Below are 142,577 nucleotides of genomic sequence, written 5' to 3'. Positions count from 1 at the left end.
TTCTGGAAACACAGACCAAAGGGTGATAAAACGGTGCAATACCACTGCCAAGCCTGTATACCAAAAGGATTAAAAAAGGGAGGTGACAGACCCACATGGACCAAAATATTTATAGCAGCTCTTTTTGTGGTGGCAAAGAATTGGAAATTGAGAGGATGCCCATCAAATGGCTGCACAAATTGTGGTCTATGATTGTGATGGAATACTACTGTGTGTAAGAAATGATGAGCAGGCAGACTTCAGAAAAATGTGGAAAGACTTATCTGAACTGATGCTGAGTGAAGTGAGCAGAACCAGGAGAACACTGTACACAGTAACAGCAATGTTGTACAATGAAGAATTGTGAATGGTTTCATTATTCTCAGCAATGCAATGATCCAGGACGATCCCAAAGGACTCATGATGAAGCAGACTATCTGCCTCCAGTGAAAGAACTGGTATTGACTGAATACAAACTGAAGCAGGCTATCTTTCTTTCCTTTTTTTCTTTCTTTCTTCCTTGTTTGAGTCTTCTTATACAAAATGACTCATATGGAAATGTTTTACATGATTGCCATGTATAACTTACTGCTTAACATCTCAGAGGAGGTGAAGGAGGGAGTGACAGAATTTGGAACTCAAAAGTCAAAAAAAAAAACAAACGTTAAAAATTGTTTTAATGTGTAATTGGGGGAAAAAATAAAATATTATTTTAAAAACAAAAAAAAGCTGGCTCTTGGCGGGGTGGGGTTATGTATAAAAGATAGCCTTTCAAGTTTAGTCTGCACTGTTAATATTTTCTCTATCTCTTTAAGTCTAAAGAATCAACAAACCATCCAGTCAAGTCCTGGCTTGTAGCATTTGCCTATTCCTAGACACAGTGCCCCCAAGCGGGGGTGAGCTGACTCCAGCACACCACCATGCCCACCTTCTGCAGCTGTGAGACAAGAGGCTGGCATGGTTTCCTAACACATTAGTTACATCCAAGTTCTATATAGAGGAAAAGCTGCAGACATACAGCTTAGAGAATGTACGTGTTCTATTAACTCAAATCGTCCTGAAGGGTCATAATGAATTGGATGAGTTGAGTTTCCCAAACCAACGGTGTGGCTTAGGATCAGCTACATCACAGGATTCACATCACGGCATCATTTTCTTTTAACGGATGATTTTCATCACTGACCCTCCCTCCCATTTAATATCCTTAAGAGAAAGCTTTTCTTACTGAATAGGATTTCAGGACTCGAGCAGGAAAGGTTACGCTGTTCGAAATGTTAGAACTATCACATATGGCATTCTGAAAAGAAAAAAAAAATAAGGTCAAGAAACCCCATTGTTTCTTACATAGGCATTTGCACAAGTAAATGGAGGCCATGCTCGGTCTAGATCTCCAGTCCTTGCTAAGGGAGCCAGGACAGAGTTCTGTCACCTAGAATGCATAGAACAAAGCTTGCTTATTTCATGGAGCTGTTGAGAAATAGAACGCCTCAAAGTCAGTAGGGAAACCTCTGGCCCAAGAACAAAAGAGTCTGAGAAACGTTCCTAATTCCTTACAAGCCCTCCATCAAGGAAAGCCTTTTGGGGTTACTTTGGCTTACTGAGGCTAATGAAAACTGAAGGCAGAGTTCTTTCAAGGGCTTAAAGAATCAAATTCTTAGAAGTGAAAGGCATCGCTCCTTCCCACCTCACCAAACAGTCATCCAACTTTTGCTTTTAGACTTACAACGATGAGGAAAATCACCACCTCCTGGGGCAGCTCCCCCCCTTACAAGCAGATCTAATCACTGCCCATCTAATCCTTTATTTACAGCAAAGCGTGGCAGAGTGACCCGCACTCCCTACTGCACCCGTCATACAAAGACAGACATGGTGGCGGCACTGCTTCAAGAACAATCACCAACTGCAATGCCTTAAGTCAATCAATAACCATGTTAAGCTTCTAGCATGTCTGGCCAGGGAAGAAGACCATTGATCTGTGACCTCCACCATGTTGAACACTACATGTTTGTAAATGGAGCCAAAAATTGCATTACTTTTTGGCTGCCAGGTCTTCCTGCTGACTAGTCTTAAGCACACCAAGAACCCCAGGACCCACTTCATATGAACTCCCACCTCGCCATGTCTCATGTGTTGTCTTTAAGACAAGTACGGTTCCTCCACACATACATATGAGTAAATGGCTCTTCAGGACTTTCTGACCTACACAATAGATCACCCGATGGCCTACGAGCTGTTTCCAACCCAGTCTATCTGGTCCTTCCTCCTTCCTCAGGCATGCTGAGAGCCAGGAGCACAGGCAGGACCACAGCCTGGTCTCTGTGCAGATCCTTTCTAGCCTGGGATGACCTGCCAGGGTTTACATTTTGCAAACACAAGCTTCAAGAGGCCAGAATCCTTCCAGGCCACAGAAAGGATTTCAGTGGATGACTTTACATTATCAGTATTTGTTTTCATCAAACACAAGACAGTTTTAATAACATTGCTAAGAACATGTGCAACTGAGAAAGGAGGACCAGTCACGAACAAGAATGATCAGACAAGGCACGAACAGCCTGAATGCTTTGTATGTGTAACCCAACATTTTAAAAGGATCAGTTCTGAAAGTCTCCAGGATCTGGGATGGAACTTCTATGGGAAGCTTAAAGGGAAAAACATGTACAGAACCCACCCTTGTTTCTAAGTTTCTATTTAAATACATACAAAATATTATGTCTAAGCTCCACTTATAAAATGATATGTAAAGATAACCTGAAAAAATAAAGTCAAAATTTTCACAAAAAGGTGGAGGAGATTAATTAAACATTTGGGAAACCTTAAAAATGAAAATAATATGAATTATACAATTTGCATGAAAAAAACTTACCTTCTTTCTCTTACAACATTCTTCATTAGATCTTGCAGAAATAATCACTGTAATTGCCATCAAGATTTCTAATAGAATTAGTAGAATCAAATTGAAATTTATCTAGCAAGAAAACAATGAAGAAACATTACCCATTTTTAAGAAATCAAACTTCTCTAAAATAATTACTGTACACATCTGCTCTAAGGTTAACCCTCTTACATGCCTAAAAATTATGGGCTCTCTTAAGAGTATCTAAATACATTTTCTCTCAAGAAGCATATATTAAGTGCCCATTATGTGCCAGGCATTGTGCTAAGTACTGGTAGTGGGCATTTAATGTCTGCCAACTACTGCTGATTTTCCTCTATTAAAAGAGTTTATAAAAAGCTGAGGCTGGATGGGCACCTGTGAGGAATGTTCAGTTCAGCCAAACAAAAAGCTGACTTGGCAGAGCAGGCCACCCGAGGCACTGAAGACACAAAGATGGAGCACAAGCCAATCTCTGCCCAAGAAGAAAGGCTCAGTTAAATAGGGGAGTAAGATACATGGACCAAGAACAAGAATTCAAGTTAGACCTTGGAAACACATGCATAGAATTCGAACAGAGAGAGGTAAAGATTTGGAAATGAATGAAAACACTAACAAGTAATAGTGCAACGTGCCTTACTTACTCAGATACACCCCCACACACACACCCATGTGCACACACACACATGTGGAATTGACCCTATCCTACGGTGCAGTTGGTTCCAAAGGTGGGGGTATCACTTCCACCCTGTGATGGGAATACCAGGAGATGCCCAGATCCCCTTTTCTTTCTCCAAAAAGACAGTGGGGCTCTGGAGAGGGAAGGAATCACTTCTGCAGCTTCATCGCCCAAGGAGCTCCTGGTCCCCCTCCTCTCCTTATGTACTTAAAAAAAGCAATTTGCAAGAGATTCATTTAATCTCAGTTATAGCCTATTATACACTACAGACTAATTAATTGCCGATGAGTAGTTTAAAGCCAATATAATAAAAATGGCAAAGCTACCTAAATTAATTTATTCAATGTCATACCAATCAAACTCACTAAATAATTTTAATAGAGCAAGGAAAACAAAAAACAAAACAAAACAAAATTCACCTGGAGGAAGAAATTGTCAAGAATCTCAAGAAGAAAAATGAGAAGGGCCTAGTAGTGCCAGATCTCAACTTCTACTAAAAAAAGCAGCAAGTATTAAAAACAACTTGGTATATAAAACTAATAAAAGCTGTTCCCCAAATATCTATGAGCAGGCAGTTTTCAGAGGAAAAAATCGAAGCTATCTATAAACCATATAGAAGGATGCTCTAAATCACTAATAATTAGAGAACGGACATTAAAGTAATCTTGAGGCTCTACTTCACATATATCAGATTGGCAAGGAGGATAAAGGAGGAAAATGACACATGTGGGAGAGGCTGTGAGAAAACTGGCATTGCTGGCGGAGCTCGAACATTGCCAATCTGGGCATACCCTTCAACCCAGCCATCCCAGCCTAACAAAACCACATTCCAAAGAAACAAAAGAAAGAAGAAAAAGGTATGTTACATACAAAAATATCTGTAGCAGTTCTTTTCATGGTAGCCAGAAAGTGGAAACTAAGGGATTATCTTCCTGTTGGGGAATGGGCAAGGATGTGCCAGTAAATGTTTAACAACCAGCACTCCAGGGGGAAAAAAAGGTACGCAGGACAAACTTTTCGGTTTAATCTGCACCATTAGCAATCTCTCCATCACTTTTATTCTATAAATCAGTGAATCAATAAAATCAACAAGACAGTAAATCAATTTCTAGGGATAATTGCTCACAACGAAAATGTAATCACTGGCTCTTATGGTCCTAGCACAATCCTGGGAATGACCAACCAAATCATGATATATGCATGTAACTGTGCCAGAAGAAACCATGCAATGGACAAACCTAGAGGAAATTGGGAAGACCTTTACAAACTGATGCAGAAGTAAAACTAAAACAGTCTGTACAATACTGACATCAGAGAGAATGAGAGAGACTCAAACTCTGTTCATCACCAGATGAAACCCTCCCAACCCTCGCCTCCTGAGGCGCTGAGCTAAAATGCAAAAAACAGCCAATGGTTTTGGACGTGGCTAATGTGGAAATTTGCTTTGCCAGACTTGGTAAAATAGGGACTGAGGGGTTTATTTTAGGGAGGTTTTTTGCTTTTGCCCTTGTTCTTAATTTGTTTTAGGGCTAGCTGCTGGAGCAGGGCTAGAAATGGAACCTGGGGGAGAGAAAAGCAATACTAATTACTTAAGAGAAAAGGAAATACACTAGACAAATAAAAGAAAAACCAAACTTTTTCAAAAAATCTAATGCAGTCCATACCTGTGTGTGTATGTATGTATGCATGTATCATGTAAGTATGTCAGCTAGCCCTGGGGCCTGCCTCCTATCTGCTGGGGCAGCCTTGGAGCCAGGAACAGGACTGCAGATGGGCAGCAGCCAGTCCCCAAGCATGGACACGCCCAGAAGCCAAGAAGCCAGGCTGGGGTTGGACATAGACTGGGACTGGGCTCTAAGGGAAGCAAGCTAAGTAGGAACCTAATCCCCTTCCTCTCCCTGGAGAATGAGGTGGCACAGAGGGCACGTGTGTTTGGAATCTTTGAGATTATCTCTGGAAATAGCCATTCCTCCTCCTCTGTAACAGCTGCACTGGGTTATACATACAATGTAATTTCAGGATCAAGAGGACACTGTGACTGGGCAGATCTGGATAAGCTTCCTGTAGGAGAAGGCACTTAGGCCACAGGAAGCATGACTAGATGACCAGGGGATTTAATGGACTGAGAGAACATAACATGGCAAAGAAGTTGTTCTGACCCTAAACTGCACAGAAAGAGGCCTGGCATCCAGAATGAGGGCAGCCATACCACATTCTTCTAAGGCGCTGCTCTGATTAGACCACATCTCAAGTATTTTTCGTTCCAGGGTCATAGTTTAAGATGGCCACTGATGGGCAAGGGAAAGCTCAGAGCAGAGTGACTTGGACAATGAGATGACCAGACCTCATGCCACCTGCTGTGTGCAGAGATGATAAACCTGGGAAAAAGAAGACTGAGAGGGAAGCTGGCACATGTCATGGAACACGTGAGAAGCTGTTCTGTAGAAATGAGCTAGCTTGTGTGGGTCAAGAATGAATGAGCGGAGAAGTCTGACACAGCTTCCGATGGTGCTGAGTGAGGAACACAAATACAAGCAGAAAGAAGCCAGCTCCTGCCTGCTGGGAGCTCCCACTCTAATGGGGTGACAACACATGCAAGGGCAGGAGGAGGTGCCTGCAGGGCATGGTGGAAGAGAGCCAGGACAGAAATGAAAAAGCCCACGTGGCCGTGGCTGGACCAACCGCCTCCTAGAAATGAAGGGTCCAGGAGTTCTGCCTGATCAGAGGAAGGGGCTGCCCGTGGAGAGAAAGCTTCCAGACTGAGAAGGTCGCTGAGAGCCAGGAGCACAGGCAGAGCTGATCAAGCCCTTCCTGCATGGTAATCCCTGATCTCAAAGAACTTGTACTCTGACATGGGGAGAGAAAAGGCATGAAGGCGAGCTGGGGGTGAGGGGCAGTGAGAAGAGATGCTGTGGCAGGACTGACTTACTGCTGGCAAAGCTCTCAGGGGCGGAATCCAAGGTTGGGAGGAAGCAGGCAGCACAGAGCTAAGGATGCGGCAGGAGTGCAGGCAGCATGGTATGGATCTGGCCACAAAATGGCACGCACAATGGGTGCCAGGTTTGAAGCTGTAAGGAAACCTTCCTGACCATCAGATTGGGAGGGCGGCCCCTCGAAGGCACTGCTGGAGAATGGACTCCTGCTCAAGCACAGGGTGGACGACATGACCTCTGGGGACCCAGGACGGCCTCAGCTGGTGAGGACAAGGCTCCATCCCACCCCTGCCTCACCTACATTCACAGGGCAGTCACCTGGTCCGCAGCAGGTGGCAGATGGCGACTGGTATTTGCTACTCTGCCTCCTTGCATCCCAAAGTCTGATTTCCTCTGTTGTTAGCGCTCCCACGCTCCCCAGACTACCCTAGAGTGACCTCCCTGGGTACATACTCTGCCCCCAGCAGCAGGCCACTGGGGAGCAGGGTTATTTGGTTTTTCTCTCCCTACGCCTAGCATGTGCAGAGTCTAGGCACTCAAGGGGACGGGGGAAGGGATCAAGCATTTACTGAGTGCCTGTTATACTCCGGACATCGTAATAAGTGCTTTATAAATATTATCTCACTGGGCCCTGAGCAACGGCCCTGTGAGGGAGGTGCAACTGTAACTCTATTTTATGGTTTCTACGATTGATGAAGCTGAGGTGGGCGGATGTTACCCGACTCGCCCCACGTCACTTGGCTAAGAAGCGTCTGAGGAGGAATCTCTTGAGCTCAGGTCTCCCAAGTCCAAGCCGGCACACTACCCACTGTGCTGCCTGGCTTAGGAAATGTCCATTGTTGAACTGAACTAAACTGAATTTATAAGCTACTCACTGTCCTCAACTTCAGGCGGCTTCTAATGACAGTCTCGAGAATTATGGGGTTCGTGTGGGGCCAAACAGCCGCCCCAGAACCCACCTGCAAGTGACCTCAGCCCCCCAGCTCCCCAGCTCCCAGCCCCACTTTTCAAGGTCAGAGCTGAGCTGGCAGGACTCAGAGGAGGCCTGCTCTTGCTGGGGGCTTCTCCGGCATCCCTCTGACAGTCGGCCTCTCAGACCTAATATTTTCTCGTGTCAAATTAGTAACTATCGGCAAAAACATGCAAACAAACAGAACAAGAGACACGTGACCGTGCTCGCTGCCAAAAACCAACAGTACCAAACATGAAACTTCTGCCCCCCCAGCTCAGTTTCTCCACCCAGCCCAAATCTTACCTAGAACTGCTTGTGGGCTGTTGTTTTCCCAATAGACAGTCAGCTCCTTGAGGGCAGGGATGCTCACTTTTTACAACTGAATAATTGTGATTTTATAACAGCACCTAGTACAATGTGTAGCACACAGTGGGCACTTAATGTTTGTTTAAAAATAGTATTTCAAAAACTAAATTCAAAAAATATGTACGGAAACCTGAGCTACTGAATGCATGTCTGTGCTGAGGTGAGACAAAGACAAGCAAGAATACTCCCAAAGCCTAACTGAGGATAACACTGCCTAGCACTGCCTACGTGCCTTCACTGGAGGGGCTGATGTCACATTAGCAGCATATCCTATCTAAGATTAGTAAGAAGAAAAGTATTCATAATACCTCGTTTTTAAAGTAACTCACATTTATTGCTGATGGATTCAGGACAAGTTTACATCCAAACCAAACTAAACATGTTGTTGTGATGGCAAATGTCGAAACAAACAAAATCTGAAAGTTTGGGATCTGAAAAATAACGAACAGTAACGGTGTTCTTCTTTAATTAGCTAAAGAATGAAAGATCATGAGAAAAACAAGTTGGAGCTAATAACTCTCAGTCCTGTTTGTGGGATGCCTCCATCTCTTTCCAAAACTTCCAAAGGTTAGCATCTAATTTTTTTAAATCCTAAGAAAGCTGTAATCCTATAACCAAAGTTCCTCTTAATTATGGATATAAAACATATAGAGTCAAATGATCACTATTAATTCTGTGTCTTTTTTATTGATTTTATTGATAACTGATTTTGGCTTGTAATGCTTAAGTCATGAGTGTTTATCTCAAACCTGGGTCAAAATTCAGCTGGTCTGTAACAGGTTAAGTTGAAAAATCCACCTCCCCTACTAATCTGTTCTTATCTCAGAGAATTAGCTGACTTTGGGGGATTCGTGTGAACAAAGGAGTCAGGGTCTAATATCTAATATCTAACATACCACCATTCTATCCTTCAAGGACGTCTGGTTTGCTTCGAAAAAGTCTGGCCCACTATCTTGCACCTGGACTCAAACCATGAGTACTTCTTAGTCTCAAGAGAGGAGGAAGGAGTCATTGCTAGCCCCCACTACCAAACTTCTAACCAATCATGTTGTCTGCATCTCAGCTCTGTAACCAATCATGTTTCCTGAAATCCTGTGACGTCAGCTACTCTGTTCTGTTCTTTGTTCTATACCCCCCAAAGCCTGTCTGCTTTGGCATAAATCGAGACAAGCCACTGACCCATTTATTGACAAGGAGCATGCTCCTGCTAAGAAATGCTAACTTGTACAGAAAATTGCCTCGATTTACTTTTCTGTTAAATTTCACCCACAACAACAGCCGTTGGAACATACGCTCCTACAGGGCAGGGGAGGCCGTTTTTGTCTTTCTGTTGACTGTCTTGCAAAGAGAAGGCACTTGATAAATGCTTGTTGGATTTGTTTATCTATCTACTTATCCATCTATTCATATTTTTCCTTTTTTTTGAAATCCCCATCCTGGATTGATTTCCCTTTTGAAGAGGCCTGGAGGTCCAAGGAGGGCACAGTCTAATCTATAAAGGCCAGTGTGATGGGGGAACAGGGAAGGTCTGGGAGGAGGAAGATGAGCTGAGAGGGAAAGGTAGATGGGGGCAGGGAAGGCCTCCGGAAATCATCTTAATGCCTCAATTATAGCCCAAGTTGTGCAAGGAATAAGCTCTAGGACCTCTGGGAAACATCTGGGCTTCAGTTTCCTCACATGTAAGAAGAGGAGGAAGCCAGACCAAATGATTTCCGAGGTTCATTCCAGCTCTTAAATCTGAGTCCAGGTGTTGCATGGTGCCACCCAATACTTTTAGGAGAGAAGGTTACCAAATCAAATCAAAACCAAATCAACCAATAAGTGTTATAGCTCAAAAGCTAGTCATAGTTATAGATACTTACCGCATTTACCTTGTTTCGTGCTATAGCAAAACTCACAATTGCTGAAGGAATGCACTGAAAAATCAAAGGAAAAGATGAAGCAGATAGTTCGCTAACAAGAATATCAAATTAAACTTTTAGACTTTTCCAGGAGGGAGATGAAAATTGTACAAATTAGAAAAAACCATTCTATACTCAGGTGTGCCTTCAGACATACAAAGTGAAGGCTATTTTAGTCCAATTCAGTATGTTCTAGAGCAGGAGTGGGGCCCCACCCCTGTCCTAGAGGAGTACCAGCCATATGAAACTTCATGAAAATGAGGGCAGAGGTAGATTTTGCCACATGACTACATTTAATTTTCAGTTAATTCACCAAGTATTGCCTGAATTCCTCTCTGTGGATGGCACAAAAGTGTGTTTCCTTCTCTCTCAAGGAGATTACGATGTAGTCAGAGAAATAAGGAACATTTTTAAAATTCACCTACCTTGATTTAATTCAACAAATATTTATCGATATGCCTAATATAGGACAGATACTGCAGACTTAATGTTGGAAGATGGAAAATGACTATTTATGACCTCCAAGGACTTAACTGTATTCGAAGGGACACACACAAAGAAGAGCTTGATTAGAGATATCATCCTGCAATGTCATTTGCCACCTATACTGAAACAGTGGGGCACAAGGGAACAAGTAAGGAAATGAAAAGACTTCATTTGAATAGTCCAGAGCAGGGTTTCTCAAATTTTCCTTATTGGTAGAAAAAGCCAGTGATTTTCTTCCTAGGAGAAATACAGCAAAGATCTCCAGTCTTTTTTCTTTTTTTACCAGCCCAATCCCTAGAATGGGAACAGAACAGGAAGGGCAGGTTGGGGGCTTAAAGTGTCCTCCTCTTCACACATCCTTGGCTTTTTCCTAGCAACCCTTGGGGACAATCTACTGTGACCTGGGCAGCAGAGGAGTTAAAATAGATCTCCTAACCAGAACTCAGGTAGGGGTTAGCTCTGAGATTTGTCTTGCCTAGGAATAATCCGTCCCTTAGTCTCCCCTTCCTCTAGTTCCCTTCTACCTACTCTCCTGTCCCTCCCATTTCCCTGTTAAGTGGAATGAATTTCTGTGCCCAGTTGTGTGTTTGTGTTTGTGTATTCTTCCTTTCATCAGTTCAGGTGAGAATAAGGGTCAAGCACCAGCCTCTCGCTTCCTCACTGGTTTTATAGATGTCTAATTTCATACCCTGATTATGTGAGATAATTTCCCTGAATCCTTTTCCCCCTCTCCTTCCCCTTTTTCCCAGTATATTCTCCTTTCCCTTTTCCTTCATCTATTAAGATCACAAGATATAGGGGCAGCTAGGTGCTGCACTGGTTAGTGCTGAGCCTGGACAGGAAGACCAGGGTTCAAATCCAAACTCAGATACTGACTAGCTGTATGACCCTGGACAAATCACTTAACCCTGATTGCCTCCCCTCAGAAAAATCAAAAGCTGTAACAGAGCTACTTGTAGATTCTAATCAGATTCCTTTCCGAGCAGATCCACGTGCCACCTCCCCGCATTAAAACGTAAGCAGCCGCTCCCTGTCTAGTCCTTTGTTACTTCATTCACGTTGACCTTTCCATGTTTCTCTTAGTTCCTGTGCTTGACCTTCACACTTTCTGCACACTCTGGTCTTTTCCTCAGGAATGCTTGGAAGCCTTTTATTTCATTAAAGGTGGAATCGCACTTGGTTTTGCCGGGTAGTTAATTCTTGGTTGTCGGCCTGTGTATCCTTTGCCTTCACTATCCCATTCCCAGGTCTCCAGACCTTGCACGATGCTGACCGTGGCTCCACGGCCCTAGAATTCTTTCTTTCTGGCTGCTCTGGACTTTGGCTATAACGTCCTTGGGAGTTATCACTTTGGGGTTTCTTTCAGAAGGTGAGCAGTGGATTCCATTTCTCCTTTGTCTTCTGGTTCTAAGAGATCTTTTAGATCTCCTTTTGGTCATAGCATTTCTCACTTAGCTGCTCTCCTTGACTTCCTCATTGTCTTCAACACCAGCATCTTCTGGCAAGATCTCATCAACTCTCCCACCTCCCTCCTCAGCACCTCCAGCCCCTGCCCTGCCCCCCAGCCCCTCTCTGGTTGTCCACTTGAGGGGTCCAGGGCATCCCCCAGAGCAGGACTGCAGGCCTTGCCCAAGCCTTGGGCTGGCTGAGCATTGTTCTCCTCCCCTCCTGACTTTCTGCTTGTCTTCTCCTCTCCACTAGACTATGAGCTCCCTGAGGGCAATCACTGTCCTTTGCCTGTCTTTGTATCCCCAACACTTAGCACAACACCCAGCACACAGTAGGTGCTTAACAAATGTCTGCTGAATTTTCTCTCCACTATCTGCAAAGAGGACTGATCTTGGAATCAGAAGCCTCGGCTTTGCTGCTGCCAAGGCTTGGTGATTGTGGACAAACCATGGCTTTCTCTGGCCTCATGATGATCCTGATGATCCTACACTCCTGCTCCTTACTTGGCAGGACTGATCTGAGCCAACTTTAAAGCACTCGACTTAATCCATGAGCTCCCTCCCTGAAATGAAGGCCTGCCTTCTCAACGGACTGTGCACAGTTCTCTAACTCACATGCTTGTAATTCTTTGGGGATTATAACAATAACCCCAGATTTTAGTGATGAAGCATGTTCTGTTCAATTTAAAGATTAATGGTCAATCCAACAGGTTAAGAGGCCGTTTCCAGAATTCACTTTTAAAAGGAGAGAGTGGGCTCAAAGACCTCCAACGTCTCTGCCAGATCTAATCTATGTTCCTACGATCATTTCAGCCAATAAGAAAATGAAGCAAAAGCAGAGGGAATAGACTTAGGAAGAAATACAAAATACCCATCTAGAAATTCCTGAGGGAAGTAATACAAATGCCCAAAGGACTGTGCTTTGGCAGCACAAAAAAATGCACGATTAAGAGCTTTGCTTACTGAACCTGCTGCACAGCGTAAATAATCCATTTCAGAAGGGAAAACATTTCCCAGGTAAAGTGAAAAGCCAGAAGTGACAAGAAGGCAACTCTGAAAAACAGAAATACAAGTTAAGGTTAAGGCTGAGATGCGTAAAACAACATAAACAAAAAAGCTCACAACAAGAAAACAGCTAACTAGATCATCAGGAAATGAGTCATTTTTTGAAAGCACAACACTTGACTAGTGTTTGGTTAATATCGAAGGGGACCACCAAAAGATGCAAATATCCAACGACCAGGTTTCTGGCGCTTCTGAGAACTGTTGTAGAGATCTGAACTAAGAACAGTGAATTAGTTTGGCAAATGTATAGACCTCTAACAAAACTGACAGAAATGTGCAGAGTTCAGAAATTTTGAAAAATAGGCTGAAGTAGTTTAGAAGGATAAAAAGAATTTTTTGGAATAAGATGCCTTAAGAGTGAAAATTCTGTATAACTTAATAACTGCTGAAGACAAAAAGTAAGACTAGGAAGGGTTATATTGTACCTTAAGGAAATTCTAACTAGTATAGAGAGTTTGCAGAGTGTAGCTGTTACTCCCTAAGTAAAGGAGGCATGTTTTCCCCCACACAGTAAATTGCTTCTCCTGGGCACTAACTACTATGGTATGGGCACGATGATGGGGTTCCTTGCCATAGGGGTCTTGATGTGGCTGGGGTATATAACAGAGCCCACTCTCTCTACAAAGCCCTCTCTTACTGGATCTTGGCTAATGACTGATTACACCCTAGGACCATACATATATAGAAGTATTTTGTCCTAGTTTTATATATTTAAATTTTTATATGGAATTACCTGCTATAAAGTAGATTATGGTCTCTAGGGCAACCAAATTTTGATTCCTACCACCCATAAAGAAGACTAATGGTAATGCTTTAAAAAGCCCCAAATACTAAAAAAATCAATACAGATTCTATAGATCAAAGGCATTTTTGGTCTTGTCTAAAGTCAGAGCCTCTGCCTCCTCAAGTTCTGTGCCCTCCAGAGTAATACCAGGCACACATACAATAACTTCCTAAGCATAACCGCTACACACTTAGACAAAAACATCATTTGAAAATTATTTCCATTTCTTGTATGCTTACTTGGTTTTGTGAACTGTAGTTTTAACAAGATGAGGCATAAGAACTGGGACATTTTCGCAGACCAGGGCAGCCAGAGGAGGTCCTCCCACTTGGCCACCTTACAATGCCATCTATGTTCTTGTTGGGAAGGGATGTAGATCGGTCGCCTGCTGAAATTCCCTGTTATTGGGGATTCCCAATGAGCTCCGATTCTGAGATGGCAGATCCCTGCTCTTTAAGAGCTCAGAACTGAATCAGTTTAACAGATTTTTCCACAGCCCATTTATTTTGGTGGTCATGTTAGCATATTATTTTTTAAATGCCCACAGAAACACAGTCTAAGAAAAATTAAAAATATGAAAGTTTCCATTGGGTTCTTAATCTTTTCTATGTCATAGACACCTTTGGCTGTCTGGTGAAACCCACGAGCTTCCTTTTCAGAATAATGTTTTTAAATGAGTAAAATGAAATATATAGGATTACAATGAAAACGAATTATATTTAAATAGTTAGCCAAAAGTTTTTTTTTAAGTTCACAGAGTACAGGTTCAAAAAATTTATTTTAGAAAATCATCAAAACAGAAATTTAAAAGCTAATGCCCAGAGGCAGACTTGTTGGCCTCACCAGTTCTGATATTAGAGACCAGTGTAATGGATAAAGAAAGAGCTTCCTACATGTTGCCAAAAATTCTTTTTCTGTAATTACACTTAACATTTAAAGAACGATTTTTTTACTAAAGCCTTCCCAGTTATCAGAAATATGCCATTTTCCTTTGTCTTATACTCAAGGTACTTACCCCCACCAACAAAGAGAAGATCCATGTTCGGTAACTGAAGCAAGGATGGAATCTTTTGGCTAGCTGAAGGTCACTGGATTTTATATCTGGAGCATAATGCACAGCTTCCTGTCTTCCCCGCTCCAGGGTCGGCATCCTGTCATAACTAAATTCTTCTCTATAGGGGTCTTCTCTTGTCATAATACTTGAAAAACCTTTTTTAGATCAAGGAAACTAACATTTGTAATAAAGAATACAGGGCTAAACCAGAAAGTTTCAATTATACAGTCTAGCAGGTTTCTAAGACACACAAATAAACATAATTCATATCATAGAAGGGCATTTGAGAGGTGGCGTGCTACTTGGGGAAGGTGGGGTCCCGAAGGGGAAGCTCAATTCTTAAACATTCCTTTTTCCCTTAGGAAGTCACAGGTCTCAATCACAGAACAAAGCCAGAGAGGACCAAGAGGCAGTTCAGATGACCTTGACCACCACAGGAGGTGCCCCAGGGGATGAGCAGGAACTAATCACTCTAGAGAACAAACTGGAGCTGGACGAGTTTATGTGCTTGAAGCCTACTTAAGGACTGTGGCTTTACAAATGGAGAAGATATATGGAGAGCCACTGAACGAATGACTCCCTTCTCCTTCCCAAGCACAATGTATTTCTGGTTTTTAAATGAACATTTTTAAATGAACTTCACTTTACAAATCTAAAAAAAAATCTCTGATTTCTCTCATTCTTTTTCCAAGCCATTTACAGCTTCAAAAAAGAAAAGCACTTCTATGCAACAACGGGCTGACAAATTTTTTTTAGTGGTTTAAAATTTCTCTACTTACCTTCAACCCAAAAGTTTGCTGTCAGGTCTAAACAGTTTGGTGAGTAGAGTTGTCTGGTCACTTTGTAAGACTCTCACTGGTTAACAATTTATCCTTTCTTTGAGAAGTTTGTTCCTCCACTTTGGGTTTCAAAAACATCTATTCAGAAATGGAACAAAAGCCCAGCAAAAACTGTAGTTAAGCCAGGGAACAGGGGACCATCTCCTGAATTTTAATGAGGAGAAGAACCTCGAAGATAACTTTAGTAAGATTTCATACACAGAAAAGTTTCACCCTAATACCAAATCATTTCTCTGGCTATAGAACAGTTTAATGTATGTTTCACATTTCTTTTAAAAAACTGTGGTCGACCTGAAAACTAAGAAAATGCTTACTGTTAACTTATGTTTGCTTTCGAACCTCTCAAAATAATATTTAAAATAGGTTCTCTCTTGTATATAATTCGTATGCTTTAGTTCTTAATGAGAAAGATCACTGGAAACTACAAATTCTTTAAAATACAAATTAATGATGCTTCCTACTTACACTATTAAATCTTAAGTGTTTTCCTTGAAACAATGATGAACTTGTTTTTACAAAAACTTTTTATTATGCCATTTCCAGAACTTTTGTTTTAACTAGTGATCATAATAATGAAAAAGATGATCTTTAAAAGGTCAAACATTTACATACTTGACTTAAGCTGGAAAGGCACTTCAACAGAATACAGTCCCAATCAAGTAACACAATTAAAATTCGAGTAGGCAGTACTAATACACGTGAGCACAGTTCCCTTGGACCCTTTCTTTCTGCTCAGTGAGCAAGGAAAGAAGGAATGCACTTAGCCCCAAAATCCCAGCAGCTGAATAGCAACAACAGTCTTTTAAGAGTGAACCTGTTAAGAACCATTATAACTACGAAACAGCTCAAACCATAACATACAAAGACACCAGCATCTTACACTATCCCCAAGTCCAATTTTAGCAAAGCCATCAGCTTTCACATCCTAAGTTCAATGTTATGTTCAACTGCTATCTTCCTTTAAACAAGAAAGGTTCAGTGACCACCTTCACAAAGTCTAACCTATGAATTCAGCCATTTCTGTTCCCAATTTTCTCTGGGCCATTCTTCACTTAATAAATGTCTTTTCAAAAAAAATACCTTAATAATTCAAATTGATTCTAACTCATAAACCATCTTCTCTTTCTTTTAATTTAAAGAAAAACATTATTCAAATGTCTCCACCATTTGCATGGAATTACAAAGACTGTACTCAATTACTAAAACTCGAAGCCAAAACAAACGAAAATTCCTAAACTGCCCTGGATTGCTGAGAGTGCAGGTCCATTAAGGAAAGTAGTCATCGCTATAGCTCATCAATTCACTCACTGAGAAGTGTTTCCTTATTTCTTTCATATAATACAGTGTAATACAAGGAAAATTAGGAACCCCTGAGTAACCCCTAGCTACTGACAAGCCCCCCCAGAAAGAATGGACTCAGATATCTTTGGTATTTAGCAAACCCCCTGGGACTCCATGGCTCCTTCCTGGAATGTCAATAGATAGGACCATCCCACTGAGAGATAACTTGACAGACCCTTCCTGGGAGATATCCCTGGGACTCCGTGACTCCACCAAGGAATGTAAATGAGATTATCCCACTAGTACGATAACCTGACTGAATCTTTTGATCAGCCAGGACCTTTGTTCCTGTTTCTTCCCCCATTCTGTACCCCCATATCCTATATAAGCCAAGCCATCACCCCAACACATTTGCCATTGATTTGTGGTGCCGTACCCCGATGGCCGCCGGCTAATAAATTCTCCACTTAAAACTTATACTCTGCGGTGTGTCTCGCTCGCTTCTGGTACAACAGCTACATTCAAATGAGTGAGACAAGATACAAAAGCCACTCTAAAATATGGAGATTGTGGACAGAAGTGAAGCTAAGAGGGTAAAGTACTAACAAGGAAGAAGAGGGGTAGGGTGGGGAATGCAGGCATTGGGATTTGAGCTGGGTGTGGAAGGAAGTCAGAGAAAGCAAGAGGCAAAGGCAAGACTTCCGGGTTAGCCTAATATAAGAGGCAGTCAATGAAAAGGCACAGGGGATGGAGGGTCTGGTGAGAACAGGAGGAAGACCACGCGGCAGGATGGTAGAGAACGCGGATGAGAGGAACATGTAATGGATAGGGAGAAAGGGGTCAGGGCTTTAAAAGACAAACAGAAGATTTCATATTTGATCCTGGAGGTAACAGGGAGCCAAGGTGAGGGCAGGAGCCAGACTGCAGAGGGTTTAGAAGAGAATGTGAGGAGAGGAAGTGGAGACACCAAATACGGCCGGCGGTCTGAAGAAGTTTACTCACAGAAGGGAAGGGAGATTAGCGGGTGAGGTTGGAGAAAGAGAAGATTTTTTAAGGCTGGGGGAAGAGATTGGAGAATTTGTAGGCAACAGGGAGAGATCAAAGGATTGGTGAGAAGGTGGGGACGATCCCCTGGAGAAGACCTCAGCCTCCTAGCTTCCCCGGCTTCCTCCCGGACTAGCTCCAATCTCACCTCCTCTAAGAGGCCCTTCATGCTGGCCTTGGCCCTCTGCTAGAGCTTCCACCACCACCTCCCATTCACTCTTTGATCTCTTCTGTGGACGTAGTTGTGGGCACGTTGTCTTCCCCACTCAAATGGGGGGATCCTTGAGGGAGGGGCCTTATTGTTGCCTTTGTTTGTACCGCCCGTGCTTAGCATTTAGTACACTGGGCATATAGTAGGCACTTAATAAATACAGGCTGACTGATCGAACCAAGTGCATGCAGAGACACTGGCTTGGCAAAAAGAAGGGACACCTCTTCCTTCATAGGACACAAGACTAAAGGAGGTTGTGGAGAAAGACCTCTGAGTAATGTAGGCTAAGGAGGAGGGTGCTCCCTGCCCTCTGAGAGGTCATGGTAGAGTGCCGTGGGACTCTTAAGGAGGGGTCAAACGGACTGAAAGGCCGTTATGGTGATGAGGATAGCAAGCGGTGTCATGGTCAGCGTCTTTGGAAAATACTAGATTTTCTTTAGTAGCCAGCAAGCTGCTTTTGTGCAGGGTCTTCAGGTAAAATGTGTGAAATTCCATTTTACGTTTTCAATGGTCCTATTCAAAGCCTTTGGTGCAGGCCTGAGGTGACCAGGGTTTGGGGAGGAAAGGACAGGCCCCAGAAGATTGTACAAGCTAAGAAAAACTTCAGAATTCCGAACTAGCGACTGACTCAGACTCGGGCTCTGTCCGAGTGCTCATCTAAGGAGAGAATCACCAGATCGATTTACCAATGATGAATTTTTCTGACAGCACTACTCTCTCCAGACGCAGCAACAAGTATAAGAAGGAAACATGCAGATAAGAGGAAATCACATACCTCTAAATTACAGGATCAGCGACAGAGCAGAAACAACAGAGCAGCTACCTGTTTCCACTATTTCATCTCACCTCCAAAAAAGCATAAACTCGTCCAAATGATTTTCCAAATCCCCAGTTAACTAATTTAATAGTATAAAAACTAAATCAAACACATATTACATATCTCAACCAATAAACTCAACCAAACAAGGAAAAAAGCAAGAGTTGGTAGTCTTCATCCAATTCAGCAACTAGAAAACATTTATTAAATATCTATTATATATAAGGATATTATATATATATATATACATATACATACATACATATATATATATACATATACATATGTGTGTGTGTGTGTGTGTGTGTGTGTGTGTGTGTGTGTGTACAGCAGGAAGCCTGGCTCTGGCCCAGAGTGACCAAATAATCTCAAAATTCATCTGAAGGAACAAAAGGCCAAGAATCTCAAGGAGAGGAAAGAGGAGGGGAGAAAGAGGGAAGGGGAAGGGAAGGGTGGGGAAAAGAGGGGAGGAGGGGAAGGGGGAAGGGAAGAGAGGGACGCTCTAACTCAGGGCATGATAATGATACACGGTACTGAAACAGCAAAAGCAAGTAAGAAGGAGCAGACTGACATGTAGGAAGCCATCCAGGAGAAAGTAGCATCATGAAAACCCAAACAGGAGTGAAAATAATGAAAGAAAACAGGCAGGAAGGCGCCTAGCAGCAGATCTCAGGCTACACCTACACCACAAAGCAATAACAATAAACACCATTGGGCACACGGTAATGGAGCTTTGGCTCCTGCCCTGATTACCCAAGATGGCGACACCCACATGGAAGCACCCAGGACTCGCTTCTGGGACTAAATCTGAATTGGCCCACAGCGTGGGTGGGAAAGGCACCTTTCCATCGTCTAAGCCAGGGCTGGCTGTATCTTTAAAGTCACCAGGCTGGGATGCTTGGTATTCAGGGCCAAAGGTCTCATTCACCTATAACATGGGCGCCAGGCATTAAGTGCGGTGGAAAAGGGCCACCTTTCCTTCCTGTTAAACCCAAGAAACAGGGGTAGGGTTTTGATCTTGCTTCCTTTGTCCTTTTCAGTTCTAGGTATGGGGAACGGAGTCCAGGACCCAGGAATTTGAGCCAGGGAAATCTAAGAGCTCAGGATTCCAGACTGGATATTGCAACTAGCTCAGCAGGAAAGTCCTGAGAAGCCAGGGTCCCAGGAAGCAATTCCGAGGAACTTTAGACTTGGAATTTGGTGGGACTAATGTGATACAGGATCCAGGCAAAGCTATTGACTTAATCCCCTTCCTGCCTGAAGGCCAGGCATTATATTTAGGGTTAGAGTCAGAGGGCTGGTTCTACTCACTTCCCCAGGATTCTGGTGGGGGAGGGGGGAGTGATTTCTCATCTGCCATTGGCTCAAGTTGCAGCTGAAGATGTCTCCCTAATTATAGGGGCCCAAGTACCCCAATTCCATTTAACCACTCAATAGTCAGATTAGCTTTTACAAAGGAATATTTACTTCAAAGGTAGAGAATGAACAAAAATATCAACATTTTTCCCAACACCCCAAGGGCATATTTCCTTCCCATACTTCCTCAGCATGGCTCATAAGCCACCAGACAGAGAGGGCCTGCCCCAGTCTGGGAGTTTTAAAGACAGCCAAGTCGAGTTATTCGACAAAAGGAAAGAAGCTGCTCCCACCTATATATGGTAGTCCAACGCTGGCTATATTCTTCCAGAGGGAAGTCCCTGGCATGGCTACTGTAGGTGATCTGAGCAGCCAGCTATTGCCAGAAAAACCCTGCCCCCAGCCCCTAACTACAAACCCCAGTTTGCATAAGAAAAACAGACTGAGTTCCTGACATTTGGCGTTCAGCAAGTGTCCTGGGCCCCCAAGACATTTCCAAGGAATGTAAGCTAATTACCAGAAAAAGCCTGATGCCTAACGGTCTTCCTTTGTCTAACTGAGCGGGCTCAGAGATGTCTCTATCTTGTGTCAACAGACTAAGCTGGAGCATCCCTTGGTCTGTCTATGGCCATTAAGGATGAAAGCCTCGGCCCTAGACATTATCTTGAATTATATGACCTCTGCCTTATCTTGAGCCTTCCTTGTGGGAGTTATGGCAAGTAGGACACAGGGATCCTGGGTTGTAATTTCAGTTGACACTTTGTCAGCTATCTGATGTGTTGTATCTACAATCTATTGAGGAGGTTCCTTTTATCATGGTCATAAAAGGTACAGGCGTGCCGAGTCTGCAAAATAACATTTCAAGAGATAATTAACCACTGTACCCTGTATTTTATATATAAACTACTTTTTCACCCCAATTCGAGGTCGTTTTGATTTGGGCTGTCAATTGCCCCTAACGGACGCCGGCTAATAAACTTTTCCATTTAAAACTTATACTCTGTGGCGCATCTTGCTCGCTGTCAGTATAACACCTCTATAAACTCATTAAAGCAGAGGAAAGTTGGTCAACAAACAGATAAATTTCACAAGACTGTTACATGATTAGCCAATCTGGTTAAGAGAGAGGAAATCCAAAATATCTCAGAAGTAAAAGAGAGGAGATGGTGGAGCTGTGAATCCGTCCCACTACCCAGAAAACAATTTGTAACTTGCCCAAAATAACTAAACTGTGCGTGCATTTCAACTCCTGGAAGATGGAGGAAACCATAATACCACCACTTGGCTTATACCCCGCCCCTCAAGAAAACTAAGAAAGGGGGAAAGAACCAGACCTACATGTATAATCATATTTGTGGCAACTCTTCCTGGCAGCCAAAAACTAGCCTCCTATTGGGGAGCGGCTAAACACATCGTGGTGACAGAATGTAACGGAATATTATTGTGCCGCAAGAAATAAGGAAATGGATGGTTTTAGAGGGAAATAGGGAGACAGAACGAGAAATTACAATTACCTTATAAAAACGAGTTCAGCATATAAATCATATATTTGCAAATCACGGATCGGAGAGAAGGAAGGCGACAGACACATGACAAAGCCCCCGTGGAAATGTTATTGGATCAGGCAGCTGGGAACTGAGGTCTTTACTGCTTTTTTTTAATTTGTTCAACTTGGGTAGGAGAAATAGGAGGGACAAATTAGTAAAAAGAAAAAATCCGAAGGATATTTATGCTGACACGCCGTATTTAAGGCGGCACCACAGTGCACAGAGAATCAGGCCTGCAGTGGAGATGACCTGAGTTCAAATCCAGCCTCAGATACTAGCTGTGTGACCCTGGGCAAGTCACTTTACCCGGTTTGCCTCAGTTTCCTCATCTGTCAAATGAGCCGGAGAAGGAAATGGCAAACCACTCTAGTCCCTCTGCCTAGAAAACCCCAAATGGGCTCATGAGGAGTTGGAAATGACTGAAAAGCAAAAAAAAATACCCGCCAAGAAATTGGATGACTTTAAGGAAATAAAACTACATAGACCTAAATAGTTCAAGAAATGTTACTACTCTGGGGTAAATGCGTACAGTATAACAAAAAGTAACAATAGCACCTGCTTTAACTCGGTTATTCAATGCTAAAGGATTACTTTGTAGCACTAAAAATAATTAAGTTAAATTAATCCGGAAGAACAAAAGATTAAGCATCTCAAGAGTAACAATGGCGGCGGAGCCCTCGAAGCAGCAGCCGGCCAACCGCCCTCCAAAGCGGTAGTCACCAGAGCCATTCGGGCCTTGTTTGGGGTCCATAGAGCAACAGAACAATCGATAGGTTGGCGCCATTCAGAAGACCAGCACGGATAACGCCCAAAGACCTGAGGGGGTGACCAGGGCCGGAAGCGCTAGCAGCTACGCACTCCAGGACGAGCTCCAAACGGACTCGAGGACCTAGACAGGAAGGTGACGTCATGAGCACGTGAGGGGGAGGAAGCCGGAGGCCAAGGAAGGTCCGGCCCAGGGGCTCAGAGGTGAAAGGGAGGCTCCTAAGCAATCAAGCAAAGCCACTGAATGAAGTCGACACGCCGAGGCGTGTCGGGGCGGGAACCTCGGACGCACGGGGCGTTCTCGCGGCAGCTTCCTCTAGGCCAGGGTCCCCCTTGACCACGCCCAAGGCCTCCGCTTGAATAGATGACAAGAGCCCCGCTCATTTGCTCCCAATGGCTCCGTGTGCTTTGGGTTTTTCCCCCAAATGGGGGAGGTGAGGAGGAGATTAAAGAGGTTTCTGACCCGCCTTCCTCGTCACAGGCCGCCCTTTACCCCCGGTCTAAGCCTAGGAGGCGCGAGGGCGCGGGGGCCACGTGGGACGGCGCGAGCGCGGGGGCGGAGCTAACGGCCGAGGCGTGCGGCGCGAGCGCGGGCCGTCCTCCCATTGGACGAAGCGGGCGGGCCTCGTGTTGCGCGAGGTCACGTGGGCGGACGGACACACGCGCGCGTGCGCGGGCTGGGTGGCTGGTTCGCTCCTGGGCGGGCGCGCTCCCTGAGGAGGAAGGGTACGCCGCGGACTGTGAGGCGAGGCCCCGCCATGCTCCGGCTCGTGTCAAAGGCCTTTTCCTTCCTGTGGAGGCGAGCCGACGGCCTGGAGGAGGAGGCTGAAGCGGGGCCGCAGGAGCCCGACGAAGGTGGGGGAGGGGCCAGGACCCCCGCACCTCGGGGCCCCAGTTTCCCTTGGAGGGGCCGGCCCAGCCTGGCGCCGGAGGCCTCCTCCGCTTTAGGCCCCAGGTGGGGGAGAGGGGCGGGTGGGAGGCCTCAGCGCGCCGGGTCTTCCTCTTGGCACCGGGACAGGGCGGCCCGCGGGACCCGGCGCGGATTAAAGCGCTTTAGAAAGCTTTAATGCGCCACCCTCCTCCCAAAGCAGGCCTGCGAAGGCCCACTCGTGCCCATTGTTAAAAAAGGAGCGTGGAGGAGTCAGCTCGCGGTCCTGGGAGTGGGGGTGGACAGGGTGGACGTGGAGTCGGGATCCACCCGGGACACTGGCCGCGAGACCCTGCCTGCTTCAGTTTCCTCACCTCACGGGCCTTCCATTCTCATTATCCCTACGGTTCTTGTCTGTAACCTCTTTAAAAAGGGCCCCCCAGAGGAAACCCCGCCCGTTTTAGGGGCCTCGGCGGCCCTCCTGCTGGGCCGCATCTGATGGAGCCCGACCGGCGCCCCTGCCCCCGCCCTGTATTTCTGTGGCCGATCTGCTGTAATACACAGAAGGGGCGGATGTGGGTGGAGGGAGAGGCTTAGGTGGGCCCAGGACCGGCGTACCCCCGGAGGAGCGTCCGTTTGCAGGGTCCCAGACCCTCTTCTGTTCCTGGAGGCGGTGGTGTGGCGGCCCTTGGTCCATCCTTGAAAGAGGGCCAACAGATGGAGGGACATGAAGCGGGGAGAGGGAGCCCGAATGGTGGGTGACCGGCCGGATTAGACCGGGCTGATGACACCAGACTTTATGGAAACAAATGAAAATATCCGCTCTTAGCCAATAAAAATTAACTCGGCGGGGACGTGGCCTGTAGACGGCCCTAAGCCGCCGTAAGTCCGGCAGACGCCGAATGGAGCCGGGCAGCCCAGTGGGGGTTGTTTAAATTCTCCCTCCCCGCTACAGAAAGGGAGGAGGCCCAGAACTGGCCCGGCTGTGGTGGGCCAGCCGCTAGACTTTGTGGGCTCGGGTTGATGACTCCTCCCCCTGCTCCCCAACTGGGGATTTTCTGTTAAGCTGCTGATCCAGGTGGGGCCCGAGCGGGCAGCGTGTGGGTGTGAAAGCCCCCGGTCTGCCCAGCTTTAGAGATGGTTGATGACTCCTGAGACGCTGCAGGGCATGGTTTCGAGGTCTTTTGGTGTCCTGGTAACACTCGGATCATCTCCCTCAGAGTTGGTGTGGGAAATCTACGTTGGTACATAATGATGGCCATTAAAGACTTACAAGCCATCCTTTTAACCATCTGTTCTAGAACGCTGCGCCTCTTTCCAATTCCTCCACCCCACGCATTTTGCCAGGTCATTATCTCTGCTCTTCTCCCTCCCCAGGCTTGACCCAGTTCAGCCCTTCTCTGCCCTCTACTCTGTTATCCTTGCCCCTTTGTCTTATTGCGGCTCAGAATTTGCCGAAGGCTAACCTGGATCACGGCATCCATCCACCCCTCAGCTTCTGTATGCCTGCTTCTAAGGTCACACAATTGTGCGGAATGTGTTTGTAGCCAATTTATGTAATACAGCCTCGGGCCATCAGTGCAGCTTTGCAGGCCTTTATTTTTGATATACTTTTGTCAATGAATAAGAAGCCATTTTCTCTTCTGCAGGGAGAAAGAAAATCAAATCTGACATGTAGTTGTGTGACCCTGGCCAAATTCACATCTGTTTGTGATAACAGCATCTCCCTCTCAGGGCTGTTGTGAGGATCTATTGAGATGTTTGTAAAGTGCCTGGCAAACAATAGGTGCCTAATAAAGGCGTAATCCCTTACACACACACTCTTATCTCCAGCCTCCAGTCTTTCACTAATCTCTCACCCTCTGTCACCAACATTTCTAACTAGGTGTCCTACAGACATCTCAAGCCCATCGTGTTCCCCAAATGGGATTCATTATTCCCCCACCTACCATCCCTTCTTTTAAACGTAAAGGCATGTCCATTCTTCTAGTCTCTCAGGCTCATAACCTCAGTGGTAAGTTTCTCACCTATTCCTCCTACCTCCCAGATCAACTGTGAACCCCTTTGTGGAGCTTTTAAAGTTCTGCCTGCCTCCCTGATCTTCTGACATTTTCTTCTCCCCCATAGACTCTTCTGCTTTTCCCTCCCCATTGCCATGCCTGAGTCTTTTCCACCCTTCCCACCCCCCCACCCCCGCCTTGCTGGAATGTTCTTTATTCCCACCTCCACCTCTTCATTTCCCCTGATTTCCTTCGAGACTCAGCTCAGATCCCGCCAGCTCCAGGAATCTTCTCTTGCCCCTTCAGCTGCTAATGAGTCCCCCTCCCAGTGTCCCTCACTGTTCTGGCACATAGTAAGCGCTCTCAAGGCCAGATTTGAACTCCTGAAGATGAGTCTTTCTGATTCTAATCCCAGTGCCCTGTCCGCTTTGCCACCTAGCTGACCTTTATGATTATGCTAATCACTAAGAACCACTGGGTTTCGCAGTACACCAATATGCACAATTCTTATACCAAGGCTTCGTTAAAGAGGCTCACTTTTCATTTATGACTTACTACACTATGCAAAAAGAATATGTATTTTAAAAAAACAGAGGTGCTGGGTAATGAAACTATTATTATAGTTTATAGTTATAGCTACTATTAATAATGAATCATGAGAATATTAATAATTATACTTGCATATTATAATGTATAGTGTATTACAAATAACAATGATTAAAATGACAGTGTTCAGAAAAAAAATAAATGCCTCTTGCCTCCAATCCAACCACTCGGCAAACTTTATATCAATATTTTACATCTGCCATCTTCTCTCATTTCACAAGGCCTCCTCAGCTTTCACCTAGATATTCTAAAGGCCTCCTGCCCCAGATTTTCCCCATTTCAGTACACTCTGCGTGCAACTACCAAGATGATCTTCCTTAAGTTCAGATCTAACCTTCAAATAAAATAGAAACTCCTGGCTTTTAAAGCCCTTCTCAGCCTATCACTCCAAAATCATTTTGCATTACTATTTCCACAATCTGTGATCTAGTCAGACTGGCCGCCACCCTATTGTCCATCTTGGCATTCACTGCCTGTCTCTCCTCCCCTCCTCCTAATAGAATTACCACCTGCTTCACATCAGTGTTCCTTCAAATACCATGTTTTGCATAAAACCTTTCCTGATCCTCAGCTGCTAGTACCTTCTCTGCCTTGGATGTATTCTCTTTATTCTGTGTATACCTACGTTTGTATTGATTGTCTCGTCTAGCAGAGTAGAAGCACCTTTGAGAGCAGGGATCGTTTCATTCTTTGGATTCTAAGTCCTAAGCACAGCCTCTGTTTTCTCATCTGTAAAGCAGATATAGCCTCTCTCTCTCTCAAGGTTTTGTGCCAGGCAAATGAGATAATATTTATAAAGCTCTTAGTGCTATGTCTGGCACTTAGTAGGCACTGAATAATACTTAGTTCTACACACACACTTGCACACCTCATTCAACAAACCATTTTTGAGCACTTTGACTCAGGTTGGGTGATACACCAAGTTTAAATAAGACAAGAGAAGTCCCTGATTTCAGGCTTCCCTCTTTGAATTAACAACCTAGTACACCCCCTTTGTTCATGTTGTGCCAAGTCCTTAACTAAAATGCACAACTGGCCAAAGTTTTGTTGGTGTCCTCACCTCTTTGGTGTCCATGAAACTTTTACACGGGGCCTCACCCTCCCGCCTCCATCACCAGGTGAAATGAATATATCCTTGAAATTTCTCCGGACTTTTCCTAGACCTCTTGGTGTTTTTTTTTTTTCAGTTATTTGGGTCAAATCAACAAACATTAAGCACCTACTATATGCCAGACACTATACTTTAAACTCTGGAGGTGCAAAGAAAGGAGAAAAAAGTCCCTGCCATAAGGAGCTCTCAGTCTAATGGAGGTAAAAATAAGCAAAATTAGAGCATTCTGAGCATGGGAGAGAGCCAGGAAAAACGGGAGCTAGAAGAATCAGCCAGGATGCCCATATCACCAATTGCAAAGTCTGGAGGAGAGAAGGAACTCTGTCAGGGCTGTCTTTGCGTTCCTGGTTACTTCCTTGGTTAGCATCGGGTGCAGGATGACTTGCCCTCATCGCTTCCCTCACCTTCTAAAAGGTGAAAGTATGAATGAGGCCGGTCTGACCCATCCCCGAGGAGTGGCCGTCCCCTCAGCACAACTGCCGATTTTCCATGCCCCTTGTCATTGGACCTAGACTAGGTCCAGCTGTGTGACCCCTCCAAGTCTGTCTGATGTGATCTCTCTAGAGAAGCTCTCTCCCCTCAGATCCCGGCACAGGTGACATCGCTCATGATGAGCAATTCCACCTGGTCACTAAGAGACCTTTCATTGCCCCAGGAGTCTAGGCTGGAGTCTCCTGCTACCAAGTCTGTCATTCCTGTGAAATCATGTGGTCTCATTTCTAAAACATCTAGCTCACTTTGTTTTATCGTCCAGAGCCCACACATGGTTTCTGTCCTTTTTATACCTTAGCTGCCGTTTTTCTGATGTCACACCTCCCTGCCCGAAGCCTTGTCTCATTTAACAGCTGTACCTTAATCGTCTCTCCTTTGTGTGACTTTGAAATAAAATTGTTGGGTTTTTTGTGTCACGCTGTAGGTGTGAGGAGCTTTTAAGATAACTGGAATAGGGGCAGCCCCAGGAATCAGGAGACAGAGTCTAGTTCTTACAATCCCAGTCCCTGCCATGTATGTCATCCCCTTCCCCACACACACACAATGAGCTGTATCCAGTGCAGTGAATACATGGCTTAAGAGTCATTCGTTCAGTGAGCTAGAGGTCGAAATTCCCTAATCTTTGTAGTCCAGATGCTTTAGATACTTGTTCTGGGTGGTGGTAATGACAGTAGCTGACAAATGATGCTTTAAAATGTTCAGCATCCATTGTCTCATCTGAACCTCTTAACTGCTCTCCGAGGTTAGTATTAAAGGCATTACTGTCCCCATTTCAGCAGGGTCAGGTGACCTGCCTGTGGGTCATAGATTGGCTCTTCATTTTAGAAGTTTCACTCTTGGTAGGCCAGGTCTTTCTATGATGAGGCTCACTTCCATTTCTAATTTTCATTGTTTGTGATTTAAACATTGTGCTTACTCGTCATGTAGGTACAACCAAGCTGAAAACTGTTCAGGGAGTCGTGACCAGATACTGTAGTGATTATGGGATGATTGACGATCTAGTGTGCTTCACCAGCGATGCCGTCACCAGCAGCGTGCCACTAAACATTGGCCAGGAGGTGACTGCCATTGTGGAGGAGGATAAGATATCCAATGGATTGAAAGCTATCAGAGTGAGTTGAATGGCTGTGGAAGTGGTTTCTTTTCTTTGCACGCTGAGAGAGTTTCAATCTGAGGAGCATGTGGGCACTGTCTGCCATCTGTCTCTTAGTACTCTCCTTCACTCTTTAGCTATGCCTTTAAATTCTGGGTGATGCCGAGTTTTGGACATAGGTTGTATTCAGAATCCATGGCCTAAGAGGTCATGATGATCCCCAGTCTACCTTGAGGTAACATGGCCTGGGAGACTGTTGTGGCATTTGGGAGGTGAGGGAAGGGGCAAAGTACTAACAGGTTGTGTGAATAAATTAAGTTGATAGTAACTGCTCTTGCTGCCCTGTAGCTTGCTTTGCTTACGGTAGATCCTGTTTAAGAGAAGCTATGGGGACTGCAGGCTCTCTGACCATCCAGCAATGCAGATCTCAGCTCTTTAAACTTAAGTAGTGTTCTCATGAGTTTGGCTTCAGGGAGCTAGCCGCCCCGTAATCAATGAGGCACTTGACCAGGCATTACCAAACGCTGACTCTCTGGCCCCCCCGGTCCGTCCATGCAAGGTCTGCTGTGCCTTTGGGAGCTTAGATTCAGCTCCACTCCCTAGGGAGGCACCAAAGTGGGGTTTTGGTCAAGGATGTGGACTTGAGGCACGGTGATCACTTGGGAAGGATTGAGGGGAAATGTGAGATGCTGAATGCAGCCACCACTTCCTGAGCGCCTGCTCTGTGAAGAATGCTGTGCTGGCTTCTGGGGACAGCCTGGGATCATGTAAATCAGTAACAGAACTGGCGTTCTAGTAGGGGGAGAGAACATCCACAAAGAATGAGAAAACAGAATTGAGATTTGCTTGAAACCTAATTGAACAGAGCCAGAGTTTGCCGTACACACTGAGTTGGGGAGGGGGGGTGGTGATTCAATCTTATTTCCATAAATTTCCGGGGCGGGCCTTGTTCATCTGATTTTCTCCTTCAGTGCTTTACACAGCCAGATGCATTTGTATTAGGAAGACTTGAATTAGAATCCTCCCTCAAACCCCTAGAGCTCTGTAATCCTGAGCAAATCATCGAACCTCTATCAGCCTCAATTTTCTCATTTGTAAAGTGGGGACAGTAGCACCTCCCTTAAAGGGAGGTCCCTGACGGAGTCCTTTGGAACCTTATGGTTGTAACCATAAACACTAGCGGCTCTTACTATTCACATGGGCCACAGGCATGCTCCCTAAATGCATTTGTTATCAGAACTCGGACTTTTGGTAGATGGGCTAACAAGCAATAAAGTTGTTTTCCTTTTCCTGTTAGCCCCTTACACCTCAAGCACATGTTCAGTAGTCTGAAGAAATTTAACCCCTTTAGGACATTTTGTATTCATTAGTCATTTAACCAAAATCATTCCTCACCCTAGCCCCCAGAGCATAGAGCTCAGCGTGTTTTCCTTGCAGGTTGAAGCTGTCTCTGATAAATGGGAAGATGACAGCAAAAATTACTGCGAACTTCCTGATTCCAGTACCAAGATTTTGATTGGCTGTATCACTTCTCTTGTTGAGGATGCTGGCTACATCAATCAGACAACCTACTTCTCCATGCAGGATGTTTGTGAAGGTATGGTTTGTATTTTTTTATTGTAAAAAACTGGTTTTCCATGTGTTTAACATTTCCATTTTAAGATGGTTATAAGCATCAGTTAAGAGAGATGAAAACGGGGCATTCAAGAATTGCAGTCATGCCAGCAGGCAAAGCCATGAAGCGATAAGGAAATAAAAAAGCTGAAAGGAAATGGAGTCAAAAACCAAAAGTCATTATTAAGCTTGTATGCTCCAAATGCCTTTTCAGCTAAATTCATAAAGGAAAAATTAATTACAGAGGACGTAGTAGTACAGTAATAACAAGAAACTTGAACATCTCCATTTTAGATAAAGCTAACAAAGACAAAAGGCAACATATGCAGACAAAATTGCTGGAGAAACTAGAGCTAAGAGGCTTATGATGTCTTCTGAATGGGACTGCTCAAGAATAGTATATATTTCTCAACATTACATGAATCTTTTACAAAAATTGGTCCTGTCTTGGGGTTTAGAGATACTGCAAACACATTTAAGAAGGAAGAAATAGTAAATGAATCCTTTACAGACTGTAACAAAATAAAAGTAATAATCAGGGAGCACAAATGAGACACAGATTCATATGGAGGCCCAGCAGCAAAAGCCTAAAGATGGTGGGTCAGACCAAGGACAATCACAGAAACAATAGTTACATCAGAGAAAATAATGAACCATTGTGCCGGAATTTCCAGGATGCTCCAAAAGGAATCCTCGGGGAAAGCTGTATTTTTATGCCTTCACAAGACAGAAAAGGAGAGTGTTCATAAACTGAATATAAATGTTTTAAAGTGAACAAATAAAACTAAACACAAAAGAAGTCCGCTACAGACCCCAGCTGTTTCTAACCACCCCTGCCCCCACACAGAGATAGTTCCAAAGTTGTGACCTCGCTCTTTAATCCCTTAACAGCACTCTGTTCCTGCAGTTCAGCTGTTATGTGAACACAGACTATATGATTTCCTGCATTTTCCCACAACTATGCCTTACAAGAATCTCCTTTCTCCCTGGACATCGAGGTCCCAGTTAGGCAGTGCATTGTCCCGAGTTGCAATTCCTCAACCCTGAATAAATGCCTCACTTCATTTATTGATCACCTAGTTGGCCTGAGTTTTGTATAGGTTGACACCAGGCATGTTCACTCCTTCCCTATTCTCATGGCTCCCGTTCCTGACTTTTTTTCTACGTCGTTCTCCAGCAGCCTTCTTAGTCTGGAAGATGCCATGAAGGTGCCTTCTCTCTTCTCCTCCCTCCCTGCCACCTTGGTTTTTTTTTTGTCTTGTCCTATTAGAGACCTTGGGTTCCTTGAGGGTAGCTTTTTGCTTTATTTGTAGTCCCAGAACTTAACATAGTGCCTGGCACATAATAAATCTTCGTATATATTTCTTGACTTGACTTCTTGGCATGTGGAAACTATCCCTCTCAAGCAGCTCCTGTTTTCTGGTGCCATGGTGTGTTGGTAAGCAAAATGGGCTCCTTAGCACTTAGTTCAGCAAGTGCCCTTGAAGAGTTTGGCTTTTGTTTGCTTTGAGTAATTCAGTGTATTTCATGGAGTCTTACTAAGTGCTAAGCCCCAGGCCCAAACGCCTATTAGGTGTAAAACCTATGTGGGTGTGGATTGGCAACTAAGGTGGGGCCCAAGGTGGGGCTAACTCCAGGGAGGGCCTAGTTTACTTGTCTGGGACAGCAGAGGCTTTTAGACCACGTGGGTTTAAGTCCGCCTCTTTGTGATTCTCGGTCATGTGGGTGACTCACCCCTGACGCTGAAAAAGATATAAAAAAGGGGGTTGGCCTCCTCTTCTCTGGAGGTCTTTGCCTCAGCAGTGGTGGCACGAGTGACTCTGGGCCAGCCCCTGTTCTGAGCTCCTGGGCTGAACCTAGATGTTGGTAACTATGAATTGGATTGGGTCTGTCTGTTGATGTTTGTAATTTGTTTGTATTTTGCTCTGAAGTTCAGTGTGCTGGATTTTTCCCCTGAACTAAGTGAATGATATTTGTATGCTGAATTAAAGTAAGCTTGTCAACCCCTTCACCTTGCTTTCCTTAGTTAAGCAGATCAAAAGAACCTGTGCTGTTAGCAGCTTTCTGGGTGCTGGCTGTGGGTGGATCTTACACCCCCACGGAAGCTGCTAGCTGTATTATTGCAACACATGGAGATTCAACAGATTGGTATTCGAGAGACAATTTAAAGTGCCTCCCATGGACAGAGTCCTGTGCTGGATACTGGAGGAGGTAGAAATTTTATATAAGATGTATCCTGGCCTCATGGAGTTTAATGTATCCTTAATAAGAACACATGAAGCATAGTTAACCATAGTACAAAGTAATCTATAAGTCTACTATAGAGGAACAAAAATGTGTTCTCTTTCCCCTTCCATTGCAGTACAGTCTTCTTCTTCTATACATTTAATCTTTTTTATATGGTGTATGCTGAGAGTCAGGAAACCCGTGGTCAGATTATTTGTTGTGTGTCCATAAGCATATCCATTAACCTTTTGGCATTTCTGTTTCCAGTTTATAAAATGAAGGAACCAGTCCAGATAATCTTTGAGGTCCTTTTCAGCTCTAATATTCTGTGAATCTTGTTCATTTGAGTCAAGCTTCCTTCCTCTTCTCCGTGCCAATTACTTTGGGGGATAGGGGTCAGCTCACCTTCTTGGAAAATGTCTACACTTACCTCTTTACCAGATGGGCCCACTGTATAATTCTGCAATAACTTCCTGGGTCTTTTGTCCAGTATTATGAACCCAATAGCTTATAAATACCTTTCATAAATTTCAAAATCAATGTCATTTGTTAAACCATTTTATAGTAATGGATTTTTAAAATACATTTATTTTTCTTGACTTTTAGGTTTTGAGCCTTGTAAGGGTGATTGGGTACAAGCTGAATATTTCATTAAGCCAGCAACATGGAATAGTGAGGCAATTTCTGTGAAGCCACTAAGATACAAACGAGTAGATCAGGTAACTACACAGTCCATGCCCTCAAGAAGCTGACACTCCTGCTTAAGACTGAAATATCTCTGAGCCTCCATTCAACTATGAGACTCTTTGAAGTTAAAAAGAAGCAGATTTCAGTTCAATATATTATGTTGGTCAGAGAGTAACTCCTTCGAAACCAGTACAGAAAAACTTCGAACAGTTTCCATTGTCCCAGAAATGTAGTGGCCACTTTGATCATAAGTCTCCAGTCACTTGGTGTGGTTTTAGAGTCAGATTGTGAAATTGAACTGGCCTTCAGACTAGAGGAGCTCAGAGATTCCTTCAAATACTAGGAATCCTATAATGATTCTAGTCTAATTTCCTGAGACTCAATTCTTCCATCCCAGTTTCTCTGGCAACCCCTCTCCTAGCCTTAGGTACTTTGAAAGAAATGTGCAGTGAACATGGAAATAGCTGGTTATTTTCTGACAAGCATTTGGTGTGACTTTTCTTTCCATTCTAACAATTGCAGGTTTGCATTTCCAGTCTCTGTGGAAGAAATGGGGTCATCGATGATAGCATCTTTTTCACTCTGGATTCTCTGAGACTTCCTGAAGGCTATAAACCTCGGAAATCTGATCTGGTCAATGTGGTGGTGGTGGAGAGTAACCAGTCATGCTATGTTTGGCGTGCCCTTTGCATGGCTCCAGTCGACAGGTAAGCACGGTTTCTCCCTGATGGGCTCCCTGTTAGTTGGGGACTCTTTGTGCTGGGCCAGTGGTTAAGCTGCCAAGTAGTGTTTTGGGCAGTGGAGAGACCCAAGAGTCCCTGTCCCCAAGGAGCTTACATGTATGGGGAAATGTAATAACCGTATGAGTAAACAAATGAGAAGTCTACCCAAGGGCGACCAAGAAAGATCTTCTGTAAAGTACTTGGGGGCTGTGGCTTCCAGGAAGAAAGGAAGGGGGACATTTCTCACATGTGAGACAGACGGCCTGTGCAAAAGACAGTGAGGAGCCAGATTATCTCATCAGGGAAGTGGCTGCAGTTGTGACAGTAGTAGGAAGAGATGTGAGGTTAGTCTGGAAAGGACTGTACTGAACACAGTTTGTATTTTATCCTGGAGGCCCGGGGAGTGATGTGATCACACCTGTGCTTGAGGAAGTTCCGTTTGGTCGCTAGGTAGAGGATGAAGTGGAGAAAGAAGAGAAGCATGGAGGTCACTTCAGAAGCTCCGGAAGTAGCCTGTGGATGAGTGTTGTGGAGGTAGAAGAGCTCAACATGACAGCTGGGGCATTGATGTAGGAGTTGATTAGAAATGCTACTGATAGCTGGAAGATCTCTAGATGGGGGTGCTATCCGCCCACCCAGTGCTTAGGCGTTCCAAATGTGCTGGCCCTTCCTTCCTTCCCGGAGGTGTTGTCTCAAGTGACTACAGGACAACACTGAAGGAAAGCAGGATTGGTTTTGGGGGGAGACAGGATGAGTCCAGGGTAAAAGATGTGCAGAATGATGACTTTGTCTTCACTTTTAAAAAGAAAGGTCTTTCATGTTGTTTTGCTCTTCAGATACTTTTAATGGGTAAGCATAATTAACCTTATGGCTTTCCGAGGTATTGCCACTAAATGGCATTGAAGTCACATTGTATTTTCAGGAAGTTTGGTCCCTTTGAAATGTGTAGGCTGTGCCTCAATCCCTCTGCCCTTCATTCTCCAAGGCTGTTGAGTTCCTAAGACTCTCTGATAGACCCTAAGTTCTCTCAAAATGGTGAAAGTGGGGATAAGGGAGACTTTGTGTTTTCATTTGGATAGGTGAGCACTGGGACTTCTTTTTAAAGCCTTGCCATCTGACAATCCTAAAAGAGTTTTTGTATGTTAGAGAACTAAGTCTAAGAGATAGGGCTTGGTAGGAGCTTTTTTTTGTTGCTAAACTAGTAAAATTTTGTTGTGTATGTTGATTTCCTCAGAGAATCTCATATCATCAGTGAAATTGGAGTTGATGAGTCATGTGGAACCCAACTCTTGAAAAACAAAGGAGATCTTGAAGTTACAAAAATGACAAATTTTGGAACCCTAAAAGAGGGAGAAAGTAAAAATATGGTCATCTGGATAGAGTAAGTTTTCTATTTAAAACCTATGTAGAGTATAAGAATTTCCCAGCAACTACTTTCACCATTACCTATCATTTGCATTTTTATTTACCAAATTCCATAATAATAATGCTCACCTTTCAGTTGCTTCCTTTTGTATCTAAAAAAGGCCAAAAACATTCTACCTTGACTTTTCTTCAGTCAGATACTTAGCAGAGGTCAAGTATCAGCTTAGGTAACACTATGTGTTTAGTGATAGAAATTCCACATTTGCAATCCTGTGTTCACAGTTAATTCTCTTTATTTTAGGAATAAAGGAGCTGTGACACAGTACTTAGTCAGCTGCAGGCTAGCTGGCTGGGAAAAATCTAAACAATTTCGCTTTCAAACGCTTGATGCAGATCAAAGCTGCCCGGTAGTGATGTCTTCTGTTTCTTCTGTGCCTGTCAAAGAGGGTTGTTCAGAGGAGGATAATAGTTCACTCTCTAGCTGTGATAGAGAGACAACCTGCCGGTCATTGGATAGCAGTTCTGTGGACTCCAGTGAACATTCTCTAGGTACAGTCTTCATCTTACAGTCATTTAATGGAGTGTTGACTGTTGCTTTGATTGTATTTTTGTGTTTATCAGGTTCCTATTTAAGCATATTTCTCTCAGGCACATATTGCAGCACATAATATACCAGAGGATTCTGAATTCTATAACCCTTTTCTAGCCGTCACTGTTTAGGAGCCAATCCCCTGTTCCTGAGGTCTCTCGATCTTGTCTTAATCCAACTCCCCGAAGGAAAATAGTACCAGCTCTTATATAAAGTCTGGAATCTTGGAGATTTTGCTTGATCCTAGTTGAAATTCATTTCATACAAACAGGCAGACACAGACAGTTTCTTGTCAGTTATTTCCAAAAGGTGAAGGCAGAGACCAGGCCTATTCCAGATTGTCTTCCTGTTCTAATTCCTCTGCGCTCCCCCCACCACTTCTCTTATGAAGAGTTGTACGTGTGGGGTGCCCTTTCAACAAACAGGTCCTAAAAAGCTATGAACCTGTGTATCTGCTGTCACAAATCCTGCCTACCTAGGGAGTCTACCCAAAGTTGCTGCAAGTCTTCCTCCAAGTCTTAGAATCGAACAGTTCAGTGACTTATCAGCACTTTGAATAGTACAGGCTTTTGGTGGGACAGACCCCTGTTTCTTTATCAAGGACATAAAGTGAATGCGTTGTGATGGTCCAATTTTAGATGAAGCCATTATTGTACCAGGTGAACATACATCTACGGGAACAAATGAACAGAAGGAAAAGGACACGTCAGAGAAGCTGGATACGGGATCTGAGCACAGCGGCCAAGTACCAATCCCCCCAGGCAAAAAGACCTTCATTGTGATTGTGTGTGATGCCAGGTAGGTGGTTAGGCGTCTGGAGGGTTAGGGTGAAAATTTTAGTTCTGGGACATCTGGAAGGGGTTTTCCTTTCGATCATTCTCTGTGTCATTGTCTGTGCTAGGTCTCGGAATACAGATAACAAGGGGAGGCTAGATCACGCAGAGGATAGAGTTCAAATCTAGCCTCAGACAGTAGCTGTGTGACCCTGGGCAAGTCACTTAACCCTGTTTGCCTCAATTTCCCCATTGGTAAAAAATGAGCTGGAGAAGGAAATGGAAATCCACTCTAGTATCTTTGGCAAGAAAACTCCAAATGGGGTCCTGAAGAGTCAGATACCACTGATAATGACTCAAAAGGAAGAGAGTCCCTACCCTCAAAAACATAACATTTGATAAGGGGAAACTGTGTATCCATGTGCCCATATATCCAGAATACAAGCAAGGTGATGGGCCCGAGAAACACCCCCTCTTGAGGAGGGACATCCAGAAAGTCTTCTTATGGCAGGTGGTGCTTGAGCTGAACTTTGAAGGACCAAGATGCTTTTGATGAAGACAAGGAAGCTTGTTCTGGACATAAGCAGTTAAACAGCTGGACATAGAGAGTGTAACAAGGGAGGAATGTAGGATAGGGTTGGAAAGGGAGGTTGGAGCCAGATTGTGAATGCCCTTCACTGACCAGTCACTGGAGTTTGTAATTGAGCAGGGAGGAATGTGGTCAGGTCTGAGCAATGGACACATCATCCTGGATTCTGTCTGGAGGGCTTGGTCGGAGGAGGGAAAGGTTTGGGGCCAGTAGAGCAGTTTGATTGCAGTAGTTCAGCACAGGGCCGTGAGCTGGAGTGGCAAGGAGACTTGGGAGAGGGCCATGTGAGCGGAGAGAAGAAAGCAGGTTTGAACTATTACGGGGTAGAAACAGAAAGGTCTGGGAGTGGGGGGAGAAAGAAGAGTTCAAAGTTGTGAATCTGAGTGACTGGAAGGATGGTAATCCCCAGAAAGAAGTAGATCTGTGGGGAGAGATGATGGTTTCTCTTTTGGACACGCTGAGTTTAAGATGACTATGAAACATCCATTTGGGAAATGTGCACTAGGCTATTGGTGATGGGGAGCCAGAGATTAGACAGAGGAAAAGAGAGTCTGGCAGGGCATGACCTGGATCCTAGATTTGGGAAGAGCAAATTCCCCAAGATCTGGAGGAAGGACAGGTGGGATCACAAAACCTAAAATCTCATCTGGGAAGTGAGCCTAGGAGAAATTCTGGAATTTCTTTATCCAGCCGTACTAATTCAGGAGATAAATGCATGGAAGCAAATGGGGTCACCAAATGAGAGAGTGTAGGGAGAGAAGAGGACCCAGGACAGGCTTGTGGTCCACTCACGGTTGGTGGCAGGGGTCAGATCCAGCAGCAGACATTGTGAATGATAGAAGAAGAGGAGAATGGGGGGAGCAGTGTGTCCAGGGGGATCCAAGATCCAGGGGGAGAGCGTATCCAGGAGGAGGGAATTAGGGAGGTCAAGAATGAGGGCTGAGAAGAGGCCATTGTGTGGGGCAGCTTTGGTGAGAGGGAAAAAGCTAGATTACAAATCATTAAAAATAAGTGAGAATAGAGTAAACAAGTATAGACAAAGAGTTGAGAAATGAGGGTGAGGAGAGGCAGTGAAGACAAGGCTAGGCCATGTTTTCTAGAAGTTTGGCTGTGAAAGGGAGGAGAGATGCAGGGCAGTAGCTTAAGGGGCTGGTTCAGTCTCATAAGGGTGGGGAAGATTTGGACGTGTTTGTGGTCATCGGGAAAAGGCCCAGGAGATGGGAAGAAGGGGAATGTTAGAGAGAGGGTAGTTGAGACTGCATTCTACTGAAGAAGATGGGAGGAGGTGATAGCGAGGAAGCATTGGAAGGGCTGCCCCTGAGCAAACTAGGAAAGGGTGGTGAGGCTTTGAGATGGAGAGAAGGGAATGGCCTCTCTTTTCTCAGCAAACTGAGGTGAAGTCTTCAGCTGAGAGACTGGTGAATGTGATGGAGACTCCTGTGCAGAGGAATAAAATGTCGGCCTTGCTACAGCGAGGCCCCAGTTACAGGTCAGAGAAGATCTGTCTGCAGTGTAGTGGGTGCCATCAGCCTGGTTACATGGTGACCTTCTGCCCCATTCAGCAGCATGTGAGGAGCAGAAGGAGGTGGACCAGGAATCTGAGAGAGAACAACAGTATAATGCTGAGCTGGAAAGGGGGGCATGATGCTCAAGCCCCAGGGGACGGCCCAGGGAGGAGGAAAGAGGGGAAGCTAGGCTTGGACGCAGTTGCCATGCCGAGCATTAGGTCCTATGGCCCCCCTTCCTCCCAGTCTTTCGATGTTTGCTCTCCATGTCATACTCTGCCCAGCACAGCTTTCCTCTGTCCAGATCTCTGGGTATAGAGGGAGTCCTTTGTTCTCACCTGAGCAGCCAGTTTGTCCTTCTGATCCCAAACAAGTCTAAAATATCCATTTACCTTCTAAAGATGCAGGTGATCCCTGGTTTTTGCTAAGCACGAGCGCCCGTCCCTGCTGTTCCCATGCTTGTGTGGCACGTGGGTGACTCGTGTTGCAAACTCTTGGCTAGCTGTAGAGGGCTTTAGCCACAGGGACTTTTCTGTTTTAATATTACTATTGATCTTTGCTGGAATCATGTCAGCGACCTCAGAGCTTCCTCACAGTTTCACAGCCCGTAGAGCTTGCCGTTTTTCCAAGGTCAGAGCCAGGATGCCAACTTCAGAGCAAGCATTCTTCCGTGGTGGTTGCTCCTTCTTATACTGTGCTATTCTACTCCCCATTGCCCTTCTTGGTTCTTTCAAATATGGAATACCCATTCATGATCACAAGTCCCATGTTTCCAGGTCTTTGAGTTTGCCCCCTCCCAGCCCAGGCCATCCCAGAACCTGGCTTGCTCCCACGAGTAAACTCCCCCTCCCCTCTGCTCTCAGGGCTTGGATGAGATGGCAGTCAACAATATGCATGCTTTCCCTGAGATGAAGGACCACCAGGCTTTGCTATCTACTTTCTGCTCCAGCCTACTCATGTAACCTAAGTACCTTGGGGCCTGCTCGTGCTCCCCACTTCGGCACCTTTAGGCTTTATTTGGTGTGAGTATGAGAGCAAGGACTATCTCACTTTTTTGCTTGTATCCCAGGCGTTTACCACAGGGTTTAACACATAGAATACATTTAATGTTTGATTTTTCATTTGTTTACTCAGACCTGTGAGTTTTAATGGAGCAGCCATATGATGATGGTAGATAGAGTGTGGGACCTAGAGTCAAGAAGAGTCATCTTCCTGACTTCAGATCTGGCCTCAGGCACTTACTAGCTGTGTGACCTTGGGCAAGTCACTTAACTCTATTTACTTCAGTTCCCTAATCTGTAAAATGAACTGGAGAAGACAGTGGCAAAACCACTTCAGTATCTTTGCTGAGAAAACTCTCAAAGGGGTCATGAAGAGTTGGACACGGCTTGGAACAACTGAATGAGATGACTTTAAAAAGGAATGTGCAAAATGTTAAATTAAGGTCCAGGAAATTGACTCCCCAAGTGGAAAATGGGGCGGGGTTGCAAGGTTGTTGGTCATCTGGCGGGCTTGGTGGACTGCCAGCTCCATGGTAGAGTGGGATAATACAGCCCAAAGAGCCAAGGTGACCTTGGCCAGCATTAAGAAGAAGCAGCCTAATGAGGCGCTCGTCCCACTGACCTCTGCCCTGGCCTGGCTGCATTGGGAATCGTGGACACCCCATTTCATAAACACACTGGGAAGAGGAGCAGAAGCAGAAGGGTGATAAGATCAAAGGAAGAGTAAACTGGATGGGGCAGGGCAGGGCGGGGCAGGAGCCTCAAGGATGTGGATGGAAAGTAGATGGGGCCTGTTTTATTGAGCCCAAGAGAGCAATAACAGGTGCAATGGTAGGAAGCAGCAAAGCAGAAGTTGACGCTTGACACCCAGCAGTGAAGGCTGTGCCAAAGTGGGGTTCCCTTGCACTGAGGCTTCCTCGACAGAGGCTGGATAATCATTTGTCAGTTGTAGTACAGATAGGGTTTGCACTGGGGGTCTGCTTAAGGACCTTTCCGACTCCAAAATACTGTGATTTTGTTGGGGGGAAGAGGTGGAATGAGGTCATCTCTTTTGGAATTACAATAACAGGATAAACCCAGGACCTAGATTTCATTCTGCCACAATAAGCATTCAGACTCCCTGGTCACATTACACAGTCCCCAGACAAAAGACTTGTTTCATCATTTATTCAGTAAATGTTGGTAATTACTGAATGATACGTTAAAACCACAGAGACAGCCTGTGTTTGAAATGTTTCAGTTTAGGGAATGGATTAATTGCTGCCTTGAACAATAAGTAGATTTTATCATCTTACTTTTCCAAGAAATCCTGGCCGCTGCATGGACCTCCTTTTGCTTTGTTTTTCTGACTTCATTATTGGGCGGTACATCGAAGTTAATGTAGTAAGCGAAGAAGAATTACTCATAGCTGTAACAGAGCCATTTTCTTGGAAAAAGTCTAAAGCCATTCCAGCTCTGACATCCCCCAAGACAACAGTGGTGGTGACAACACAGAAAAGGTATTGGAACAAGTGTGTGCCCAGCATTCGGTGTTCTTTGTTTGGGAAAGTCTTGCTGCTTGCCTGCCCTTGGGAGGAGCTGCATTAGATGGAGCGGCCCAGGGACCTTTGCTCCTGCTCAGAGCCAGTCATGTGCCAGCTCGGGCCGAGGAATCATTTCCTCTAAGTGAATCTCTTGACTCACATGCTTTGGAGCACCATGCTTTAATGGCTTGAGCTAAAAGTGACAAACTGTCAGTCACGGGCCAGTTTCCCAATTACTCACTTCCCTTAGGTTCCTTTGGTGACGTTGTTTCATCCATCTGCTGCCATGGAGGAAGAGGCCACTGTCCCTCTGAGCCCATCATCCAGGTGGCTCACTCGGTGCGTGGCCAGCTGATGTGGGGGAGGGTGCCACAGTCCTCACTTTGTGAAACATAATTTTTTATCGTCCATTTGCTCCTGGTTTTTCATTCTTGTTTCAGTTGGAGCAGGTGCTGGACTCGAGTTAGGACACCTAGTTTCAGATTCTGACTGAAACTCACTAGCTGTGTCACTCCGAATGCATCATTTACCCTCTCAAGTCTCTGCTTACTTATCTGTAAAATGGGGTTAGTTGTACTGTTGTAGCTGCCTTTCAGAATTGTTTTTGAAGAAAGTGCTTTGTAAACTTTAAAGTTACATAAATGTGAGTTATTATGGACATGCAAATCCCTATGCCCATTCATTATCTTTTTATTCTTTTAGCAGGAGATTTAGGTAAATCATGGCATTTCTAACAGTCAACCAGTTACACATTGTAGCAAATATCCTTGAGGAATTTAGCTAAATGTAGGGGTTATAAAGCATAAATTTCATTGAAAATAAACACCATTAATATCATAAGAATAGGGATGTTTGCTTATTAATTTTGGATTGATTTTTAAGGAATCTAAGAAGACAGCTGCCAAGTTTCCTCCCACAGTATCCCATACCAGACAGACTAAAGAGATGTGTGGAACACCAACTAGACATACTAACTTTTCAGCCACTGCTTGCAGAGGTAAGAAAATGAGCTGCTGCTTTCCAGTACCCCTGACGTGTCTTTTTCCACATCTCACGTGGCTGCCCCATCTTCTCGAAGGTTCTGGGCTGAGCCCTTTGGGTGAAAAGGGTCACAAGTCCTTCAGGTGCCGCTAGGAGCCATCCACACTGGAGCCGCTGGGACAGCTCTGGGCACATTCTCCTTTAGAGGACGCTGGAGTTGTGACATCAGTGAACAGTCTTTAAAATGCAGCTGTCCCATTCATTTGTAAGCATGAGTTACTGCCCATGGTCTTCATGCATAGCATGAGCCTTTCCTTTGCTCCAGTGCTTTCAGCATTTCCCAGTTTCTTCCCAGTGAAATTAAGAAGACTGATGTCCCACAACATTAGCATGGCTTGGATATTTGGATGATGTTTTAAATGGTTATAATTCTCTTGGTTGGACTTTGCATTCTCATTGAGAGGGTCATAGAGCCTCATGTAGGAGAATATATGAAGTGGCCAGTGTAAGAACTTGTTCTGTTTGACTACACACAGTTATCCCTTCCACATCGCAGGGATTAGGAGCCTGGTGCCTCTGTCTGGGAAAAAGCTTCGTAAAATTTTTGGGCCCTCTCTTCATACCAAAAAAGACGTCTGAATTTTTTTCTTTTTTGGGGTATTTACAGTACCTTATTGTAAAATATGGATTGATATTACACAATACTTTACATATATTTTATGCATTTTTGAGTTTCTAAACCTTTTCTGCATCATCTGCTGGCCTTCACATGTTGTCTGTGGCTTCCACAAAATTCCTCCAAAATTCCCATTTAATTTCTTATGCTGACCCACGATATATCAAAACCACAATGGGCAAAGTCGCGATGTGGAAGGGATAGCTGTATTTGTTTTGCTTTGCTTTGCAGTTTGAGGGGGTGGTAGAATGGGGAAAACAGACTCTGTGAAGGATCTCTGGTTTCATCAGTGCAGGGAATTCCCTCCACCAGAGCAGCTATCAGTCCCCACCCCCATAACTTTGGAAGTGAGTTGTCTGAGGCATGTAGCCAGGACCACCTTTGCCTAAGTCACCCAGCAGTTTTTCCGCATACTATGCTATTTCTATAGCAATAAGAATTGATTAGAAAACCATTTTTCTGGTTCTTTTTAATTTACAATTCAAAGAGCCCATTTATCAGACTTTAAACACGAGTAATGCCCGTCATACAAAATGATCAGAAACACTAAAGAGTTGCGTGCCAGCAGTCATGGGGTAAAAGAAAAAGCAGGTGCAGTCTGATGTGTCAAGGCACTGCTTTTATGGCAGTGTTTTTCTGCATACAAACAGCCCCATCCAGGAGCTTGAGGGGCAGAGCCTCCACTGGCACTCCCCACAGTACCAGAGAGGGGCCAGCAGGAGAGCCGCTGCCCCTAGAGAGGGAGGAGTCCTCTGTGTGGGGAGCTGGGCAGCTTGGATGCTGCCCCTAGAGAGGGACGGGTCCTCTCTGTTGGGGAGCTGGGCAGCTTGGACACCACCCCAGCCCTGTGCATCCCAGGGGCCCCCAGGCTATTGCTAGTAGGGTCCTAAGTGAGCAAGAGCAAGTTGGGTTGTGTTTAGTACACCGGATTTGTTCAAGCAGAAAGGGCTGTGCTACATTTTCAGAGATTTCCTAATTTTTTACAGAGTGAAACTTGGGTTTTTAAGGGTTCATTTGTTTTGGAACTCCTTGTTCCCTGCCTGGGACAGATGACTGGGATGCTACTGGACCTTCCCCTCACTAAACTCTGTGTTTATTTCAGCTGCTGAATATGTCCAACTATAAAGATAAATTTTCCACCCTGCTGTGGCTGGAGGAAATTCATGCAGAACTGGAAATCAGAGAGTTCTACATGAGTGGAGTGATTCTGAAAAAGAATGGCAATTACTTGGTTTTGGAAGTGCCGGGGTTAGCGGAGAGTCGCCCATCTTTGTATGCAGGTGGGTGTTATACTGAGAGCATCCCACTCTATAGAGAAAGGTGGAATCAAAGAAGGAAAAGCCACGGAGATTATGGTCTAGTATAAGATTACTAAACACCTCCAGATGACTCTCAGACCCAGTATCACATTATAAGTCCATTCTAAAGCTGGGGAACAAAGTGCTTCATGCCATGAGAAATAGACCAGACTGTGGCCTGTGGAGAGCCAGAGAGGGCCGCTTTGGAGGTGGAAGGGCAGAAGTAAGGGAGGACAGCTGAGACCCAGGGAGCAGGCCAGGCCTGATCTCAGGGCCATGGAGCCGAGGCTGCCATCCCTACAGTCTCACTATCATGAACACAGTAGGAGCTTAATTGGGGGGTTTAGAAGTGCTGTGTTTAAAGTTCATGTGTAGAAGTGAGAGTCTTGTTTTCTCAACCAGGTGACAAAGTGATTTTAAAAAGCCAGGACTACAACGAGCATGTTATCGAGTACATTGGCTACGTGACCGAGGTGAGTCACTGTTGTATTGAATGAGTCTGCAAAGGTCTTTGGAAGGGCTGTGAGTGAGAGAGCATTCTTTTCACTTTCTAACTAGAAATTGCAAGGTGGGGTGATGTAGGGAGTTGGACCCCTCTCAGGACAGCTCCGGATCCCATGAGCTTGGGAGGCGTCACATCCCAGATGCCTATGGTCCATTAAACCCCTGGATGGTCACAGATAAGTCTCTAAATGTGCCTTCTCCATCTTATGCTGGCAGAGATGACGTTGTGAACACACGCGGGAGCCTTTCATGTCTGTCTCTGAAATTTCATTTTTTAGATTCCGTCTAGCTCTGCCCTAATTCTCTGACAAGCATTGTCTTAGTGTTCTGTCCCAGTGGTAGCATGTGTTCAGTTCACGGGTCGTGGTTTTACTTACGTTCCTTTGTGAACCCCAGGAAGGTTCTTACCTTGGATTCTCCTTCATCCACTTAAGAAAGATGTCCTGAGTGTTCTCTGTTTAGTTTCTTACGTGGCCCTGGGTGGGAGTATCAGGAAGCTGTCTGCTGCAGGCTCTGTCTCCAGGCCTTTGGGACTACAGAAATGAGCATGTGTGGGTGTGGGTGGGTGTGTGTGTGTGAGTGCATGAGGGGGAATGCATGAGGGGGAGCTGTGAACTTAGGGGTGGCTGGGACTCAGCTTTGAAAGCCTCTGGAGCCTGAAGGTCCTGCTGCTTCCTTCCTCCTGGGCCTTCCATGTGAACAGATCCTGAGGCAACCTGCTCAGCCATCCTCAGGTCAGAGACCTTCAGGCTGGAACAGACCTTGGAGATGACCATAGTTGGGGGACTGGAGTCAGGAGACCTGAGTTGGACCCTGGGGAGCACCAATCACACTATCCATTGTCTCATCTGTGAAACATAAAGAGTTCACACTCTTACGTGCTCCCTCTTAGAGTAGAGATGAAAGCAGAAGGCAAATGAGGGTGATCGCTCACCAGAGACTGGCTGCTAAGCAACTACTGCATACAGCCTAGGCCAGTCACATAGGGAGAAGGATGGGCAGATGACAAAGCCTAGGCCTGGCCCTCATGAAGCTTTCCATCTACATGGGGCAGGCACCATTGACACGTGCTGCAGTTAGACACTGCATATGTAGGAATTGATCACTCAGGCAGGTATTATTAAATTCTGCTTTCTGCTGGGCACCAGGTGCTCAAACAACCGCAGATGAAACAGTCCGGGCTCTCAGGAGCTTGCATTCTAATGGGAGAGCAGCCAGTCCCCATGTCTGAATCTGTAGAGAACAAATGTAGAGTGACAGAATGCAAGTGGACACAAAACGATTGAAAACGAGGTTGTTGGGGGGATCAGGAAAGGCTTCACACCCCAGATGATACTTGAAGGTTTTTTTTAGAGGAAGAGAGGTAGACATGAGGAGGGAGGCATTCCTGACATGAGGGATGACCCAGTGACACTTTTACTGAACTTGGGTTTGTTTTTCAAGTTTTTAGTTTTTGGTTTTTTTTTTATAACTCTTCCCTTAAGATCTCAAATACAAAGAAGAGTCCATGACCAAATTCCTTTCTTGAATGGGTTTGAAATGGTTGTCTAAAACTATCAATTGACTCAGTCCCCCTTTATCGAATGCTCACTCTGTATTTCTAGGCTCTGAAAACATAAGACAAAACCAAACCCAATTCTGCCCCGAAGGAGTGGGTGCCTGGGCTGCTGGTGATCCCCAGCAGGTGGGGGTGGGGGAGCCTTGCTTCTCACTCACCTTCAGCCATCTTCCAAATGGCAGGTGGGGCTTGGGGATTTGGAGAGTCTTTAGCATCCAGCAGCAGCCATTTCTAAGGGACAAAACATCTATCCATTTCTCCCACCTGTTAGTATCTTTATCAAAATACCATAATACTGACTCTTTTGATTATTTAATTTATAAGATTTGCAGCATTTCTCAGTAAGGCCAGATATTCAGACTAAAGGACACTTCGAGTATTTTCATCTGCATAATCATAGCCCTTCTTTACCCATTTTGCTTGTCTTCCATTTGAAGTAGGAGCTGCCTGCCCACAGTTCTGATCTCTGCCGACAAAGAATGTAATGCTGGCCTGTGTTACCCAGCACACAAAGCTCATTAGCTTCTTTGTTAGTGTAGTGGGATGGTCGTTGATTTACCTAAGTTATTAGGAATCCCCAAGTAGCTACATTTTAGCCTCAGATCTTAGAACAAGTTGTGACAGAGCTTTTGGCGTTATCTGGTTATGCCATAAGAATCCTACTACATGAGACTGAGTCTGGTCATATTGTCTGTTGCTTTTTAAGATTCACGAAGAAGACGTAACCCTTAAACTCAATCCTGAATTTGAAGAAGCTTACAACTTTGAGCCGATGGATGTCGAGTTCACCTTCAATCGGTAAAGTGCCTCGTGAGGACTCCAAACATCTTCCCTTTGCTTTCAGGCCGTTCTTGCTCTTCTCATTTTTCCAGCAAAGTTGCCCGAACTTAAACTGAGAGAAAAGTTTAAACTTCTGGTCTTTAACGTTAGGGGAGGAACTTTGTGATCCCAGTCACTGCTAATCTAATGCAGTGGAAGTAAAGGCAGCCCCCTTGCAGCCTCTAAAATTTCACGTGGCTCATGACGGGGTGAGGTTTTTCCCTGAGGTATTTGGGGATTTTTGTGGCCATGGCCTTAGGAGCCCCCAAACACAATTTTATAGCAGCTAGTTAAATTAATTCTCAGAAGGAATCGGTGCAAGTGTTAAGATTTGGAAAAGGGCAAGTCTCTCTTAGAGACATAGAAGCCGTCATTCTGCCGTTGTTCTAGGGAGGGGCAGGAAAGAGGGCGTGCGTGGGTTCCCCCCAACGTGGCAGGAGAACCCGGCTCCCGTCTAGCCTGCGAGTGTGACCGATGCAGCCGAGCAGCCTCAGAGGCCCCCAGACACCTCTAGGGAGCTATGACATAGCGAGCTGGTGAGGAGCTGCTCTGGGCAGGGCAGCTTTCTTGGAATCTCTCCAGGACAGAGCCAAGACAGGAAATCTCACTCTACCAGGCCTGAAATCCCTGATGTTTATGACAAAAGGCGGTGCTAAAGTTCTTTCAACATTTCTGTTAGCTACAAAGAAGTGGTTTGTTAAACCCTTCACCAATGACATAAATGAGATTTGGGGATCCTATTTAAACCTAGACGTCTGCACCTAAAATCTGTGTTCTGAAGACTTTTGTGAGTGTGACATGAGCTGATGGCAAGACTTTTGTATATTGGTGACCTCCTCGCACCTTTTCTGCGCCCAGCATCTGATGACCTGTTCCCTGGTGTCTGTTTTCAATCCCAGGGCAGGTCATATAGTGAGGGCTTCTCCCAAAGTGCCTGCTCCAGCCCCTCAAAGTGCCCCTATGTGTCTTCCTCCTTCCTTCCCCTCCTAAAAACAAAAACTGCTGTTTTCTAGAGGTAGGCAATGTCTTGTAGGAATGATAATTGTCTTGTGGAAGTGATTGGCACTGACGTGAATGACCAGTAGTCTACGAAGAGGCACACTGTCCCCTTCTGAGGCCCCACTCATCCCACCCTTCACCCTCCTCAGATATATGGGGTCACTGAAGTGATGGGCAGCAAGCAACATTGGGAGGCGCAGCATATCCAGGATTTTCCTGTTCCAGTGCAGCCTGCGTCACTCTTATCATGCATCTGTCTGACAAGTTCTAGCTTTGTAAACAGGGCCCAGCTCCTGGAAATAGCCTTCATTGCAATATCTTTCTCTAGCCATTCAGACCTGAAGACTGAAGGGCCTGACTCAGCTGTCCCCAGACAGATTCCCTCTCTTCAGCTCCCCCAGTCTCCCCATTCTCATCTTGTGCCCCCAGCCCTAGGACACGGTTCCTAGATGTGACATCAGACTCCAAGCCCTTTTCTGCCTACAGAAATCATGAGGGATTTTCTGTTACTTTTATCATCCTTCTTCCCTGTGTGGGCTGGGGAACTAGGTGAGACCCTCTGATCAGCTGGATGTGCCCCTGGGACCTAACTGATTGTCTGAACACATAGGAATGAATTTTATTTCATCAACTAAATGTAAACTGTTAGGTTTTTAAAGAATAACTCCACATCCATATGGACCAGGCTGTGCCCTGCCACTGGCCTGGCCTCCTAGGGCATTTACATTTTAAAGAGTCCCTTTATCAGGGGAGTGTGCAGGTAAGGTGAAATCACAAGGTGCCCCTGACATTTTTATCTTCTCCTTTGTAACAGAACAACCAGCAGAAGATGTCACTTTGCTGTGGAGCAGGCGATACACCTGGGAGAGAAAGGTCAGACCATGGGCCTGGGTCCTCTCATCCTCTCCTCTCTCCTGCATTGCTTCCTCTGTTTCCATGGGGTCCTAGATGTGAGCAATTTTTAAATGTTTTCTGAAAAATAGCGAATTTGGAAAGAAATATGAGGAATTAATTAGACCACTTGACATCCACATTTTTAAACTTTGTTTTCCAAGATGTTTCCACCACATTCAGCAGGTGCTAGTGGCTAATCCTTTCCACTTTTTGTTGTGTGTTGGTGGGTGTATGGATTCCATGGGAATGCCTTCTTGCTTTTAGTCACATAGAAAACCTTGCAGCGGGAAGGGGAGAACCATGAAAGGCCTCACTGCTTGGGCTTGGCAGTGTCAGGGCATGTAGATAAACACTTCCCAGCCTCCACAGAGCCCTGAGCTGCCAGGGATCGCTTGACAATTTCCTGTCTCTCTTTTTTTCTTTTTAAAAACCACAGTACTATTTCCAGAAAGTATCATTCTACAGTCTCCACAAGTTTCTGGGACTTGGAACTACTTGCAAGACACTGCTAGTGATGAGCAATCTTCTCTTAACCAAGGAAACAAGGTAATCTTTTAGTGACTCTTATTTTACACTTGGGAAATGATTGTGGCTTTCATTTATTAATCAGTGCAGTGTTGGGGGAAAAGTATCCTTTGAGAGGATGGCTTCCAGACATGAAACTCTTCTGTTCTGGCCCAGGTTTGTCTGTGTCCGGCTCTCAGGAGCTGAGACTCGCTAGTGGCCTCGGAGCTCTGGTTGTGGCTATCCTCCGAGTGGGGTGGGTGGGCGGTCACGCGATGTCATTCTCCTAAAAGGGAGGCTCCCACACTGTGCCGAACAGACACTTTCGCTCCTAATGAGGAGGGGCCGTGTCATGGGCCGGGTCCTCCTTTGGGTCACAGCCCTGACACGCGGCTCATTGATTATTAATTATCAGTTGATTATTAGCTGTGTCAGGGCCTGCAGTTGAACTCTCCCCAGCCTCTGCAGAGCCCTGAGCTGTGCCCCCCCCATTCTCCCCACACACACACACACACACACACACACACACACACACACGCAAGGATGCACAGTACGGCCTCCCCGGTTACCACAGCTCCTTGGCACACACTGTGAGGCTTTCTTCAAGATTCTCTTGGTCATTCATCTGGTGATTTTCTTAGCCATGGCAGTTCTTTTAAAATTTCTTTTAGTGTGCCATTCACCTGAGGACACTGTCCTTCTACCATTTTCACTGAGTCTGTCCTACAGTCTTTTTCAATTATATTGGCACTGTTCGTTTTAAGTTTTGTTTGGGTTTTGTTTTCTGGTGGTTTTCTACCATTTCTCCTCAGTGCTTCTATATTGATGATTTGGGGAACTGTAGGAGAAACATGGCTCCTTTCAATCCTCTCTGTATTAAATCTTGGATGTCTCCTCTCTCTCTGATACCATAATGGAGGGAACAGATTCTGTTGGTTTGGTCAAGTGCTGTGTACCTCTATTCAAACACCTGTCCAGGCAGAGAATGCCATGCACTGCAACAGAACAAGAGAAAGGGCTTGTGGGATGCCAGGGCATCTCTTAAAAGAAGCACCAGGGGTCCGGCAGACCAGGGGAGGCTGATGGGGGGAGGTGGGCTTGGCTCTTGCAGCCCAGGTCCCCCTCAGGTCAAAGGAGGCACTGCCCTGACTGCGTTGGGAAGGATCTATTGAGTCCAGAACTCCTGATCTTCCCTTCTGGTTCCTGTTTTCAGCCTCTTTATAATACTTAGTGCCAGGGAGAAGCACTGACAGGCTCTGTGCTATCCATGTTCTCTTCAGGTTTTTCACCGAATGTGTGCACTATGTTTCAGAGGGATATGACCTGGAGTAGAATAAGCCACATTTTCATGTAGCACAAACTTGGGGAGTGTTTTCAGAGTTTTTACAAACTTTTTAGTATTCAAGCACTTGATTAAAAATCTTTTTTCCAGAATAAGAAGAAACTGAAGGAGCCAAAGGAACACGCAACCAAGAAGGGAAGCACCAATTCCATTCATGACATGGTGACATTTGCCACGCAGACAAGTAATTTGTGAATATTGGAATATTTGCTGAGTGGGTGAGAAGGCTTGTCAGGGGCATTCAGAGACGGGAGAGAGCTGAGTCATGCAGGCTGTCCAGCCAGTGCGTGGCCCCCTCTCATGAGGGGGAGCACTCTGCTTTGGGAAGCTTGTGTTCTGTTCACCAGCAGTGCTGTAGTTAGGGGAATCTTCCTAATTTTGCCCCCGTATCTACCTTCCTGTAACTTCCCACCATTGCTCCTAGTTCTGCCGACCCCTCACATGTTTGAGGAGCTTTCATATACACATGAAATCCTCTGTTCTTTAAGATACCAACAACCCTTAAATGATGTAATCCTGACCCTGCCATGCTGGTCACTCTTCTCTGGATACACTTGTTTCTGTCCCTTCTAAAATGGGACACTCAGAACCGAACTTGGTATTCTGAAGGGTCCAGAATAGCCATTCTCATTGTCTCCTCCTGGGAGGATAGATTCTGGAATTCTCCCAGGAATCAGGGCCAAGCTTACAGTTTATGTTTTGCACCATAGACAATATTTTTTAAAATTGGGACTGTGTTTGCCCTTCTATAATCCCGTGGTCCCCCTCATCGTCTATCTTTCAAGTAACACTGGCAGTGGTTGAGCCATCACCACTACTGGCTCTTTCAGTACCTGACGATGTAGTTTTTCTTTGGACCAGATGAGCAGATCAAGGGCAGCTCAGTGCTCTCCTCCTGTCTGCTTAATTTTTATGATGGGCGTAAACTCCCCGGTTTAGCCATTGTCGTCCTGTCTTTCCAGTCAAAGGTCGTTCTCCTCTGCAGAGAAAAGAGAAGCAAGATGGCAGCTGCCGTATTGCTTGGTCCCATTTGTCTGTTCTCAGCTGGCCTTCTTTAGTTCACTTTCTCTTTTCCCCACAATATCTTCTTTCTTCATCAGCCCCAGCTCATTCAGAGCCTTTGGGTTCCTAATGCTACTCCTGTAGTACCTTCCCATACTCCCCCTCATGCCCACCACCACACCTCCCGTGTTCACCCTCTATTTCCTGCCCTGTCCCCTTTGTCCCTCTGTCTTTTCAAAATCTCGGTCAGTGTGTTCTCTATATTCACAACAGTCTCCTTTTCATCCTGACTGGAATTCCTTCCCTTTGTGCTTTAGAGTTCCCCATCCCAGCCTGGGACGTCCTGGTCCTGAGCAGACATCCATTGGATTTCTGTTCCTGGGTCGTACATGCGCTGAGGAGTCACCAGGAGCTTAGCACAGTGCCTGGCACACAATGGGCATTTAGCAAATGCTTGTTGAGAAACTTAGCGAGCTTTGGCCAGCTCTAGGCTGTTGTGTGGGACTCATTCCGCTGTTAACAAATCACTGCCCTCCCTTCAGGGTCTTTGACAGATCACACCACGCAAGCTTCTCTTACCCCATCTGGGGAATTAATGTGTTACTGTCATTATCGTCATAGGGTATTCTTGTCTCACTCCCAGTAACTAGGCAGGGCCGTCTCACCCTGTGTTCCATATACTCACTAGGGGCTTGAGCATTTCTCATGTCGTCAGTGACGTTTCTCAGCATGGTTTTACTTTGCTTCTCGACTCTTAAAATGGCCTGCGCTGTACTTTTTTTACCTAAGGTTATTTATAGAAGGTAAAAATTGGATTTAGTTGTTTCCCCTTTACGTGAAACTTTGTGTTTATGCTTCGCATACACAGTGAATGGAGTACGGACCTCAAAAACAAAAGAGGGTGAATTTTTCAATCCAGTTCTAAATGAAAAGCAGAAACTGGCGGTTAGAAGGATCTTGAGCGGCGACTGCCGACCAATCCCATACGTTCTCTTTGGACCTCCGGGAACTGGAAAGACAGTTACCATAATAGAAGCTGTTTTACAGGTAATTATCACTGGCAAACAGACCACAGGATGCTCCTTAGGAGCACAAGCTGGCCAAAATCCCAGTTAGGATTGCAGGAGGAAGGCGCGGATTAGGGCCAGAGCCCAGCCCCTGGGATGTGCAAAGTCGGCAAGCTCTCATTGCCTTAATAGTGGTTTCTGGATTGCAGTCGGATGCTGTCCATTAAGCACACAGATGTATCATTCTGCAGGCAGCCTTATTTTAAAATTCTTAACTCAGGTTGACAGCATTTAAGGGTTATATTTCCTAGCTTTTAGAAGATGCTTCACTTTCAGAATGGCAAACTCAATCATAGGGTAGCAGAAATTTACCTGCAGAAGAAGTGCTACTTAAAATTAGACCTGGCCATTGTCACCAGGCTGCCCCCTCACTTCCCAGGTTTAATGAGATCATTGAGTCGAGTTGATCACACTTTCTCCCAGAGAGGGAAGTCACTTTTGTACCTCATCCCTTAGCTCTGTGCAATGGCAGAGAGTAAACAGGGTGGGTGTTTTTGTTTAAAAGTTAGGGAAATAGATGTGGAGATTAAGGGACTTTTCCAAGGGGCTAGAACAGCCAAGTAGTGAGGAAAGACTTGAGAAGAGGCCTTTCCTTTGGACGCCAGTCCTAGACTCTTCCCACCTTTAAATCAATTATGTCCAGATTTTATATTTAAAAGTTACTGGTTTTGTGGGGTTTTTTTTTTAAAGAAATATCTCATGGTATGTTGAAGGAAAACGGCTTCCATCTCTCTTTGGCTTTTTTGTCTGTGACAGATTCATTCAACTTTACCAGACAGTCGGATTCTGGTCTGTGCCCCGTCCAATAGCGCCACTGACCTAGTTTGCATGCGGCTGCATGAGAGCAAAGTGCTTGCCCCAGGTGCCATGGTGAGAGTGAATGCCACCTGCAGATTCGAAGAGGTGATTTTTCATAGTGCTTGGGATTTAACCCTCCGCTTCGCCCCACCACAGAGCCCACAAATCTGGAGTGTGGGTCTTAAGAGACGTTCCAGCTAAATGTGAATGAACGTGTCTTTGAGCCCTGTGGGAGTATCCCCTACTTCACAAAAGTCCCTAGCTCCAGAACCTTCAAGGATACCCCATAGCCTGCCAAGTTAATTCCAAGAACACCATGTCTTACCTCCTTTTCACACTCAGGTTTCCATGATGTGGTTCCAGCCTATATCCCTGCTCCCCTACAGCTTAACTTTTTCTTTCAAACTGAACAACTTACTTCCCCCTTCTCCTGTGCCCGAGCTCCCAACTCCCACCACTGTGGTGTCTGCCATCGTGGGAGGCCAACGCTCCCTCCTCTCTTTCTTCTTGCTCTTCCCCAAGCCCCCATCCTTCCCCAAAAGAAACTATTTCCTAGTCACTCCCCCTAGAAGTTGGTATTTACCTCTCTCCAGTGGTGCCTCTTCTGATGCATGGAACAGTTGCCATCCCATGCCACTACTCAGCGAAGTGGAAGCCCTTTGAGGGCAAGAATTGTGTTTTATCTGTCTTTGAATCCCTGTAACACTAAGCCCAGAGCCTCGCGTATTATTTGTTGTTGAGTCTTTTCAGTCGTGCCTGACTCTCCATGACCCATCTGGGGCTGTCTTGGCGGAGACACTGGAGTGCTTTGCCATTTTCAGATGAGGAAACTGAGGCAAACAGGGTGAAGTGACTTGCTCGGGGTCACACTGCTAGGCAGTGTCTGAGGCCAGATTTGAACTCAGGCAGATGAGTCAGTCTTTCTGACTCCAGGCCTGGCACTCTGTGTGCTATGGCACCACCTTGCTGTCCCCCTCATGTGTAATGGTGAATTAAAAATACGGACAAGTGAAGAGAATTACATAGATACCAGTAGGAAACTGAGAAAGGGTTCAACTCATTTCAACAGACAAAAGGCATTGTCCTCAAGGGGCTTAATAAATTAACGTGGAGCATTTGTTTCTTGAATCCTCGATATCTTTATATTTCCCTCATGAACCTCAGATGTAGAAATTGAGGAGTATTTGGGGTGTGAAAGTCTGCTGATCTGAGCAGAGGGGCCGTGAGCTAATGCTCCATGGAACTTGTACCCCCAGGGTAGTTTCCCTTCCCTTCTGGCCAGGCCCTGGGGTGAGTTAGCAGGTCAAGGACAGGGACCTAGTAGGCCTCTAGCCATGAAGCCCAGTTGGCCTTCTCCAAGCCTCACCAAAGGTGGGATTGATCCCTTAGACTCCAGAGCCTTGGATGGCCTGCTATGTGTGTGCTTATGGCAGCACCAGAAGGACTCCCAGAGGGGTAATACTGTGGCTCCAGTAAAACCAGTGAGTGTGGAGCACTTGAAGGTTTGCAGATGCTTTGTCAATTCTATCTCATTTGAGCCTCACAATAACCTTGGGAGGTCGGTGTTTTTATTATCCCTGTTTTTACAGACAAAAGCCAAGAGGTTAAGTGACTTGCCTTTAGTCACATCACTAATAAGTGTTTGAGGTCAGATTTGAATTCAGATCTTTGTGAAACCAAGGCCCCTGAGGGTCCTCATTTCTTCCAGAGGCAGAGCTCCCAAGCATCCCTGGTATACTTATTTCTGTTACTTAGCTAGGGGGCAAAGTCAGTGCAAAGCAAAGGAATTGGATGAAAGAGCCTAGTAAGAAAAGCAGCCATAAAATGTTTCCTCTCGTAAAGCTGGGGCTCACTTGCCCCCAGTTCCACCTGTCAGTGGGATGAGTGGCCACACCTAGGGAACATGCATATCTAGGAAACATGGCCAGGTCCTGCTCATGCAGAGGCATTTCATGTCTCTCTTGCTTAAGAGTTGCCACTGTCTTTTGGAGATGCCACTACCCTGTCTCCACTAGGCCTTTACCTTGCTGGTCATTGCTCTACAAGGCATATAATATTGAGCGTCTCCCTCTCTCTCCTTCCAGCTTCTGGCTTCAGTTTGGAGTTCTCAGCAGAGGTGCTCCCTCTTCCTCATAAGAAGAGGAATGGTCTTAGCTTAGAGCCCAAAGGCTTAAGCTTCTGGGGGTTTTAGGTAAGCAGGCCTTTCCTTCACCCATATCAGACTAGCTTCAAACCCTTATCTCCTTCTGTTCCTGTAAGGACAGGCATTTCATGTCTTTGAACTTTGCCTTTCTGTTCATCAAGAACATTTTCTTTGTCACAAGTCTCTATGATGTCAAGTAAGAATATCCTTGTAACTCTTGCTTAATTCCTGTACCGAGATCCTATTCCCCAAACCCATTTCAGATGGGCCCTCTGCCAAAAATGACAGGGAGAGGAAAAGACAAAGAACAAAATCCTCCTACGTCAAGCTGTGTCAGGGTCTCTCTCCCTGACCCAATCCCTTGATCCAAGTTCCTGCCTTTTTTGTGTTTTGTGTACAATAAGAAGCTTAGGCTTTGAGCTCCCTGAGGGGAGCTCATAATCAAAATCATAGATTTTTTTCCCAAAGAAGTAGATTTTATTTAGACAAATGAGACTTGTCCATCAAGGTGATCAAATGTTGGTGTTTATTCCTGAGGAGAAGTTGGGAAATTTCCATCACTGGATTTATTTGAGAAGCCACATGTTGTAGATGGATGATTCCAACATTCAGTGAAGATAAGTAGGTGCCTCCCTGTCATGTATGTCCGGTGCTCTGGGTCGCACTTCAGAGGCCCCACTTCCCAAAACAGAACGAAAGGAGCTTGCACGGTAGCTGATTCAGATGTGGAGGGCCAGACCCCATCTGATTAACGGTGTGGTCCCTGCCCCCTTCAGACATCGTAGTGCTTGGCTCTGTCTCCACACAAGCTTTTTCTGCGGGGGTGCAGCATCGGACAAGTGAGTTGTCTAGGGGTAGGGTTTCCTCTTCACCGATGGCGAGGGAATCAGAAGATCATTTCCTAGGGCCTAGAGAGGGATTCCTTTGTTATTTGGTTTGTAGTCTGGTTGTTTAAATGCCTTTTCCTTTGTGTTACGTTGATCACATGGTATAGGGGATATGGTACTGGATATGGAGTCAGGTACACTAGTGGTAAGTCCCGAGACAAGTGACTGTGTAACCACTGTCAGCCTGTCTCTTCATCTGTGAAGCGAAAATCCTCATAGCCCCTCCCTCCCTACAAGCTTACGGGGATCAAATGAGATCATGGATGGAAAGGGCCACGTAAACCTCCAGTGCTAGAGATGTTGGCTTTCATCATGGTTATTACTGGACAAAAAGGAGCATGAGATGAGGGGTTTGAGTTAGATTCAAATACATACTGGTCTAAAGATTACTCGGAACCTCAGTAGAGCATGTAGAGGGGCCTCAGGCTACATTCTTTCTCTTTACAGGTTACATGATCCAGAATAATGGAAAGTTGTTGAGGGCCCATATGCCCAGCACTCCATATAGTATAGAACCTGCATGTCCCCATTAGATTCCCTCCTTATTTACTCTTTCCAATCTCCTGTGATCAGTCTTCTCAGCCATAAACAAGCCAATGATTCATTGAACACAAATATCCCACCCCTACCCCATACCAGTTCCCAAGGTGCCCAGCATCAGCCCAAGGCCTACCTGCTCCTGCCCTTCCATGGGCCTGAGGAACCAGTAACAGCTTTGTGTACTTTAGTAACAGCACTTTTTAAGGACCTACCATGTGCCGGTCACCATGCTAGGTTTGTGGGATAAAAAGACAAAAACAATCACTACCCTTAAAGGGCTTGCCATGAAGCTGTTCACTTTCTCTTTTCTCAGATAACTCTCTAATATTCTAAAACTCTTAGAAATCTCATCAAACTTCGATTCGGACTTAATTCATTTTAACTCAATAAATTAGATTCTGTTCAGCATGTACTTAGTAAGCAGAACACTATCCTAGATGCTGGGGATGCCCTGAGTAAAATTCCATTCTGTTGGGGGGATGCAGCATAGAGAGACAAGTAAAGTGCCTACATGAAGTGGACATGGAGTAATTTGAAGAGTAGGACCCATGATGTCTGGGGGAACCAAGAAAGGCCTAGTGTGAAAAATGACACATGAGCTGGGCTTTAAGGTAAACTGAGGAGGCAGAGAGTGTGGAGGGAGGGTGTTCCCGGTATGGAAGACCACCCTGCAAAGGCTAGAAGGCAGGAGACAGCAGGTCAGCACCAACAGGTCTTTTGGGCTTGACCTGAACTAAGCCTGGGCCAGATGTTTGCTTTATGCTTGATGAGATGGTCGCCTTATCCGGTCTGGGCTTTAGAAATGCCATGTTGGCAGTTGTGTAGATAAGGGATCAAAGCAGGGAGAGGCAGAGGTGCTAAGAGCCTGACCTTGGTGGGCAGCTCAGCGGGGATGGGGGTGCCAATAGGCCCCCCACCCCCAAGGCTGGCGATAACCAAAATAATAACCAAGTTTGGGACAGAGGTGGCTTTGGTGACTTTATCCTCTCCCAGGGCTGCAGTTACCCTTTCTCTGCAGATGCTTTATGTGTCCTATCCTGGTCTCTCCCCTGAGCTCTAACCCTGCATCACCAGCTGTCTTTTAAGATGCCACAAACTGACACTCCCACCCAGATGGCTGTCAGCAAGCATTTATTAAGTATCTACTGTGTGCCAGGCACTTGATTGAGCACTAGAAACACAGATATAAGCAGAAAGAGCAGTGATCCCTACCCTCGAGGAGCCTACATTTCAGTAGGGAAAGGCACCTGAAAAGAGGTGGGGGAGACCTGGCAGAGTTGGGCCAGGCACACCAAGTCCTGTGCCAACACGTCTGCAGTGCAGCCTGGAAAGGAATGCAGTGTCATGGAGGCAACTCCAAACTCATCACATCCTCAGCAGAATTCATTATTAACCCCAAAACTGTCCCTTTTCTGTATTTCACTAATGTATCTCCTTTCAGTGGCTCCCTGTTCAGTACATCCACAGCTAGCTCCCACCCTTCTTTTCAGTCTTAAGTCATTCCCCTTCATGCACTTTCGATTTACTCACTCGATTATTAAACATTTATTAAATACCTGCTTGTGCTGGGCACTGCTAAGCATCAGAGATACAAAAAGAGGCAAAGACAATCCCTGTCCTTGAGGAGCTCACAATCTAACGGGAGAGACAACATGCAAACAAAGAGCTGCAAAGCAAGCTTTATGCAGGATAAATAGGAAATAATTAACAGGGAAGGCACCAGAATTAAGAGGAGTTGGGAAGGCTTCCTGTAGAAGGTAGGGTTTTGAGACTGAAAGAAGACTGAAGTCAGTGGTCAGAACAGAAGAGGGAGAGAATTCCAGGCTTGGGGGACAGCCAGAGAGAATACTTGGAGTTGGGAGATAGAGGGTCTTGTTCATGGAACAGCCAGGAGATGGGGGTCAAGGGATCGGTAGGGAGTGAAATGTCAGAAGACTGGAAAGGTTGGAGGGGACAGGCTGTGAAGGGCCTTCCAGTCCAGCCATCTTGCTAGTGTTTCCTACACGTCCCACTCCCCCTCCTTCCTCCCCTACATCTGGCTCTTGCTCCTTCTACTTTGATGGGGTGGGGGGAGGCACGGTTAGGAAGGGTTGGTCAAACAGTGTTCAGAGGAAATGGTTTGTGTGTTTATAGATGGTTTATGCACTTGTGTTTTTGTTTTAGACCCTCAGTGACACTGTACGACTCTACTGCAAAGATGGGGAAGATGTCTGGAAGGCATCTCGCTACAGAATCATCATCACCACATGCAGCAGCTCTGGACTGTTCTACCAGATTGGAGTGAGGTATCTAAAACTCATGCAGCTTATGGGGCTTGTTGGCATTTTGTAGGGAGTCTGTCCTCAAGGCACCAGGAGGCACTCTCTCCCTCCATCCACATGAGAAAAAGGCAGTGAAATGTTAGGGAAGCGTGTCACATCCTGAGGAAGGGCCTGGCTGCCCATGACAGAAGTCAGCAGATTCGTGGGAGGCAGCACTATGCCAGGTGTGGGGGGACACACACAAAACACTCCTGTTCTCAAGGAATTAAAAGCTGCTGATTTCTATGCGGCACAGCAAGGGCCATCCCAGAATCGATTGTCATCTTGGCAAAGTTCATCTTTGGGTTCATCATGCTCCTGTTGTCCTTCCTGCTCCCAGCATTCCTCCCCCAACAGACTCCCAGCTGGAAGGCTGTGTGGGGGGATGTCTTTAGAACAACCCACCTCTCACCTGCACTCCAACAAAGATCACCCAAGAGTAGCAGACCAAATCATGACAAAGTCCAGAGAATGACTAAAGTAGGTATCTTCCCTAACCCAGGACTGCCAAGAAGACAGCCAGCATCCTGCACGCACCAGGAAAAAGGCCTGGTCAGAAAAGCCAGAGCGAGTACCGTGCTAGGATGCCTATGGTGACTCTACATGAGAGCCCAACATACAGGCTCCAAGGCGGAGGGGAGCCAGCAGGGCTGTGACCAGGGGAGGAACTTGAGAGGCTCCAGAAGTCTGCAGTGTTCTTAACCTGGGGAGCTCCCCAGGGCCGTGAAAACTGCAGTACTGAAGGAGCTGACACTCGGTAAAGAAAGTTTATGAAAGCCCACAGCTTCACAATAGCTGCCCTCAAGGCAAAAAAGGGCTTGGCCACAAAATCTACAAGAGTGCCTAGAAGAAATGAGATCACTGAAATAATAAATAGGAGAACTCTGGGGGAAAGAATTATAAACAGAATAAATAACTCAGAGTAAAAAGTGTTCAAACCTGTCCAAATGTTAGGAGCAGGCCTTAGGCCAGTACCTTGTTAGTTCAGATTTAATGCTGGCACAAAATATGGATCTTGTAGGTTATCCAGCAAAAGGAGGTTTCCTTAATCTACTAGGATATTCCAGCACTTACTTCACTGGGGTAGACACAATCCCCATCCCCCATCTCCACATGGAAACACATCTGGTCATCAGGGAAGAGTATAGCAACTCTCCAGGTCTTGGGCCATCCTCCAAGACTGAAAGGCCTTAACTCCATATCAGAGGGCCTTTTTATGTCCTCTGGTGACCAGTAAGCCATGGCAAATAGGAAGTGACTTGATTTCTGGGTACAACCAGATGGAAACCCTCAGAGTTGCTGAACCATCCTGTGTAGGACACACCAAGTGATAAAAGGTTCCCAGGTGTGTCATCCAGTTATGTCAGAGGATGCAATATGTGAGGAGTCTGTGGCTGTGTTGTGCCCTGATATTCCTGGTGCTCCTTCTCCTCTTGAGACTACTCCACCATCAACAGAGAGGGCTGAGGAAAACCCTAGAATTTCTGGCTTTTATTCTCCATGTTTTTTTCATTCATTTATTTTATGTTTGCTCTTTCAGAGAAGCTGTTAAAATTTTTAGTTATTTTTTCTGGAACTTCTTTGCTTTTGCTTTTTTAGTACTAAAAAAAAGCTATACTTAAGTCACTAAACTGCATTCCCTTTGACCCAGTGAGACCAGTGCTAGGCACATGGCCCAAAGAGATCGGAGAATACTGGAAAAGAGCCGTGTGTCTGCCAAGATTTATAGCAATACTTTGGTAACAAAGAATCAAAAACTTGTCTGTTGGTGAATGATTGAACAAATTACAGTGTATTAATGTGATGCAATGTTATTATGCCATGAGGAATGATTAAAAAAAAAAGATGGACTCAGAGACTTGGAAAGACTTGTTTAAACTTACGCAGAGAGATGTGGGCAGAACCTGAGGAACAATTTATTCAGGGACCATAACACTGTAGAGAAATCATTTTGAAAGACTTAACTGTGATTAATACAATTAATGCAATAAGCAGACCGAGGAGAAAACATGCTACTACGGGCAGAATGAGACACCCTTCGGTCATTGCCAGCGATCTGCTTTGATCAACTCTGAGGATCCATCACGATGAAGGGGCTTGGGGGAGCTTCGTTGTCCTAATTTGGAGCAAGAGAAGGGGCTAATCGATTAATAGTGATACTAGAAGGAAGGTGTTTGAACCATGTTAAATGCACAGGAGAGAATAGACAAAAAAATTCAGAAAAGATACAAGCAAGAGCTTGGAAACTTACCTGCTGAATTTATTAGTTTTTTAAAAATATGTATAGTTTACATTACAGAAATTCACAGGTTCATACACAATTGATTTTCTGTTCTTTATGCATGGAAATGTTTATGGTTAAGTTCTTAATAACAAAAATTAAGAATTCCTCTTTTTAAAGTGTTAACTAATAATTGAAGACTTTAGATGATATCCTTAGTCACTCCCTCTCTGGCTATATGTACTTTCTCCATCTTCAAGAATTTCCTTTAAAATTGTCGAGTAGAATGACAAATTGTAGGTGTTAAATGTCATCTGAAATTTTGAAGCTGGGATTTGCATCATAAGACTATGAATTCAGATTTACTTCCAGCCATTAATTCTGTAATTACTTATTTTGGAACAGAGTAGCATTGTTTGCATTCTCACGATCACTGGTAAGGTTCTTGATGTACTTTCCTCCTATCAGAGATTTGGGGAAGATGATGGCTACTCAGCCACAGTCCCTGTCTTGGCTGTCCCTAAACATCTCTGGTGCAGGGGACCGAGGCCTTAGAGGGGAACAGTAAAGCTTTTTTGGTTACATTTTCTCTTGCTTCCTAAGTTACTTCCAAAAAGACTCTGGGCACTGGTGTAGCCCAGAAGGTCACATTTCCCTCACTGGGGTCTGGCTGATCCAGGAGATTTCTTTCAGTCTGTCACTGAACTGTGATTGCTCAGGCTTCTGTACAGCTTGGGATCTCAGGAGGTTGATGTCATGCATGTTTCTTGTTTTAGAATCGGACATTTCACCCACGTTTTTGTGGATGAAGCAGGACAGGCGAGCGAGCCAGAATGCCTCATTCCTCTGGGCTTGGTCTCAGAAATTAATGGCCAGGTAAGGTGGGTTGAGGGGTTTTGTCATTATTTAGAAAGAAACATGTCCCAAGACAGTTTTTCTTCTGGTCCCTTTTACATGTGGTAGGCAACTACCAATATAACTTGCCATTTTTAAATGTGCTAGAATTACCTCAGTAACTGGTGCTGTCCTTAAATAATTTGTGAAGTGTGAGTATCCCTACATCGTCCATTTTTTAAAGAGGATAATTGGTGGGAGTGGTGATGATTGGGGAGCACAGGGTCTTTCTGAAGAGGCTGATTGAAGAGTGCCACTGAACACAGAAATTTCCTTACTTTATTTGTGGCTCAGAAGGCCCTGAGGCTGCTGATAATACTGCTTCTTACCCACTTGAACTTGGCCTGAAGTCAGTGAACTCGGTAAGACTGCTGGCTCCACTAGCCTGTCGATGGCCGCTGTGTCCCATCCACTTTGTCCTGCTGTCTGCCTCTGCCTTCCCAGAATCCTCCTTGGGACTCTAGGGATTGTCCTTTAAAGTGTCCATCACCCAGACGCAACGTCATCATGACTTCCCTTGACATTCAGGGAAACTCCTGCCCTGTCTCCTCTGAAGTGGGCTCAGTGCTGTCTCGTCACAGCTTGTCGTAGGCTGCCAGGCACTTTGGTACATGAGCCTCAGTTCTCCGGGCCCTCATCAGGACTTTGCTAACCCACAGTGCCTATAAAGTAGCAGAAGTTTTGAATGATTTTTATATTGGAGGGTCTTTTCTAAAAGACTTTTGACCTGGCACAGGGTTTCTGCTCTAGGGCAGGCTTCACTCCTGACCAGTCATTTTCATGCTGCCTGTTAGTGTGTACAGCACATGCCTGTTGTCCGTTTCTCTGTGTGTGTGTGTGTGCAGGGGGGCAGTAGGAGAGCTGCCGCCTCACACACCCGCAGAGGAGCAGAGGGCTTGGAGAACACCACTGTTTGTGTGCTGCAGATCGTACTGGCTGGAGACCCCATGCAGCTTGGCCCGGTCATCAAGTCCAGGCTTGCTCTTGCCTACGGATTGAACGTGTCCATGTTGGAAAGACTCATGTCTCGCCCATTATATCTGAGAGATGAAAATGCCTTTGGTGCTTGTGGATCCTACAATCCTCTGTTGGTAAGTCCTTTGCCACCTCTCTTTCTGACAAGTAAAATCTTCTTTCCTTAAATCCTTTTACAAAGAGGCCATATCATGGAGACCTGAATTTGAATCCAGCCTTGGATACTTCCTAGCTATTTGGCTCTGAGCAAGCCTCAGTTTCCTTAGCTACCCAGTGAAGATGGCAGTAGCCCCTGCCTCTTAGGTCATTTTGAGGATCAGCGGGGATGCCACTTGGCACTCTAGGAACACCAGCCATTAGCATGACGTGATGTCATTGTCATCAGCCTTTCCTGAGAGCTTTCCTAAACACTGTCCACCAAGCAGGCCCTCCATCAGACTGCCTGGTCTTCAACCACTTTGTGTGGATTCTGCTTAGATCTGTAGAAGGTATGGAGCCATGTTTATGTGTATGGTGCCTTGCTTTCCCCTCCATCAGAATCTGGGCTTCTTGTGAGCAGGCATTCTTACTGTTCAGGCTTGTCTCTCCATTTCCTGGCACACAGTTGGCAGTTAATGAGAGACACAGTCATCATTATTATTGTGACTACTCAAGTGTCCTGGCTAGTCATCCGAAGTCACAGTGGTTTCGTCTGGTTCCAGCGAGTTCTCCACAGTGTTTGTGATCCTCTGGGATTTCTCTTTTTTAATTTTATTTTTCATCTATTGTTCACTTTTAGCATTTAATTTTTGAAACTTTGAGTTCCGAATTCTCTTCTCCTCTAGCTCTCCCCCCCACCCGTTGAGAAGGCAGATAATATGATGTTAATTATCATGTGAAGATGTGCAAAGCCTATTTCCATGTTGGCTTCATGGGCTTTCCCCAAACCTACCCCATGTAATGTTGCCTTGACAGCATTGGTTTTCGGTAGTACTGCCAGTGCTTTTGATGAAACACCGTTGGCCATCCAGTCACCCATGTGTAACTGATTACATCTTCTCTGTAGAACTAACTGCTCCCTAGAGCATTGTTTCACATCATGATGGAGCTGTTAGGAAACAGAAAATACTCCTCTTTCTCCTCCACACACTCTGCTACTTTGGACAGTCAGTTGTGACTCCTAGGAAAGCCAGCCCACATTCAGACACCAGCCCAGTGCAAAGAAAGGACTAGGAGAAAAGCTGCCAACATGACCCTTTGCTTCTCTTTCCCTGCTGCATTAGAAACATCTGATTTTCACTTAATTCACCACAGAGTAGCTGAGCCTTTTTAAATAAGTCCTTCGGCCCGGTACAGGTATTAGGATCAGAAGTAGGATATTCAGCTGCTGATAAATACCTCTGATACAATCTAAAGTAGTTGGGAGGTTCCGTGGAATTTAATAGAATTTTAATTGTAGATTCAGAATGGAAATGACAGTGAATTTTATTGAAAGAAAACATTTTAAACGGAAAAATTAAGATGTTTAAGTCTTGTACTTATTGATAAACATATAAACCTCTTCCAGTAAATGACAAGATAAAAATAGGTTTTAATCATCAAATAACATGGGCTTTGTTTGAATAATAGGATATTTTTCAGTAATGCATTAAACAAATATTTTAGCTCTTACTCTGTAGGAGGCAATGGAGGGTGAGAGGGTCGGGGCCGGGGAGGAAACAAAGGAACGTGGGGAGGACCCACCACTACCCTCCAAGACTTGGGACCCAGTTGGAGCGATAAGATGTTCAGAATCGTGTCTGGCAGATGGATGAGAAATGGAAACAAGGGAACCAGTGCCATCTGCTGTTAAAACTGGTATTCCTAGAACCAGAAACAACGTTGGCAGGTTTTTTTTTTTTCAGATTATTGGCCTTAGTTTAAACAGTAGGAACAGTTGTCGGGCCCAGCAGTTTTAGGGCACCACGGAGGCCCTGACTCTGGCCCCCACTTGCCCAGGGACCAGTGGAGGAGCCTTCCAACCTGGAAGGGCATGCCTTCTGTCCCTCTCTTACTCATCAGTTAGGGAAAGCTTAGGCTTTGGCTCTTGTCCAGGGCTCTCCGAAGGGGCAGGAGTAGAGGAAGCTAGTAAGTATACAACATGGACCAGGTTGGGGACAACTGTTCATTCTCCTACACAAGAGGAATTCTTACCACACGTAAGATCCACAAACTCACGTTGACAGAAAACTTCACAAAAGTAGCAGCAGTAATAGGACTATTGGTGATGGTCCATGAAGAGGCTGATAACTTGGAACATCAAGTTATGAGGAAGTTGACAGGACTGTAGACTGAAGAGCCATTTTGCATTTCACAGGTTTGCACCATTGGAACAGTTCCCTATAGACCCAGGTCTGCTGCCCCACCTGGCCGGGGATTGAGGAGCAAAAAAACAAAAACCATTCAAAGCAAGAGGCACAGCGAGAGCTGTGAGCTCCAAGCCCAGGCCCGTTAGCTGTGGATGCTGCCTAGTGGGCAAAGTGGCGAGTGGGCACCAGGCCCTTCCAGGGAGAGGCTTGGCTAGTTCTGGCAAGAACTGAAGAAGGGAAGAGAGGAGCAGCAGCAAAGGGCAGGGTTTTTAAGCTCCTCTTTAAAGGTTTACAGCCTTAGTCATTCTTCCTCCTCAGTGACCAATAAGAGGATTGCTTGCTCACCTCCGAACTCTAGGCCTGAAGCTCTGAGCCTTGTGGCGAGCATCGGCACACCCTTCTTTGGAGGATGCCTATAGGCCCATCTCCCAAGCACGCGCCAGGCCTATTCATGGAGACCTCTCTAGTGTTATCCTTTCCCGTTGGCATTAGAAATCACTTACACAAATAAGAAGATTGATTGAAATCAGTCTTAATGTTCTTCCGCATTCATTCTTCTGTCAATTCCCAAACTAAATTTGAACCTCTACCTTTGCTAGTGGGATTGCATCTTATGGGGAACAGAGTTGTTTCTGCTCTCTTCTCCCTCCATGTACAGAATCTTAGGGCTTGAAGGGGCCTCCGATAACACCTAGGCTAGCCTCTGCTTGAAGAGGAATCCCTGTGTAACATTGGATTAGAAGTGCATCTTCTCCCTTCAGAGCTGGAGGGGTGAAGGCAACTGGCCACCTCGAAGGAGCGGATTATTAGAAAGATTTCTTTTTATCGAAACAACATGTGCTGTTGCTCTGACCTCTGGAGCCACCTAGTGCCCATGCACATGGCAGCGTGCCATCCTGTCCACACGCCCAAGGAGGGAGCCAAAATGAGCAGGCTGTAGCTGTACCGCGCTCCTCTTGGTGGAGGGGAAGTTGTGCTCGGTCCCTCGGTCCCCTGAGCATCAGACTTAACAAGGGCATCGGATGCAAAGGAGGGTTTTTTGCTGCAGATTTTGTTCATGCGATAACCATTCTTCCCACCACTCTGAGAGGCCAGGGAGAGAAGTATTATTCCCCTTTCACAGATGAGAGAACTGCAGCTGAAGGAGCTGGCGAGAGTCAGGGGTGAGATCGGGTTCTCTCGGGGGGGCCTGTATGCTGCTGCTGCTCAGCTCCACTTTGCTGTTGGAAAATCAAGGCCCTGCCTTTCTCTGTTCCTTCAGGGCTTCTCCAAGATTTCATGAATTGTAGACAGTCCCCTGGGAGACCTAGCTCAAGACCTCCTCACCCTCACTTATCTATGGTTTCAGCTCCTTGCTAAACCATTTTCGTGTTCTTCTCAGTAGAGTTAATAAAGAAGCAAAAGGAAAATGGAGCAGTCTGCTCCTCTCATCAGTTACCACTGACCCATGTGCCCTAAAGGTCCCTTGGATCTTGTTGAGATCCCTTTACTCTCAACACACCTTTTTAAAAAATCTTGTTTTGTGCCCTAAGGATTGTCACCATCCTCAAGTTGTTCTGAGCTTTTAGGCCATCTGTTCTTTATCCGCAGACTTTGAAATCTGTTTTTTTTATTTCTGGAGTCCAGATTGTGCCTGCAAGGAATCCCAAACTCAGAGATGGAGTGATCACTTCCTTCCAAGATTCCCCTCGGTTTTTTCCTTAGCAGCCAGTACATTTTTACTGACCAAAATCTTCCTGTCATTTTCTCTGCTATTTGAAAATGAAATTATCAGATAGTAAAGTTGAGAATTTGTCAGATGCTCTGGTTATAGCACCAAGGGACCTTCAGCTGATGTGTCCAGATAATTGAAGTCCTCAGAATCCCAGAATGGCAACACTAAAAAGAGACCTCAGGGATTTTCAGCCATCTAGTCCAGAATGTACCTAAGCATGCATACTAGCCATCATAGTATTGAAAGTTCTCCATGCCAGTGTTGCCATCTGTCTTCTGAGGTCCTCAGCTTTGTCCTCCTTTTGGCTGGATGGCCGGTGTTGTTACCTGCACTATAAATACCACTCCAGTCTTCCTTTTCCCACTGACAAGTTCTTGCAGAAACTCCATTGGGGAAAGGACCCAGACTCCATGTGGACACCTCTCCCTTCTCCCTCCATACGTGATTTTTAGCTCCCTCCTCCGTTAGGGCGTAAGCTCTTTGAGGACAGGGACCACCATTCTTCTGGTTTGCATTTGTACCCCTAGTGCTTAGTGATACTTGTTAACCACATGCTTGGAAAAAACATCCCACTGCCCCAGCCTATGATGTGCTGCTGTTTTTTTCATGCAAGTTGAGGCTTTTGATATATAATGCTACTGCACAATACTTTTAACTGATTCTCTTCACTCTGGAATGAAGGTTTGCCTTTCTATTGCTATATTCTAGCTATGTCTTATTTCAGCAAGTTTCGCTGATGTAAGGAGCGGTGTGTCCCCTTGCATTAAGATTTGGCTGGGTCCTGTTTATTAGCGAGACTTGACGTGTTTGTGTACAGGATCTGAGCCCTCGGTGGAGTTTGAGGACTGTTCCTTTCTTTCCTTGGCTGTTTTCTCCTGTGAGCCAGTGTTTCCTTTCAGCAGATCCTCTTTGTGTCACACTTGCTACTCTCTGTGCTTCCAATGGGCAGTTTCCTCCTCTCCCTCCATTTTCCCTTTGAAGCTCTCTGGTTTGGATTTTCTAACGTAAATAGTTTTCACCAGACTTCATTAGGCATGCTCCCTCCCTGGCATATTCCCTTTTGTGGTACAGAGGTGAAGATCCCATCCCTACATACCACCTTCTGACTGAGTCACACATTTACTTCCCAAGTCACCCACTTGTCCTCGAGCACTTCCCAGCAGCAGGGATGAAGACCCCACGAACTCCACTGAGGGCTTCCCTTTCCCACCCAAGAAATCTTCCTCCCTCGCAAGGCTTTCTCGGTTCTTTGTAGGAGCATTTGTCTCCTGCACGAATCACCAGAAGTGAATAATAGGCTGGCGAGGTCAGCCCTTCTATTATCAGCACAGTGATGGATTTCAGACGGTTCATACCAATCTCAGAAGCAGAGTCCTGACACATTTGGCAGAAGCCTGACTGTAGAAACAGTGGCCTGATCCGCAGGAACCCTTTCCTGCTCCCTGCTCGTCATCTCCATTTTGTCCAGTCTGGAGCTTACTGGTACATGTGATCCGTAAGGAGTATTTGTAAACATTCTTCTTTTGTTTTTTAATGAAATCATCATCGTGTTGTATGTACACCACCATCAAAACCAAGGAACTGTTATCTTTGGCCATCTTTTTCCTTGAGGTAGCACAGTGGCACAGTAGAGAGAGCATGCCAATGAGACCCAGGCTCACACGTGGCCTCAGACGCTGGCTGGGTGACCCTGGGCAAGTCACTGAACCTTTTGTCTGTTGAAAGGGGATTATAATAGCACTCAGCTCCCAGGCTTATTTTGAGGCTCAGATGAGGTCATTTTAGAACATGCTTTGCAAACCCTAAAGTGCTAAATAAATGCTAGTTATAATGATTGTTATTGTCAATAATGTGACATCTTATGTAACGTGCTAAAGAGACAGCGCACCACCTGTTTGTACCTGAGTCCAGGACTGGGCAGCCTATCTGCTGGCAGCCCCTTTGGATTCTTAATGTCCCCTAGGGACAGGAGGGGAGTCAAGAAAGAGCAGGCTATAGGACTTGTGAGAGTGTTCTGGGATCCCATCCCTGACTCTCCAGCTTTGTCCTGGGGAAGTCATTCACCTGCCCTCAGCTGTGAAATGGGAATGATGGCGCTCGGCTCCCCCACCTCTTAGTAGTGGGACTCAGCAAGGAACAACGCTAAGACACGTTTTTATGGAGTCAAATCCCTCCCGGAAGAAGTTTTAAACGTTGTAAAGAACAAAGCCACTGCCTGCTTGTTCCTTCTGGAGCCCAGCCTCTGCCTCGTCCTTGTGGAGCTCCAGGGACTCCCTGGGCCTTTTTCCCTTCCTTCTTGGCATCTTGTTATCCACGTCCCTCTTTTCCCTCCCCCTCAGGTTAGCCTTCTCCAGTGTTTGGGCTTTAACACATTTGTTTGATTCTTTAAAAAAAACCCAGCTTATTCTCATATCATAGAAAGATGATCTTCCATCCCTTTGAACTTCTGTAATAGGGAGACTACCCTGTTTTTATGTGACCGTAATTGGCACTTGACACTAGATGCAGAAACACAAACATGTAGCACATTCAGGTCACTGGGAAATTCTCTCTGCCTTCTCTCCTTGCTTCTGGCTCTTGGGCCCGACTCACTTGGCTAGTTGCTGCTTGCATTCTTAGTCAGGGCCCCCAGGGAGGTTTGGTGAGGAGGCTGACGGCTTTGGCTGCTCTGGATGTTGGCCCATCCTGTATCTGTCTTGGCTACACCTTGAGCCATAGTTTATAGCCTCCTACCAACACCATCAAGCAAATCGAAGTAGCACTAGCGGGGCTTGGAGTTGCCCTTTCCTCTCTTCAGACAAATGAGACACTGCTGCTGTCACAGCCTCTGCCCTGATCAAAAGGCCCCCATTCTTATTTAGATCAAAATATTCAGCAGAGATAATGAGTGAGGGTAATCTGCAGCCCAGTCATTGGGTTTTGTTTGTCCTTGTGTGAACCCCTCCTAATTCAGAAGGTCTCAGGAATGTAATTTGATGACACATCTGGTCCCTAGGGAAGAACCTCTGAGCAGAGGGACCACAAGAAGCCATCTCTTCCCATCCCCATTGGACAAGAAATGCACCTCAGCTCAGATCATTAGGAAGTTTTCTTTTGCATCGAGCCAGGGCTCCCTCTTGGTTTCCACCCCCTGAACCTCGTTCTGCCTTCTCATATCAAACAGAGCAAGGCTGTTAGATTGCTGGGTCTTTGGTTGTGTGAGGCTATGAGTAAAATTGAAAATAACTTTGTTTTTAACAGATTACATAATAAAAATGGTTTAAAAGTAGTCTTTCTTCACTTAGATTTTATTAGCAGGAAGTTTGGACCTAAAGTTTGTATAGCTAAACCTAAACTCTGTGTTGGGGTCTCTTTTTTACAGGTTACAAAGCTTGTGAAGAACTACAGGTCACATTCTGCACTGCTTTCCTTGCCCTCTAGACTCTTTTACTATAAAGAACTGGAATTCTGTGCTGATACTGAAGTGGTCAACTCCTTGTTGGGTTGGGAAAAATTACCCAAGAAAGGCTTCCCTCTGATTTTCCATGGCGTGAGGGTAGGTTTAAAAAAAGAAAGGATTCTTAACCTACAGTGAGAGTAATTGAGGGGGCATAGGGGAAGGAAGCTGGATTTGGCTGCGACATCTTTATGGGTGCAGATGTTATCTTGTGTGTGGTGATATTCAGTTAAGCAAAAATTACTTCAACAGATATGTTAAATTCATTCTGCATGTAACATGTCCAGCCCTGTAGCAAGTGTAGAAGCTGGGAACCAAAGTCCACCTTCTGGTAAACTATGTTTGTGATTGCTGTGGTCATGGTGGTTACAGGAGGTGTCCAAACAGAGGCTCAGGGATCCCCGACCCTGGAAGGGTTTCCTACGTGGGGCTTGACCTCCAAGACACTTCATGACTTAAGATTTTACCATGCTGTGAGTTTTGAAAGATAAGACGAGGCTAGATTCTACTCCGGAAGTCATTTCTTAAGCACTTGCTATGTGCTAGACACAGGGCTAGGCACAATGGATAGAAAGACAAACTGAAAAAATAGCCCGAACCCTCAGAGAACTTATATTAAACTCAGGGAATAAAACATGTATAAACAGGTTAAGTGCATTCATGATCATTTGCAAAGGGAAGAGGTGCTGATAACTGGGAATCAGAAAAGGCCTCTTGTTCTTAAACTTGGGAAAGCTGAGGCTGAGAAGTTTTGAGTTGTTAATGTCATATAGCTGACAAGGCTGAGTCTGGAATGAAGCCAGGGACCCTGCAGAGTAGTGGTGAGGAAGGGGAACATTCCAGGCACAAGGACAACCTGAGCAAAGAAGCTCTCAGAAGTAATTGTGGGGAAGGTGCCCACCGTCTCCACCCCTGCTGGGGTGAGCCAGCCAGCCTAAGCCTCCTGAAGGAGATCAGGAGGCTGCATGGGCCAGGCAAGCTACCTCCCCTGACCACACCTTCCCTCAGACATGGTGGCTGGCACAGGATCCTGAGCTTGAGCGTGCCCCTCACCCCTGCTTCCAGCTTGCCCCTCACAGCCATCACTGATGGGAAAAACTCTGGTGGAGAAAGGGGCCACCAGCTCTACCCACAGAGCCGAGCCCTCAGCTCACAGGCTCCTCACTCCCCAAAGTCCAGGCCAGTCAGATGCTCCTGAGGCTCTGGATCTTTTCTGTCTTAATAGATGATGGCTGGATCCCTGGGATTAGATTCCCACAGTGAGTCTAACCCCCAAACAAAGAGTGGGAGAAGGGAAGGAGGGCCAGGGCAGGCTCAGGACGCCAGGAGTCATGGAGTGGGAAAAGCAGCGTTGGCAATGATTGGCCTGGCTGCTGCTGCCATTCTATGCCAGGACAGCGGACCACTGCTGCCGGGGGCTCCCGAGACTCTGAGGACACCAGGCACACGCTTCAGCCAGGAGGCCGTACTGCAGCCCTTTGAGGAAGCACATAGAATGGTTTTCTAAACTAGTGTTTGAACCTTATCACTTAGAAAGAGGTAGAAGTCGTCCTCGAGGTACTTCAGAGCGTTGCTCACTTCGCCCTTCACGTGTCCTCTCTCTCCCTGCTCTTCCTTTTAATTCAGGGCAGCGAGACACGAGAAGGACGCAGTCCCTCGTGGTTCAATCCTGCTGAAGCCGTTCAGGTCATGCGCTATTGCTGCCTCCTCACGAAGCACATCTCCAGCGTCGTTTCGGTGATGGACATTGGCGTGATCACCCCCTACAGGAAGCAGGTATGAGCTGCCTTTGCAGGGCTCATGAGGCTTGAGGCTCTCAGGGATGAGGACCCTCTGAAAGTCCTTGCCCTCGGTCTCCTTCATTGCAGCCCCTCAAAAAGAAATAGGCCTTCCCCCCTTGGTGCCATTTCCTCTTGCTTTCTCCAGGGCCCCACCCGAGCTGTCATCTCTGCTCAAACACCTGTTGGTCCTATACCACTGACCTCTTCACTCCTTTACTCCACAATAGCCATGTGTAAAGATGGTCGCACACTAGATGTGGCCATCACTCACAAGTTGTTCCTCATCTTAGGAGAATAAAACCTGGTGTGAGCACAGCTTCCTATCCTTCCACCACTCCCTAAGCTTCCCTCTCATCGAGCCCTTAGGTCCCCGAATCCTCAGGACCTTCTCAGGCCATTCTCCCTGTTGTGGCTGCCCTCTCCTCCCTCTTCAGCCATTTCAACTCTGCACCGACCTCTGCCTCGGGCGCTTGGCCCCCGTGTCCAACCCAGATCTTTCCTACCATCCCCCTCCTCTACTCCTGCCCATGAGCTGCCGAACACGCAGCCGAGGAGCTCCTGCAGCTGTGCTGACTCCCCTCATACTCTCGGCCTCCATTCACACGGGAGTTTTCCAGAGCTTTTCTTTCCTACAGTCAACCATGCCCTTTACTTCTCTCAGCTGAGGATTTTGTCTCTTTATTGAAAAAGTCCAGGCCATTTTGTGGGAGCTGTCTCTTCCCCCATTCCCTTCATCCCCAAACCCCTGCAGGCTCCTCCTGTATCTGACAAAGAGGCCCTTCTCTCCAAAGCCAACCCTACTACCTGGGCACGTGATCCCAGCCCCCTCTCGTTTTCTCCAGCAGATTGGATTCACATTCATTCCCCCCTCCTCTAATCTGCAAATTCTCCTGTCAACTAGTTCCTTCCCCACCACCCTTACTTGTTGCTGCTGTTGTTCAGTGTTTCAGCCGTGTCCAACTCTCTGTGACGCCATTTGGGGTTTTCCTGGCAGAGAGACTGGAGTGTTTGCTATTTCCTTCTCCAGCTCATTTTACAGATGAGGGAACTGAGGCAAACGGTTAAGTGACTTGCCCAGGGTCACACAACTAATAAGTGTCTGAGTCCAGATTTGAACTCAGATCTTCCTGATCCCAAGCCCAGCACTCTGTCCACTGTGCCACTTAGCTGCCCTAATAATTGCCTTCCAACAAGTCTGTATCTCCATCATCCTTAAAAAACTTTAGCTAGACCCTTCCATCCCCTCAAACCTCAGTCCTCTATCTCTCTTCCCTTTCCTGGTCAAACACCTTGGGAAAAGTTGCCTTCTCTTCCTCTCAAATCTGCCTTCTGACCCCATCACTCTACTGAAGCTGCTCTCACCAAAGTTACCAACAGTTTCTTAATTACCAGATCTGATGGTCTTTTCTTAGTTATCCTCTTTCTCGACTTTTCTGCTGCATTTGACACTGGTGGCTCCCATCTCTTCCTGGACTGTCTGCTCTCTGAACTTCCAAGACACTACTCTCTCCTGACAGCTCTTTGTCCATCTCTTTTGTTGACTCATCATCCGCATTGTGCCCTCTAACTGGGTGTCCCCCAGGGTTCTTTCCTGGACCCTCTTCTCCCTTTGTCCTCTCTCTTGGTAACCTCATTAGCTCCCAGGGGTTTAAGTTTAACCCCTATGCAGATAGTTCACATCTGTGTATTCAGCCCAATCCTTCTCCAAAGCTTCAGTCCTATATTTCAAGGAGGATGTTCTAAAGACTTACTGAACTCAACATGTCTAAAATGGAACTTAATATCTTTTCCCCCTAGACATTCCCTTCTCTTATTTCTTGTAGAGGGACCACCATCCTTCTGGTGTCTTAGGCTGATTATTTCTTCTCTCTCCTTCACCCACATATCCAGTCCATTACCACAGTTTGCCATCCCTAGCACTCCTCTCTACTCACACAGCTACCACCTTCTGACTACCTCACCTCTCCCACTCTGGTCCTTTCCAACACACTGATGCCAAGTGGTTTTCTTTAAGCATCAATCTGACAGTCTGACTTTCCTACTCAACCAGTTTCCTATTAATTAATTATCTCTGGGATGAAAATACACACACACACACACACACACACAGAGTCAGTCTCTCCCTGTCCCTCTCTCTCACCCTCCCTCACCCCCCACCCCAAGCCTGCCCAAACTGGCCTTCTGTCTTCCTCACTCACATCATTCCATCTCCTTCCTAAATGTCCCATGCCTGGAATGCGTACTTCCTTAGCTCCAGCTCAGAATCCCTCTCTTCTTCTAAGATAAAGGTTGGATGACCATCTTCCTCATGAAGCCTTTCCTGGTCTCAGCTGCTAGTGCCTTCCTTTTCAGTCTGCCCTGTATTTAAGTACTCTGTATATAAATACAGATATATATGTTAATTTCACATTTAAGCACTGAATTCTTACATGATGTCCGACAGCGTATGTCTGTCCTCCCTTAACTACTGAGCTTAAACATTTGCTAATCCCTGATGCCTTTTTTTCATTTTTCTCCCCTTAAAATCAAGCAACTGCCCCACCATTCCATTAGAACTATTTTCTCTTAATGCTCTTGTTACAATACATTGACCTTTATTTCTGTCCTCAGCCACTCTGATCCCTGCTACTTTTGATACTACTAATGGCCTGTTCTGTAGGATCATCTCCTCTCAGCTTAAGGGCGACCACACTCTTCCTGATTCTCCTTCTACGTGTCTAACAGTACCTTCCCATCCTTTTCTGGAGCCTTGTTGAGATCATTCATTCCCCAATAGGTCTCTTCGTGGCCATTTTCTCTAGATATACTCTTTCTTATTCCCTATCATGGTTTAAACCATCACTTCTTTGTGGATAATCCCTAAATTTGTATCTTTCGTCTCCATCTGTTCTTTGAGCTCCAGACCATTCCAAGCACTTTTAGGAGACCACCCTGGCACACTAGCATTTCAAGCTTACCCTTTACCTTGTCACAGAAGGAAAAGACAGTAGAGACAAGGAGTAGATCCTATAGAAGTGTGGATTTGTAAAATTGGGTTGGTTTACCAAAGACTGGAGATAGAGAAGGGTGGAGAGTGTAGCCAGTGGAGGGGCTATGATATAGAGGGAGTGGAAGTCATGGTGAGAGCAAAGAATAGGGTTAGGGGCCATAATGCAGAGAGAAAGATTGAGGGGTCCTCAGTATGTGTATAGGAAGGCACGAACTGGGGAAGAGGAAAGACTGGGGCAAATATTGAACTCACAAAGCAAAGAGAGTGTCCAGGGGGTCGGTGAGTAACAATCAGCAGGCCCTGGACAGGGTAATAAATTGGCTTTTGTCTTTATTTCTGAGTCTCTTCCAGCTTGGTGTTTCTCCTTCCTCTGATCAGAGAACAGAACAGTGGGTCCTTTGTCCTATTTAGGCCAGAGAGGCCAGCTTTTTTCGTATGTCGACTGATTGCTCTAGTGTTCTCTTCACCTGGAATGCAGTACAGACACAGATCATGTGTTCTCACGAGCTCCTCCAGTTCCTTTTTGTCTTCCTAAGGCGATACTAATCCGTGCGTTGGGTTAGCGCTTTAAGAAGGCATAAACAATGTAGCTGGTCCAGAGTGTCAGCCATTCTTAACTTGGTGCTAAATATGTGAAGGGGAAGTGCCCATCAAATGGGGAACCTTGGAGATAGTGAGGGACTCTGGACACATTCTCTACTCTGCCTTTATTTCTTACAGCCTTTGGCAGCCATCTCCCTTCTCTCAGGGAGCCCTCCTCAGCTGGCTTTCTTGGCCTTCTCTTTATGCTTATATTTCAGCATCACTCAGCCCTTTATTTTCAGGCTTGTCCCTGGTTGGGTATTTTCGAATAACTTTTGGTGCCCTGATGTTTGCGTGAAGGAGAGGGTAATTTTAACAAATGACTCAGGTCAGTAAGAGTGCCCAAATTTTAATGCATTAGCTAAAGCTTGTACTAATAAGCTATAGCAGAGGCAAAATTTGAGTTCTTTTAAGGGGGGGGCGGTGCAGCACAGGTTGATGTAGTCATAGAAAACCAAGCATAATGACCACAAGAGTGTAAAATGGAAGGAACAGCCACCCCAAAACAGTCACAGAGTGTGGCACAATTACAGATAACAAACATGGCCTCATAAAAGAGACAGGAGATGTCTCCCTCCCCCCCCACACACACACAACTTTTAAGAGGAAGAAGGTCTGTGGGTATTGCATATATTTTCAGACTTTTTCAATATATCAATTCTGCCAGTTTTTTCTTTTTTTGTTCTTTAAAAAATATTGCTATATGGGCTCGAGTTCTAGAAGGAGGAAAGAGAAATACAGGGAGAAATTATTTTGATGAAGACAAAAAAATAAAAAAAATCACAGAGTAGATAATAGAAGTAATAGTTTGTTAACAAGGTTAACATGCAGTGATTCTCCTAAGAAGTATGGATATTTTTCTGTGAGCAGTAATTCTCTGAGCACAGCTTTTGCAGAGCTTTGAATATCTAAGTCCAGGAAGAAGCCAGATCAGGAGTTCCCTGTGAAAGAGACCCTTGAATGAGGGAAAAGAGGCTTTCTTCCCCCTCTTTCCTCCATTGGTCATGGTGTCAAGCAGTGGAGCTACCTGCCCAGAAGACACTGGAGAGTCACTTCTAGAGAGTTAAAGGCACAGTTGAGGGAGTAGACACAGACTGCAGATAGATTCAGATACAGAAAAGAATCACTTAAGGGAGCAAGGAACCTCAAGGAGCAGGATCTCTAGCAATTGAAGCTAGCCAGCTCTAGAAACAAGTGAAAGTTGTGAGTAAAGTTGTAGGAAGGAGCAGATTCTGGGAGCCTAGTTGAGCAACCTTCCCGAACAGAGACATTGTGCTGAGCTAGGAAATTGTCAAGACTCCACTACTAGGTAGTAGCTGAGCCAGAATTGCAGAATAGAGGCAGGAATCCCCTCCAAACAACTTTAAAATAATTCCTCAAATCTGATTTGAGAGTGGCAGAGCCAAAGAAAGGTCAGGGATAAAACAGTTTTCCAGCCCAAGACAGCTTAGGAGTTTAGCATAGAAGGTCTGTCACACGGGCTGGTGTCTGGGCCCAGAGCACAGTGCAGGCCAGGATGCAGCCACACCAGCAGCAGGCCTTGGAGGCAGCTGTAGCACCTTCAGGAGCTCTTGGCCCACACATGGTAAGGGGATGAGACAGTTGGTCAGAAAGAGATTATGGGGGCTGGCGCTGGGTTCAGGACCGTCTTACATTGCCCATATACAGCTCCAGGTCACAGTGCTAGGACGAAGAAGAGCATTGTCTCTTTCTGGTAAAGATGATATCATAGGGCAAAAGAGCAGTGAGAACACCTCTCTTTACATCATATCACCCTGGAAGCACTGAAAATTTACAGACACCACCGCCCCACAAGAAATAGCTCTGAAAACAGTAACACAAAAAGTTCTGAAGTTTGGCATAGTGCCCCACTCCACCTGGGGAGCAGAGCCCAACATTAACATAAGTTCAGAGTCAAGGAAGAGACTGGGAAAATTAGCAAACAACAAAAAAAAGAACCTGACCATAAAAAGTTACCATGTTGACAGGGAAGATCAAGACAAACTCAGAGGAAGACAATAATGTGAAAACATTCTCAAATAAAGTATCAAAGGAAAACAGTGTGAATTGGACGTAAGCCCAATAAGAGTTCCTAGAAGAGCTCAAATAGAATTTTAAAAATAAGAGAGGTAGAGGCAAAGTTAGGAAACGAAATGGGAGTGGTGGAAGAAAATTATGATGAGTCGAGAGTAAAAGAGACACAAAAAAATACTGAAGAAAATAACACATTAAAAAAGAGAATTGGCCAAATGGTTTTAAAAAAACACAGAAGTCCACTAAAGAGAACTCCTTAAAAAGGCAGAAATTAATTCCTTAAAAATTAGAATTGGGCAGGTGGAAGCCAATAACTCCATGAGACATCAAGAAGCAATAAAATTAAAGAAAAAAATGTAAGAAAATATAAAATATCTCATTGGAAAAACAACTGACATAGAAAATAAGTCAAGGAGAGATTATTTAAGAATTATTGTACTACCTGAAAGCCATGATCAAAAAAAGAGCCTAGACATAATATTTCAAGAAATTATCAAAGAAGACTTCTCTGACATCCTAGAACCAGAGGGCAAAACAAAAATTGAGAGACACCACTAATGAACTCCTAAAAGAGATCCCAAAATGAAAAGTTTCAAAAATACTACAGCCAAATTCCAGATTTCCAGGTCAAGGGAAAAATATTGCAAGCAGCCAGAAAGAGACAATTCAGATATCATGGTGCCAGTTAGGGTCACACAAGATTTACCAGCTTCCTCATTAAAAGACCAGAGGGCTTGGAATATGATACTGTGGAAGGCAAAGAGGCTAGGATTACAACCAAAGAATCGCCTACCCAGCAAAACTGAGTATAAACTTTTGGGGGGAAATTATCACACAAAGTAGAGGTAAAAGGAAGAGCTTTTATAGTGGAGAGGAAAATGAAGGGGTGGCAGGCAACACTTTGAACCTTAACTCACATCGGAATTTGCTAAGAGAGAATAACACTCAGTTTGTAGAAATCTGTCCTCCACTACAGGGAAGTAGGAAGGGAAAGGGATAAGAGAAGGAGGGGAGCAAATGGAAGGGTAGATTAAGGGAGGCAGTGGTCAGAAGCAAAGCAAACTTTTGAGGAGGGACAGGGTAAAAAGAGAAAAAAGGATAAATGGGAAAAAATAGGATGGAGAGAAATACACAGTAATCATAGATGTGAATGTGACTGGGATGAACCCATCCATAAAATGGAAGGAAACAGCAGAATATATTAGAAACCAGAATCTGACAATATGTTGTTTACAAGAAATACACTTGAAACGAAAAGATACACACAAAGTAAGAATAAGGGGCTAGAGCAGAATATGTTACGCTTCAGCTGGAGTAAAAAAGGGCAGGGGGAGTAGAATTCATAATCTCAGACAAAAGTAAAAGCAGAAGTAGACCTAATTAATAAAGATAACCAGGGAAACTATGTTTTGCTAGAAGGTATCATAGACAGTGAAGTAATAGCAATACTAAACATATGCACCAAATGGCATAGCATCTCAATTCTTTAAAAATGAAATGAGTTACAGGAGGAGTTATTAAAACTGTACTAGTGGGAGGACCTCAACTTTCCCCTTTCAGAACTAGCTAAATCTAACCATAAAATAAAGGAGATGAGTAGAATTTTAGAAAAGTTAGATACACTAGATTTCTGGAGAAAACTGAATGGGATTAGAAAGATGTATACCTCTTTCTCAGCTGTACATGGCACCTTCACAAAAATCAACCATGTATGAGGGCATAAAAGCCTCACAACCAAATACAGATAAGCAGAACAATTAAATTGGATCCTTTTCAAACCATAATGCAATCAAAATTACATTCAGTGAAGGGCTGTGGAAACAGATTAAAAATTAATTGGGAACAAAATAATCCTAAAGGATGAGTGAATCAAAGAACAAATTACAGAAACAAATGATTTAATTTAAAAAATTACAACGAGACAACATATCAAATTTGTGGGATGCAGCCAAAGCAGTAATTAGGGGAAAAGTTATATCACTAAATTCTTACATCAAGAAAGAGTAGAACAATGAATTGGGCATTGCAATTTTTTAAAAACTAGAAAAAGAACAAATTAAAAATTCTCAATTTAACACCAAATTGGAAATCTTGAAAACCATAGAAGAGATTAATAAAACAAACTAAGAAAACCGTTGAACCAGTAAAACTAGGAGCTTGTTTTTGGGTAGGGGGGGACACAGTAAAATAGATAAACCAGTGGTTAGTTTGATTTTGAAAAAGAAAACCATTTAATTGCCAGTGTCAAATGAAAAGGGTGAATTCACCACCAATGAAGAAATTGAAGCAATTATTAGGATATATTTTGCCTAATTATATGCTAATAAATCTTAACAATCCAAATGAAATAGCTGAGTATTTATAAAAATGTAAAATGCCCAAATTAACAGAAGAGGAAATAGAATATTTAAATAACCCTTAGAAAAATAAATCGAACAAGCATAAATGAGGTCCCCAAGAAAAAAATCACTAGGACCAGATGAATTCAAAAATGAATTCTACTAAACGTAAAGAACAATTCCAGGGGGCAGCTAGGTGGTGCAGTGAGTAGAGCACTGGCCCTGGAGTCAGGAGGACCTGAGTTCAAATACGGCCTCAGACACTTGACACATTTACTAGCTGTGTGACCTTGGGCAAGTCACTTAACCCCAATTGCCCTCCCCCCCCCAAAAAGGAAAAGAACAATTCCAGTACTATATAAACTATTTGGGAAAAGGGGCAAAGAAGTTCTACGAGATTATTTTCATGACACAAATATGGCACCGATGGCCAGAAGGAAAAAAAACAAAACTATAGACTGATTTCCCTAATGAATATTGATGCAAAAATGTTAAATAAAGTTTTAGTGAAGAAATTGCAACAACATATTACAAAGATCATACATTATGACCAGGTGAGATTTATAGCAGGAATGTAGGGTCAGTTCAATATTAGGAAGATTATCGATGTAATTGACTTTATCAGTAACAAAAACAACAAAAGTCATATGATGATCTCAATAGATGCAGAAAAGGCTTTTAACAAAATACAACACTCATTCCTGTTAAAAACACTAGTAAGCATAAAAATAAATGGAGTTTTCCTTAAGATGGTAAATATTTTCTAAAAAAAAATCAACATTTTCTGTAATGGGGATCAGCTAGAAGCTTTCCCAGTAAGATCAGGGATAAAAGCAAAAATGGCCATTATCACTATTATTCAGTATCGTACTGGACCTGTTAGCTGTAGCAATAAGAGAAGAAAAAATGAAGGAATTTGGATAGTCAATAAGGAAAGAAAACTATCACTCTTTGCTGGTGATATGATAACGTACTTACAGAATCAACTAAAAATTAGTTTAAATAATCAATAGCTTCAGCAAAGTTGCAGGATATAAAATAAACCTACATAAACCATTAGCATTTCTATATATTGCCAAAAAAGTCTAGCAGGAAGAGATAGAGGAATTCCACTTAAAATAACTACAGATAATATAAAATGGTTGGGAGTCTACCTGCCAAGGCAAACTCAGGGACTCTATGAACACAGTTACAAAACATTTTTAACAAAGATCTGAACAGTTGGAAAAATATTAATTGTTCATGGGGAAGTCAAGCCAAATGACTTCTAAATTAATTTGCTTATTCAGTGCCATGTAAAACTACCAAAAATTATAGAGCTAGAAAAAATGGTAACAATCCATCTGGAAGAACAAAAAGTCAAGAATGTCAAGGAAGTCAGTGGGGAAAAAATGTAAGGGAAGGTGGCGTAGCGGTGCCGGATCTCAAACTGTATTATGACGTGGTAATCACAAAAACAGTCTAGTACTGGCTAAGGAATAGAGTGGTTGAGCAATGGACTAGGTTAGGTAAATGGCCATAGTAATCTAATGTTTTGATAAACCCAAAGATTCAAGCTTTTGGGATAAGAACGCAGACTATTTGACCAAAACTGCTAAGAAAACTGGAAAGCAGGGGAGGGGCAGAGCCAAGATGGCAGCTGGAAAGCAGGGACTAGCGTGAGCTCCCTGCTGAGTCCCTCCAAAAACCTATAAAAAATGGCTCTGAACTAATTCTAGAACTGCAGAACCCACAAAACAGCGGAGGGAAGCAGGGCTCCAGCCCAGGACAACCTGGATGGTCTCTGGGTGAGGTCTATCCCGCACAGAGCTGGGAGCTGGAAGCAGAACGGAGCAGAGCCCAGCATGAGCGGCGCGGACCAACCAGACCAGGAGCCAGGCGGAGCAGGCCCTAGCGCCCTGAATCAGTGAGCTGAGGCAGTTACCAGACTTCTCAACCCACAAACACCAAAGATAGAAGAGGTTAGTGGGAAAAGCTGCAGGAGTGGAAGGAGTTCGCAGTTTGGCCATCGTCGGTGGGGCAGCTACAGCTGCAGTTGCTTCCGGCCCCAGGCCCACCTGGTGGGAGGAATTAAGTGGCGGATCAGAGCAGGAGTGCACAGCCTGCTGAAGTTCTAAGCCCAGTCCGGGTTGGGGGTTCTTGGGGAAGGAGGAGTGCTGGTGTGGCAGAGCTGGTGCATCCCTCCCAAACGTGGAACATAGAACTCTTTAGTCTACAAGCAGTCTTACCCCACTGAAAAAGTCAAGGGTCAAGTTAGTTGGTTGGAAATATGGCCAGGCAGCGAAAACACGCCCAGATTCAGTCTCAGACTTTGGATTCTTTCTTTGGTGACAAAGAAGACCAAAACATACAGACAGAAGAAGTTAACAGAGTCAAAGAGCCTACAACAGAAACCTCCAAGAAAAACATGAACTGGTCCCAGGCCATGGAAGAGCTCAAAAAGGATTTGGAAAAGCAAGTTAGAGAAGTAGAGGAAAAATTGGGAAGAGAAATGAGGATACGAGAAAACCATGAAAAACAAGTCAATGACTTGCTAAAGGAGACCCAAAAAAATACTGAAAAATATACTGAAGAAAACAACACCTTAAAAAATAGACTAACTCAAATGGCAAAAGAGCTCCAAAAAGCCAATGAGGAGAAGAATGCCTTGAAAGGCAGAATTAGCCAAATGGAAAAGGAGGTCCAACGGACCACTGAAGAAAATACTACTTTAAAAATTAGATTGGAGCAAGTGGAAGCTAGTGATTTTATGAGAAATCAAGATATTATAAAACAGAACCAAAGGAATGGAAAAAATGGAAGACAATGTGAAATATCTCCTTGGAAAAACCACTGACCTGGAAAATAGATCCAGGAGAGATAATTTAAAAATTATTGGACTACTGAAAGCCATGATCAAAAAAAGAGCCTAGATATCATCTTTCAAGAAATTATCAAGGAGAACTGCCCTGATATTCTAGAGCCACAGGGCAAAATAGAAATTGAAAGAATCCATCGATCGCCTCCTCAAATAGATCCCAAAAAGAAATCTAGGAATATTGTCACCAAATTCCAGAGCTCCCAGATCAAGGAGAAAATACTGCAAGCAGCCAGAAAGAAACAATTTGAGTATTGTGGAAACACAATCAGAATAACCTAAGATCTGGCAGTTTCTACATTAAGAGATCAAAGGGCTTGGAATACGATATTCCGGAGGTCAATGGAGCTAGGATTAAAACCAAGAATCACCTACCCAGCAAAACTGAGTATCATGCTCCGAGGCAAAATATGGATTTTCAATAAAATAGAAGACTTTCAAGCTTTCTCAGTGAAGAGACCAGAACTGAATAGAAAATTTGACTTTCAAACACAAGAATCAAGAGAAGCATGAAAAGAGTAATCAAGAAACGGAAATTGCAAGGGACTTACTAAAGTTGAACTGTTTTGTTTACATTCCTACATGGAAAGATGACGTGTATGATTCATGAGACCTCAGTATTAGGGTAGCTGAAGGGAATATGCATATGTGTGTGTGTGTGTATATATATATGTTTATGTATATATAAGTGAATGTGTATGTATGTATATATGTGTATATATATATAAAGTGAGAGAGAGAGCTGACACAGGGTGAGTTGAAGATGAAGGGAAGATAGCTAAAAGAAAATCAAATTAAGGGATGAGAGAGGAATATATTGAGAGAGGGAGATAGAGATAGAATGGGGTGGATTATCTCGCATAAAGGTGGCAAGAGGAAGCAGTTCTGTGGGAGGAGGGGAGAGGACAGGTGAGGGGGAAATGAGTGAATCTTGCTTTCATCAGATTTGACCTGAGGAGGGAATACCATACATACTCAATTGGGTATCTTACCCCACAGGAAAGAAGAGGGAAGAAGATAAAAAAAGGGGGGGGATGATGGAGGGGAGGGCAGATGGGGGTGGAGGTAATCAAAAACAAACACTTTGGAAAGGGGACAAGGTCAAGGGAGAAAATTCAATAAAGGGGAATGGGTTGGGAAGGAGCAAAATATAGTTAGTCTTATACAACATGAGTATTGTGGAAGGGTTATACGTAATGATACGCATGTGGCCTATGTTGAATTGCTTGACTTCTTGGGGAAGGTGGGTGGGAAGGGAAGAGGGAAGAGAATTTGGAACTCAGAGTTTTAAAAACAGATGTTCAAAAGCAACAAAAAGTTTTTGCATGCAACTAGAAAATAAGATACACAGGCAATGGGGCGTAGAAGGGAAAAGGGGATGAGAGGGGAAGGGGGTGATAGAGGGGAGGGCTGACTGGGGAACAGGGCAACCAGAATATATGCCATCTTGGAGTGGGGGGGAGGGTAGAAATGGGGAGAAAATTTGTAATTCAAACTCTTGTGAAACTCAATGCTGAAAACTAAATATGTTAAAAAAAAAAAAAAGAAAACTGGAGAGCAGTTTGGCAGAAGCTAGGGATAGACCAACATTCATACCATATACCAAGATAAGGTCAAAATGGATATATAATTAAGACATAAAGGGTGTCACCATAAAATTAGGGAATATGAAAGATTTTACCGGTCAGATCTATGGATAATGGAAGAATTTATGACTAAGCAAGAGATATAGAGCATTATGGGAAGTAAAATCAATAACTTGATTACATTAAATTTGAAAGGTTTTACACAAAACAACCAATGCAGCCGAGATTAGAAGTAAAACAGGAAACTTGGGGGAGGGGGAAATTATAGCGAGTTCCTCTGATACAGCTTTCATTTCTCAAATATATAGAAAGCTAAGTCAAATTTGTAGGATTACAAGTCATTTTCTAGTTGATAAATGATAAATACGAACAGGCATTTTTTAGAAGAAGAAATTAAAACTATGGATAGTCATCTGAAAAAATGCTCCAAATCACTATTGATTAGATAATGCAACTCAGAGGTGCCACCTCACACCTATCAGATTGACTAATAAGACGGAAAAGGAAAATAACAAATGTTGGAAGGGATGTGGAAAAATTTGGACATTACCTACCAGCACTGTTGGAGGAGTCTAAAATGATCCAGCCGTTCTGGAGAGCAATTTGGGGTTGTGCTCAAAAGGCTGTAAAACTGTGCATACCCTTTGACCCAACAAGACTACTAGGTCTGTATCCCAAAGAGATTTTTTTTAAAAAGACCTATATGTACAAAAAAAATTAGAGCAGCTCTTTTTGTGGTGCTAAAGAATTGGAAGTTAAAGAGATGTCCATCAGTTGGGGAATGGCTGAACGAATTGTGGTATGTGATTATGATGGAATACTACCGTGCTGAGAAATGATGAGCAGAATGCTGTCAGAAAAACCTGGGAAGACTTAAATCAACTGATAGAAAGTTAGGTGAGCAGAACCAGTAACAGCAACATTGTAACAGTGGTCAGCTATGAAGGACTTAGTTGCTCTTAGCAACATAGTGATCCAAGCCAATCCCATAAAGCTCACCATGAAAAACACTGTCCAGCTGCTGAGAAGAACTGTTGGAGTCTGAATGCAAATCGAAGCAAACTTTTTTAAAAAAAAATTTTCTTGAGGGTTTTTGGTCTATTTTACAGCATGGCTAATATGAAATATGATTTGCATGACTGCACATGTATAATCTAGACCAAACTGCTTGTCTTCTCAAGGAGGGAGGAAGGAATGTGAAACTCAGATTTTCAAAAAATGTTAAAAAATGTTTTAATGTAATTGAGAAATAATCAATGAAATTAAAAATATACTGAGGATAAAAAAAACCACATCTTTTAAATAACAGGACTTCAGACCCTGCCATAACCAGAGTAGTCAGGAGCCTTGTGTTTCCCACGTATGTGTTTGATTACTTTGTGTTAATTTTGTGCCTCTTCCTCTAGATATTATGTGTTTTAATGGGGAAATGCCCCAGGTTTAGGAGAGGGGGAGTCTGAGGATGCCAGTGAGTGTTGTCCCACCACTGTTATTACAATGCTGCCTTAGTGAATTAAATGCCTTTGCTTTTAAAATTTAATTGTTAATGGGAGGCACAATTTGGGGCTTGAGTGTTAAAAGTGCAGACCCACAGGACTACCCCTCAAATCTATAAGAGTCTATGATAGTAATTCCTCCTACGTTTATCTAAGGTTTGAGTACATGAACAAATTGGGGAAGTTGGTTCTACAAAGAGAAACATGTTGGAAGTCCTTGCCAAAAGATTCCAAGTGGTGCCTTCTGTGCTGGGTGATCAAATCAGGCCAGCCAGAAGGTGGTCACTCTTATATTTTGCTGGTTTTGTTCTTGTTTTTCAGGTGGAGAAAATCAGAGTTCTTTTGCGCAATGTTGATCTGATGGATATAAAGGTTGGATCTGTGGAGGAGTTTCAAGGACAGGAATACTTGGTTATCATCATCTCAACAGTAGGTGTTCCTGTAGTTCAGAGGCAAATTACTGGACTTGGAGTTCAGCCCCTTTCCAAGTCTTCCCTTAGCTAATTCCTGAGCATGTTTAAGTTTTAACACCAAAGAGGCTGATCTTGACTTGGGAAAGAAGTGAGTGCTTCTGAAGCTGGGCCTGAGGTGTGGGATGAAGACTTTTACCTCCAGTCATTATCACCATTGCCAAGCCAAGATGCATACCAAGAAGAGTAGATAACAGCAGGAGGGGAATCTCTGACAAGGTGAAAGAAAAGGAAAGGTGGTGGGAAAACAGGAGTGGAGAACAGAGCAAGTTAGACTAGGAACTAATGGCAGAAAAGAAGTGCTGAGCTGCTGGGCAGCCCAGGTAAAGGGGAGCAGGGGCCCTCCTTGGGAAGGCCCAGCAATAATGGAGGATGCAGAAAGAGGTGCCCCAGAGTATCAGAAATGGAGAGACAAAGATGCTCAAAATACAGTCAAATCCTTATTACTACAACCTGCCAGAAAATCTCTGGCAAAACTTGGAGATACTACGCCATCTCCACAGTGGTAGAAAATGAAGACTAGGTATTTAGAAGTGTTGGGGAAGGGGGCAAAGCTGAGGCTGGGGAGGATCTTGATCTCTCTGTTGGTCATGTAGACAGGGCCTGTGGCCACAAACACCAAGCTCAGGTATTAGGAATAGGTCTTCAGGTACTAACCATCTCTACCCACTCATCACCCTTCAAAGGGTCCAGTTGGCTTTGCCTTCAGGATCAGACCACTGCCATCATCACACACATCCCAAAACATATCTACCAGGCAGAGCGATCAAGTGACAGGATCAGATCCCAAGTCCCACATGTACCAGGTCTGGCCATGGGCAGATTATTTTCAAATCTTTGGTCCGTTGGGGACAAATCTTGGGGTGGTTCTCCAGCCACCACAGTGATGGGACAGGCCTGGCTGAGGCCTCCTCTGCTGTAGAGCAAAGTCAGTCACTGAGGGTGAGCGGGCCAGCAGATGCCTCCTTCTCGAGGGTGTCCTCTGTCCTTGGCCTCTGTGCTGTCATGTGGCAGGTTCATCATGGTAAAAGTCCCTTCTGCTTGATATCAAAGGCTTCTGTTTAGAACCCACAGCTTGATGGTTTTTCCTCCATGACAATTGGAGAAGTGTCTATGGTAGGAACATTCTTACCTGCCATTTTATTGGCCCTCAGGTTTGCATTGTCTGCTGTCACAGGGCGTCATCAGGGCTTATGACATTTACCTCCTCATTCATCGTCCCTGATTTTGGCTTGGATTTTAGGTACGGTCAAATGAAGACAAGTTTGAGGATGACAGATTTTTTTTGGGCTTCTTGGCCAACTCAAAAAGATTTAATGTTGCCATCACCAGACCCAAGGCTCTGTTGATTGTGCTGGGCAACCCTCACATTCTCGTCAAGGTGAGTTTGCAGAATTTCCACTGCTGATCTGGAATGGGTAAAGGAGGGCAAGGTGCCAGGCCCGGATGGATACATACTTCCTGAATAGGTCTACCGGCTGAGGCCCATTGTACTTCACGGGTGCAAATTCAGTGGTTGAGCTCTTGGATTAGAGACAGACGAATTCAAATTCTGTTTGTGTGGAAGATGAAACTCCTGCTGGCCAACGTTAAACATGGGTAATCCCAGTTTTAACGGTTGATGTTTTTAATTACATGAATTGTGTGAGCTTCTGCTCAACTTTCAGAACATGTGATGTTTGTTTTTCTAAATTTACAACAGGATCCTTGTTTCAGTGCTTTGCTGGAATACAGTTTAAGCAATGGGGCCTACATAGGCTGTGATTTACCTCCCGAACTACAGTCCCTACAAGGGTGAGTGTTACTTTTGCAGTTTTCTTTAAGAGTTCTGAGACCAAATGGCTCCGTGAGCAGCCTGCACACAGGAGGTCTCCTTCTCTGAGGCTGGTTTCTCCTCTGGAGTAGGTGTACCCCAAGACACCTTATCCCCTTGGGCCCCTGCACAGGGTGTGCTATCAGAATACAGAGGACCCAGTGCCCTGCCCTTAGCAGCAAAGCCATTCCCCACCACCCTGAGAGCCACAGACGAAAAACTGTCCCTTGGGTCTGATTCTCTGTGCTACATCTCACTCGGGTCTTCTCGCCTTCCCTGAACTCAGCTTCCACTGTCTGAGCCTGGTGAAACATTTAGCCTCCTCACAAGCAGTGCCTAGAAGGGCAGGGGAAGGGAGGGAGGGAGGGAGAAAAGAAGGCCCTTACTTGATGGGTGCAAGGCAGTGGGAAGTTCAGATGCCCTGGGGGGGGGGGAGGGGCAGCAGGAGAGGCATCTGCCCCTTTCTCTGAGAAGATTGAGCCACTGTCCTCTTCTCCCTTTTCTCCATTGGCCCCCTCAGTCAGGACTAGAGACGGGATGGGCCTGTGCACGTATTCTCCACTGTCACTGGGCGGAACGAATCATGAGTGTCTCCACCCGCCCCTGCCCTTCCGCCGGCTTGTTTCTGCTTCTCTTTGCCATCCCCTGCCCACCAGTGCTCAAGCAGCTGGGGCACGGGCAGCCTGAGGAGCACTACAAGCCTCTTCTTGCCCCCTACTGCCCCGGGACACGGACGCATCACGTCAGAAATGGACCCCGGAGCTTTTCTCTTCAGAGTGTCTTGTGTTCAGCCTTCACAAATAAACACAATCACAGGAGCTTCCTTGTGCATTCTGTTACCTTCTGTTGCCTTCAGGGAGACCCCCCCTCCCCCCGCAAACTCACCATCAGGTCAGAGGGAGTTCTGAGGCCCATCAATGGTGCAGCGGGGGCTACCCCAGTACATAGCAGAGTGCTGGGCCTGGAGCCGGGATGCTGACGAGCTCAGTGACCCTGGACAAGTCACATCCCCTCAGATGACGATAACTGCACCTCCCTCCTTGGTTGGTGACGGTGAAATGAGATGTTTGTGAAGTGTTTACCACAGTGCCTGGCACATAGTAGGTGTTTAAAGGCTTCTTCCCTTCTCCCCAGGAGCTTATGGAAGAAGTGACATGTGAGGTCAGCAGCATCAGCACTCCCTAGCTGGGTGACCCTGGGTAAGTCACTAAGCCCCTCTGCCTCAGTTTCCCCATTGGGAAAAAGGATGATAGTTGCACATACTTCCCAGGGCTGTTGTGAGGATGGAAGGTGATATTTATAAAGTGCTCTGCAAAGCTTTAAGTGCTAGAAAGTTGTTGTCGGTATCACTACAAATGTAGGGAATGTTGTGAGACACTGAGTTTACAGATCAGAAAATTGAACCGAACAAGCCAGTATCAGGCAAAGCTGAAAATCAGTGACGAAGGGAGGAGTTCCCTGTTCGATGAGACTTGCTGGGAAAACTGGAGAGTTTAACAAATTCAGCCCAGATTCCTCAGCATTTATGCTGTGCCAGGCCCTGCAGTGAGTGCTGGATCCTCACAACACTGAGAGGTAGGGGCTGTCGTCAGGCCCATATTACAGATGAGAAACTGAGGCAGAGGTTAAGTGACTTGCCTAGGGTCACACAGCTAGGAAATATCGAAAGCCAGATCTAAACTCTGGTCTTCCTGACTCTGGCACCACTTGGTTGACTGTGGTTTGGGTCCCTAAGTGGCCTCACAGTCATTTCAGTAAAATAATTGGGGAGGGAGGGAGATGTGCCAACAGAAAGTGCTTTCCAAGAATTCATTAAAGGGGTGGAGATGGATGAGCTGGCATTGGCAGAGTCCAAGGAGAGGGATCCTAGGACTCAGGAGATTTGGGATGAGGGGGCAGAGCAAGGAGGACGATAGGAACAAGGTCCTAGAGGTGGACTTGCTGAGGCCAGACTGGAAAAACTGGGAAGGTAAGAGATGGGCTGAGGGTCCTGGGCTGGGCTCGGACCAGCTTCTCCCTGTGGGCCATAGCCTGGCAGGAGCGAGCGAGAGAGATGAAACCTCTGTGAGAGGGGCATTGTGTGCACTGGCACTGGGCAGAAACCACACCCCCATCTACAGCCCAGCTCAGGACTCCTCATCTCCTGCAAAGGCCAAGATCCCCTCTCTGTCAGAGGGTTCTCACGACCCTCCATCTGCAAGGTTTGTTGGGAGCAGCACAGAGATTGGCAGGGGGAGACGTGGGTTCAGCCTGGCATTTCCCAGCCTAGGAGGTGGGCCCTAGACTGCGTTAAGTGGGGGATGGTGTCAGGCTTCTGTTTAGACAAGAGCACAGCCCTTGGAGGTGCCCGGCAGCTGCCAAGCCTTTACCTTTCTACACGCAGGGTCTCTTCCCCCGCCTCCCAACCCTCCTTGCCCACTCCCAGCCACACCCTTAGACGGTCCTCTCCAGCCTCCTAAGTGATCTCCAAGCCTTGCCACATGCCAGTCACAGGTGGCACCCCTAACCCACCCATCCCATGGCTTCCTGTGGCACCAAGGATAAAATAGAAACTTCTTCATCTTGCCCTGGCCCCAGAGGGCATTTCTGCCCCTCCCACACTGTGACCCAGCAAATCTGACCTCTTTACCAGTCCTCTTGTCCCTCTTCCTCCAGGCCTTTGCCCTCGCCATTCCCCATGCCTGGAATGCATGCCTTCCTCTCTGATGCATCTTGTACAGGAAGCCTTTCCTGATTCCCCGCTGTTAGGGAGTGTATCCCCTCCCAAACGACTCTTTAACATTTGGCTTTATTTTCTAGTATTTATATACGCTCCTTCCTCCCCATTAGAACTTCAGTTCCTCGAGAGAACAAGTATCTTCGTTCTTTGTACTTCTTGCCCCACTGAGTACCTCCTGCATATGCCTGGCACACAGTTGGTGCTTCATAAATGCTTGTTGACTGATCGAAAGAAAAACTTTATTTCCAAATCAGAGTGTTTCATTGTAGTAGCAGAGCCTGGCGTTGTCAGACTCCTAGAGTGATTTCTCTCCCAAAAAGGCATTTATAAAAATAGGTCCATCTCCCTGCACTATTGGCCCTAGAGAAGCTGACCAATGGGAGAAGGCCACCCCAGCTCCAGGGCAGCCCCAGGCCCAGCCTCCTACAGCCTGTCTGAGGTAAGGTTGTACAGCATTCTCAGCTCTTAGTAAACAAGCCTGGCCACACGCTACGGGAAGACCAGCATCCAGGCTCATGGCCTGAGTGAAACTCGTGTAGGCATCAACCCCACCCATGGCTTGGCCCTAGCCACCAGAGGCAGGAGCAGTGCAAGCAGACCTCCTCACCCTCTACCACCCTCAACTGCCAGGCCTGTGACTGGACTGGGCCTGGAAGGAAGGCAGGGAGGACTGTCCCATCCTGGGAGTGAGGATACTGTGGATTCCCAGAGCCCAGCCAGCCTCCAGGTGAGGACTAAGCAAAGCTTCCTTTGTGAACTCCCTCATCACAATTTAGACTCGGATTAAACACATACACGGCCCACCATTCATTCCCAAGCACTTGGGTACCCGTGCCACCCGTGCCACAAGAAACCAGAAAAAAAAATCCCAAAATACGGTTCTTCTCCAGCTAAGCAAATAAAAGCACACTGTGGAACCACCGCGAAGAGAGCGGTTCTCAGGGCCTGCCCAGCCTGCGTGAAACGGCTGCTCCACACACCTCCTGAGCATCAATGAGTGACCTTCCTTGACAGCCGTGGAGGGCAGGGCGTGCGGGTGGGCATGTGTGCGTCCCAGTGCCCCTCACCATGAAGCAGGCACGTGGGGCGCTGCATGTGCCTCCTGAACCTCTCGGACCATGAGGATTCGCGTGAGCATCTGTTCCATCAGCTCCGTGCCCACGGGCTGGCCCGAGTACCAGATGGGGCTGTTGGGGGCCACAACCAGCTCCGGGACCAAGTAGAAGGCATCACTGGGCCCTTTGGCGCTCTGCGGGCTAGAAGGCAAAGGAGAGTCACCACAGGGAGCTCAAGGCCCGCCTCCCCACCCCGCCCAGGGAAGGAGGAAAGTACCCTGTCCATCAGAGGCACCCACATCAGGCCCATCGCCAGCCTCCAAAAGCTTACCATTTAAAGCGGTAGAAGTCATAGAGCTTGATGGGACATTGCAAGGGGTTCTCGGGGTTCTCCAGCTGCTCTCCATACATCTCTTCTGTCAATAAAAGTGGGGAGAACCCTAAGGGTCAGTCAAAGTCATCCAAAAAGCTTGCAGCTCTAAGGGGACCCCCTTGAGAGGACATCTGTCATAACCAGGTCACTCCAACAGAGCCTGGCCATATACACTGGGGAGTCATAAGGAGGCTGCCTGGTGGACTCAGACCTGGGTTCAAATCCTGCCCCAATCCAGACTAACCTTTGCATGTTACAAATGGGGAAACTGAGATCAGTCACATAACCGTTTGCCCATTTGTAATATGCGAAGGTTAGTCTGGAGCAGGGTTGGTCAGAATTGGCTTTCAGGCAATAGTCTTGCAATCCTGGTCAAAATAAACTAACATCTATCTCCCAACTCCAAATCCACAGGCCCATGAAGGCACACATGTATGTATGCTCCACGTGGGAAATCATTTAAGCCTATGTCAACAGGTGACTAGGAGAAGAGACAAATGCGGTCTCTAGGGAACATTTCCAGTGAGAAGGCCTGTGCCCTGAACCAAGAGGAAGCCTGCACAGGGCAAGCTGACCAGCAGGGCAGCTACCACCCCGAGCAGCCGGAGCCGCCATCCAGGCCATCTACCACCCGTCAGGGCCCCATGTCCTTCCACCACAGCCAGCCTTGCCTGTGCTGATCAGCCCAGTGCAGACAATAGCCTCCTAAGACATCTAGGCTAGAAGCCTCCAGAATCCCTAAGAGATTCCCCAAGACAGACAGACACACAGACATAGACTCTGACTCTGACACACACACACACACACACACACACTCTCTCTCTCTCTCTCTCTCTCTCTCTCTCTCTCTCTCTCTCTCTCTCCCCCTCTCTCCCCCCTTCCCTCCCTCCCTCCCTCAATGACAGAGTTGATAAACTCCCATGCACAGCCTTGACTGCCTAAACTTCAATCTGAAAAGTTGTCAGTGGTTTCCCCGCTGACCCCATCCCCCACCCCAATCCAAGGCCCTTCCCCATCACGCTGGCCCTCCCTGGTTCCCTGCACTGATTTTGTCCCGTGGTCCCAGGAACGAGAGAAGAGTGGCCACAAGTGGGGCCCACCCTCAGAAAGAAGCCCCTTCAAAATTCAGCCACATGAAGAGGGTCCCAACCTTTCAGGCCACCTAGGATCTGTCCGTAAAGCCGAAGGAATCTCACTGTCGGGCTCTTGTCTTTGCCCACGCCGGCATTCTTCCGGGTTTGCTTGAGCACTTTGGAGAAGGCCAGCTGTGAGTGCTGCTCCACCGTCTTTAAGATGAAGTATCTAGAGGGGCAGAGGTTGCTGACCCAGGGCAGACCGCACACATACACACACCCTCCTTTTGTCCAACCTGGCAGCATGAGAATGTGCCTACAACACTCCCGTGCCCATGCCTGGCACACACAGGAGGCACATAACAAATGCGTGTGATCAAGGACAGAGCTGTGTGTTGGAGGAGTTCAATATGATGTTAAACTTTGTTTAAAAGAAAGAAAGGGTGAAAAGTGGCAGCATCTTGAGGCCCAGGAAAGGGCATGGGATGAAAATGCACCTGGGGTTCTCAGCTCTAGGCTCCCCTCAGTAGGTTCACCCTCCTTGGGGGCAGGGGGTCCAGGGCCAGATTCCCCCCCTTCTTGGGGTGGACAGTTATCTTTAAGCTGGTAGCCTTCTCACTGCTATGCTTAGAGCTGAGGAACAAGATATGAAGGCATCTGGGCATATAGGGCTTTGACACTGACCTTAAGCTGGTCTCACTTCTCTGACACTCAGATTACTGCCACTACACACCCACAGGACTCAGAAGGGGCATCCCCTCCTTGGCTGACTGGATTGGAATCATGACCTCCAGGCAGGAGCCTGGGCCTTCCCAGGCCTCTGCTCTAAGAACAACCCTCTGGAAGTGCCTGCTAGGAGTCCAGCAGTCCAAAGTTCATCACCAGGATACTAGATACAAAAGGGTTTTTTATTGTAGCAAAGGACTGGAGAAGGGGCGTGCCCATCAACTAAAGGGTAGTTGAGCAACTTATGAGATGTAAATTTTTTTTTAAAAGAACATCATTGCATAGTATAAAATGCCCCAAGGGGTGACTTCAGAGAAACCTGGGAAGACTTGTAGGAACAGATGCAGAGCAAAGCCAGCAGAACCAGACAGCGTATACAAGGAGGATGCTACGGCAAGGACAAACCACTGCTCTAAGACTTTAGAACTCTGACCCAGGCAATGACCAAGCACATGCTTGAAATCCTGGTGGAGGGGTGCCAGCCTCAGGATGCAGGAGGAGACAGACTGTCTGGACTTGGCCACTACAGGGATGTGTTTCATTTGAATGTGTACATTGGTCAGTCACAAAGCTTGGTTTTTCCCATGGGGAGTGGGGGCAGGGGAGAGGAAGAACTAGATTGTTGTTTATTGTAAAAAATATATAATTTAAAAAGAAAAAAAAATTAGTTAACCATACGGAATAAAAATTCATGGTTCTCCTGGGTGCTGCTTATGCTTTTGTGGCACTTGTATATAAATAAAATTTTAAAAACCTACGCTACAAGCAGCAAGTCAAGACCATTATGAAACTATCTCTGCTCCACCTCTGGACCTCAGTGACCGTCTGCTTCTCTTCTATTGGCCATGGCCCCCAGTGGGATTGTTCATTCTCTCCTCAAAGGGGCTGTGAGAGCCTCAAGGCCAGAGTACTGCACACACGCGCATATTCGCATGTGCACGCCCTCATCACCACAAGCATTTCTCTCTCCCTCTCAACACCTTGCCCACAACAACTGCTCAGAGAGTGGTGATTAATGCCACAGTTTCTATGGGAGGCAACTCAGTCTTATGCACCCCCCTAGCCAGGGGCTGCCAGGATGTGTCCTCAGGGGCCACAAGAAACAGAGGGAGCCTCAACCTCTTCTCTGTCCAGGCTGCCAGGGCTAGCCGGGGCTGCTGCCTCTGCGAGGACAGTCCATGGGGACCCAGGGCACCACAGCCCCAGGAGGGATAACAATACTTTTCATACTTTACTAAAGGGAGGTCCTCTCCCAATAGCATATTGTTGATTGTCTAGACTTAAGAAAGTGATGAAGAAACTGTTAATAATGCAGGTTACACTTAAAAGTATGACTGCATCCATGTTTCCTCCCTGCCAGAGTCAGCACTGGACAGCACCCACATAAATGGAAGCTCTTTGGGGGTTCTCAACTTCGAAGAGTATAACGGGTCCTGAGACCCAAAAGTTTGAGAACCACAGGATGAGATGATCTTGGGTCACTTTCAGTTCTAACATTCTACAGCCTGAGTCACTGATCACGTTAAATAAGGGAACCACAAAATGATGAGGTTTTGCCCCAAAGGATAAAGCCCCAAAGGACAGCCTCAGAAAAGGCATGAGCCACTTGCCCCCAGTGACCAGAGGATCCCCCCCCCACAAGGCTCTTACTTGGTGTTGAAGTACATCAGGGTAAAGAGGAGGGTACTTGGTGAATGAGCTCCCAGCTGTCGACAGTCCCAAAGCATCTGCTCCAAGATGCAGCTGGACAGCACTCGCCCTGCAAGAGAAACCAGCCAATGAGAGGGCGGTGACATCAAGGCCCAGCCCCTCCCCCCATGAGCCTGCCGCAGACACTGACCCAAGGGGCTGACTCGAGGACACCAGCCTTTCATCACTTGGTGAAGCCTTTCCAAAAACTTCAGGTAGTAAAGATCCGTGAAGATGTTGTCAATCCGATTATTGTCAAACATGTGCTGCAAAGGAAAGCAAAGAAAGCCCTCTCCAGGTCACCACAAACTCGCTTCAATAAGAGAATCACCTGCTTATCACTGTAGCCCTGCCGCCATGACAAAGGGCTCCCACCTGTCCTCCATCCCATTGAGCCATCCAGCTCCCACCTCCTGCCCCCAGGGACCCTGCAGGGTCTGTCTCCTCCAAACACATGGTGGGCCACTCCCTGCCGTCTGCCAGTGCCACTGAACACACATGGTGCCGTTTAACCCTGGGGGCAGTGTGTACGAATGTGACTGTTGAATGGGCACGTGTGTGTGTGTCTGTGCATCTATATGAGTGTGACTGTTGAATGAATAAGTGTACATGTGTGTGTGAGAGAGACTTCATCTTCCCAACTAGGCTCTGAGCCCTTTGTGGACAGGGTCTGCAGTCACCCAAGGCTTTAGCCACATGGGATCAGTAAATCCTGCTGGATGTGGGCATCCTCCATCGAGGATGCTGAATATAAGAAGGCACAGAAGAGAGTCCAGGTGGGCCACATTACAACCACTAACTAAGAAACTAGTTTCTTCCTAGATGAGACCCCACAATACCAGAGAACCAGAGACTCAATAGGAAGCCCCAGGGAGCTTGCTGTTGGAAGAGCAGGGTTCCGGATGGTGGCTGGAAAGAAAGCAGGGACTAGCATGAGCTCCCCACTGAGTCCCTCCAAAAACCTATAAAAATGGCTCTGAACCAATTCTAGAACTGCAGAACCCACAAAATAGCAGAGGGAAGCAGGGCTCCAGCCCAGGACAGCCTGGATGGTCTCTGGGTGAGGTCTATCCCGCATGGAGCTGGGAGCGGAGCAGAGCCCAGCGGGGGTGGTGCGGACCAACCAGACCAGGAGCCGGGCAGAGCGGGCCCTAGCGCCCTGAGTCAGTGAGCTGCAGCAGTTACCAGACTTCTCAACCCACAAACACCAAAGACAACAGAGAAGGTTAGTGGGAAGAGCTGAGGGGAGTGGAAGGAGTTCGAGGTTCGGCTACCACCCTGGGGGCAGCGGAGGTGGGGCAGCTACAGAAGAACAGCTGCAGTTGCTTCTGGACCCAGGCCCACCTGGTGGGAGGAATTAAGTGGTGGATCAGAGCAAGAGTGAAGAGCCTGCTGAAGATCTAAGTCCAGTCCGGGTGGGGAGTTCTTGGGGAAGGAGGAGTGCTGGTGTGGCAGAGCTGGCACATCCCCCCAAGCTTGGAACATAGTTCTCTTAACTCTACAAGCAGTCATACCCCGCTGAAAAACTCAAGCGTCAAGTTAGTTAGCTGGGAATATGGCCAGGCAGCGAAAATGCACCCAGATTCAGTCTCAGACTCTGGAATCCTTCTTTGGTGACAAAGAAGACCAAAACATTCAGCCAGAAGAAGTCAACAAAGTCAAAGAGCCTACACCAAAAGCCTCCAAGAAAAACATGAACTGGTCTCAGGCCATGGAAGAGCTCAAAAAGGATTTGGAAAAGCAAGTTAGAGAAGTAGAGGAAAAATTGGGAAGAGAAATGAGAAGGATGCGAGAAAACCATGAAAAACAAGTCAATGACTTGCTAAAGGAGACCCCAAAAAAATACTGAAAAATACACTGAAGAAAACAACACCTTAAAAAATGGCCCCAACACCCCAAATGGCAAAAGAACTCCAAAAAGCCAATGAGGAGAAGAATGCCTTGAAAGGCAGAATTGCCCAGATGGAAAAGGAGGTCCAAAAGACCACTGAAGAAAATACTACCTTAAAAATTAGATTGGAGCAAGTGGAAGCTAGTGACTGTATGAGAAATCAAGATATTATAAAACAGAACCAAAGGAATGAGAAAATGGAAGACAACATCAAATATCTCATTGGAAAAACCACTGACCTGGAAAATAGATCCAGGAGAGATAATTTAAAAATTATTGGACTACCTGAAAGCCATGATCAAAAAAAGAGCCTAGATATCATCTTTCAAGAAATTATCAAGGAGAACTGCCCTGATATTCTAGAGCCACAGGGCAAAATAGAAATTGAAAGAATCTACAGATCGCCTCCTCAAATAGATCCCAAAAAGAAATCTCCTAGGAATATTGTCACCAAATTCCAGAGCTCCCAGATCAAGGAGAAAATACTGCAAGCAGCCAGAAAGAGACAATTTGAGTATTGTGGAAATACAATCAGAATAATCCAAGATCTAGCAGCTTCTACATTAAGAGATCAAAGGGCTTGGAATACGATATTCCGGAGGTCAATGGAGCTAGGATTAAAACCAAGAATCACCTACCCAGCAAAACTGAGTATCATGCTCCAAGGCAAAATATGGACTTTCAATAAAATAGAGGACTTTCAAGCTTTCTCAGTGAAAAGACCAGAACTGAATAGAAAATTTGACTTTCAAACACAAGAATCAAGAGAAGCATGAAAAGGTAATCAAGAAACAGAACAAGAAAAAGACATCGCATGGGACTTACTAAAGGTGAACTGTTTTGTTGACATGCCTACATGGAAAGATGACGAGTATGATTCATGAGACCTCAGTATTAGGGTAGCTGAAGGGAATATGCATATGTGTGTGTGTGTGTGTGTGTATATATATGTTTATGTATATATAAGTGAATGTGTAGGTATGCATATATCTATGTGTGTGTGTATGTGTGTGTGTGTGTGTATATATATATAGAGAGAGAGAGAGAGAGAGAGAGAGCGGACAGAGGGTGAGTTGAAGATGAAGGGAAAATATCTTAAAGAAATAAAATCAAATTAAGGGATGAGAGAGGAATATATTGAGAGAGGGAGATAGGGAGAGATAGAATGGGGTAAATTATCTTGCATAAAAGTGGCAAGAAAAAGCAGTTCAGTAGGAAGAGAAGAGAAGGTAGGTGAGGGGGAATGAATGAATCTTGCTCTCATCAGATTTGACCTGAGGAGGGAATACCATACATACTCAATTGGGTATCTTACCCCACAGGGAAAAAGGAGGAAGAAGATAAAAAAAGGGGGGGGGAATGATAGAAGGGAGGGCAGATGGGGGTGGAGGTAATCAAAAACAAACACTTTCGAAAGGGGACAGGGTCAAAGGAGAAAATTCAATAAAGGGGCATAGGTTAGGAAGGAGCAAAATATAGTGAGTCTTTCACAACATGAGTATTGTGGCCTATGCTGAATTGCTTGACTTCTTAGGGAGGGTGGGTGGGAAGGGAAGAGGGGAGAGAATTTGGAACTCAAAGTTTTAAAAACAGATGTTCAAAAACGAAAAAAAAGTTTTTGCATGCAACTAGAAAATAAGATACACAGGAAATGGGGTGTAGAAATCTATCTTGCCCTACAAGAAAGGAAGGGAAAAGGGGATGGGAGGGGAGTAGGGTGACAGAAAGGAGGGCTGATTGGGGAACAGGGCAACCAGAATATACGCCGTCTTGGAGTGGGGGGGTGGGTAGAAATGGGGAGAAAATTTGTAATTCAAACTCTTGTGAAAATCAGTGCTGAAAACTAAATATATTAAATAAAAAAAAAGAGGAAAAAAAAAGAGAAAGGAAGAGCAGGGTTCCAAACCTGGCCTGGTCCCTCATTCCCTGTGTGACCTAGCATGAATCCCTTCCAATGGGCTTCCGTTTCTTCATCTGTACAATGAGGGTGGCCTTGGTGGCATCTAAGGCACCCCAGCTCCTGATCAGGGATGCTGGGCAATCCTATGAGTTGCCCCATTTTCTACTGGAAGAAATCATGCAAACTAGACCAGGCCAGGCCAGATACTCCTCATGACCCAAGCGCACCAAATGCTTAGGCTTGTGCTAGCAGACAGCTAGCAAATCAATGTCTGGCACATCACAGGAGACCAGTGCAGGCTTTGTCAAGCCCGGGCAGCTCCATCTGGGGAGATGGTGTATACAAAACATCGTCAGGGCATGGGGCAGACTCTCCAACATGGCAGCCTGAGCGATGCCACATCCGAGTCCCTCGTACCGCATCCCAGCAGAGCAAACCACAGGGAGGAACAATGGGCACAAGCAAGGAAGCATTCACAAAAGAAAGCAGCCATGCTAAAAACCTTACTTCCAAATGGAACAAAGAAAATCTGTGCATCAGCTACTTAACAAGAGCCCGATATATAGGGAACTGACACAAATCTGTAAGACCCAAAGCCGTCACAGGACATGGACAGAGCACGTGAAAGAATGGCTAACACACCGAACGTGGATGCAGCACCGACTGTGTGCCAGGCGCTGTGCCTTTAAGCACTTTAAGTGATGATCCCATTTGGGAGGGAGGCAGTGTCATCGACCCCATTTCATATAGTGCAAACTGAGGCAGAGATGAAGTGACTTTGTCCAGAGCTTCTCTCCCTCTAAGTATCTGAGGCCCGACTTGAACTCGGGCATTGCTGACTCCAGGCGTGACGCTCTGCCCACTGGGACGCCCCCAGACCACTCCAGATGACCAATAACAGGAAAAATGCACACCCCAATAACTCAGGTTTCTCTTCACACCCAGAAAACTGGCACAGAGGGGATCAGCTAACGTTAAGGGCTGTGGAAGAACCTGCAGGCCAGTGCTGGTGCATGCTGGGGAGGTTGTGCATTGGCCTTTCTGGAGGAAAGGAGCCCCACCCTTTCAGCCACGTGACCTGGGGAGGACAAGGAGGGCAGACGCCGGAGGAGTAGAGGATGGGGAATGTATTTTTTAAAGTTGAGAGGTTCCCTCATGGCTCTGAATCCTGACAGTGTGTTTGGGGAGCATGTGCCAATGCAGATAATTAGCTTACAAACTTAATTGAATGCCTGTGGCACATCAGATGCCATTGCTCCCACAGGACCCAGGGCATGGCCATCCCAAGAGGGCAGCTCTCTGACCTGTAGAACAAAGACTTTCCAATTAAGAAATCACAGACTCAGAGTTGGAGGGGTCCTCAAGAGGCCAACAAATCTCTCATTTATTTATGAAGCCCCTACCATGTGCCAAGCACTGGAGATACAAAAGGGAAACAGATCCTGTCCCCCCACAAAGAAGGACAAGTGCCTAGGAAAACCAATACCCAAGAGTCAAGCCAGCAAGCAATACAGGGGACAAGAGAAAGGCTTCCAACAGGAGGGATTTTTGCTAAGACTCAAAGGAAGCCAGAAGGCAGAGATGAGGAGGAAGAGATTCCCACCAGTGAAAATGCAGGGAGCGTGCTGTTCGACACCCAACAAACACCCACCCAGCCTCCACCTAAAGACCTCAAATGATGGGGGTCTCAGCACCACGAGGACAGCAGGCATGCAGCAAAGACTACTTCATTCCCGTCTAATGTCTCTGCCTTGGAGGCTAACCCTTCCCAGGCTGCCAGGCCAATTCTCTCCACACCTTGATGATGAGTCCTCAGATGTCCAGCTCCAAAGGCCATCTCCCTACTTTAGTTACCGCTCAGCCCCTCGCATAGTGCCCAGCCCAGACGTAGAAGTCTGGATGAAGCCTGACCAGGGCACAGACCACCAAGGCGTCGCTCTCCTCACTCTCCTCGGAGGGACAAGGTGTGGGCTTAGATTCTGCCCTTTGTTTCGTATTTTAGCTAATTATTTTTGTTAACTTAAGTTTATCAATAAAAATGTAAGATTTTTTTTTAAAAAGATCAAAATCAAAGCAAGTCTTTTAATTAACAGAAATCTCTGTGCCTTCAGTAACAACCTTTGACAAGCTAATGTGTTCCAAGGGCCAAGAGAGCACTTGCCCTTTGAGTGAGTTATCTGGGCTCCTTGCCCAGGTTCCCCGGCACCTCCGCCTCGCCATCCCATCACCACTTCTCAAGGGAAGCCCATCAATTTCTTTGCCAATTCCACATCCACCCACCAAAACAACAGCTGGACCTCCACCTCCATCATATGATTCTCCTACCCACCCACACTCACATTTCCTTCGATACTGGGAACAGTGTAGGTCTTGGCTAAGGGCCAGAGGGGCGTAAGGAAGGGGCAGGACCAAGGCTCCAACTCTGGACCAAACCACGTCATACAGGACAACAAGGAGAGGAGTCTCTCCTCCCAGTCACTCCAGCACAATCGTTAAATGGCGGCAGAGAGCTCTGGGAACGCAACATGACTCTGACTTACAAGCTTCATCTCTGCATGCAAGTCAGGACTGGCAGAGCTGAGACCTGCGCTGGGGGAGGGCACTGAAATCCCAGATCCTGCCCGTAATGTTGAGGACAAAGAGTAGCACTAGGGATGAAATGGTGATGCATAGATTTGGAAGAACCCCTCTCCCTCTCAGGACTCCAAATGGTATCCCGGCACATGTGACCCTCACCTTGGAGAAGCAGCCTTATCATCCAGACACAGCCCAGCCCCCAAATCCTATCAGTTGTGGGGGAGGGGAAGACAACAACACGTCCTCACCCCCAGCCCAGGCACTCGGCTCCCTTGGCCACACTTCACCATCACTAATGCAGACAGGATGCCTCTTCAGAAGTGGAGATAAGGTCGGGACCACAAAAGCCCCTCCCTGGCCCCTCTGCAGTTACGGGGCAGGAACCACAGGACGCAGAATAACTCTGGACAGCCTAAGCTCTCCCACCCAAGAGGGGCCCTCTGGGCCGAGCCCACCCCCTCCCTCCAGGCACGCCTCCTTACCTTCTGAATACAGAGGAACAAGTAATAGAGCGTGTCTGCCTCGTAGCTGGAGCCGTCCTGCCTCCTGGCCTCCTGGGTCATCAGGCAGAGGCCTTGGTTCAGCTCTGCTATTGGCACGGAGAGGACGTCTTCCTGGAAAAGGGTGGGCTTTCTTCCTAGAACATCAAAGAGCACCTGCCATTAGTCTGAAGCTCTTTCTCGCCGACTTCCTGGCTTCCTCAAACCAACACCAACTTCACTACTCGGGGCTCACTGTACTTGGCAGCTTCTGCTTCTTCCTACTGAAAATGGACCAAACTCCCTGCCAGTCCCAGGCCCTGGGCCCTGCCCCCAGTGGATGACTCTGGACCAGGCAACATGAGTGCTTTGCATAGCACCTGGTACACAGCAGGTGCCTAATAAATGCTTGTTAACTGACTGGCTCAACACAAGCAACTACGAGCAGAACTTGAGAATCGAGTAAGCATCCCTACTTCCCACTCCCTGAGGCTCATTTTCCGCCTTCTTCAGGATCCTTTCATTCTTCCTTTGGGCCCAGCTCTTCCAGAATGAAGCTCCTTCCTGGGGCTGGAGAGTCGACGGTGGGTCACAATCGGTCTCGAGCAGGGAGCCTGCCTCGGGGAGACAAGCCAGCTCTGCTGGGGGCTGTGTGGAAACAAACACACAGAAAGGGGTGTGCATGGGGGTCAGAGCCCCCAGCAATGGCCGCCTCAGCCACCCTTTTCTGGAGCCCACTTTTTATAAGAGGAGTACCTGGGCTTCCGGCTTCGGAGGGAAATCAGTTCATGGAGGAGGGAAAACTCATCCCATGCAAGATGACATTCATTTTTAAAGAGCAACAAGCAGTGAAACCTACTGGAGCCCCGCCCCCCCCCAAAAAAGAGTGGGACCACGAATCCCACTTCATCTGAGAGTTGATGCCAATCGTCACCCGGCCACACGCTGCTTCTCTTCTGTACCATCTTACACCCCACCCTTAACCTCCCAAGCACCCACAGCAGCAGCCACACAGACCGAGAGGACCCCAGTGTCCCAGGGACAGAGTGAGGAAGGGCTTGATCCTCAGCTTGTTTTCCAGTCACCAAGACTAGAACTTTCACTGGATGGTCCCCAGAGCAGGCCACGTCACAATCCTGCCCTTCTCACTTAAGAACGTGTGGCACTACCGCTAACAGCAGCTTCCATCTGAAGCACTTTCCTCAAAACGATCCCATAAAACACAGTGCTGCAAGGATTCTCCTTCTCGTTTTACAGATAAGGAAACTGAGGCTCAGAGAGGTAGCATGACCAGCCTGGCCCAGGGTTCCTTCCCAGGTAACCCCCAGCCTTTGCCGAGGCACCTCTGTAGTTCTGTTTATCCTTTAAGAAAGAGGGAGGAAAGGCCACTATTGGAAACTCAGTCAGCCCAGGACAAAAGCATTTTCTTTGCTTATCTGTTGTTTGTTCATTCAGTCATCTTAAAAGCTGAGGATTTTAGGGATACTTTACTGTTCCATATCTTCATTGGCTCTGATGACGATTAAGTTCATGATGGAAAGACAGAACAGCAAGAAGAAAAACAAAAGCCAGCCAAGAGGGGCTTGGTGCTCATCTGGATCTCAAAATACACCATGAGCAACAACCAAAAAACACGTGTGGTCCTGAGAGAAAAGAGACACAGAGAGAGACAGAGACAGGCAGAGAGAGAGACAGAGGGAGAGAGGCAGAGAGAAACAAAGAGAGGGAGACACACACACACATACACACAAGCAGAGAGGCAGGCACAGAGGAAGACACAAGCACAGAGAGATAGCGGCCCAGAGAGACAGAGATGGAGAGACACATGTACAGAGAGAGAGAGAGACAGGTGTAGAGGGAGGGACAGGCAGAGCAAGGGCATGAGAGAGGAAAGAGATCTGTGTTTGTTGAACTGAAGCCATCAGAACAGAGACCCCAGCCCAACTTCTAGAGAGACATATTCACATATAGTATATACACACAAGGTTAGTGTTTGAGAAACCTGCGCTTAAAAAACACTGGGAAATAGAATGTCTCTTCTGTTAGAAACTACCAGGAAAACCAGCTCCAGGGCTACAGCCGCCCACTAGAAAAAATTACCTGGGTCGGTGATTTGTTTTTCAATTAAAAAACTGGAAGAAAAAGAAACAATAGACTTCTCTACTAAGGAAAAGAAGAACATTTTTATCAAACAAATGGAAAAAAATCACTGAAAACAAAATTTATGGGCTCAATTATACAAACACAAAAAAGATTTCACGTGGCAAAAAATAATCTCTAAAATTACAAGAGAAAGACTGAGGAAAAATATTTGAAGTAACTTTACCAAAGGTTCAACATTTAGAATCTATAAAGGACAAATATCCCCAAGTATTTGCAGAAACAAACAATAAATTGTTAATACCAATATGAAAAGATGCTCACAATTCCTAATAGTCTAGGAAAGGCAGACGGGACAGAAAGATCCCACCTTACACCCATGAGAATAGCAAAAGTAGCACTAAGTTACCAAGGCCCAGTATTGGCAGGATAATTGATAGGCACTGATACATTGTTGGTGGTGCTGCAGCCTGTTGCAATCGTGGCTCAGGGAAAAAAGGCAATACACAGTATGCCACAAAACAGATCCTGTTCTTCCACCAGCACGGCCATCACTCCAGAACATCACAAACAGGGCAAAAGTATTCACAGCTGCTCTATTTGTAACAAGAGAAAAATGAAAATAACCTAGAAACCCAACAGTGGAGCAGAAGGGGAGAATGGGAGAGCAGTAATGGTGCATCCTGTCAGGGAACAGGAAATGGGTGAGAAAACACAGGCAGCCTCCGTGAAATCACACAGAGAGAGGACAGGTGACCTGCTAGGCAGAAGAAGGAGGCAGCACAGCAGGCGTGTCCAAGGGACCACAACCACCTAACAAAAGCCCATCTCCTCCCCCTTCTCTCCTGTCCTCCCCCCCTCCCCCACTTCTCTCCTGTTCTCCCTTCTCTTTCTTCTCTTCCTCTTCCTCCTCCCAGAGCCTACTTCACCCCTCCAAGCCTCCGGAGCAGTGAAGGATGATGCCCAGCTGTGACTCAACTCACCCTCAATTCTAGGCACCTGCCAAGAGACTCTCTTGACAAGCCCTCAATGACCCCGTGTCCTACAGTCTTCACTGTGTGAGGGGCCCTGAAGAAGGGAGGAAGCATACTCTCTACTGACAGAAGTTGGGTGCAAACTTTCTACATCTGTTACAAGAATTCCCCAAAAGGTCACTGCCATGGCATCGCCATGGGAAGGCCCAACAAGTCACCAAACCCCAAGTAGGAAACTGCCTGAAACATCAGGCTGGCTCAGCCAAGGTGGCCCAGGGCGAGTGGAAAGAACACACTGGTCCTGCAGGCAGATCCCGGCTCTGCCTGCCCCATGACCTGTGTCACCCAGCCCTGCCTAGAAGCCCTGGTACCATCAGTGAAACACTTACGAGCAGCTGCTCTGGAGTCCAGTACTGAGCTGAGGAGCAGGTCCTATCACCCACTTGGCCCAAGATGGGGATAGGAATGCTGGCATCTACAAAGTCCTCTGGGAAGCTAGAGGAAACCAGGGCGGATGGGTCCTGAAGGCTCTTCCCAGACCCTGACGCGTCCTGCAGGTGCTCGCTCCCTCCCTCGAGGCCCAGCAAAAACCCATCCCCAGGCAATGCCCTCATGTGAAGCCCATCGCAAAGAGCAGGAGAAGCAGGAGTGAGGGGAATGGCTCGGGCCTCCGGGCCAACGCCAAGCATGGGGAAAGCAGACCAAGAATCCACACTGAGCAACTGGCCCATGGCTGAGGCAGGTTCTAGTCCATGGTCATAAAGCTGACTGCTGTCCACTGTCAAAAGTTCTGGGAGTAGGGATGCACCAGGGAGGGGCAGTGAGGTTTGCCCAAGAGAGAGTGGGCTCTGGGACAAAGGCGACCTCAGCGGAGAAAGGTCACCGGGCAAGTTGAGCTTCCTTCTCTTCAGAGGTTGAGAAACATCAAGAGTACCAGGCTCACTGTCCTGCTGTGACTGCTTCTCCGGGGAAGGCCAGACAGCCACATGTAGCTGCCCCAGCGTGACCTCCTGGCATGGCTGGAGCCGCCCAGGTGATGAGGATGGCTGATGGGCCTCCAAGGAAACCCCCTGGGCTGCTCCCACATGAGGCAGAGGCAAAGTAACAGATCGAGCCAGCTCCAGGAGAGAGTCTGCAACAGCCGTGGAATCAATGTATTCGAGGTGTCCTTCAGGATAAAACGAAGCTGAGGGATGTCCAGCCTGCGGTCCCGCCTCCAGCCCCGGAGCAGAGAAGGCGGCCAGCCACTCAGAGAGGGGTTGCTGTGGCATCATGGGGGCCGTCATCTTGACAGGGTCCTCAGAGAGAATGGAATTCTCCAGAGAATGCCTCATCCTCCTGGCAACTGAAAACAAGCACAGAGAAGGGGCTTAGAATGCCTACTGCAGAGCCCAATGCTAACATTTCTGGCCCCCCACTAAGCACCCTTATTGAAGGGGGCGTTAACAAACAGGATTCTGTGAGTGCAAAGAGGCCAGTGAGAGGTGGCAAACTTCCTCTGCCCACCACAACAGTGGGCTATCCAGATAGCCACCCTCTGCTCCCAAGGCTTGGCTCTTCCTAGCCTGGGCAGTTTGGGATTTCTTGTCAGGGATGCCCCAGAGGGGATTCTTGGGTAGGCAGGAGTCACAGCTCGAATCTTCCTTGGAGGTCCCTCACCTCATGGTAGATGGCTCATCGATACCTCATGTCTACTGACCCTCCCCAAAGAAGTCTGGCCCCAACAAACCGCCCCCCACACCCTTAGCCTGCCGCCATCCCTCTCCCTCCTCCAGGGGTTCCAGAAAGTGAAAGGAATCGTGTAGACCAGAAAGAATACTGGCCCTGCATCAGCAGACCCGGCTTCAAGCTGAGAAGAGAGAGCAATTGGGGGCACAGTGGATAAAAGCACTGGTTTTCCAGTTACAACAATCTGATTTGAAATCCTGCCTCAGACACTTACTAGCTATGTGGCCCTGGACAAGTCACTTAACTTTTACCAGTATAATAAAAATGGCAATCTCACCTAAGTTAATTTACTTATGTAGTACCAGGCCAATCACGCTACCAAAGAGTCACTTTATAGAGCAAGAAAAAACACGAAAGAAATTCATCCGGAAGAACAAAGGGTCAAGAATATCCAGGGAATCAATAAAAAACTGAAGGAAAGTAGCCTCCTGATGCTAGATCTCAAAGCGGCAATCACCAACACCATCTGGTACCAGCCAAGAAACAGAGGGCAGCTCACAAGACACAGTAGCGAATGACCACAGCGATCTAGCTGTCCGACAAACTCAAAGATCCAAGCTTTAGAGACAAAAAAATCATGATCTGTTGACAAAAATTGGTGGGGAAATTGGAGAGCAGTTTGGCCAACATCTCACATGTCAAAATGGGCACACGATTTAGACAAAAAGAGTGATATCCTAAGCAAATTAGGGAAGCATGGACCAGCTTACCTGTCGAATCTATGGAGAAGGGAAATGTTTACGGCCAAGCAAGAGATAAAGAGCATTGCAAGATGTAAAATGGAAAATTCTGATTACTTAAAATTAAGAAACTTTTACATAAATAAAACTAATGCAGCCAAAATTAGAAATAAAACATAAAACTAGGGGGGAAATGCTTTACAACAAGGTTCTCTGATAAAGGCCTCATTTCTCAAATATACAGGGAACTGAGCCAGGTTTATAAAAATTAAGGTGCCATTCCCCAAGTTGACAAACATCAAAGGAATCAAAACTATCAACAGTCACATAAAAATGCTCTAAATTACTACTCATTAGAGAAATATAAATTAAAACAACTTTGAAGGGCAGCTAGGTGGCGCAGTGAGTACAGCACCAGCCCTGGAGTCAGGAGGACCTGAGTTCAAATCCAGCCTCAGACACTTGACACACTTACTAGCTGTGTGACCTTGGGCAAGTCACTTAACCCCAATTGCCCTGCCTTCCCCCCACCAAAAAAAAAAAAAAACAACTATGAGATACCATTTCACACCTATCAGATTGTTGGAGGGGATGTAGAAAAATGGGCACACTGATGCATTATTGATGGAGTTGTGACCTGGTCCAATCATTCTGGAAAACAATTTCGAACTATGCCCAAAGGGCTATAAAACCGTGCATACCCTTTGGCACAGCAATACCACTACTAGGTCTGTATTCCAAAGAGTTCACAGAAAAAGGAAAAAAAAACTATTTATACAACAATATTTATAGCAGCAATTTTTGTGGTGGCAAAGAATTGAAATTGAAGGGATGCCCATCAACTGGGGAATGGCTGAACAAGTTATGGTATCTGATTGTAATGGAATACAATTGTGCTATGAGAAATGACAAGCAGGATGGTTTGAGAAAAACTTGGGAAGACTTATATGAACTGATGCAAAGTGAAGCACGCAGAACCAGAAGAACATTATATACTGTAATGGAAATATTGCAAGGATGATCAACCGTGAAAGACTTAGCCGCCCTGATCAAGACAATGACCCCAAACAGTTCCAAAGGATCCGTGATGAAAAATGCTATGCACCTCCAAAGAGAGAACTGACGTACTCTGAATTCAGAATGAAGCATAACTTTTTTACTCCTTATTTTTATTGGTTTTGTTTGTGTTTTCTTTTGCAACATGGCTAGCTAATATGGAAAACAAATAAATGGGCAAGCAAAAAAAAAGGTACAAGTTTAGTCTGGCATGGTCTGTTCTTAAAGATATCAGAATGACTCCTTGTGATCACTGGTTCCTTTTCTAAATGTTCACAAACCATCCCTTTAATAACAAATTCTAGAATTTTCCAAGGAATTACAGTCACACTATTTGGCCTGAGGTTTGAAGACTCTATTCTCCTCTTTTTGGAAAATCTTGACAGTAATGCTCTTCTCCACACCTGGGATCCCATTTGCCTTCATCTTTCAAAGATCACCAACAGGGATCCTGTCTTTCAGTTCTTCCCATCCTCTGGAGGGTACATAGCTCCTGTGTGTGGGCCAAGTGGCTTCAACTCACCAAGAGCCACTGTCCTTACTGACCTACTTTCTTCTGCAGCGTCCAACCCAAACTCATTCTCCTTGGCACAGAGAACAAAGACCAAATAAAAGGGAGCTCCTCCTTTTCTCTGTTGCCCGCTGTCACTCAGTCCCATCAACCCTGGGGAATGGTCATCTCAACCTTCTGTCTGTAATTGCCAGCTCAAGTTCCTTCTTGACCTTAGCACTCCTAACTCTTCTGCTTCAGGCCCACACCATGCTTTTGTGTTCATCCTATGTCACACTGATCTCACCTCTATCTATTCTAAGTGTCTCTTGATAATCTAAGCTTGGTCTCTTTTGGAAATTTACCCCTTTTCCTCCTTAGAAGTTTTCCTTTTTTCCTCATAATTTCACTTGAGTACTTCCAAACCCTCCTTGGCTGACATTCCTGCTTTGAAATCTGCTCTCTCAAAATTTAAGCTGTGATCTCTACCTACTCGCAGATTTCTTCTTCTGAAACACAAATTCTGGGAAGAGTAATCACTCCCTCCCACATTCCATCCCAACAACCAATTCTTTTCTGCTGGTAGATGTCAAACATAGTTGGTTCCTCTGTCTTGAGGAGGGGAATATTACCATTAAGACTGCATGTCTAAGGTCTCCTCCTGCTTCTCACGCTGAACAGGTTTCACATCATTGACAGTTCCCTCACCAGCCCTCTCTCATCTGAAATTCTCAGTCACATTCTCCTCACAACGAGGGAGCCCCTTCTTCATCCTCAATCCCGATTCTGAAAACACACAGACCCCTGATCTCAGGTGGCAACGTGCGTCAACCAACAAATATTTCTTGAGCATCCAAGCTGAGTCTTGAAGTATGAGATCCAGTCATCCCCGAGTCTGGTAGATTAGACGATACAGGAAAAATGAAGACGTCAACCACAGTTCTATGGGCCATGGTACTTTAAGGGTGGCAAAGCGACGACCTCACAGACCACTCTGAAAGGTGGGTAATGTAGGGTGATGATCTCTATGTTACAGATGTCACAAAGCACGCTGTGATGACCAGACACAAGAGGGATCAGGGAGATGACTGCAGGAAGAAGACCCAGAAAAGAGACCTGACTCTGCGGTTGAATGAGGGGACTGGGTGGGAGAGAGATGGCCTCTAAATCGGTGGTGCTGAATTCAATCTTCACGGGATCTCGGGGCTGGACATCATCTCACCCAGGGTCAATGTTCTCTCTACGATACACCTGACCAGCAGTCATCTCCAGTGAGGGGGAACCCACCACCTCCCAAGGGAGCTCATTCCGTTTCAGACAGTGCTCATGGATAGGGCTCTCCTCCTCTCAAGACAAAATCTGCCTCTGCCACTTCTACCCCACCCTAACCCTTCCAATTCTGTCCCCAGGACCACGCCAAGTGAGTTCAATCCCTCCTCCACACAATAGCCCTCCCAGTCCCCAAAGTCACTGTGCCCCAAGACAAACTTTGTTCAGTGAGTGAGGTCCTTAGCCAGGCTGGCAGGCACGTTTCTGAAACACCTACTATGCACCAGGCCCTGTGCGAAGCACTTGGCTCTCCTGGTTGTCCCTCCTGTAGACGCTGTCTCACTCATCCCCAGCCTTCCTAAGCTGCAGCCCCCAAGACTCCAGGTGCGCTCCAATGGAGGCTCGGGACAGCAGGAACATCACCTGTCTCCCTTATGCTGGACCCCAGACCTCTCCTGATTCAGCCTAAAATGACCTGAGCTCTTCTATCTTGTCCCAGCTGACTCATTAAGCCTGCAGACCACTAAATACAGACCGTTTTCACATGTGCTATTATCTGGCTCTAGTGCCCTGTTTTATGCTGGTAAAGCTGACCTTTTGGAACCCACGTATAAGACTTTCCACTCGCTCCTATTACATTTCACCATATTCCATCGGTCCACTGTTCCAGTCTATCGAGATCTTTTTGGATCCTGAATGTGACATTCTGAAATGGCAGCTCAGCCCCCCTCCCCTATGGGGGTGGCCTGCAGTGCTCTAAACCAGGGGTGGGGAACCTGCAGCCTGGAGGCCACACGTGGCCTTCTAGGTCCTCGGGTGCAGCCTTTTAACGGAGTCCAAGTTTTACAGAACAAACCGTCTTACGAAGGGGATTTCTTCTATGAAGTTTGGATTCACTCAAAGGGCCATACTTGAGGACCTAGAGGGCCACTAATGGCCTGGAGGCCGCAGGTTCCCCACCCCTGCTCTAAACCTTCATCAAAGTCAATGATGAAATTAAAACTCCGTTTTACGAAGCCAAGAACAGAGAGAACCCCAGGGCACTCCTTCGGAGACCTGCCTCCAAAACCGCTTCTCAGCCGCCCTCCAGCTGGTCCGCACGGGAGCATGCACCAAACCTCCAGCACCGTCCCTCTGACAGAGAAGCGAAGGAGCGTCCCTGGCAGCACCCCGACTCTACCTCCCAAAGCCTGCTAACATCGTCTTAATCGCAGGCTCCAGAGTTGTGTCGGTCAGCGCACAGATCAGGCTAGTTATCCGCTTCCCTTTTAAGAATGCCCCCCCGTCCCTCCTCCGGCCCGGGGCCTTCCCCACGCGCCAAGCCGCCGCAATCTCTCGCTGACGCCCCATCCTTCCTCCAGGACCTTTAGCGTCCTGACAATAGGAGCTGACTCCAGGGCACCTGGGCGCGCACCACACCGGGACGCCCACCGGCTCCCCCCGGGGCTCCTCCCCCGCAGGTGGGGGCGAGCAGACCGCGTGGTGAGCCCAGCATGGGCGCGGGGGGGGGGGTGTCCACCCCGGCCCCCATTTCTGCTCTTTCCCATCTCCGGGTCCTTCCTCCAGGGAGGCGATGAAGGGCAATGAGCCCAAGCACAAGCGCTCTCCCGCACATCCCCCCAGGGATTCGGAGAGCCCCCTCCCCAGCACAAGGTCCAGCCCCCTGCCGCGGGTCCACACTCGAAGCGGTTCGGGCGCCGGTTTGTGAAACGACTTGTTCTAGCTCTTGGGCATCAGTCCCCTGAAACTTCTCGGACCCGAGGCGTGGCTGCGGTGACCGGCCGGCCGGGAGTGGGGGAGGAATCCCCGCGGGAGGACGACGAGGAAGCTGCGGCGCGGAGGGAAGGACTCGGCCAAGGCTTCTCCGCAGGTGCCGGACCTCATCCGTGCGCAGGCGCACTGCCGCTCCCTCGTTGGCTCCCTGGGACAGATGCTCCCCTGAGGTCCTCCCGGCGGGACGCCGCCCTCCTCCCCGGGGGTGACCCGGCCTGGGCCGCAGCCCTTGGCAGGGCCGGACGAAGGGCGCCGAGGGGCGTCCCCGGCCGTGGGGCCAAGGAGCTTGGGCTCTCCCGGGACAAGCCCCCGCAGCCCGGGCTCTCACGCTACGACTTCGCTTCGCTTTCTGCAGCGGGAAAGCCCCGGCTGCTTCGGGGGGCGCTGGGGGCACTAAGCGGGGGGAGGAGCAGACCCTGCGGGGCGAATCCCGCATCGGCCCGCCCGGCCACCGCAGGGCCGGGGGCGCGAGAGCGACGGGGCGAGGCGGCGGAGACTGACAGGTGGACAGAGACCCAGACGGGCACGGAGACACCTGGAGACATATGGAGCGAGGCAGGCGGGGCAGAGGGGGCGAGGACCGGCACGGACGCGGGCAGGGGCGCGCCCTGACCCTCGGCCTCCGGGGTCGCGGCCTGCGGAGCTCCGGGGGCCCAGGCTCGGGGGCGGGGGGTGTCTCGGGGCGTCACCTCAGCTCGGGTCCGACGCCACCGCCGCCGCCATCTTGCTCGCCCGCTTCTTCTCTCGGACTCCCGCCCCCTCGGCTGCTAACCAATCGGCCGCCCTCAGCCTCGCCGATGGGCAGGGCCGGGGGAAAACTTCCTCAGCCAATCCACGTCGCCCGCCCGGGGCGGGGAGGCGGGGGCAGGGGCGTAAACGACCGGGCGGAGACTCCATGTCCAATCGGCGGTGGATTCGGCAAGCGTGGCGGGTCACGCGGAGATGCTTCGCCCAATCACAAGTGGGTCCCTGGCGCTGGGCGGGGCGCAGGGCCGCTCACATCCAATCAGCGGCGAGGTGGGGCGGTGCCGGGCGTTTGGCGGGCCGGCGACTAGGAGCAGTCGGTCCCGCTGTCCGCCTGGGGTGGTGGATCCCGCTACCAGGGCTGTGTAGGCCCGGGTTCGAGTCCTGCCCCAGGTCCAGTCCGTGCGGGGTCGGGGCCGTAGACTGAACCTGCTACGAACGACCTAAAAGGGGGGGGGGGCAGGGGGAGGCGAGAAAACCCGAGCCTCTGTTCCCTAGTCGCCTCCGCCCCAGAGGATCCTCAGGGGGGGTTTCCGCCTTCCCCTCCCCCCAGCCCCCAGGGATTCCGGGCCGGGGGCGTCACCCCCACTTGACCCCGCCCTCCTCCAGGCTTCCTCTGAGGAAGGGCTGAAGACCCCCTAGTATGGGGGAGGGGGGGCCACACAGAATCCCTGATCTCCACGAGCCCTATCGAGGAGGGCAGGAGCCCCTCCCGTTAATCAGGGCATTTAGGGGGTGGGGACCGTATGTCCCCCCTACCTACCCCTCCCCACCCCCAGCCAGGCTCCATCCTCCCAGTGGAGTCCAGGGAAAGCCAGGAGACCGAGTGGGCCTTGGAAGCGGACTTTGAAAATGCACGGAGGAGGAAGGTGACGACCCCCTTCAATTTAGTAAGCATTTATTAAGCACTTACTGGATGCGGAGCCCTAGGGCTACAAAGAGCCTCCAGGAGCGTCCTTACACACACAAGATGAGTTTTCAAAGTCACTTTCGTGGGCTGTGAGATGAGATGAGTAATTAGGGGCATCAGGAGGGGCCTCCCCAAGGCCAGCCTAGATGGGAGCTGTGGATTCCGAGGAGGAAGAGTCTTCCAATCCCCGCGTGTGGCCGCCAAGTTCCGAGAGCGTGGAGAGTCCGCTTGGTTTAGCGGGATGAAAGCAGACCAGGAAAGTGGGGTACGGCATTTGTACCTCACTAGAGCAGGAGATGGAGAAGTAGCCTAGCACGGTTGAGCCCCAAGACCTGGGTTCAGATCCTGCTTCTGACATTGACTGCCTGTGTGACCTCCTCCTCATGAGGCTTGTGGAATGCATGCACAGCTTCCTGGATCTCAGCCACCTCCAGACCCGTTGCTGTCCTAGATTCCGTACGGAACCACGTGGTTCAGTGATTAGAGCGGGGACATTGAGAGACCTTCAGATTGGGGAGATGCTTTTGGCAACTGGGTAAAGGATGGGGCGGTGAAGGAAGCAGACCAACGAGGAAGCTCCGACAGCGGTCAAAGCGAGTCGTGATTAAAGCCTTGGGTGCAGGGGTGGCCCTCTGACCTGCAGTGGGGGAGAGGATGGGGTCAGAATCCACAGGATGGGCCGCTGATTAGATAGGAGGAGTGAATGGCGAGGGAAGATTCGAGACGAGTCCGAGTCCTCCAACCCAGTGGGATGGGGGATGGAAGCACCCTCGGCAGACGCAGGGTAGTGGGGAAGATCCGTCGGCTTCAGGCATGCTGACACTGAGCCAAATGGCAGTGGGCAGAGAGAAATTTGAGATTCAAATTCAGGAGAGAAAATTAGTGGTGGAAGTAATGACTGCAAACCACCTGCCTGGAGAAGGGAATTGAACCTAAGGGAGCAATGAGATCCCCAGGGGAGAGCAAAGACGAGGACCCAGGAAAAAGCCTTGGGAATGAACAGTTAGACCAATAGGAGAGCCAGGAGAAAGCATCACAGTGGGGAGGGGGGAGTGTCAAAGGCCAGGCCTGAGGAAAGGGCATATAATTTAGCAGTTATTTTTGTCAGAACAGTTTGAATAGAGCAGTGAGGTCAAAAGCTAAATTGTAAAAGGGTGAGGTGGAACCGAATGGGGAGAAAGTGTGCCCGTCCATCAGAGAGCACGCCTTCTAGGAGTTCAGTCGTCAAAGGAGGAGAAATACAGGATATTTTCTGGACTCTGAAAAGGTAGCAGCTGTGCTTGAGCTGAACTGCTTAGCTTTGTGATGAAGAAAGTGAGGCTAGGAGAACGATGATGAATGGACAGGGAGAGATTGGAGGTCCAAGGACAGGTTTCAGAATGAGGCAGGGAGAGGTGAACACCACCAAGCGACTGTCCCAAGTTACAGATGTTAGAGGCAGAGTGATCTCTGGTAATGATGAGGTCTAAGGTTGAGACGGCCACCGTGGTGGGTTACTGACGCTGAACTAGGACAGTCTTTGAAGGGTCATCGACAGAAATATTGAACTTACCGGAAGAAAGGTAAATGATTAATTTGGGAAGATGAAGGCTGGTAGTTGAGGCTGGAAGAATCTGTATAGACCCTCTGGAGAGATGGAGTTAATTCACTTCAGAGGAAAAGAAGGTGCTGAGTGATGATAGCAAAAGGAGGATCTGGACGAGGGCAGCGGTGGAGACAATGAGGATTCCAGCTCCCCTCCTGGACCCACGTGTCTGAGAGCCTGAAGAAAGGAGCAGCCAGCACATATGCAGACAGTGACCCAGGAGGGATGTGTCTTCAGGAGAGACCCAGGCTTCATGAACATCACAGAAGATGGAAAGGGGGCATTTGTGGAGGGTGGAAAAGGGCTCTTCATCTCCAGAGTTAGTAATTCTAGTAATTCTAGTAATTCTAACTTGTAGTTAGAATTACTAACTCTAGTAATTCTAGTAATTCTAGTAATTCTAGTAATTCTAACTTGCAGAAAAAGAGCAGGAGGTGGGAATTTCTAGCCACAGAAACAGAACTAGCAAGAAAGAGGTGTTGACTAAGTCAGCCCCAAACTTATTAGGATTCTGGTCTAAAGGTATCCCTACTCATGATGTCTGTTTATAGGCTATTTGCCTTTCACAGGTAGGGCTGGAAGAGGCTTGGGAACTTCAATGACAGTTGGACTCCTTCAGAAATGGAGAAACCCAACCTCCAAAATAACAATATAAGTCAACGGAAAATAAGACTCCATTCGAAAACATTCATAGCAACACTTTGTGTATCAAAGAACTGGGTACCCATTGAGAGGGGATGACCTAACGATTTGTGGTATATGAGTGGAATGGGATATGTTGAAGTTGGAGAATCCTGGGAAGACACATGAACTGATGCAGAAGAAAGAACAGAACCTGGAGAATGAGATGCACAGATACAAACTAAGCCAAACAGAATTGATCTCTGTGTCCTTATAAATGACCAGCAGGGACCCCAGAGAAGAGGTGAGAAAATACGCATTCCTCCTCTTAATAAAGAAGCAGGACTGTGGGTATGGCATGGTTTGTATGCTGTCAAAAATGGCCAATATTTTGATTAGTTTTGCTGTTATGGGAGACTTTCTTGGTTGTTGGGGGTTAGATCTTTGTTACCAGGAAAGTAAAAAAAAGCATTAATAAAACTTTTTTTAAAAAAGATCCAGTTTGCAAAAATTTGCTCTACATTCAGCTTTTCAATTCGAGGAAGGCTTAATAAATACTTTCATGCTTAAATAGGGTAAGCTCTTTGCTCTGGGCAGTTAAGAAAAAGAGTATAACACACACAGATAACTATAATATACGAGTTCACATGAGAGAGATGCAAAACAAAGCACTATGTGAGGTTCCAGGGGCAAGGGGGATTAGGAAGGTCCTCCTGCTGGTATTTGAATTGGGCTTTAAAGGATGGGAAAGAACTTGAGAGAAAATGAGGGGCAGGGAAGACATCCCTGGGATGTTAGGGAACTATGTGAGCAAATGCTTAGAGGTAGAAATGTCCTGGCTGGGACAGGGCTGAGGGTAACTGGGCTAAGGGAAGAGAGTCTAAGCACCTAATAAAGCATATGCAAGGAGAAACAGAGCCAGCCACAAAAAGAAACAGCTGCAATAAGGAAAGGGGGCAGAGGAAGGTGTTTCCACAATTCATGCGAATGCACCAGGACCCATACAGAAAGTAGAGGCAAAGGTAGATAACAGAGAACAAGTATCACAGCCTAGAAAGGTACTGTGAAGAATATCCAATCTAAAGCCAAGAATAAAAGCTACCAAGGAAGGCTGAAGGACAGCAAAAGGAGGATTCTCTTAGTTATATTGGTGGAAAAAGAAGGATCCAAAAGGGGGTCCAGGACCCCAGCCCTTTACCTCTAGGATGGACCGTCAGGTCCCAGATCCTTCCTAGGATCAGAGCCTTCCTTACCTGGCCCTCAGCTGAAGAATCCAGCCCAGGACCTCATACAAGAAAGGGCCACAAACAGGACACCCGATCTCTCTTCTTCCCTAGTTCTTGAAAGAGAAGTGACACTAATCCCAGCCACTCACAAGAATTGAGGTTGGCAGACCCAGTAAAAATGTCCTGTCCCTATCTTATGGCTAGCAGGTTCCCAGAACTAGTGATGCTGAGTCCTCTTCCCTGTCCCCTGTCACCATTTCCCATTGTCATCCACCTCTGTCATCTTCCCCCTGAGTTCTAATCCAATTCATCCACTCTCCATTGTGCCCTCAGGAACCCTGTTCTATCATTAATAAACTTCCTTCACCTTAGACCCCTTCCTCTCCTGCTCCTGCCATCCTTTCTTGGCCTGGAGGCACCTTTTCTAATGCCCTGATTCAGGAGGTAACATACTCCTAGCTCTCATTCCTACTCCCTTTCCCCAGGCTCACCCAGATGTATCACCCTGCTTTGGTTCTTGTGGCAGTTCTCCACTATCCCCCAACACGTCCTCCTTCCAGTGTCAAAGGGCACTAGGGACCTTCAGCATCCAGAGACATTGCCACTCTCTTGACACTCAGGTTTGCTGGGTTCCCATCCTCAGCTTCATGATCAACACCTTCATTCTACCTCAGTCACATAGAGAGTCACACTGCCGATCTCACCAGTTCACTCCCTTAAATTCTAGAATTCCTCCATCCAAACATAGCTTATGATTCCATCTCCCTCAGTGTCTAATGATGCTCGTTCTTCATCCTCATGGAGCCTCGGTCCTTCCACCCCTTGGAGTTTTCCCAGGCTATCACCCCTGCTCCTTTCCCAAGCTTGACTCTAGAGTTGATATGGTTCCACTTTATGTTGCCCCCTATTCTACAGTCTCTTGCCTCCCTGTTATCATTTGTTCCTAGCCAAACCCCAGGTTGGATAACACTCACCATCCATCCACCTCTGCTCCTACTGACCTACAGCTGAATGTTACAAGAAACCACACAGTCACACTCACTGGGTCCACTACAAATTTGTGTTCTCATCCCAAATGTACACATGTGGTTTACAGGAGACATACTTAAAACAGAGACACACTAATAATTAAAACAAAGAGCTGGAACAGAATCTAAAATGCTTCAGTTGAAGTAAAAAAAGGCAGGACTAGCAATTGTGATCTCAAAGCAAAAGCAGACCTAATTAAAGCAGATAATCAGAGAAACTACATTATGCTAAAAGGTACCATAGACAATGAAGTAATATCAAAAAATTTGACAGCAAGTTTCTCTGATAAAAGACCTCATTTCTCAAAGATATGTGGAGTATAGAACTGAGTCAAATTTATAAAAATAAGAGCCATTCCCCAATTGATAAATGGTCAAATGATATAACCAGGCAGTTTTCAGAAGAAGAAATTAAAGCCATCTATATTCACGTGAAAAAAGTTCTCTAAATCACTATTTAAAACAACTCTGAGGTATCACCTCACATCTATCAGAAATGACATGTTTGAGGGAATCAGTACATTAATGAACTGTTGGTGGCACCATGTAAAGACAAGATTTGTAGGGGGCAGACTGCTGCCAGCTGTGCTGGTAATAAGGCCAAATGTAAGGGGGCTGATCTGTCAATTGTAGGAACACAGAGAATTCTCTTCCAAGAGAATACTGAGATACTGAAGTAAGAGGGCTCCATGCCTGCTTAGTTGTATATATGTGTAGATTTGTTAAGATTAATTGGGAGCACAAACCCCAGACCAGGTCAGATAACTTATAGAAACAGAAAAAAGAAGGCATAGTGCCAAGGATGGCTTAGGGTCACATGTTCCTATCAGATAGTTGGAGCTTCTTTTTCTGTTTACATTTACTTGAGGTAGTTTACATTTTTCTATGGGGGTCATAGGTCACATTACTACTCTTGCCTACTCCGTACAAGCAATGAACTGGTCCAATCAGTCTAGAGAACAATTTGGAACTATGCCCAAAGGGCATATAGAAACTGTATATACCCTTTGACTCAACAATACCACTACTAGGTCAAAGAGATCAAAGAAAAAGGAAAAAGGCATATATGTACAAAATTATTTTTAGCAGCTGTTTTTGTGGTGGCAAAGAATTGGAAATTGAAATTGGAAATCATCATTTGAGGAATGACCGAACAAGTCATCGCATATGATTGTGATGGAATACTCTTGTGCCAGAAGAACCGAGAGATCATTGTGCACAGTAACATCCACGTTGTAATGATGATCACTGTGAAAGACTTGGCTACTCTGATCAGTATGGTGATTGAGACAATTCCAAAGGACTCATGATAAAATTTTTTAAAATGCTATTCACCTCCAGAGGAAAAAACTGATAAACTCTGAGTGCAAATGGCAGTATAATTGTCTCATTTTATTTTTCTTGCTTTTTTGGAAACACATCTAATATGGAAATATGTTTTGCATGATTTTACATGTATGATTGATAATATATTGCTTGCCTTCTCAGTGGATGGGGGAGGGGCTGGAGAGAGGGAAAGAATTTGAAACACAAAATTTAAAAAGAAAATACTAAATATACTAAAATAATAAAAAATTTAAAAAATTAGTTCTTAAAATTTAATGTGCTGATTTTCTTGGAAAGACTGTGGAGTCCAGGTTATAATTGCACACAAAGCCAGCAGACTTTCATCCAGACTAACATCATTCCTCTTTTTTGACAGGGTTGGTTGCTAGATTGATAGACCAGGGGAATACCACAGATGTCATTTATTCAGGTTTTAGGGAGGCATTTGACCCACGTCTTTCATGCTCTTCTTGTGAAAAGATGGAGCATGTGGACTAGACAGTACTTGTGTTACGTGTATCTGGGACTGGTTGAATGGGCACACCCACAGAGTACCCTGTTGATCTAGAGAAGGATCTCCAGAGAGGTGCTCCAGGATCTGCCCCTAGTCTTATGCTGAACATTCCTATCAGTGACTTGGATAAAGACAGCAGATATCCTTACCAACATTTCAGGTGACACAACACTAAGGGGCGTAGCTAACACACTGGGGATCAGACCCCAGGTCCAAAGGATCTTAACAGGATCAAACATTGGGCTGAATGGAATACAGTGAAATGCAAGAAGGATAAAGGCAAAGTCTTGGATTTGGGCTCAAAAAATGACTTTGCCAGCCCACAATGGCAGAGTTAGGGCTAGTCAGCAATTCATCCAGAAAGGATCTGGGATTTTAGAGGACCCCAAGGTCCACACAAAGCAGCAGTGTGATCATAGACCACCTGGAGAGAAGCCTGGTCCAGGACAAGGTAAAAGATGGACCCTCTTTACTCTGCCTTGGTCAGATCAGATCTGGAATAGGGTGATTATTCCTAGGTGCTACATTTTAGTAAAAACACTATAAGCCAAAATATGTCCAAAAAAGGAAAATCAGAGTCACAGCTGGCTCCTAGACCTGGCGATACAAGGATTGCTTGGAGGAGCAGGGAGGTGGGAGCAGAGTATATAGCCTGAAGGAGAGAAGACTTAGACGGGCGTGATTGCTGTCTTCAAGTATCTGAATGCCTGTCACATCTGCTCGACCCCAGAGAGGAGATCTAGGAGCTGTGTGGGGAAGTTACAGAGACAGATTTAAGCTTAGTGTAAAAAACAAGGCAAGACAGCCTGACAGTTGAGCTGTCCAAAAATGGAATGGGACTTCCTTCAGAAATAGTCACTTCTCCCCTCCCCAGAGGCCTCCAAACAAAGGCTGAATGACCCCTTGTCAATGACAAGATTTAAGTAATAGGAGAACTGGACTAGAGGCACTGAGGTCCCTCCTAGCTCAGAAACCTTTGTTGTGATGGATCCGTTTGCTGATCCCTGAAGAGCTCCGCCTGTGGGGAGCAGAGGCTGTTTCTGTTGAAATTCCCCCCAACTTAATTCACCCAACTATGGTCAAAGTACCAGTTGCTGGCAAAATATGGGACTGTTGGTGAAACGCTGTAATCAGCCCTGCTGGGGCAGCCAGCAAAGTTTGAATTCTGCTTTTTATGGAATGTGTGAGTGCTCACGCTTTCAAGTACAAGTGTATTCATACAGGGGAGATGTGTGGGGAGGCAGAGGAGGGGAGGGGAAGGGAATGGAATCCCCTTTCCTCTTCAGAGGCTTCTCTGAAAGACGCCGGGATCCAGCCCTGCGACTCAGGCTTCACTGGTCTAGTCACTCTCACAAGGTACCAGATCCTTCTTCGGAACCAGCAACTAGAGACCTATTCCTTCATTCCCAAGGCTTCTAACTTTCACTGCTTTCTAAACTCTTCCTGATCACTGAACCCTATCTATCTTGAGGCCTTTCCTGTCCCCAAAACCTGATTTATCCCCATTCTCTCTAACTTTCAATTTCCTCCCTGCAACCTCAGGAAACTCTCATTTAATCCTATCATCTCTGACAGCTCTAACCCTATGCAGCTCTCCTTCCCTTCTGGGCTAAACTCCCCGAAAGAATCGTCCATCTACTATCTCTTCTGAAACCCCTAGCAATCTGGCTTTCCATCACTCAACTGAAACTCTCTCCAAAGGTAACAATGATCTCAATGGCCAAAGTGACAAATCTAATGGCCTTTTCTCAATCCTTATCGTGTATGTGTGTGTGTGTGTGTGTGTGTGTGTGTGTGTGTGTGTATTTACCTGTACAGCATTTGACCTTAGTGATCAGCTTCTCCTCCAATAAACTCTCTCCTCACTGGTTTTTTTTGTGGCACTGCGCTCTCTCTCCCTCTCCCTCTCCCTCTCTCTCTCTCTCTCTCTCTCTCTCTCTCTCTCTCTCTCTCTCTCTGTCTCTGTCTCTCTGTCTCTGTCTCTCTCTGTCTCTCTCTCTCTCTCTCTCTCTCTCTCTCTCCTCTCTCTCTCTCTCTCTCTCTCTCTCTCTCTCTCTCTCTCTCCCCCCTCTCTCCCTCCCTCCCCCTCAGTCTCCTTTGCTGGATCTTCTTCTGTGGCATGCCCCTGAACTGTGGATATCCTCCAAAGCTCTGTCCTGGGCCCTGTTCTCTTTATTTTCCTCTCATGTTTAAAATTTTTTATATCATTTTTAATTAACAAATATCTATTTTCTCTTCCCCCCTCACATTCTTCTTCCCCAATTAGGGGGGAAAAATGAGAAGAGAAAAACAACCGTTGTAACAAACATGTATAATCAAGCAAAATAAATTCCCCCTTTGGCCATATTCAGAAATTATATGTCTTCTCAATCTGCACCATGAATTCATGATCCTTCTGTCAAGAAGTGGGTTATATGCTTAATCATTAGTCCTTTGGAATTGTGATTGATCACATTGATCAGAGTTCTTAAATTGTTTAAAGTTGTTTGTTTTTACAATGTTGATGTTATAGTGTAGATTGTGTTCTTGATTCTGCATCAGTTCATACAAGTCTTCTCAGATTTCTTTGAAATCTTTTATTTCATCATTTCTTACAACATAAGAAAAAGTCATTACATTCATATATAGTTTACTCAGTCACTTTCCAAGTGAGAGGCATCCCCTTAACTTCCAGTTCTTTGCCACCACAAAAAGAGCTACTACAAATATTTTTGCATGTATAGGTCTTTTTCCACTTTCTTTCATCTCTGGAGTTTAGGCCTAGAAAATGTATTCCTGGTGGTCATACAGTATGCACAGGATAGCAGCTCTTTGGTAATAGAATGACTGGGCCAATTCACAGCTCTACCAACAGCCCATTGATGTGCCTGTTATCCCTCAGCCTCTCCAGCAATTGTTATTTTCTTTTTCTGTCATCTTTGCCAATCTGATGGGTATGAGGCAAAACCTCGTAGTTGCTGTAGTTTATATTTCTCTACTAATGATTTGAAGTATTTGTTTTCATATTAATAGCTTGATTTTCTTCCTCTGAAAACTGCCTATTCGTATTCTTTGACCATTTATCAATTGAGAAATGGCTTTGGTCCTTATAAATTTTAATCAATTCCTTACATATCTTGGAAATTAAAATTTTTATCATAAAAACTCACTGCAAAGATTTTTCCCAGTTTTTATTTCCCTTCTAATTTTGGCTGCATCAGCTTTGCTTCTTCAAAAACTTTTTAATATTATGGAATCCAAATTGTCCATTTTATCTTCTGTGATCCTCTCTGTCTCTCGTTTGTTCATGAATTCTTCCCCCATCCATACATTTGAAATGGAATTTCTTCCTTGCTCCTCATCTCTTTGTGATGTCACACTATGTGTCTTACTGATGGATTCCATATCCATTTGGAGCCAATCTTGGTATAAAGCACAAGATGTTGCTTTCGAGACAGATTCTGCCAGACCTTCCAGTTTGCCCAGCAGTCTTCGTCCGACAGTGAGCTCTTCCCCCAGTCGCTCCTCTTCTGTTTTCTCCCTATACTATGTCCCTTTGTTGATTGCATCAACTCCCATGGGTTCAGTTATTATCTCTATGCAGTGGATCCCTAGGTCTATACCTCTGCTCTTGATCTCTTTTCTGACCTCCAGACCTGTACCTCATCTGCCTGTTGACCACTTTGAACCAGGTGTCCTGTAATCATCTCACATCATGTCCAAAGCAGAACTCACTGTCTTTTTCCCAAAGCCATCCCATCTTCTGAACTTTCCTGTGACTGTTGAGGGAAGCACCCCCCTCTCAGTAGCCCAGATTTGCAAATTTGGCCTTGTCCTTGACTCCTCCCTCACATCCCTCCCCCCATCCAATCTGCTGGAAAAAAAAACAGTTATTTTGATCTTCACAACACCCCTCTTCTATGTTGCCTTCTCTGCATTCACACAGCCACCACCTGAGTTCAGGCCCTCATCACCTCTTCTCCCTCTCTCTCTCTCTCTCTCTCTCTCTCTCTCTCTCTCTCTCTCGCTCTCTCTCTCTCTCTCTCTCTCTCTCTCCCTCTGCCCCCACCCCATACTGGTAAGTGACTCGCCCAGGGTCACACAGCTAGTAAGTGTCTGAGGCCAGATTTGAACTCAGGTACTCTTGACTCCAGGACTGGTGGTCTTCCCACGGCTGCACCTACCTTCCCCTTGTAATCAGTCTCAAGTCTCTCCCCACTCTAATCTATCCTCCACACATTGGCAAAGCAATTCCCCAGAAGTACAGGTCTGACCACATCACCTCCCTGCTCAATAAATTCCTTTGATTCCCCATTATCTCTAGGATTCATAGAAAGTTCTCTGTTTGGTATTTAAGGCTCTTCACAGCATTGTCACTTCCTACCTTTCTAGTCTTCTCACTCCGCTCCCTTCCCTGCATCCCACCATCCTGGCCTTGACGTTCCTGGAACACCACACGCCATCTCTGGCCTCAGTGCTTTTGCACCAGCTCTCTTGCATGCCTGAAATGCCATCCCTCCTCACTTCTACCTCTTGGCATCACTGGCTTCTTTCAAGACTCATTCAAATCCACGTTCTTTCTGTCTTCCTTGGTCCCCCCTCCCCCCACCAATAGTCCCTTTCCTTCTAAAGCTCTCTTCCCTCTTACAGGGACCTATTTGTTTCCATTCTCTTCCCCATTAATATATAAGCTCCTCAAATGCAGGAGTTGTTTTTAGTGGTTTTGCCTTTTTTCCTATCCTTGGCACTTAGCACAGTTCCCGGCACACAGTAAGTGCTCATTGAGTGACTGATTGACATTCTGTACTTGATCAAGGTGGTACAGTGTTTTGGAGTCAGAAGCCCTCATTTCAAATTCTGACTTTATCCCCTGTTGTATTCTTTCACAAGTCACATGTCCCTGGGCTTGTTTTCTTGTCTGGAAAAAATGAGAACATTGGCCTCAAGGTCCCCTGCAGCCCTGAGTCTGTTGTCCTTTGACCTATCATTCGGATTTCCCGGCTCATCCCCCTTCATTCCTCTGCTAGTGTTGCGACTCCTTTCTTGGCATTTTGTACCTAGATCTTATTTCCCTCTTCCTAGATGACTACATGTGTTACAGACCACAAGAATGGGTTTTCCAGAGTTCATTTAAGAGAAAAAACGCATTATACACATTGAAAACTAAAGCAGTCTGAAGAATGTCTTAAAGGAATCTGGCTAGACTCCACCAGGTGGCCACACAGTATCATGGAATTTTAGAGCCAAGAAGGCACCCAGTGACCATCTAGACCATTTGGGGATCAAGTCCCGATCTCTCTCCTGAATTCCATTCTTGCCTTATCAAGTGCCTGCTGGAATTTCTCCATTTCTATTCCACTGGCACCTCCAGCCTTCAACCTCTCCCAAACCAAGCTGGTTGTTTTTCCCTCTCCCTCCAATTATTTCTGTTTCTGCTGAGGGCACTACCAGGTTTATTTCACTGGAACAATCCTCAACTGTCCACTCTTCCTCCTCCTCCATATTCCATCAGCCGAATCTCATTGATTTTACTGAAATTCTTTTCCTTCAGGGGAGAAGGAAGGAAACAAGCATTTATGAATTTATAAATAAAGTACCTACTATGTGCCAGGCACTATGCTAAGCATTTTTTAAAAATATCTCATTGGATCCTCACAAAAACCTGGGAAAGAGGTTCTGTTATTATCCCCATTCTGCAGCTGGGAAAACTGAGTCACTCACAAAGCTAGTAAGTGTCTAAGATAAAATTTAAATTCAGGGCCCAGGGCTTTCTCTGCTTCATCATCAGTTGCATGCTTGGTTGTTATTGTTTGTCCTTCATTCTCGAAGAGGACTGTGCATTAGGGAGGTGATGCCATGACATGCAAGTGAATTGGATTTCAGTGAGGGAGGGCTGTGCAGAGTCACCAGCCTCACGTTGTCCTCCGGAGCCATCTGGGTCCAATGGCCAGATATAAGTCTTGGGTACCACCCAAGGTCAGGACTTCATCACTCCTTCCCTGAACCAATTAGAAGAGACTCCTGCTAGGCTTCCTGGCTTCCCGTTTCTCCCATGTCCATGTTATTCCCAGCCTCCATACTTTCTGAAAAAGAACTTCCCAAGGCAGCACAGGCTTAATCACCAGGCTTGGAAGCCTTCCCCTCGGGAGTTCCCCATTGGCTCTATGATAAAGTACAAACTCCTCAGCCCTGCTCTCTGACAATCTGGCTCCTGCTGACCTTGTCACTCCCCTCTGCTGGCTCTGTTTCAGCCAAACTCCTCTACCAGCCACATCCCAACCCCAGCACCCCATCTGTCATCTCTGTGCGTTCCCCAGAGCCTACCCCTCATCTGGAAGCATGGCCTCATTATCGCTGCCTCTTTGAAGGTTTAAGGCATCAGCCACGTCCTCCCTGAAGCCCTCCTTCGTCCCCCGATTGCTGCTGGTCTCTCTCTCTCCTTGGATTACCTTGTATCTGCTTACCTACTTAATGATATACATACATGTTGTAACTTGCTTGTTGCAAGGGAGAACTTTGTTTTGCTTTATCGTTGCAGTCCCATAGCTTTGCACTTTAAAAGTTTTTAGTTTGGGCTTGTGATTTCAGCAGCATGAGGAACTCCCTCCGCAGATAGAGATCAGCTGCTCCTCCTCGGTAACTTAGTCTTAGAGAGTGGTCTCTTCAAAGGCCACTTTGACTTACTGATAACATGATGGCTTTCTTCAAGTATTTGAAAGTCTGCCCCGTGAAAGAGGGATTAGACTTCTATGTCATCTCACACAGCAGAATTGAGAGCAATCTGGGAATTAACAGAGAGCTAGATTGCCTAATAATTAGGGCTCTCCGAAAGTGCATTGGACTGCCTCTTCCTTCATCTCCCCCAGGCATACTCTTGAGCTGGTGACATGCAGGGTGGATGACCGCATCTTGGGGATGGTGTGGGAAGGATCATGAGTCAGGTAGGGTTTGTTCTAAAGAGCCTTTGAGCTGCCTTCTAGTGCTGTGATCCTAGTGACCTTCCTCAGTGCCTTCTGTCACATCCCAGGCAAGTGTCCCCCAGACTTCACTTGAAGAGATCCATTGAGGGACAGCCTACTGCTGCCACCATGACAGCATTCTTCTGATGGTCTTCGTATAAAGCCAAAATTTGCTGCTTTGCAATTTTCCCCAGTCCTCCAACTTGTACCCTCTGGGGCCAGGCAGACAAGCCTAATCCCTCTGCTAGTATCAGTCTTGGAAATACTTGAGCAGAGCCAAGTGCTATAACGTGCTATCCTCAATGCTCTCTCCAGGCCATCCATCCCCACTTTCTTCAGCTGATCTCAAGGCACTTCACCTGTTTGCTTTCCTTTGGACTCTGTCCAGCCAGCTGATCATTAATGTGTCATGCCAGAATGGATCGTGATCCTCTTCAGGACACACTGACAGGGGCAGCCGATCGCTGCCACAGATACCAGGCCCCTCTTAACACAGGCTAAGATCACGTTGACATTTTTGCCTGCCGTATCACAGTGGTTATTCACATTGAACTTATAGGCCACTAAAACCCCTTCAAAGGATTTGTTCTGTGAAGTTTAGATTCAGTCAAAGGGCTGCACTTGAGGACTTAGAGGGCCACATGCGGCCTTGAGGCCTCAGGTTCCCAATCTCTGCCTAAATCTTTAAAAATTAACCTCAGTCTGGGCATGCCTCCCTCATTTTGCACTTCAACAGTTGATATTTGGAACTTATTAACAGATTAGGTCCTTTCAAATCCTTAGCCTTTTCCCAACAAAGGGATGACCCCACCTTGGGTCATCAGATCCTGAATGTTTGATAGTCAATTGTGTATAAGTGAGCCCTGGCTTAAGCAACCTGGGAGGTAAGAAAGTAGTAAAGGGGATTATTCCCATTCGAAAGGTTTGTCCTTTCATTACATAGCTCCCCAGGACCCTTGTGGGTTGCTTATTGATAAGCAACCCCTGGACCAGGCATTCTTTCTTTTTAATTTATTTTAAGTTTACAAAACTCAGTTCCACAATTTTTGGGGTTCCAAATTTTGTCTTCCTCCCTCTCCTCCTCCCTACCCCCAAGATGGCACATAATCCAATGTAGGTTCTCCATATACCTTCATACTGACCTTATTTACATAACAGTCCAGTTGTAAAGAAGAATTATAATCAATGGAATAAATCATGAGAAAGAAGAAATGAAAACAAAAAAGAAGGGGGAAAAAGAGAGCAAATAGTTTGCCTCAGTCTGCATTCAGACTCCATAATTCTTTCTCTGGATGTGCATGGCTTTTTCCATCGCAAGTCTTTTGGAGCTGTCTTTGAACCTTGCATTGATGAGAGGAGCCAAGTCTATCAAAGTTAGTCCTTACAGTGTGTCTGTAATCGTGTATATTGATCTCCTGGTTCTGCTCCCCTCACTCAGCATCAGTTCATGTAAATCTTTCCAGGTTATAATAGAGTCCATCTGCTCCCCATTTCTTAAAGCACAATAGTATTCCATTACATTCATATACCACAGCTCGTTCAGTCATTCCCTAATTGATGGGCATCCCTTTGATTTCCAATTCTTTGCCACCACAAAAAGAGCTGCAATAAATATTTTTGTACATGCTGTGGACCGGGCATTCTTAACCCTTCCTGAGTCCTGGGCCCCGGTGGCAGCCTAATGAAGCCCATGGTCCCTTCCTCAGAACCACGTTCTTAAATTCATAAAATATATAGGATTACAAAGGAAACCAGTTAGAGTGAAATATCATTACCAATTTTTTTTAAAAGTCCTTGGATTACAGTTTAAGAAACCCTTTCCTAGATACTGAGAGAAGCTAGCTGCCACAGAGTCAACTATTGTATGCTGGGCATTGTGCTGGGTACTTTGGGTTACAAAAACAAAAAATGAAACATTCCCTGCCTTCAACATAAGCTTAAAGTTCGAGGAGCTGTTGCCCACTGAAGAGTAATCGGAAATGAGCTGGGTATACAGGGGAGTTCAGGGGCACTTGTGGTGAAATGCTTTCCCTGCAGAGCTGGGAATGTGGATCTCCACGATGTGGATGGTCTTGCTTTAACTTCACAACCACAGGGAAACCCAGGACCAGCTCTTTGGATCATGGAGGCATTTTATGGCTTATGATTATTAACAGTGGATTTCCCTCCATTTTTCCATTGTTAGATTATTCTGTTATGCTGGTAAGTTATCTTAGTTGTAAACCAATATCCTTTGCCTTCAGAATGTTGTATTCCGTACTCTTAGCTCAGTCTTATGTGGTTCTGACTCTGGCTCCTAAGTACTTGAACACTTAGCATTCAGTATTTTTTCCTTCAATGTGGAAGCTCTTGACTTGCACTATCACGTTTCTGGGAGTTTTCATCTGGGAGTTTCTTTCAGGAAGTGGCCAAAGGATACTTTGTATTTCCACTTTACCCTCTGAGTCTAAAAGATCTGGGCAGCTTTAAGATTTCTTGTATTATAATACGTAGGCTTCTTTGTTTTTGCTCATGGCTTTTAGTTAGTCCAATGATTCTTAATTGTTTTCTCGCTGATCTGTTTCCCAGATCAGTTGTGATTGTTAGGAGTGCCCTAAGTTTTCATCTCTTTTCGCTCTTCTGATGTTTTCGTTTCTGAGGTCTCCTGGACTCACGAGCTTCTGTCCGGTCTCTCCCGGGGCTCGGGGACTTTGCTTCTCGGTTAATGTTTCGTGCTTCTTGTTCCAAGTTGCTCTTTTTTCATAGCTTTCTTCCACAGCTCTCATTATTTTCTTCTCTCTTGTTTGATTTTTAAAGTTATTTATAGCTCTTAAGAAAAAAAACTTATTCCATCTCATCCAGGAATTCTAGTTGAACTTGTAACTACACTGTGTTTTTCTCTGAGGCTTTGCTTATAGATGTTTTGGATCCATTCTCTTCTTCTGGGTTTGTCTTGAATGTCTCTGTCCAATAATATCTCTTTATAGTGTGATTCTTTTTGCTGTTGTTGTTTGTTCATTCCATGAGTTTACTTCCTGACTTTAGACTTTACGTTAGGGTCATATTCTAGGCACTTCTAGAAGGAAGGTCTGATCCGAGCTCAAGTCCTTTTGGGTTCTTCTTCTGCTTTCCCAGGGTATTATGTATTGTCTTATTCCAGGATCTCAGGGACAGTTCAGGTTAGGGACTTAGAAGCTTTCAGCGTTTCTAGGGTGGCCCGATCCAGGGCAAAGTCTGATTGCTGCCCTCCTGGTCTGCAAGTTTTTTACCTAGATACAGGTCTGAGCAACATACATGTGGGCTTGTCTCTATTTAGAGTTCCAGTAAACTGCTTCTGGTCTCAGCTGCTATCAGCCAGCTAGAAACGTTTATTTACTGAGAGTGACAAAATTGCAGGCTCCCCTTTGGTCTGGGAATTCTGCCCTGGATATTTGGCTGTACACTTCAGACTAGGCTGAAAGCTGGAACTGAGACCCAGCTCTACTCCTGAGGTCAGAGTGGCAGTGTTACTGTTTGTGTCTAAATTAGATCCTCGCTCAGTGCACAGGATAGCCCTTGTTACCACTCCTCACTGTAGAATTCCACCCTGGGTGGGGGGGAAGTCCAGGTCCCCTCCACAATCCACTCTGGATCTATGCCTCATAACTGGGTAGAAAATGACACAACTGTCTGTTGGAATTTCTTTCCACATGCTGAGCAAGGCCAGGGCCCTTTGGCATGTCTCTGGAGCCTCATCTTTCCACGGCTCACAGCCTTAATTGTCTTTCAGCTCCTTCACACGGAAGTGCTCTTTGGTGCCCCGCTGGGTAGACCCTGTCCCACTGTCCACAGACCTGTCTCTCTCCCTATCCTGCCCTGGTGTGGAAATATGACTTGCTGTGATTTGTTTTCTTGGACTTCCCAATCAGGATTGCATTGCCTAGGTCTTTGTGGAGGAGTTGTGCTGGGGAGCTCAGCTGTACTTCCTGCTTCTACACCAGCTTAGCCTAAATGACTCTCCTCCCTGTCTTGGTGCAGATAGCAACCCATTCATTCTGTACCCTCTCATAAATTCTCCACAAAAGGTGGAGGGCCCAAAGTGGCAGAGCCTTCTTTCACCCCTCTTGGCATTACCTAGGTGTCAGTTTGTCATGTGGTCTGCCTATCAGCTATCCATTGTTGTTGATCTCCAGCCTGCCCCCTTTTCCTCCTCTGTCTCTCTTTGTTGGCATCTTTTATCCTGATTCTTTCCCATGATTTCTTCTTCATTGTTAATATGCCATAGTCTCTTTGTGGCCCCTATTGTATGTCTCTCCATTTATTGCCCTTTGGATGACTTGCAATTTTGATTCTTTGAAGATTGTATCATCATAAAAACAATGGAGTTTAAAAAAAAGGTGGGTTTTCATTTAAGAAGAAGTTTGCAGTCATTAAAAGCATCTCACAATGAAATCCAGCCTGCTTCCTTCCTCCAATTCATTGCTCATCTGCAGGATTCGTGTAAGATATCAATGTAGATGGAAAAGCTCCTTTGGCTGTCCATACAACTGCATTTCCTAGTCTAACTAACAGACATTCTTCATCTACTCAACTTGTTTCTGTGTGAATTGTGAGACTCAGCTCATTTAAGTCATTGTACATTTCATTTAGCAGGCTGAGATGTTCTGAACCTTGAGGCAAAGAGCACCATGTTACACGCTCAGAGTGTCTGGAGGACCTCACCATTTCTAGGAAATCCCTCTTTCTTCTGGACTCCACATTACATATCTGCCATGATTTATTTCCTCTAATTTGGTCATAGCTTTGATTCTTGCTTTAACAAGTTCATGGTCTAACTCTACAAAGATAATTTTCTCAGAAATAACTCAGAAATGGTCAGCCTAATATTAATGAAGAATTTACAGAAACTTATTGTTCTGTGAATCTTGTTTTAAGGTTTTAAGATGTTATTTCCTGTGCAAATATAATGTTTCATCTTTGTTACACTGTTCACTGCTCACCATGTTGAGCACTTCCTGATTCTTTTCCTGAAGAAGGGATTTGTAATCTCTAGGTGTAAATCTCTCATGTAGTCCACAAGCCTTTAGCTTCTCCCACTTCTTACTTGTTTTCATAATTCTCATTGGCCTTTCCTATGCCCACCCTTGCATTTGAAGTCACCAATCATAAAATATCCATTGATTTAATTGAACAGTCTTATTAAATTTTTCATACAATTTCCTGTCCTCACTATCTGCTGCGAAAGTTTCTGCACAACACCAGGAGAACATTGTACGCATTCACAGACACACTGTATCTGTGATGACTACATCAGCAACGCAAGGTTCTAAGGCAGCTCCAAAAGACTCATGATGGAAAAAGCTAACCACATTCAGAGAATTACAGAGTCTGGATGCAGACTGAAGCAAACTGCTCTCTCTCTCTCTCACTTTTTTTTTGAGGGGGGAAGGCAGGGCAATTGAGGTTAAGTGACTTGCCCAAGGTCACACAGCTAGTAAGTATGTCAAGTGTCTGAGGTCAGATTTGAACTCAGGTCCTCCTGACTCCAGAGCTAATGCTCTACTCACTGTGCTACCCCCTCCCTCTCTCTCTTTTCTTTCTCATGGCTCATTCCACTGATTGTAATTCTTCTTTGTAACTTGACTATTGTGAAGATATGTTTACTGTGAAGGTATATATAGAACCTATATTGGATTACATGCCATCTTGTGTGGGGAGGGGGGAGGAGAGGAAGGGGGAGAAAATTTGGAACCCAAAAACTAATGGAACTGAATGTTGTAAACCAAAAATAAATAAATTTAAAAGGAAAAAAGTTTCTGCATAAATCATAGTTATCTCCACAGCAGCCTTTTTGTAAGTGTTTATTTATCATGAACACTGCAATACAAAATGACCAAATGTTTCTTGTCACCTGTGAACAAACAATAAAACTGAGTCAACTCTCCTTTTTTCCCCTCCAAAGAGAACCTGTAAAACATCCTTCCAGTTACCTGCAGTTTCCCCCAGAGTGACACAATACAAAAAGAAAAAGCAGGCCATTCTTCGGCCTCTTCTACCCCACCCCCACCCCCCATCCCACTACCATCATCTCTGCTAGCTTTTCTGATATTCATCTCTGATGAAGTGGCCCATCTCCGTACAAAGACCAACCTTCCCAATACCCTTACCTATGAGCTCATCTTCTCTTCCTTTTTAGCAGATTGCTCCCATCATCCCACTCTCTGTGGATGCCCCAGAGGCATCTCCAACGCTAGGCACTTAAAACAGAACTCATTATCTTTTCCCTCTCCTCAATCCACTATTCCTGTTGAGGACTCCACCATCCTCTGAGTCCTCTGGGATTTCCTGGGTGTTACCTTGGACTCCTTCCCACCCTTCCTCACCCCACACATCCAAACATTGCTAAATCTCACCATTTCTATCTCTGAATATCTCCCCCATCTGTCCTCTTCTGATCCAGTCACTGCCCTAGGTCATCAGTCTTCCTCCCTGGTCCACTCACTGTCCTTTACAGTGGCTGTCCCCCAGGCCTGAAATGCTCTCCCCCTCATCTTCATCTCTTAGAATTCTTGGAATCCACTCAGGGGCCGCCTTCTGCCAGAGGCCAATCTAGTTCCTGCTCTGAATTTTAGTGCCTTCTCCTCCAAGGTTACTTTCTGTCTACCCTGTATGTATCCTGTTTGTACCTAATTGTTTTCAGAGTGTCTCCCTCATTAGATAGTAAACTCCTTGAGGACAGGGGCATCCTCCTCCTCCTCCTCCTTCTCCTCCTCCTCCTTCTCCTCCTCCTCCTCCTCCTCATTCTTCTTCTTCTTCCCTTCCTTATATCCTCAGGCAAAGTGTGGGACAGGTAACAGGCTCTTAATAAATGATGGCTGATTGATTGCTCACTGGACAAAGTTTGCCTCACATTTACAATGCCTAAAACTAAGTTAAAAATTGATAGAGGTTTAAAAACCTGATGATTCTAACATTCTCTGCCCCATTTTCTACCTCTGCCACTGTCACTGCACACTCAGAAGGGACTGAGAAACATTTTGTATTTTCTTCATTTTGTGGCTTGTTGTGACCAAAGAATTGATCGCCAAGTGGCCAGCCTCCAGGTGATGCTCCCCTTTATTCTTAGCTAGGCTGGCCCTAAGAAAGCAGACTCAGGCTGATGCTGGGAGCATCCTCAAAGTTTCCTCAGCTCTGTCGAATGTTCCAGAGCCTGGGCTTCACTAGCTTAGACTTTGACAGACCAGGGTCACCACCATGCCACAGTGAATCATGGAAGGATGACTGTGGGAGCCACTTAAGGAAATATAAATGATCACATGGAATCATATTCCAGTATCTCAAAAATTAGAGTAATTAGATCCTACCTCTCAGGGCACCCTTAGGGCACAAAAAAAATAATCCTTTCCTTTCACTGACAGACAATAACAGGGAAGGTGCTGAATACACAGCCCCTGTGATAGATTGTAGTATTTCAAGGGCTTCCGGAGGCCTCTCCTGAGTAGTGCGGGTAAAGCAATACTTTTCTAAAGAGGAGGCAATGGGTTGAGACTTTAGTTCAACCCTCTCCTTTTACAGAGATGGAAACTGAGGCTCAGAGATGGCCAGTGACTTGTCTGAGGTCACACAGGTAGCAGAGCCCAGCTAGACTTTCCGAGCTCCTTCTGCCTCAGCAGGAGCCCCCAAGCGCAGAGCTCTTTCCACTGGACCATGAGCCTGCCATTGAGGATGAGGGTGGTAGGAGTGCTGATGATGGGGAAAGGTACCTGCCTCTCCAGTTTCCTGGTGTTCCCTGATTTGGCAGGGAGAACGCTGTCCCAAAGTGATTCGGGCTCTGCGGAGCTAGGTCCACCTTCCCTCCCTTTCTTTCCTCCCTCCGACCCAACTGTGTCTCCAGGAGTTTCCCTGATGGATGCTGCCACCTATGAGGGCCCCCAGAGAACGAGGCAGAAGGGGGTTGGAGGAGGAAGGGTGAGCCAGGGGCTGGGGGCAGGGTGCCCCGGAGACACTAGAGCAGAGAGCCACGGTGGGAGGGGGAGGATTGGCAATCGGCAGAGACGGTGGGAGAGGGGCAGCTTGAGACCCTCAGAGGGTGCTGGGGAACAACCTGGGCTAGGGCAGCCTGGCGGGAAAGCCGAGACACAGCGTCCCCTATGAGGTACTGGGAGTGGGGTGGGCCTGGGGCCCCCGGCTGCCTCTGGGCGGGGTATAGGAGGGATGCAGAGATACAGGGGATGGAGAAGAGCCAGGCAGGGCGTCGGCCACGTGTTGCAGCTGCGACCAGACCCCATCCGCCAGATGTGAGGGCGGGCGGGGGCGCCTCCCCTTGGTCCTCTCCGACTACCCCCGTGAATGCCAGTGCCTCTGTCCTCCCCCTCTTCCCCTCCCCCCCTCCTCCTCCCCGCCGCCGCCGCTTGCGCAGCCCGGCAGCCCGATAGGGCCAGACACTAGAGAGACAGATCCACGGAGACTGAGACGCAGAGCCGGGAGCAACCGGGTGGGAGATCCAGTAGCGTGCGGGCGAGCGGGAGACTTAGAAGGGGCGGGGGGGGCGAGCCGCGAGCTTTTCTTGGCCCTTTCATGTAATTTTTTTTTTTGCCAAGTCATCGGAGGCGCCGCAGCTGCCGCGGGGGGCGGTGGGGGGGGGGGACGGGGGAGGGGGCCTTGGGGAGAAGCCGCGCGCGCCGCCAAGTTGCCGGAGGTAAACAGGCCCCGCGCCCCCTCCCCGCTCCCGCGCTCCGGGCCGCCCGGGGCCGGGGGGAGGGGGTGTCCGCAGTGGCCTCCGGGGGGCGCGGGGTCCCGCGGCGGCCCGGGCCCGGCGATCCCAAAGAAAGAGCGAGCGCCCGAGAGGGAGGCGAGGCGAGGCAGGGCGCTGGCTGGCGCCGGGCCTGGAGCTGGGCTCCGAGCGGTGCGCCCCCGCCTCCGCCCCGCAGGCAGGCCGGCTGCTGAGCCTTGAACTTGAACGCCGCAGCCCCGGAGGCGGCGGGCCCGGGCAGGGGCAGCCCCGCCGCCGCCCCCGCCGCGGGGCCGGGCCCCCCAGGCCTCCCCCTCCCGGGCCGCCGGCCGGGCCCCGCGCCCCCCCATGCACCACCTGCTCGAACAGCCTGCGGACATGGCGACAGCGCTGCTGGCGGGCGAGAAGCTGCGGGAGCTCATCCTGCCCGGCGCCCAGGACGACAAGTCGGGCGCGCTGGCCGCGCTGCTGCTGCAGCTCAAGCTCGAGCTGCCCTTCGACCGCGTGGTCACCATCGGCACCGTGCTCGTGCCCATCCTGCTCGTCACGCTCGTCTTCACCAAGAACTTCGCCGGTAAGACCCGGTCGGGCCCCCGGGGTGGGGGGAGATGGGGGCAGCCCTGCACCCTCCCTCCCGGGCTGCTGGGTCCCTCCCTCCCCCGGCCTTCTTTATCTCCTCCCCAGCTTCGCCTTCCCCGGCTCTTTGCCCAAGATGGAGAGATGGGGGAAGAGAGAGAGAAGCGCAAGGGTTGGGTAAGGACGTCCAGGCACCTGAGAGAAGGAGCAGTTTTGTGTGTGTGTGTGTGTGTGCGCGAGAGAGAGTGTGTCTGTGTCAGTGTGAGAGTGAGTGAGTGTGTGTGTGTGTGTGTGTGTGTGTGCGCGCGCGCGCGCGCGAAGGGGCATGGGTGGTGTGCAGACCCTCCCAGCTTTCACTACCCCAGCCTCTGAGAAGAAGCGGCTGGGCTCTCCACAGCCCGCTGTCCGCGGAGCTGAGCGTGCTAGGGAGAAAAAGCAGCCTGACGCTGGACAGCTCCAAGGGGGCTGAGGACTAGAAAGCACAGTGCAGATGGCTGGGCCTTTGCGAGCTGGCTCGGAACCCCAGGGCCGCGGGCTCTTCCCCACAGCCAGGCACCCTTCCCTCGGGAGCCTCTGGAAGCCCTGGGTATCAGGGAGCATCCCCAGCCCCATCACCAGGAAACTGTTGCCTGGCAGGAGCGGCCACAGAAAGGGGCCCTCCTTCAATGGGCCTTGGGTTAGCTAGGGCCTTCCTATGGCTCCTCTGTGCCCATGTGACCTCTTAAAATTACGTTCACCTCTTCCTTTAAGGAAAAGCCCTGATATACGGTCACAGCCACCCACCCAGAATGTTCCAGCCCCCTGGTTTCATAGAACCCCAGAGAGGGCTAAAGCTAGGCAGAGGCTGCTGGCAGGCATCTCTCTATTTTCCATGCTGAAGGAGGGGAAATACCAGAAAACACCCAAATTGGGTTTGGGATCCCAGACATCCACCGTGCCACCCACCACACAGACTGGTGTACAGAAATAGACACATACTTGCACTTACTGGGGTGAATTACCCTGCTTTAAATAAATGCATACCTTCAGTGAAGAAGGGGGCCGGGACTAGCAGGCTGACATTTCTTGGTCAATAGAGAAACCCATCAGAGGGTAAATCCAGGTGAGATCCAGTGGGTAGGTCCCAACTTCTCTGGGGTCCCAAACTGAGAAGAGACTGGCCTGGGGTGGCACAAGCAGGGTTTGGGGAGGCGCTGAGACACGTGGTATCTAGCCTTAGGGCAGCTGGCAGAACTGCCAGTCTAGGACTCTGTTTTCTATTGTTGAAGGAATGAGACAGGGGCGTTTAGCTGGAGAAAAGGAGATTTGAGTGTGTGAGGAGGGAATGGGGGGGAGGGTAAATGACAAGATAGCTGCCTTCAGGTATTTGAAAGAAAGAGGAATTCCCCATATTTTGTTTGGCTCTAGAAGGCAGGACTAGAGGGGAAAAGTGCCAAGAATCAGGCCGTATGGAAGCACTGTCTAATGATGACAGCCATCCAGCAGTGGGGCAGGCTCACTTCTCTAGGAGTGAACTCTCTCACTACAAATGCTTAAACATTAGCTGAATGACCCCCTGACAAGGATGCTTCAGAGGGCATTCCTGAGCTGAGCAGGAGGCTGGACTGGATGCCCTCCAAGGTCCTTCAAAAGGTCTCCCATTCTAAAATTAGGTACTTTGATGTCTCAGGCAGCAGTACTGAGATAATGTGTGTGAAGCTTTCTGTAGACCCTAGTGTCGTATAGGAGCCATCTTCATAATTATCATTTTAATAGGTGTCAGTTAGCTTTATTTTTGAAATATTCACACAACTCCCAGCTGCCAGAATGATCCTGCTGAGACTCCAGACCGGCCAGATTCAGGTCTGCTCTGGGCCCAAATGCTAGTGTGTGTGTGTGTGTGTGTGTGTGCGCGCGCGCGCGCGCATCCACTTGCATGCACGCTTGTGAAGGGCTTTCAATGTCCACAAGAGAAGTTTGTATTTTGTCCTAGAACTCAGAATAACCTTAGTAATTTTATGATAAAACATTAGCATCTCAAATGCAGCATGTGCAAAACAGGACTGACCCCCCCCAAACCCGCTCTTCCGGTCAATTTCTCTGTTTCTTTTGAGGATAATACCATAGCTCCAATGGCCCTCCAGCAATCAGACCCTGATCTTAACTTATATCCCATCGCTACCCTTCGTGCACTGCAGGTCCCAGCCAAACTGTCCTTGTAGCTGCTCTTCTCCTAATTCACCGTTCCATCTCCTTCCCCTGCGCATTTGCACAAGCTGTGCCCCATGCCAGGAGTGCACTCTTTCCTCATCTCAGTCTCTTGGGACACACATCTTTCCTCAATGGTCCCTAGCTATCATCTAGTTTATGAAGTATTTTCTTTTGTCATTTAATGTGTCTTTTTTTGGTCTCTCTCCCATCTTCCTCCCCCTCCCTCGTTTTAAAAACAAACCTTCTGATGTGCACAGTCAAACAAAGCAAATTCCTGAATTGGCCATGTCCAAAAAACTTCCTCCTTCTGTATCTTGAGTCCCTCTTCCACTCTCTCAGGGGTTTGGCAGCATGCTTCATCTTTGGGCCTCTAGACCAGTGGTTTGATTGCACTGACTGTTCTCAAAGCTGTTTCAAAGTCTTCCACATTTGTTTTCCTTAATAATGTTGTGACTATCGTACAAATTGCTCTCCTGGTTCTGCTCACTTCACTTTGCTTTAGTTCATTCAAGTCTTTCCAATTTTTCCTAAAACCTTTCATTTTATCATTTCTTTTATAATTATTTCCATTCCATTCATATACTATATTTTGTTCATCTATTCCCTAATAAGTGGATATGCCCTTAGTTTCTTTCTTTTTTGTGCTATTACAAAAAGAGCTGCTATAAATATTTTGTACCTAAGGGTCCTTTTCCTTCTTCTTTGAGCTCTGGGAGGCAGAGGCCTAGTACTGGTGTCACTGGATCGAAGGATATTCACAGTTTAGTGATTTGGGGAGCATAGGTCTACTGACAGCCTAGGGAGACAAGGAACTATTCCCACCATCAGCAACCCCATTTTGCAGTTAAGGAAACTGATATCTCAAGAAGGAAGTGATTTATCCCAAATCATGCATCAATCATAGAGATCACTGAATACATCCTTGAACAATGGACCCAAGAAGTGGTTGTCTGGCCCCCACTTATGGTTCATTGAGAGGCAGCCTATTCCCCTTTGGGACAGCTGGGGGAGAGGGAGGGGCCTGAGGGAGGTCACCAGGGGGTCAGGAGGACACAGAAGAGGACAGGGGAGTCTCGGGGAGTCCAGAGAGTAAGGGGGGCAATCCTCCCAAAGCAGTCTGTCCCAGTTTGAGAATGCCCTAATTATTAAACAGTCTTTCCTCACATCAAACCTAATTTGCATTTCGGCACCTTCTCCCAAATGCCTCTAGCTCTGTTCTCTGGTGCCCTAATCTTTCTCCCATGCTTTAATTACAGGAAGTCAGTGATCAACCCCCACCTTTTTTCCACATCTCCACTCCTTCCCCCACCCCACTCCAAACTTCTCTTTTCCAGGCCAAAACACTCTCAGTTTCTTCAGCTGATCCTGGGATGGCTTGGTTTGAAAGTTTCTGATCCTTTCTACCCCCATACAGCTGCCTTCCTCTGGGCATGCCCTGTTTGCTGATGCCCTTCCTAAAATGTAGAATCCAGGAATGGACCTGCTCCTCCCAATGGGGTCTAATGGGCTGATGGGCAACACCTCTCCTAAAGGGAGCTGGAGGCTGCATTTGCTTTTTGGCTGCCACATCATTCTGCTAACCATCACTGAACCTCCCAGCTGCTAACACTGGCCCAGCCTGAGCTTCCCCTAGAGGAGCAGACCCCAATCTGAGCTTGAGGATGCCCCCCATATCTCTTTGTAGCATCTTAGTTTGATTTCCCACCTTCTTCATCACAGCCTCCTTTGCCACACTGTTCAGTCTATGATTTCTGTGGACTGGGTGGAATCCTAGGAGAGCTCAGCTCCCAGACCGTGACAAGGGAGAACAGGCCACAGGGAAACCACTCATTTGTAGCACCAGTTATGTGTCAGGCACTGTGTCAGGCTCTGTACAACAATGAGGAAACCATCCCAGACCTCAAGGAACCTGTCCTTGTATCAGAGGAAACATGTGTGTACAGTCAGTGAATGCAAAGTCTTGGGAGCAGGGTATGTGGCATGTGGTGTGGCTGGAGACACCAGGAGAGACTTCATGGAAGAGACGGCCCTGAGGCTGAGCCTCAGAGGAGCTCAGGCTTTCTGAAAAGGGGCAGGTGGAGGAGGGAAGGTGATCCAGGCACAAGAGAGGAAGCCATCTAGGCAAAGGTGAGGAGGCAAGAGATGGTGTTTTCATCATGCCTGAGGACACAGTAAGCTTGGATTGTAGAGAATGTCAAGAGCAGTATGCAGTAAGCCTGGGAAACAGGCAGAAGACAGCTTGTGAAGGACTCTCAATGCTGAATCAATTATAAGGAACCATGAGAGTATATTGGGCAGGGGAGGGATGTGGCCAGACCTGGGCTTTAAGAGAATCACTTCGGCAGCCAGGAGGATGGAGGCTGAACTGGAGTGGAGACAGACTTGAGGCAGAGACCAAGCAGGAGACCATTGCATAGTCCAGGAGGAAGCCTGCACTAAGGCTGTGGTCATGAGGTGAGTGGAGAGAAGGGGATGGATTGGAGAGATGCTGGAGGGCTGAAACAGAAAAAGTTGGCAAATGATTGGATGTGGAGAGTGGGGGAGAGTGAGGAGCAGAGGATGACTGAGAGAGAGAGAGCAGTCTCCTTGGCAGTGATAGGAAGTTTGGAAAGAAGGAAGGGTTTGGGGGACAGATAATAAGTTCAGCTTTTCTTCTGTTGAACTTGAGATGCCTGTAGGATATCTAATAGGAGAAGTCCAAAGGGTATG

General features: G+C 46.4%; 4 protein-coding genes across 4 annotated transcripts in view; 2 read left to right on the top strand and 2 right to left on the bottom strand.

Moving 5' to 3' along the window:
• Positions 1-15,370, bottom strand: part of MLC1 (modulator of VRAC current 1) — a 41,151-nt gene extending 25,781 nt beyond the window's left edge. The window contains exons 1-7 of the mRNA XM_036759869.1: positions 15,299-15,370; positions 14,481-14,674; positions 12,580-12,669; positions 9,644-9,697; positions 8,111-8,212; positions 2,843-2,944; positions 1,205-1,276 (exon numbers count right to left, since the gene is read on the bottom strand). Coding sequence (XP_036615764.1) covers positions 1,205-1,276; positions 2,843-2,944; positions 8,111-8,212; positions 9,644-9,697; positions 12,580-12,669; positions 14,481-14,660 — 600 coding nt within the window. The 5' untranslated portion in view covers positions 14,661-14,674; positions 15,299-15,370. The remainder of the gene's footprint in view (positions 1-1,204; positions 1,277-2,842; positions 2,945-8,110; positions 8,213-9,643; positions 9,698-12,579; positions 12,670-14,480; positions 14,675-15,298) is intronic.
• Positions 15,371-28,427: 13,057 nt separating this feature from the next.
• MOV10L1 (Mov10 like RISC complex RNA helicase 1) lies at positions 28,428-89,735 on the top strand. Its single transcript, XM_036760834.1, has 26 exons — positions 28,428-28,568; positions 29,987-30,146; positions 32,996-33,108; positions 33,599-33,783; positions 35,033-35,179; positions 35,465-35,712; positions 36,391-36,550; positions 40,925-41,119; positions 42,026-42,140; positions 43,903-44,080; positions 44,501-44,571; positions 46,867-46,958; positions 48,793-48,851; positions 49,309-49,418; positions 50,809-50,902; positions 52,589-52,767; positions 53,544-53,690; positions 59,319-59,440; positions 62,453-62,552; positions 63,497-63,661; positions 70,948-71,121; positions 72,649-72,798; positions 87,008-87,115; positions 88,400-88,537; positions 88,859-88,950; positions 89,490-89,735. The coding sequence occupies exons 1-26, from the start codon at positions 28,443-28,445 to the stop codon at positions 89,497-89,499; spliced, it is 3,438 nt and encodes a 1,145-aa protein (XP_036616729.1). The 5' UTR covers positions 28,428-28,442; the 3' UTR covers positions 89,500-89,735.
• A 2,172-nt stretch (positions 89,736-91,907) lies between these two features.
• LOC118851252 (glutamine-rich protein 1-like) lies at positions 91,908-114,267 on the bottom strand. The gene is made up of 9 exons (XM_036760737.1): positions 114,211-114,267; positions 106,915-107,870; positions 103,928-104,099; positions 103,455-103,609; positions 96,756-96,870; positions 96,566-96,674; positions 94,267-94,418; positions 93,075-93,159; positions 91,908-92,944 (listed from the first exon to the last, which is right to left on the bottom strand). The coding sequence occupies exons 2-9, from the start codon at positions 107,857-107,859 to the stop codon at positions 92,752-92,754; spliced, it is 1,926 nt and encodes a 641-aa protein (XP_036616632.1). The 5' UTR covers positions 107,860-107,870; positions 114,211-114,267; the 3' UTR covers positions 91,908-92,751.
• Positions 114,268-137,450: 23,183 nt separating this feature from the next.
• PANX2 (pannexin 2) overlaps positions 137,451-142,577 on the top strand; it is a 16,999-nt gene continuing 11,872 nt past the window's right edge. The window contains exon 1 of the mRNA XM_036761665.1: positions 137,451-137,676. Coding sequence (XP_036617560.1) covers positions 137,451-137,676 — 226 coding nt within the window. The remainder of the gene's footprint in view (positions 137,677-142,577) is intronic.

The sequence above is a fragment of the Trichosurus vulpecula genome, chromosome 5 (genome assembly GCF_011100635.1).
Source record: "Trichosurus vulpecula isolate mTriVul1 chromosome 5, mTriVul1.pri, whole genome shotgun sequence".
Lineage (NCBI taxonomy): Eukaryota > Metazoa > Chordata > Mammalia > Diprotodontia > Phalangeridae > Trichosurus > Trichosurus vulpecula.
The sequence above is the reverse complement of the archived record's forward strand: the minus strand, read 5'-3'. Positions and strand labels throughout refer to the sequence as shown.

Excerpts from the sequence above, each read along its gene's own strand:
- MOV10L1 (XM_036760834.1), top strand. The coding sequence starts at position 28,443 with ATGATTGACGATCTAGTGTGCTTCACCAGCGATGCCGTCACCAGCAGC. Across the intron at positions 41,120-42,025 it reads GTGGTGACAACACAGAAAAG|GAATCTAAGAAGACAGCTGC; the intron begins GTATTGGAACAA and ends TTGATTTTTAAG. Across the intron at positions 59,441-62,452 it reads TTCTACCAGATTGGAGTGAG|AATCGGACATTTCACCCACG; the intron begins GTATCTAAAACT and ends TTCTTGTTTTAG.
- LOC118851252 (XM_036760737.1), bottom strand. The coding sequence starts at position 107,859 with ATGAGGCATTCTCTGGAGAATTCCATTCTCTCTGAGGACCCTGTCAAG. Across the intron at positions 96,675-96,755 it reads TCCTCGAGTCAGCCCCTTGG|GGCGAGTGCTGTCCAGCTGC; the intron begins GTCAGTGTCTGC and ends TTTCTCTTGCAG. Across the intron at positions 94,419-96,565 it reads CTGATGTACTTCAACACCAA|ATACTTCATCTTAAAGACGG; the intron begins GTAAGAGCCTTG and ends CTGCCCCTCTAG.